Consider the following 144179-nt stretch of genomic DNA (forward strand, 5'->3'; position numbering starts at 1 on the left):
GCCAACGTTTCGATCTTTATTGAGATCATCTTCAGGGCATGTATGCTTGCTGCGTAGTTGTGCCAGTGAGACATTCTCTATATTGAATATCTCACTGGCACTCTCAACACGACACACAAGAATGACTCACCTACGCAGAAGACAAACACTTTTAGCTGAAGATGATGTCAATAATGATCGAAACGTTGGCACGATAAAGAAAATGTTTTTCTAAAACCTACGTCACACCAGACCACATCTCCCGATCAAATAATCAACTAACGGTCACTAAACACCACCCATTAATATTACAATCTAGCTTATTCGAAAAATCATTAAGTAATATCACAAAAGGAGGAATCTCAGGCTTCGCGCCAGAGGCTACCATGTTTTCACAGGCTTGTTTCTGCTGCTCATATGCTTTCGAATCTACAGTGTCCGGTCAGCGGTCCAACTATTATTCTAAATCGTCCGTTGGTTTCTGCGATGGTCCTTTCATGAACTTTTCCGCATGATTGTTCTGGACTACAACTCCAATGGATCGAGAACTTAAGTTTAATTCGTTGCCTGGTGGACATACATTTTTGGAAGTTCGGTATGGCGCAAAAGGGTTTAGGACCGATTGGTGTCCTCGTCGATCTTATCTTTGTCATTTTATCGGCCTCTTTGTTGCCCCTGTACACAGACGAGGATAATTTAATTATTTCCAACGTCTGACCTGATGAAATCCCAGACTGCTCTGGGCTTTACTACCGATGAGGTTCTGGCCCAAGCTGTCCTAGTAGATTCTTGTGTTAATAATACCTACCTTTTTAATATCCGTTTGAAAGACGGTGACATTATGAGCAGATATAGGACCTGATACACTGCCTTGTGGCACTCCAGCTTCGATCCGTAATAGGTGTATTCTCGCTTAACCCTGCAAATTCCTGCCCAACAAGGTAGGACTCAATAAGTTTGGAGTTGTTGGATAGAATGCAATTGCTTATCTTATATATGAGACATTCAAGCGAGACTTTGTTGAATCCTTCGACCATATTTTTTTCAAAGGTTTGCTCAATGACTCTTGTGGTGTCGGAAACCAATATGATGGTTGGTTACCTACTTTAGGGATCATAATGACCTCAGTAAATTTTCTAGTAAAACCGTTGGTTGTCGTGGACTACAAGTCAAACCACTTTACAACACCTTTGTCCAAATTAATCTCACATAAAATTCCAAGGGCTATTCCGGGATTCGAACCAAGGCCACTATCATGGAAATCGATGCTTTTGTTCGGCTAAAACCAAAAGTCGTTTCGGGAGAGAAACAAAACTGTTTATTGTAAAATTTTATAATAAACTTAATCGAAATATTATGGTCTAGTTTATACATTATCCCAATTGACGAAAAAAAACACAGACTTAACCATGGAATATGGTGAAATGCGTCTGACAGGACTGCGAGGATGGGGGGCTGACCTTTATTTTCCCTTCTAGTTGAGGAAGGATCAAATCATAATTGATTTCATACGTCACAACAATTTTATACAAGAGCAGCTCTCGCTATTTAGCATTTGGACTAAAAACAGCAATTTAGAAAAGATTTACTATCTGGCTTATTTCCAATGGCTCGCTTCTCTAATTTGTCATTTTCCCTTTACAGCTCAAAATGTATCCTTTTATTTTAATCATTTGGTTCAAAAAAAGCTTAAAAATATACGGGTAAAAGTTGTTCCAAATGGATTTTGCGTTTACGACGAACCATCAATTTACGACATGTTTTGTAAGTTGTCGAATTCCTGGGCGACGCCGAGGAAAAAAACGGCGCCGCATCGTCCACAAATAGCTAATATCGTAAAAATCACCCTATGACGGACTAAGACGATCAAGCTACTATCCTGACCAAGTATCACTGGCGCCATGACGACACCAACTGCTGTTGTAAAAGTATTACTTAACAGCTACACTCGTTTAACGAGAACTGCTAATCGGCTCTTACACGGACAACCATCCACAAGGGTGGGCCATCTCAATGAACAGCATAAGCTGAGGCATGAATTACAGTCCACAGCTATATACCAAATATGCTAAATAAAGCCAGAAAGACTGGAAAAAGGACTTAAAGGCAATTCTTTCTAGTAAACTCAACTGATTAACCCCCATAGTCCCTGAAAGTCAATCAGCGCTCAATGCTTAACCTCATGAGGTCAAAATATGCCTGGAGTTGAATGTATCTTTGGCGGTAGACAGTGACAATTATGTCCTTTATGTTCCCGGGCACTCAGGACCCAGGGGTAATGATCAGAAAAATTATCGGTTATGTCAGTATAACTCTGAACCATGCTACGGCAACATGCCATAAAAAGGACACATTAAACATCTTAATCCAAATCCTAGCTCCTCAAACCAATGAATGAGATTGATAAAGGGTAAAGCTCAAAGAATCTGAAGGAATGATATCCTGATTGTACACTGCCGTGATGTAAGGACCAACACCAGATAATGACAGAAGAAAGGAAAAAAAGACGAACGACATTGTGATCTATTCTGAAGGTCTATCCATACGTGAATGAAATCCACAAGCAGTCTTCTAAACAAAGGAAACCACTAGCCAGGCTATAGACCCTAATAAACAGTCAGCTCTAATAAAAGTATAAGGGCACAACAGATAGGTCCAGGTTCTTCCATCCCTAGTTCTATCATCGAATAAATTGCTCAGTAACTTCTTGTTAAATCGCTGAATACATTTACCTTTTGGTATCTGTTTCAAAGGAGTAAACAAGAAGTTTCTTTTAACAAAAATCGAAATGTCGCCATGTTCGGGAGTTGGTTTGCATGTTATGTCGCAAGTTGGGCCACTTTTGTACGTTTGGTAAAGATGATCGAAACAATCAGGTTGGAAGAAGAATTCTCGCAATATGTCTGACAACTATATTCAGGATTATAAAATCAATTGGATTCTTTTTTTGTTTTGTCCAGTCAACTACAACACAGACTGCCCGTTCGTAAACATCTTCACGCCTTTGAAATAATTCTTTGCGGATAAATCCGTCCTTGGTGTTAGAGGCTATGTTTTCATAGGGAATAGAGAAGAGTGATATTTTGACTAAAACCGACGTGGGGTGAGACCCAAGAGAGGGTCTAAGGGACCCTCCAGGTCGTGATATTTATACGAAGGCTTTGGAGTTGCTTATTGACCTGTGTGATTCTCGAAGATTTACACCTCCGGCTCTTCTTTTTTGACTCTTCCCCGACGTTTATCCCTGATTGAAATAATTGAAGCGAGTGCTATAGGAAAAGACACGCGAATCCAAACATCAAAATGTTTCACAATGGAGAATAAAATCAGAAGGAATCAACCGTGGAAACTTTCTAAATTCGGTAGGCCATCCACCGTTGAATTGTACTGGGTTTGGTGATTTTAGCAGTTTGGATCTATGCTAAGAAGCTGTTAGTTGAAGTAGGAGTTTGTAAATAAAAGACGAATTCTGATTTTTTTTCAGCCTGGCACTTTTCCAGGCGATAAAAGCATAGTGGGCGATATTTAAAAAAATAAATTTCATCTCAACATTTTAAATTGTACCAAGTTATGAAATGGATTCGAGATGAATATTTCTCTATCCTTTAAATGCCTCTTTAGTCCTTTTTAGGTGGAAAGGCGCTATTCAGCCAGCCCTCTTAAGTGGTTTCGCTTATCTCGCTTATCTCGATGTGTGATCTCGAGTTTTCAAAAGCCGGGATTGAAAATTAGTTCTTAATTGCTTGTTTCTTAGCTCAACTGACGTATTTCCGAGTCGAAAATGTAATGAGCGGCAATCGGCCCTGTGCACCGCGAACGTTTCGAAACGGTCGATAAAATTATCTTTAGAGCAATACGTGTTTTTTTTTAATCTAAATTTACTAACTTATAAATAATATTAACTAATTCAAATACTTTTTTAAATTCCAAAAGTGCCCCTTTCCCGGAGATTCAATTTTAAATTTAAATTGGAATACATTGCCGAGTCCAGCGACGCGAAGAATCCAACACTTTTTGTAAAGGATGGATCTTACAGGTTGCTGTTTATAATTATACGGATTTCAAGCACTGGACGCACATCATCAGGTTGAGGAAGTTACATGAATCCAACGCGACGTTCCAATGAGAAGTTGGGTTTAAAAAAAATCAATCGCTCGCAGTATAAACAGGTCGTAAGCTGAACTATGCAAAGTTTATGATATCGCCTTTCTTTGCAATTTAAGGTTCTAATATCGCGGAACACTGGCAGTGTAGTACTGGTCGCAAAGCAATCCTTGCAAAGCCAATGACAGTTTTTCTTCTTGAGTTTTAAGCTTGTACTCGCACAGGATTTCTCGGAATCGCTCGTAGTGTAAACAAGTTAATTCTCGCAAAGTCAAAACCAGCTTCGATCTTTGCGATTTAAGTGTCTACTCGGGCGAAATCACTCGCAGTGTGAACAGATCGCACACAAAGCCTAAGATATCGCCTTTCTTTACAGTTTAAGCTTCCACACTCACGGAATCGCTGGCAGAGTCTACTAGTCGCAAGTTAATTCTTGCAAAGTCGATGACAGCTTTTCTTCTTGAGATTTAAGTTTTTACTCGAACAGAATTTCTCGCAATCGCTCGCAAGTAAATCTTCGCAAAGTCAAAACCAGCTTCTTTCTTTACAATTTCAGTTTTTACTCTCACAGGATCACTCGCAGAATAAACAGGCCGCAAGCTGATTCATGTAAAGTTACTGACAGCTTCTTTCTTTGAGATTTCAGTTTTTACTCTCACAGGATCACTCGCAGAATAAACAGGCCGCAAGCTGATTCATGTAAAGTTACTGACAGCTTCTTTCTTTGAGATTTCAGCTTTTACTCTCACCTCATGTAAAGTTACTGACAGCTTCTTTCTTTGCGATTTCAGTTTTTACTCTCACAGGATCACTCGCAGAATAAACAGGCCGCAAGCTGATTCATGTAAAGTTACTGACAACTTCTTTCTTTGCGATTTTAACTTCGTCCCACAGGAAATCGCGGACAGTGTAAACAGGTCGCAAGTTGATCCATGCAAAATCAAAAACAGCTTTTATTCTGCAGTTTTAGCTTCTACTCTCGCGGATTGTCACAGTGTAACCAGGCTGCATTCTGGTTCATCCATATTCAATGACAGTAACTTTCTTAGCGATTTAAGAATCTACACTCGATATGAGTTAATAGGTCGCATGCTGGTCTACGCAAAGTCAATCACAGCTAATTTCTATCTTACGTCCTATGCAGAGTTAATGACAACTTCTTTCTTTGAGACTGAAGCTTCTACTAGCTCGGAATCGCACGAAAACGCCCCCAAGGAAAAGTAGCATGTAAGCAAATCCATGCAAAGTAAATGCCAGCTCTTTCCTTGTTGATTTAAGCTTCTTCTCTCGCACGGAATCCTTGCTGCATAAACAGATCGCACACTGGTCTATGCAAACTCAAAAACAGCTTCTGGCTTTGCGATTTCTGCTTCTACAATCAATGAATCACACGAAGTAGTATCTGCAAGCATTTAGTCGATAGGTGGACGATTTTGCACTAAACACACATTCACGCTTATAAATACATTCTCACGTAACTGTTCTAATATACACATTAATATAATTAACTACAATTAACAAATCTATAAACCGTGTTTATTACGAAAAATCGGACCTGGACACAAAGCTGCTGTAAGTACTCGAGTACAGTCATATCGTTTATTTAAAACTAATTTTCATGCAACTTTCTTACGTTCTTTTTAATTCAGAGCTTTTTATTATGACCAGCTTTTCATGGATCATAAGAACTGATATTAATTGAAAAACGTCGGAAAACAGGGCGAAACGAAGAGACTTTAATAGGGGTAAGTAATAGAAGATGCATCGATGTTAAAATTAAAGTCATATCGCAGAATTTATTAAGAAATGCGTGAACATTATTGATAAGGTTTATGTCTGTTTATTTAATTTTGTAACGAACTTTTTACATTGTCGTCGGAAGAATTGGATTTCTGTCGATCTGATAGGCGATCCGATGTAGATTTTCATTTAAAATTCAGATCGCCGTCAGAGATGAAAGGGTTGAAAAGTAGTGGTGCTTCTGCCGTTTGGTGGGGATGATTTTATACCAAGGTGGGGATTGAAGGTGGGGAGTTTTTACTCACCTGGTCCAGTACCAGATAGATAGGGCACCTTACTACCTCAAGTTAGCAGGTGGCTCGTCGTTAACAGTGCCAAGGTGTGATCAAGTGCCACGTTTGTGACCCGTGGACCCCGTCGGCCGTACTTTACATGACTACATGATTTTTTTGACACCTGCATTTCTCGACTCACTCTCCTGATGTGTATGTGCAAGTGTTGTGAAAATACTCAGTGACGACGAAAACGAAATTTTGGCTAAGGAAGGACCTTCCCGTCCAGTCCTGTTACAATCGAACAAGGTAAATTGTACAATATGCGGAAAATTTGCCGGCTTTTTAAGCCGGCGGTCGCAGTCCTGAGAGGCAATCTTGGAACACTCCCCGTCTCTACCGACGTTCAAATCACCTTATCAGAAATCTCCGCGTCTTTGGCGTAGGACTGTGATAAATCAAGTCTGAGGCACATCCTTCTCACCGGCTTTTTCACATTATCATGGAACTGTGATAACAATTTACTTTTAGACACGTTCCAAAAAAAGCCCACCCCTACGCGAAACTCACGCCCAACTGATCAAACAAACCCAGAACTGTTGAGAACCTCAACGGAAATCCTTTGCGTGTCTTGTCCGGAGTGGAAGAAAGGCCGCCGACAGTAGCTGCTAAGTAGCCGCCTTCAGCGCGTGCCGTGAAAAAATTAACATTTATGAATTGTAAATAATTCAAGAGATTCGAGGAGCTCGAGTCGGCCTCTTAAAAAAAACGAAGTCTGTTAACTCGGATTAACCGAATTCTAAATTAACACGCGTCTCGTTCGGCAAATGATGACTTTTTGATTTATTTTACCTCACCCGGTTAAAAGGAAGAAAATCAACCCTTCTCCCAACATTGACAAAACGGCCAAATAAATTCGTCACACGTGGGAGAAATTCGGAAAAAATATTTTCCCAAATAGGCAAACCTAAACCGATTCAAAACAGTCAATTTTACATAAAAACATGTTTAGCACGCTGAAATCGTTATCAGTTCATACATAGTTGATATACATTTTCCCATTTTTTCACAGGCTGTTTCTTTTTCCAAAACAAATTATTACAGAAAAAAAAACCTATTTAAGTTATTTACCGGTCGATAAATATTAATTAATTTAATTCTGCATAAATTTAAATTTTTCGCAATATGGTTTTCCCTCCTAAATAATTTATTTTCTTTGCATAGCAAGCGTTCAATTCTTTTTCGATTAGAAGGGTATAAATTTTAACAATATTTTTTACCATCGATCTGGCAAAATATTATTAATCATTTAATATATTAACCAACATATTTATATTTATAGTTATTTTTATTGTATGCCATAAATAAATGGGTTCAAAAGGTAAATTGTAAATTCAAATGGACTATCGTAATAAATAATTCCTTCGTTATTGAACATAACTAGAGGATTTTTTAATCGAAAATCGGTTTTTAAAGTTAAAATAAAAATATAAATAAATTAAACCTAACCGTAATAAATTAGTTATTTGCTGATTTATGTAACACTAACCCACTGTACAATTTCTGATATTAAAAAAAAATCGTTTGCCCATTAAAACGATTCTTCCGGCCTGAGACCGTCGTTTAATTTAAGTTTTACACCAATGTTTTCATTATTTGGAGTTTTTTCATCTAATTATTTAATACATTAACTAACTAACATATTTATATTATATATAGTAATGTTATTGTATACAATAACTCAGTAAATGGTAAATTCGAGTGGACGATCGTAATAAAATATTCCTTTATTATGGAATATAAATAGGACGGGATTTTTAATCGACAATTGGTTTTTAAAGTTAAAAGAAAAATACAAATAATAATAATAAATTAAGTGAAGTGGTTATGTGCTGATTTATGTAACATTTGCAACTAACCCCATGTTCGAATTTCTGATATTTTTAATCTTTCGCCCTTACAACCTTTTTTCCTGTGTTTATAAGTAGTTTTACAGAACAGTTTTTATTATTTATAGTTTTTTTAATTAAGTATGTAATACAATTTCCCAGCTATAATGTGGTCGAACATGGAATACTGAAACAAGTGCAAACCTTGTTAGAATGAATTTTTCCTTAGGGTTTTTTTTTTATACAATTTAGAATTTGAATGTATCCGTGTAATATTACAGAAAAAAGCAGTCTTTTTTGAGAAAGAAAACAGGAAAAGTCAATAAATCAAACTTGAATATAAACTTTTGAAAAACCTCTTTAAAAAAATTAAAAAAATCGAAACCAAACTTTACTGTAAACCTTTTGAAAAACAAACTTAAAAAAACTATAAATCAAACTGTATTATACACTTTTTGAAAAAACCAGACTTTTTTATGGAAGAAAAAAATAAAAAGTCTAAATCAAATTTTATTATAAATCTTCCTGGTTTTTTTGTCGGGATCATCCTTGTTGTAGAATATCCTTGTGATACTCTTTAGTATAATATTATTTTTGGAAATAAAATGCAATGTTTATTAAGAAAAAATATTGTTTTATATTCGGGTGGGGGGGGGTGAGTTCTGATTTAGAGAATTGCTTTCAGACACAGGAGACGCAAGACGGCCGTTATTTTTGGCGATAAGTCGCACGATTTGTTCATCTCTCAATCCTCAAATAACCGATAGAAATAATGAGATAATCTTATCAAAGAAAACGTTCGGTGGAAAATTCGTGCGGTTGTTTTGCGCGTTATTCCATCTGATCTATTTCTCGAATAAGCTTCGAGATTTCGATTAGACGAGAAAGGAATTCGAAGAGGCTTGTTTGCCAGAAGTCTGATTTCTTACTTTTATTTTTAAGGCCCAGAAGCCACTCCCTCAAATTGATCGGACCTTTGGCTCGACGGCTCCTTTTCATAATGGATTCGAGCCGGGGGAAAAATATCAAAGAAGGTCGCCGTTTCTATCTTATTTATTATACTTGGCCGTGTTTGTTTTGTTTTTGTTTTTAATTAATATTCCACGTTGTTGATCCAAATTATGCTAAACGCTCCGAAATCTCAGGAAAGTTTTCAACGGCGGAATTCTTGTGCGAGATTTGAACCAAAACGGCACTCCTGGCGTTTTAATTATTTCAATATATAAAATCTCACGTATTTTTTTATGTAATGTAAATACATGCTATTTTGGAGGAAAACGTTCGTCCAATTCTTCGCCATTTCGTCTAATCTGTTGAAATACATGGCCAACGGTTTTTTATAGGAGAATCTTTGTCCATTTTCAAACTTGAAAAGACAGGCAGTAAGCACTAGATTTATATTTTAATTATACTTTTTATAAATAAAGTCCCTGCATTTTCAGAAAAACACATGCCTGACAATCCGGATTCATCTTTTTTCAGAAAAATTATCCGTCTTGGGCCAGGGTTAAATCGGTAGCCCTGGTTTGAATGAACCTCGTATATCCTTAAGATTCACGGTTATATTGAAAAAAAAAATTTTTTAATTTGATTTAAACACATGCTCATGTGTAGGTAAAAATATCGCCAAATCCTTCAAGTTTTGTCCAGACGGTTGAAATACATGGCCTGGTATTTTTATAGGAGAATCTTTGTCCATTTTTCAAATTAAAAAGACAGAAGTATTAACTAATAAATTTATATTATAATTCTACTCTTCATAAATAAAGTCCGTGCATTTTCAGAAAAACACACGCCTGACAATCCGGATTCATCTTTTTTCAGAAAAATTATCCGTCTTGGGCCAGGGCTAAATCGGTAGCCCTGGTTTGAATTTCCCTCGTATATCCTTGAGATTCACGGTTATAAGAAAAATATATTTATTTATTTTTTATTTTATTTAAATACATATTCATGTGGGGGTAAATATTTCGCGGAGTCCTTCGAGTTTTGCCCAATCGGTTGAAACACATGGCCAACGGTTTTTATGATTTGCCTTCGTCCATTGTCCAACACAAACACACAACGCGGTTTTTATAATAGTATCTTCGTTAATTTTCCAACATAAAAATGCACAAACATTAACTAACATTTATACTCTATGTTTTGATAAACCAAAATCGCGCAATTTTCAAAAAAATCTCATGACTGACAATACAGATTCTTCTTTTTTCAGAAAAATCATCCGTCTTGTGCCAGGGTTAAATTAGTATATCTAGTTTCAATTTCCCTTGTATATTCTTCAGATTCACGGTTATATAGAAAATATATTTATTTATTTTTTATTTGATTTAAATACATGCTCATTTGGGGGTAAATATTTTGCCAAATCCTTCGAGTTTGGTCCTATCGTTTGAAACACCATGGCCAACGGTTTTTATAATAGTATAATAGTTCATTTTCCAACATAAAAATACAGAAACATTAACTAACATTTATACTATATATTGCATTACACTTTTCATAAATAAAATTCGTGCATTTGTTGAAAAAGCATGCCTGACAATAATGACTATTTTTTTTTCTTCAGAAAAATCGTTTGTCTTGTGCCAGGGTTAAACCCGAAGGCTCGGTTTGAATTTCACTCGGATATTGTTGAGAATCACTGTTATATTGAAAATGTATTGTGTATTTTTTATTTAATTTAAAAATACGTGACGTTGTTGTGGAAAAATTTCGTCCATCCTTTAAGTTTTGTCCAATCGGTTGAAACACTTCGTCAACGGTAATTGTCTAAAAATCTGTCTCTATTTTCCAACTTAAAAGAGCAGAAACATTAATTACAAAATTTATACTAAAATATTATTTTTCGTAAATAAAATCGGTGTATTTACCCAAAAAATGTCAAACTTAACAGATCCGTCTTCTACCGAAAAATTTTTCTTGTCTTGAGCCAGGGTTAAACCTGTAGTTCTGGTCTGAATTTCTCTCGTACATATTTGATTATCGTTGTTATTTGATGTACTGCTTCATTAATACTTTTAACGCTGACAGATATTTTTTTCTCATTTTAATTTATAAAAATGCCAGTACATTCCGTGGCGCGGTTCACTAATCTCTTTGTTTTTATTATTTTTCGACGAATTAACATTGATTTTTATAATAAATACATTTTTTGGAACAATAACGCGACGTTTCCTTATTATTTCTATTTCTGTTGAATTTCTATTTTCGGCGACACTCCCCTGCCTCGCACTATTCAGCTTTCCTGTTTTTATAATTATTGCACACTGAAGCCGAAGTGTTTTACATTAATGACATAATAATAATGAAAACATTGAGACCGAAGAGTCCCTCAAAAATTGATTACCTACTGAAATAAAAAGACAACGAAACTATTCTGCCTAAAAATAGCGTTAAAAAATTTATTATTTTTTTGTGTATTAAAATGAGTTTTGGAAACGAGGAATTTTAACGAAGTATAATTTTTCGCCTTATTTGGAAACGCTGCTGAGTAAAAGATCAATGTTATCTTCCAAACTGGCAATTTCAAAATTAATTAACCCTAAGTCCACATTCTTCCCGGGTGATTTTTCAATTGACTCGGACCGATAACCCTGAACGGCGGGTAATAAAATACATTGGAAATCAGAATTGCTTTATATATAAATAGAAGCTCCTTATAGTCGATAGAAATAAAGGGAAAAAATATAAAAGACCCTACTTCTCCTTGGAAGTCAAAATGTGGTTCTAGGCCCTCGTAACTCGCTCCCTTTTATCGCCCAAGGCGATCGTTGCGAGTCGGAACCTCGCACATTTATATCAAATTACTCCCGGCGAGGTTCTAAACCTGACCGACCATCCTTAGTAAATTGTTTCGTTATAACTTTCTGCAATTACTCGAATCGGGTGTTGTAGTTACGAAGGGTTCTCTTTTAAAGTAAAATCGGAAGCGTGAAATACCCCTGGAATTTGTTCCATTACGATCGTTGTCTGTCGACATCCGGTTCAAGAGTAATCGAGTTTCGATTTGTCCGCCCGTTTTTGCTATTCGAAATAATCGAAAAACTGTTTTTAAAAAAATAAATAAAGAGGGCAATCCGAGGTGGAAAGCTAAGTCCGGACACGCCCTTCCATGTAACAAGTGAATTAAGTATATGCGATTAATTGAAATTGGGACAGTTGGTAGAGTCACGTTTACAAATTTATTGTTGTTGAATTGCCGTCCGTTTGAACCGTTCCCCCTGCCTACATCGGCCCGAGATTAGTCGGCACGATTACGTCCGTGTAATTTTTAATCTTCAAAACATGATACTGTGGGCTATTTGTACGCCGTCCATTGTCCCTGGACCGGGATCGATTCACCCTTGGCAATTATACCTGGTAGATTTGCCGAGATGGCGCGATCGGTTTTGGGTATTTTAAACGAGAAGACGAGGGCCGTAGTCTTTTCCAACACGCGTACACACGATATCGAACAAACAAATCTCGACTTTCGATCAGACTAGAGAAACCTTTACGAGCAATGTCGAGTTTTAACTTGATGGGAATATATTCGGATTCGTCGGAAAGATGGAGAAGCGGCTTGGTCCGCCATCTGGAGAGGGACGTCGACAGTACAGCGAAGTCCTCCGTCGTCCCGGTGCACACTGCGGTTTTTTGCCGTCCGAAGTACAAAGCACAAGTACCTGCGGTGCAGCACTGTCCGGCCGTCTTGCGGGAACTTTTTCCCTTGCCGCCCCATAACAAAGTGGTTCATAGGCGGGAAAAACCTCTTGTTTATGCTCAATTAATATTACCCGACCCCATGATGTCGATGGATAAAATTTCACACAGTTTGTAATACATTATATTTCGTGATCCGATTGTCCAAATAACTTCTTTCAGTTAATTAATATTTATGTAAGGTGTTGGTTGAAATGAAAAAGTTAGTGTCACGAACAGGATTCGAACCCAAGACCTTCGGCTAAATACGCCGCTGCTCTACCACTTGAGCTATCGCGACTTCGATCCACTCGAACACCAACTCCCCATCACAACCTACCTTTCCAATTTTCTCCTTTTTGCCTTTTTTTCTCGTTAACATTGGCAATATTATAAACAATAAAATGAATATAAAGCAGTAAGGGGTTTTTTTTTGTTGCGCGCGCGCATTTAGACCATTGTGCGCCGAACAAACTTGTCTTACAGTACATTGGTTTGTACGTCTTCGAACGTCTTCATCTTTGCCAAATTTGAATTTGAATTTTGGGAAATTCTAGTAGATCTAATTCTAGTATAGCTCTCTTCAATTGCCAAGAAAATGATCGAATATCGGGAAGATGTTGCTGAATCTTGAAAATCCCATTGAAATCCCAAGAGATCACGTTTAAAAAAAAATCTAGTTACGGAAAAATTAAAACAATGCGATAGAAAAATTTACATCTGTTTCCTTTTTATACGCAATTAATAAAAAACCCACCTACACCGCAATAAATATGCGAAAGAATTAATGGATTTATTATTCAGCCTTACTACAATTTCACTCGTTTCAAAAACCATTTTTTTCTATCTTAATATATAATTCTTCTAGTGGATTGGCACTAAATATTAAAGTCCTACTTTCGTTTTATCCTGTTCTCTTCTCATATCACTGCCAACCTTTTTTCTATTTTCAAAAAATGTTAAAATTTAAACTTTTACTATAACAATTAATTAAGGTTTTTAGTTGAGATAAAAAAGTCAATGGCACGAGCGGGATTCGAACCCACGATCTTCGGCTTGATACGCCCAAGATAAGTTCCCATCTCAACCGCACCTTTTGAATTTTCCCTCCTTTTTGCCATTTTTCAAATGTCGTGTAATCGGATTGGATTGGACAAATGAAATGGCCATATTTCTTTACATAAAACCTGAATTTTTTCCATTAACGTAACTTTTCCCAACTTTGGACCCAATTTTTAAATTTACACCGAGTTTCCATTTATATTTGTGAACTTCTGTTCTAAAAATGGCCCGTCTACTTACAAAACAACTGCACAAAAGCATGAAATTAGCAGTATGAGTGAGAAGCGGTGATGCTTTTTAGCATTTAACCTCTGGGACTCCTGTGCTCTCTACCAACTTAGCTTGCATTGACTTGATTATATATCTTACCTGTTCAAATCACCTCAAGGTTGGGAAACGGAACGTTCAATTGAAATTTCCCTTCAAATAATCAAAATAATCGAGGTTTCGTACAGACCGTCGGAAGGCACATAAAATGGTGATGTTTTCAGCATGTTGGACATTTTGAAAAATGTAACGTAACGGTTTATAGAAGTTGATCCAAACTTACCATTTCGCAAATTTCATGATGTTTGTGCAGTTATTTTGTAAGTAGACTGGCAATTTTAGAACAAAAAAGGACTCATCCAAAAGAGATAAAACCATGAGGTTTATGGCATTCTATTCCTCTTTAGATGTACTGTCACCGATTTTTTTTTTAACACGACGGCTGACCACCCTGTACAGACTTCACGAAGTCCTGAAAAACGAAGGGTTTTGACTATTATATATTTATGTCAAATGTGTAAAAGTATGCCATTTTGTAAATGTTTGAAAGTATCAAGGCTCAATTAATTTTAACACCTGGTTATAAGTTCCTTGATTAAAGTATTTAGGCAATACCATCAATTATATATCTCTAAAGTCCAAATAAATGCTTAAAAACTTGAGTACTTAAAGCAAAAGATATTAAAAATATACTGGCTAACCTAGCACAGTTGACTCGTTTATCCAATATTTCCAAAATGATATTTTGATCAAAAGACTTATCAAATCCCAGTCATACGAATAAAATTTTTTAATCGAATATATTCTTATCGAAGTTTACTTATATGAGTAAGTATTTTTATTAAAAAATCGTGAAAATCTTTTATCGAAGAGGCAGCAGCGTTCCACATATCGAACAAACATCTAATCTAGTAACAATAGCCATTTATTTATTTTCGATTTCCCAATTACAAATGTGTGCAATAAAAATGTTAAGGTTATAACTATACTTAAATTTAGAAATATTTATAATAATAATAATAAAAAAAACAATAAAACAAATAAACAAACAATTTGGAATGAATAGAAACAATTTGAAATATGTATTAACAGTATATCAAGATCAATTATTAATTATATTGCATTTTATTAGGTTTCGTGGTCCGCTTGACCAAATAAATTCTTTTCAATTAATTAAGGTTTTGGTTGAGATAAAAAAAACCCACGTGGATTCGAACCCACGACCTTCGGCTAAATACGCCGTTACTCTACCACTTGAGCTATCGTGACTTCACTAAGTAATTAGTAATGAAATATGCTTAAACTGACATTATATATATGTATATTTTCGAACGAGTGTATCAAATTTGTTGTTCTTTCTATAAAACTGAATTTGGCATAATTAGTTCTGTGGCAATCATGGAGAACGTTATTTGACGTCTGGAACGATAAGATGGAACATGGAAGTTAATTCGTTTAAGCAGTAATGGGCAATCAATTAAGGAATGTAATAATTTATGCAATAATATACAACCAAAGAAATTCCTTCTGTACAGAACAGTCGTCAATTTCAGATCCGACAATAACGATGAGTATGGTGTATCTTTGTATTCTCCATGTTTCTGTAATGTATAAGTAGTAAAAATCTTTTTTGAATCGCTTCGATAGCCCAAAGGGTGAATAAGAATCTAATATTGGTCTTACAGTGGAGGTGTATAAAATTTTAAGTGCATCTGGATCATGGAAATGTTTAGTATGGCGTGTAATAATTTCTAAAGTTTTATTTGCTAGAGCAACAGTTTTATTAATTCAATTAATTTTCGTGGTCCGATTGACCAAATAACTTCTTTCAATTAATTAATGTTTATGTAAGGTATTGGTTGAAATGAAAAAGTTAGTGTCATTAGCGGGATTCGAACCCACGATCTTCTGCTCAATAGAAGTCACGTAGCTCAAGTGGTAGAGCAGCGGCTTATTTAGCCGAAGGTCGTGGGTTCGAATCCCGCTCGTGACACTGACATTTTCATTTCAACCAATGACTTACATAAAGATTAATTAATTGAAAGAAGTTTTATTAATGTGTGTGAAAATTTATCTGACGGTCAATAATTATTTTTAACAATTTCACGTGGAATTAGACGTCTAATTGGGCATCACTCAGGTTTGCCACTATTCTTTGATCTGTTTATAAGTACTTTAACTACTTGCAGTTAAAGCAGAAGTAATGGACAATTTACAACACCATTAAATAATTTTAATACTGTTTTAGTTGATCTTTTATGATATTTAACTATAAATAAAACTACCACTTAATCTCATATCTTGACCAATGATGAGTATAGGGACGATAGTCATGGCAAGGGGCAGACTTTGGCCGAAAGACTTTGAAATTAAATTCAGCTTTCCTTCTAATTTCTTAGCCGATCGGGCCGTTTCTGTTTGCACGGAATCGAAGTTAATTGTGGGTTCATTTGGGCAGAGTTGGGAGAACGGTTAGAAACCTGCATTCCGAAATGATTCTAATTACGGAATAATAATTATATTCACGGGTAGGAACAAAAATAAAAGAAGAAGAAGAAGAAAAAGAAAGAAGGAACTATCTTTCGATATCGGAGAGGGAGGGATTCGACTATGGCCGGGAATTAAAATTAAAAAAGGCCTAAATGGATTCCGTTTAATCATCCGTTTTTATCTTGATGTTCGGCCAGTCTGACGGCGTTCAACGTTTGGAGAAACTAATTCTCAATTCTGTCGAAACGACGAGGAGCAATTAGAGAAGAGAGAGATAGAGAGATAAAGAGAGAGAGAGATGTCAGAGACTGCTCCCTTTCTGAACAAATCAAGGTTTGAGGTTTGACCGATCATGACTAAAACGCAAAATGGAAACAATGTAAGTACGATTATTCAGTACTTGATCACCCGATGCGGTACTAAATATTTCATCAAATATTATATTTATTTGAGAAATATGGGACCTAGAAACTTGATACTGTGTCAAACTTTGGCGCCCAAATGTAACCGCGTGTCAACAAAGTGTGGCCTATGGCCGGGTGAGAATGATATTTTTCATATGACCTATTTCATGTCAGATTTATAATGAAGGAAATTATTACGTTAATAAGAAGAATTGTGTAGCTCCTAAGGCCAAATCGTCCGGTTTCCTTCCGATTAGATTCCTTCGTCAGTGTGCTAAAGGACTTTTTAATGGCTGAGATCATTCTCGCTCTCACAGGTCCAATGTCCATTAATCTCTTTAAAACAACTACAGTCAAGTCGTTAGTTACAATATCATCATTATTTTTTAACCGCTTATTTTTTTAATTACACTTATTATTTCATGAAAAATTTGACCATCTTTCTATTCCTTAATACAACTTCCACTAATAAAAAAGTGAAATAAAAATTAATTTCTTGGAGGGTTCTTCATCATGATTAACAAGACTTTGTGTTGATGGTTCTAAAATTCGTATAATTACACGGTCTGACGATGTCTAGCAGAATCTGACAATATGTTTACTTTAATCGTTGGATATGAATTTTTATTTTCTTGTGATTTTTTAATAGTACAACGAAAATTTCAACTTTTACTATAAATAAAAAAATTAAACACAAATTTGTAACCTAATCCTAACCTTAGGCTAACCTTCCTAAACCTAAGAATTCGTACCTTACCTAACCTCAACCTTGCAAACTCCCAACAATATATATATTTAAAAAATAATCTATTTTAAATATAAGTATAAAATTATAGACCGAAAGAAAAAACAATTAAATTGATAACTTTAAAACAATTTGGGGGACCGCGGTAGTCGAGTGGTTAGCATGAGAGACTCTCACGCCGCGGTCGTGGGTTCGATTCCCACCGTCGCCTCTGGCTAACCCCCCCAAATTTGAACACACTATAAGAATTGTCACATGGCTAATATGCATAGTTCATAACGCCAAAAAAAAAAAAAAAACTTTAAAACAAAATATTTCTCTTAACACAATATTAAAGTATGCATATATTTGTCTTCATTTTCGTCATTTTTTAAATTTGTTTATAGTACAGAAGGAAAATTTTAACTTTCGAGAGTAACAGAGCACAGGAGAATTTTATGTTAACACAAATGAAAAAATTGAATTATGTATATATAACATAACTTTCCTCTAACCCTAACCCTACGTAACCTAATCATTCATAACCTAACCTAACCTAACCCATGCGCACTCCCCAAAAATTTATATACAATATTTTATTTTATATATCTTACTAGAGTATCATCAAGTACGGAAAAAAATATCAACTATGCAAAGTTTAAAACAAACTATTTCTTTTAATAAAATAATAAAGTATGCGTATATTTTTCATATAATCGTTCTTCATTTCTGGGATTTTTTAAATAATTTTTGATAGCGCAAAAGGAAATGTTTACTTTTCGAATGTCACAAAGCACCAAATATTTTATGTTACCACAAATGAACTTTTTATTAGACCTTAATCTGAAAAAATGAAGCATGGATGTAACCTAACTTTACTCCTAACCCTAACCCTACGTAACCTAATCATTCATAACCTAACCTAATCTAACCCATGCGTACTCCCCAAAACTTTATATACAATATTTTATTTTATATATTTTACACGAGTATCATCAAGTACGGGAAAAAATATTCACTAAGTTAAAAAGTTTAAAACAAAATATTTCTTTTAATAAAATAATGAAGTATGCGTATTTTTATTTACATTTTATTTAAATTCCCTCGAAGTACTAAAATTTAATGGACACTTACCTGTTATTAAAGTAGCATCGTAATTAACAAACAATATTTATTACTTTAATTTACCGGTTGGAAATTACACGGGGAGGTTTCATCATAAAAAAATCATTTTAATAAAGTTATTAACCCAATAATATTCTCGTGTGAAAATAACTTTATAATCACTATTCCGAACACGTTCAACGGAAAAAAAGCATCTTCAAAATGACCGTACGAACCGGTCCTTTATTTAACAAGAAAGTTTTCCTATGACATTATTTTAAACTGATTAAATATTTGATAATTAATGAGCATATTTTGAACATTATAAGGGAAGAATGAAGGCTTATAGAAAGAAAGAAAAAAATCCCTTTTGTGTTTGTCTCTTTGAGAAATGCCTTTGTAACCGGTGTCTTACGGTCGGCCGGTTCACAAAATAAAAAAAGGTCTTAATCCGCTGATAGATATTGAGGTAAATGAGTTAGAAAAATATCGATCAATCTATCAAAGCCGGCCCTCATTGTCTAAACAATAGAATTTGTCTGCCCCTTCCGTGTCACCCTTTACCCCCGGGTGACTTCTCTCTCCGTCTTCCCGGTCTTCACGGAGGGTAATGAAAAGTAAACATTGATTAATGATTTCCCATTCATGAGATACGAGATCTAATTTTAAAATAAGACATTAACCGAACCCCTTCCCTTTTGACTGACAGGCGATAATCAATTCATCTTCCCTTCTTCTTTTTGCAAACACAGCTGTTACCGATTCCATGATAAATAAAATTTACATAAAGGTTTTATTTAATAATTTGAATAGATTTTTTATCTGCCTTTAAAAAAATAACTTGTGAAGGATTGTGAAGTTCTTTAGCTGCACTGATCACAAAAGAACTGAAATACACATCTTCTTTAGATCCATTATATTTAGTGGTCTGTTGACCAAATTACTTCTTTCAAGTTATTAATCTTTTTATGTAAGATTAATGAAAAAGTTAGCGCCACGAGCGAGATTCGAACCCACGATCTTCGGCTCAATACGCAGCTGCTCTAACCACTTGAGCTATCGTGACTTCGATCCTCTCGGACACCAACTCCCCATCTCAGCCTACAACCGTTCGAATTTTCCCTCTTTTTGCCTTTTTAAGGTTGAGATGGGGACTTAGTGTCTGAGTGGATCGAAGTCGCGATAGATTAAGTGGTAGAGCAGCGGCGTATTTAGCCGAAGGTCGTGGGTTCGAATCCCGCTCGTGACACTGACTTTTTTATCTCAACCAATACCTTACATAAAGATTAATTAATTGAAAGATATTATTTGGTCAATCGGACCACGAAATCTAATGAATTTAATTTTTTGAATTTTCCCTCCTTTTTGCCATTTTTCAAATGTCGTGTATACTTCATTTTAAATCATTAAATTCACTAATTTCGTGGCCCACTTGACCAATTAATATATTACAATTAATTAAGGTTTTTTATCTCAACTAAAAACCTTAATTAATTGTAATATATTAATTGGTCAAGTGGACCACGAAATTAGTGAATTCACTAAAGCTCTCCGTGTCCATTTCATTCGACGCCGAGAATCGAATTGATTACACGACATTTGAAAAATGGCAAAAAGAGGGAAAATTCGAATGGTTGTAGGTTGAGATGGGGGTCGGTGTCCTAGTGGATCGAAGTCACGGTAGCTCAAGTGGCCAGAGCAGGGGCGTATTTAGCCGTCGTGGGTTCGAATCCCGCTCGTGACGCTAACTTTTTCATTTCAACCAAAACCATACATAAAAAGATTAAGTATCTTGTTTAGGTTCAGACACTTTATTAACAACTAAATAACCAATTCCGCCCAAATTAATAAAAACAATAATAACTTTAGTGAATAATTTAAGCCACTTGATAAGTTTTCCACTTGCATAACACATCACATCATTTTTTTTTTTTTTTTAATTCGAATTGAACATAGTTTATCATGCATCTAATCCTTTATTTTCTGTAAAATCATTCAGGAATTCGTACTGAGAACGATTTTTGCTCAAAGTGTAATTAAAAAAAAAAAAAAGAAAAGAAACGCGTTGTAACGAACTCTCGGGAGGGAAATCGTCTTAACGGCTAGACATGCGCAGCCCTGCATACTAATTCAAAAGTTATTAGTTGCCCTACCGCACCCTGAACATACAACACATATAACTTACGACTCTAGGCAGCATCATATTATTTGAGACAACGTTTTCCGAGTGAGACGAGCGGTAAATTATTAAGCAATAACAGGCCATCGTTGAATCGTTTAGAGAGAGAGAGAGAGAGAGAAAAAAAACCACGATTCTCATCACAACTACAAGATTCTTCTTATTTTCCCTTTTTCTCTCATATGCAATTACTGTTGTGATCGAAGTAATTGTAAATCGTTATCGCGTCTTGTAAAATTGGCGACTCTTAATTGGAATCTTCCCTTGTTATTCAAATATTTCAAATTAATAAGTTCCATTGTTCAAAGTAGGTGTGTATGAGGTGAATAAAGATTTAAAGTGTGTCCATTGAAATAGGACCTGGTTAACCTCAGCCTTGATAGTGGCGTGTAAGTTTATTCTAGTTTTCAACGAGGTCTTTTGCCTGCTTTGTACCAGACTCACAAGTTGTTTTCTTTAATGCTATACTATGCCTGGTATTACATCTTTTCTGAAGCTCCTCTCTTTATTGTTTGGTATCATGTGGGTAGCCTTTTTGGTTATTCATAAATGGCCAAAGTCGATTTAGAAATTCTTAGTCTTCAAATATTATTTGGCTGTTTTAATTTTTGTGATGTTCTTATATTTTAGTTGCTACTGATTCGATTAGGGACTTTCTACAAGTTCTGTGTGTCTGTTTTAGCACGCCTCGAGATTATTCGATATCAAAAGATGGCTGTGGAGACCAGTAGACAAGAACAAAGATCAAGAATTTTTTTTCTGCGGATTGGTTTTTTAAAGTTTATAAAGATATATATTTTGACCGTCAAGTATACAAAATATCCTATTATATGTACTGAGATTTTTTCTTTCTTGCAAGGACGTAAAAATACATTTATAGTACCTATTGAATCCTGATTGTTCGGCTTTGTTGCAGAAGGTCTTTAAAAAGTTTAGACGAGTTCTCAACGAATTGCTTGAACTGGGATGATGTTCCATCGAGTTTTTCACATGATCGGTTCGTAATTTTACAGAAGGGTTTTTGTCCTATTGATACCGCTGATGACCTTTTATTCTTCAGTCTACTATCTCATGCGACTTGGAACAAAAGGCATTTTGTCTTCTCCTAGGGCGCTAACGCAGTCCTATACTTCACGTTTTGTCCCTAACTATCAGACAGCCATTCCCAGCCTTTGTACCAGAATCAGAAGACGTGATGCTTTCATACTTTTTTTTTATATTTTATTTGGTACTTATTTGCAATGCTACAGCATGCTCGGTATTACACTTTTGTGAAGCTCCTCTCTTAATTATTAGACGTCACTGAGTTGTCTTTTTGGTTATTCATAAATGGCCAAAGTCGATTTAGAAATTCGTAGTCTTCAAATATTATTTGGCTGTTTTAATTTTTGTGATGTTCTTATATTTTAGTTGCTACTGATTCGATTAGGGACTTTCTACAAGTTCTGTGTGTCTGTTTTAGCACGCCTCGAGATTATTCGATATCAAAAGATGGCTGTGGAGACCAGTAGACAAGAACAAAGATCAAGAATTTTTTTTCTGCGGATTGGTTTTTTAAAGTTTATAAAGATATATATTTTGACCGTCAAGTATACAAAATATCCTATTATATGTACTGAGATTTTTTCTTTCTTGCAAGGACGTAAAAATACATTTATAGTACCTATTGAATCCTGATTGTTCGGCTTTGTTGCAGAAGGTCTTTAAAAAGTTTAGACGAGTTCTCAACGAATTGCTTGAACTGGGATGATGTTCCATCGAGTTTTTCACATGATCGGTTCGTAATTTTACAGAAGGGTTTTTGTCCTATTGATACCGCTGATGACCTTTTATTCTTCAGTCTACTATCTCATGCGACTTGGAACAAAAGGCATTTTGTCTTCTCCTAGGGCGCTAACGCAGTCCTATACTTCACGTTTTGTCCCTAACTATCAGACAGCCATTCCCAGCCTTTGTACCAGAATCAGAAGACGTGATGCTTTCATACTTTTTTTTTATATTTTATTTGGTACTTATTTGCAATGCTACAGCATGCTCGGTATTACACTTTTGTGAAGCTCCTCTCTTAATTATTAGACGTCACTGAGTTGTCTTTTTGGTTATTCATAAATGGCCATAGTCGGTTTAGAAATTCGTAGGATTGAGCAGTCTTAAAACTTTATTTGGCTGTTTTAATTTTTGTGATGTTCTTATATTTTAGTTGGAACTGGTACGACTAGGGACTTTATACAAGTTCTGTGTGTCTGTTTTAACATGCCTTGAGCTTATTTGATATCAAAATATGACCATGGAGACCAGTAGAGTCATGAACCAAGAGTCAGTCTGATATTATTGTTTTTACTAGTTTATTTTCTAATCGATTTGTTTTTATAACGTTCATAAATATATGTTAGATCTCATAGCCTTGTGTACAATTGTATCGGTATTAAAAGTAGTTTTTGAGGAGAGTAAACGTACCTGTCAATTATGTATCTGCTTAACTTAACAAACGTTATTGATTTTCAGACATTTCAGTCTTGAAATGTTTACTGCATTCATTGATTCTTTTAATTTATGGTAGGAAATGAAGGAATGTCATGGTGTGAGCAAAAAAAAATGAATACACTTGTTGCATGAAAGTACGAAGAAGGAGCGCATTGAAATAATTAGTCGTTTAATGCCATGAAAATGAAAATCTTTATCTACATTTCAATCTAATTAATGGGATAGGCAGAGTATTCGTTATTCAAAACGTTCCTCTTTCTAAGTGGGATTAACCCGTACGGTAAATCTAAACTTTTCTCACGATAATTGCCGGATAATGGGTTTTTATAGATCGGGCAGGGTTTTATCTCAGCCGGGGCGCCACTTTTTTTTAAAATTAATTTATTCTTTTTTAAATAATACAAAAAATACAACAGTAGATAAACGTCAAGGAGAGCAAATAAAATCGTTGCAGCCCCGGTTAAAATTGAAGGGTAGGTTAAAAACCTCAGGTGTCTACTAATGAGCAGCAAACAAAACCAATTCCAAAAGGAATAAATTGAAATTATTATTATTCCTCCACAGGAGTGGATAGGTAGGACGAAGCAAAACTATAATTAACCCGACGCTCCAGAACCACCCATCTCTATTTCGAAAGTCCGGCTAACAACATGTATTACGGCAACCTACTCCATATATCAATTGCACATGAAGTTCGGAGGACTGAACACACGCGCGCATACGCGTTCACACAAGCTCCGAAGGGGCTAGCGATCGACTCTGGAGTATACATAAAGATCGATGCAAATCGATGGGGTTTTTTTTTTTTTCGCCGATTGAAAATTCCGTCGGCCTTCTATACATAAATACGCTTCGGTCTCATAAATCAAACGTTTCAAAGTCGGAACTCCGTGAGCCCGAGGATAACTTGATCCCTCACTAAACACTCGTGGGGAAATCACGATTTATTACTGTTTGCCGGTGTTCGAAAAAAAGAAAAAAGAAGAAGAAAAGGAAAAGCAATAAAAACGAAAGCCGACATGATTTCGGGCCGTAAGAAAATTTAAAATATTCACACCTGTACTTTTTTTCTTTTAACGGATTAAGGAGATTCGGTCATAATCGCCGTTTTAGAATAATAAATTCCGGCCAGCCCACGGTGGCCGTTTCACTAGCCGGATCCTGTAAAGGCGAAATTTACAACATTCAAAAACGCAGATTAGGACGTTTGTCAAAAAAAAAAAAATTGAGCAGCCCGGTGATAATTTTGTACTCTCTTTTGACTAACAATAAGTTTGGCAATAATAAAAATAATAATCTATAATTTGGACGTTACCGGTCAAGGATCGTCCTCCATGTTTTTTGACCCGTCACAAAAGTTCACCCCTCGAACCACAATAAAATAATAGTACATACTTAGTTTTTATTTGTTATGCTATTTTTTTACATTTTTTCAGCTTTTTCCCGTCAAATTTACCTATTTTCCCTTAAAAAAAGCCTTTTTAATTTGAAATTAACCTTTATTATCGTCAAAATTAATGATTTTTAACTTTAAATGAACCCTTTTCATTTCAAACTAACCCTTTTAATATTAAATTATTTCTTTCTTTAAAACGTAAAAAAAGGAGATTGTATGTAATGCAAGCACGTGAATTTAAATTCCTAGTTTAGAACAAAAAAACTTAAATATAAAAAACTTGGCACACATGAAAATTAATTACAATCGAAATTAAAAATTGCATAAAATTAAAACAGTAAAAAAATAATTCTTCATTTCATTTGGGATTTTCAATTTAAAAAATTGGACTCTTAAAAACTCAAAAATAAAAAAGGCGTAGGAGTGGGTATGAAACGTAAGTACGTAAAGTTAAATTCCCGCTTTTGAACAAAAAATTAAATATAATACTTAGGCTCTTAGAAAAATCACATGAAAATTAATTACAGTTAAAATGAAAAAGTACATAAAATTAAAAGTATAACAAATAATTATTTTTCGTTTAATTTAAGATTTTTTCTATATAAAAAAATTGTCCTCTTAAAATCCCAAATTTCTCTCATGTCTCAAATGAAAAGAAGAATTCTTGATTTTTATATTAAGCCAAGTATTTGTTAAAAATCTTAAATTAAATTGAAAAAAAATTGTTGCTATGTGTATTAAATTTTATATAATTTCAAATTTCAATTGTAATTGTTTTTCATGTGGACCCCAAGTATTTAGCATTTTAAAAAATCTTAAGATATACAGGAATTTCACCTTATGCGTATATGTCATACTTTCTCCTAAGGCTTTTTAATGGTTTAAAAAGAGGGTTAATTGGAAATTAAAAGAGGTTATATTCTAGTTAAAAAGGGATAATTTACACATTCAGTACATAGGATATCTGATATTTCCTTAATTTTAATAAATTAAACTTTGTCCTAAAATAAACAATAATTAACATTGACTAATAGTTCTAAACAAAATCTATAATAATAAATTAGTAAATAACCTTGTAATAAACTATATATAATCTTAAATTTATTCATTACCTTGAAATAAAAAATAAATTACCTTAATTGCTAAATTTGAAAAATTGCATATAACATAATTCTGATTTTTATTTGTTTCTGCTAGTAGAGAAATCAATTGTTGTTTTTTCAATTTTGTATTAGAAATATCATAAGCAAGATAATAATTAACATAGTATAAAATGATTATTTGGAGGTCGTGAGATGCGGTTTAGTGTGACGTAGGTTTTATAAAAACATTTTCTTTATCGTGCCAACGTTTCGATCTTTATTGAGATCATCTTCAGGGCCTGAGATTTATAAACATTGTTTAAATTTTACAAATACATGTAGAACGTTAAAAAAAATAATTTATACAATGCTAGAAATTTTAGATTAAAAAAATGAATTTATACAATGTTAGAAAATTTTAGATTTAAAAAAATTGAATTTATACAATGCTAGAAAATGTTTGATTCAATCAAAGTATTTGTACTTACTCAAAGTGTTTGTTTTCCGTGTAGATGTGTCATTCTTGTCTCTCGTGCTGAGAGTACCAGTGAGTTACTGATGTTTTATGTTTATATACGATGGATTTTCATTTTCTAAAACCTACGTTACACCAACCGCATCTCACGACCTCCAAATAATCATCAAGTAGGTCACTAAACACCTCACATAGTATAAAATAAACTATGTCGGTTTAGGTTAGGTTGAGTTAGGTTAGGTTAGATAAGGTTATGTTTTACTTGGGATTTGGGTGAGATTAGGTTACACATCCATGATTATGTGCGAGTGTAAAGCGCCAATTTAATTTTTTCTGTTGATCGGTAATCAATTTCCATATATTTATTAAGATAAAATGTATTTCGTTTTGTCATATCTACCGTTGACTTTTTCAAGAAAAAATCACCAGCTACAGCTTTTGAACAGGGGGGGGGAGAAAAAATCAATTTGTTGGTTGAGTCCGATTGTTGTTTGCAGGCCCTCGTGCTCGATGGATATTGAATCGGGCCTGTTGAGACTCCGGTTTGCATTTGAATAATTCGCCTTCGTCACGTTCAACATCCTCCGGGGCTTATGTTCCCATTCACGAACTTCGTATAGTTTTTTTTTCTTTTCCGTATTCGTCTCCTGACAGTTTAATTCATTCACTTTTCTTTTCACTGTCATACACACGCGCCTTGGTGTTGCACTTCCATTTCGGGCAATTTTTATTTTCGTGTTTGACTGACTAGTTTCGGAAAGCTTGTTTTTCCAAAAGCCGAAAGATGTAACTTTGGAAGTGTCTTAGATGTACAAAATTGAAAAGAATAACTACTATTATTTAGGAACAGTTATTGAGATATCAGAAGTCTGCAATGCAAAATAGTAAGTTTTGGCTACAATAAAATAAGTGAGATTACTTCTTGAGGTGTGAGGAACCAGGAGCTTCATCCCCCTGTACATGTTTTGTCTATTTCGCCGGGTGATATCAGGTTTGGTATTACGAATCACTCAAAAAAGGCAATTGATTGCACACCGCACAGGTTAACTGAAGATGACGAAAAGCCGAAACGTACCTGACAGAACTCAATCTGATTTTTCTGAACTGTGTCATGTTGAAACCCGTCTAAAGTTAACCGTAAACCTCTAATAAAAATACAGCAAATTTTCTTTCCTTCATTGAAAAAACATTGAATCAATGGATATATAACTTAAACATTCCCTAATCCGTCCCTAACCCTAACTACTACTAATCATAATCAAACATAACCTAACAATTCATAACCTAGCCTACCCAACCCATGGGTACACTCCTCCAAAATATAAGTACAATTGTTTATTGTGACAAAAATATTAATTAAATTAAAAAGTAAAAAAATACTCGTTTTAAACTCACACTTCGCACTCACACATTTTCTTTCCTTCACTGAATAACATTGAACCATGGATATGTAACCTAACCTGTCCTTAACCTTAACCTAACCATTCATAACCTAACCTTCTCTAACCTAACTCAAGTAGAATTTTTTTTTTACATATTTTTGTTAGACTGTAAATCTAGCCGGAAAAATGTCCATTAAATTTTAATGTTTAAAAAAAATTCTAATAGGGTATTGAATGATGTGTATATTTATTTAAATTAACTTAAATTTTAAATTTAGTTAGTAAAACCGATCTTCATAAACTCGCACTTCGCACTCACACATTTTTTTTCCTTCACTGAAAAACTTTGAATTATGGGTTTGTAACCTAACCACTCTCTAACCAAATTTAACCTGGCCACTCCCTCAGCTTAACCAAGCCCATGTGCACCCTCCAAAAGTATGAGTAAAATTGTTTATTTTCATATTTTCGTTACGCTAGAAATGAAGACCGAAAAAATATCAGTTAACTCGCAATTTTCACTCGCACTCGCACATTTTCTTTGCGTCACTGAAAAACATTGCGTCAGGGGTATCTTACCTAACGACTCCCTAACCCTAACCCGTACCTAACCCTAACGTAAACCAACTCATCCCAAGCGCACTCCCCTGCAATAATCGAAAAAGTGAGACTGGCCATGCAAACAATTGTGTATCCAGCCCAAAAATGTATCCATGTTTAAAAAAAATTGTAAGGTAAACGTTCCGGTTCAAATTGTCCCATTACAACTGTGTCCTGGTCAAATATGCATTTGCCCTTATCTCGTTTCTACAATCGGATTTCACCGTTGAGCTAAAATACGGCTCGTTCATAACGACTTTCTCCTGAGACAAATTTGTTATGGAAAGTTCACCTAATAAAATTAAAAAAAGGTTAAAAGTTATGCTTTTTATTGCCCCTGGTGGACTTTTTTATTGGTTTAATAGAATCGTGTTTTAGCCACGATTTTAAAAGGATACATTCGCTGAGGCTTTCTGTTTAAAAAATTTACTTTCACCATTTGTACAATTCTGACCTCAGGTTGTCAACTTTAGAAAAAAACGAGTTTTTGTTATATTCTCTTGAACAAAAATCAAGATTGTAATGTAGTAATATTTTTAATTGTTGGCTTGATCTAAATGCCGCTTTGGCGTGAACCGTGACCCTGGGAGGTCCGTCTGCGGGATTTGCGGTCAGGCGGTGAAAAGCACACTGGCCGCATGTCTTCTTTCAAATTACCGCACTGGCAAAAACAGATGCGACCGCGGATCGATTCGACAACCCCAAGATCAAAAATCCACATATATCTGATGTCTTGATAAATTAAATAAAGGAAAATACAAAAAAATTACAAAAAAACTCTCGAGATTAATTTGTGGTTTTAAAAAGCATGTTGAAATTTCTGTTCTATCAATTTTGAAGGAGATCAGGTTCTGTTCATTCTTCACACCTTCAAATTATTTATTGTCGTTTTATTTAATGGTGTCACAGACCATTTCGGTCGGTTTATTCCCGCTGTTTTGCCCTTTTGCCCATGGCTGATTAGTAACCGTCAGGTGTCGTATTATGGGATACAAATTCAATCAAAATAATACCTTGAAGGGGGCGTCGGTGGCCGCACAACGGTTTAGGTGTTGACACGGCGCTGCATTAGACATCGCACATGCAGGGCCTCTGGATTCGAACCCGGAACCTTTACCTTACAGCGATGAGCGCCGTGCCAACACCTAAACATACTTACAAATGGGCTTTTTTCAAAAACACTGGCACACTGTGGGTTGATATGACCTCTGCTCTTGCGAACCCTCGTAAAAAAATACCTTAATTAATTAGTACACAGATAGGTCTGACAGACCGGAACAGCGAGTATAGACGGATCAGTGAACTTTCTGCTCTTCTACAATAAGTCATCCAAGAAAAAGAAATCACGTGGTATTACAAAATATTAAAGTGGAAAAAATGTCTCGCGATTTACAGTCAACGCTTTAATGTATGTGTGCGTGCGTAGGTTAAAAGCGGAAAAGACTTTTGCCGGTTGGGTCAAATTCAAATTTACACTTAAATGTTTCGTCGGAGGTGAATGAACGGCTAACTTCGACGATGGCCGTCCTCCGAGGCTGCATTTCTGTCTTCTTATCCGCCCAGACGGATAGTTGAATAATTGTTTAATTTATAAAGATGCATAAATTTAGATTAGCTAAGAGAATAACTTTACAAGGGGGGATTAGAAAAGCTGAAAAAGCTCTATACGGATAAAAGGGAGGCTTGTTTCAAATGGTAGAAAACTGATAGATAATACGCATTTTTTTCTTTCTTTCGTAATTGTGATGTACATTAATTTTATCCTTGTGTAAGATAGATAAAAAAGTTTCGGAGAGAAGATAGGCGGGGTGATCCCAAGGGGACACGGAGATCCCCTCTAAGAGAAGAAAGAAAAGGAGAAAAAAACAAACAAGAATATATGAGATTCATGTTGTGCATTGAGTAGAGAGTACATTACGATGTTAGGGGTCAGTCGTTTATAAGGGTCTATCACAACTGAGTCGGTTTATCGCCGGAGGCTGTCGACCCACTCCAGTGTAAGCTCTCTCCTCCTTAGAAATCCTCAATAATGTGAAACTTTTGAATTTGTTTACCACCTCAAAGGCGTATGTGCATACTAAATGTTTTTATGCAATTAGTCATACCTTGGTCATGGACGTGTTTGGTTAATTCCGTTTTGCAACGGAGCCGAAGAGATTTTCAACAGGCTCTGGTCCTTCGCGGACTCTACTTTCTTTTTGACCTTTCTTCTCGAGAAGTTTCTATAATTAAAGATCTTCGGAAAAACTTCAAAATAAAATGTTGAGACCGCGGTAGAGGGATGGATAGCTCGTCAGATACTCGGCTCTTAGATACCGTGAGTTCGACTTAACAAAAAAATCTTTTTATTCCTCAACGTACTCTAGCTAATATAGAAACCAGCAAATAAAACATAAATAAAAAAGTATATTTCATGCTGTTGGGCATCAGACTCTCGGCTCTAGCACAGCGGTCTCGATGCCTGGGATCGACTCCCACCGTCGCCCTTAGAATTTCTGACTTCCCTCCTTCAAAAAATTATGTTCATTCATCAATTTTAGCTAATATGTAAAACATGAGGCCATTAAAATAAAATAAAAGTCGACGTGTCAGACTCACGACTCGTAGGCTGTGAGTTCGATGTCCTAACGTAAAAACAAAAAATATTTTTATCCATATTCCTAATTGACCATATTAATTATTTCAGTTAATTATTCTTTTTATCTAAGATTTTTCATCTCAACAAAAACCTTAGATGAAAAGAATAATTAATTGGTATACATATTTTGTTCATTCATCGCCGAACTCTGGCTAATATGGAATTGAAGTGTTGATTTTAAAAATTGGTGTTATTTTATTACTCTAATACCGTTTTACTTCTTCTTTTAATAGATTTTTTCAATAATTTAAAAAATACATACAGATATATAAATAAAAATCTAGTTAGCTTTGTTGATTTAGTCACCTATGCTGCCAGCTGTGTACGAGTTGGAAGGTTACGGGATTGATAACTCTTGATTTTACTCAGTTTTATTATTATTTACATGGAATTTTTGTATACTTCTCAAACTTCATTTTTCACATGTGACAATTTCATTTATGATTCTTTCTAATGTAATAAAATAATACTCAAATAAAAAATAAATAAATAAAGGGTACAATTCCGTAACCTTCCAACTCAACAGCTGACAGAATAGGCCACAAGTAACTAAATTAACAAAGCTATACTTTGTATTTATACATCTGTATGTATTTTTTAAATTATTGATAAAATCTATTAAAACAAGAAGTGAAGGGGTAAATACATTATAATAAACTTTCACAATTAATAGCTTTTAATTAGTTTTTTAGATATAGAATAATTTAGCTTATTTCAATTAGTTAAAATAGTATCGGACAACGCAAAATAATGTGGCTTACATAAAAAATATATTAATACTGAAGATGAAACATTTAAAGAGTGAATACTTTATTTTTTGTTTTTCAAGCATAACATTTTCTTTTTTTTAACCCCTGATTGTTTCGTTTGATAAAATCTAAGTCAACAAGTCCTTTTTGGTCAACAATTTTAATAAGTAATAAATTATCCACTGTTCGGAGTTGTTTCACTTTGGCGGCGATCAATCAAGCGGCCAGATGAAATAATCTATTCATATTATAAATAATTGATTGTTGGTAGAGATTTTTTTTAAAATAATTTTTATAAAATCCTTCACTTTACTGCAAAAGATAAGAATCTTGAAGGAAAGAAAACATCAGGTGTGTATTCGCGGATATTTATTTATAGGCTCGTATGTTAAATGGGCTACTTTTTTTTTTAATGAAAGATAAAGGTGAAATAATAAAAGGATACCTTGGCGTCTTTCCCTTGGAGCCATGCCAGTAAATGTACGATTTTAAAAATGTATCTCAAGATAAAGCGGTTTTCTTGAGAATCCTTAAAATCGGAATTTTACTTTGAGAAAGTTTCCCTGTTAAGGAACATGTTTTCTTAATTTGACATACAATAAAACTGTCAGGTTTGTTTTTAAAAATCTAAACAGCTCTTGTATCCGTCTAAATATTTGAATAAATTCCCCTCTCCGGCTCAAAAGAGATTTTAATTTAATATTCAGTGGGAAAAGATTCGAAGGATTTATTCATGAGGTGGGGGGGGTCAGTTTGGTCATCTATGTCCGTTAGGCATCCCTGGACCAATTGCCGTCCAATCATAATTAAAAGATGCCATCTAATAATTTAAGTAATTAAACGCCACATAAAACTTAAAAAAAACAGAATTCATTCAAACGGCTTTTCTGAATTTCTGAAACGTTTCCCTCCATCAGTTCTCAGCTGAAAATAATAATAGAAAAAAATATGCCGGATTCTGTTAACATTTATTCTAATGATACGTGAGAACATACAACGAGTGGCTCTTGTTCAAATAATACGAAAAAAAGTTAAAGAACATGAGTACCAATGGCCATATTTGATTGAGTATAAAATTTGAAAGCAGCACTGTAGTGTCTTTTTAAGGCTTGGTTGACTTCGTTTCAACACAGGGCGTCAACCGCAACTTTAATTACGCCCATTAATTCCTTTCGATTCATTAAGGAACACGCGATAAAAAAAGGAGTAACCTGTCATCTACACACTCGGAATTATCTGATCCTCTTGGATTATTTGTGCTTTCCGTGAGCTAATCCAATGTCGGTCGACATGCGAAGAACGACTTCGCCATTAAGAAATAAATTAGAAATTATCTTCTTTTTTTTTAAATAAAAAAAGTATTTCTATGGCTTGAAAAAACTAGTTTCTGCTTATCGCGCTCCTTTCCACCAAACCGTATGTAAATTCGAGCCCAAGAATGAATGCTCTTGTGAATGGAAGGAAGAGTTTCTGAACCGAAACCAGTCTTTGATTGGTTTTTTAAAAAAAAGTCACACTGCAGGAATAAAAAATGATTTAGTAAACAGAGCATAATGTACAGAACTGCCCTGCAATGATTTATTTAAAAAAAGACCAGATTTTTAAATTGTATCCTTATTTATCTGCATTAAACTAAATCGTTTTTTGTACATAATGAAACTAACTCTGTGAGGTCCCGGTCTTTGGAATCGGTTTATTTATTTTTTTAATTTTTTTTTGTTTAATTTTCCGAATCATGTGCTTTGATAACCTTGCAACTAGACTAGACCTGACGCTGTTTGATTCTTTTAATTTTCTGTCGAAACCTTTACAGAGCTGTTAATGCTTTTCCTCAAGAAAGAATCGGTCTGTAAAGTTTTATTCAGCGGAATAGGAAAAATCCGATTGAAAAATCCCCTGAAAAGGTATATTTTCACCTTTCAATACATTTTCTCCCAAACCCTGTATATTTTCTTAGGTAATAACAATGATGGTGCCCAATATTTAAAAACACCTAGGAGCGGAGAAATTCACTCTTTTCTAATCAAGTTTTTTCTCAAATTTAGGTTGTTTTTTGATTATTATTTTTTTTTTTTTTACGAGAGTGCAACAACAGAGGTTATATGAACCCTCGGTGTGCCGGTGTTTTTGAAAAACAAAAAAACATTTGCAAGTATGTCCGGTTCGAATGTAGGGCCGCTGGATTCGAACCCCGGACCTTTATCTTACAGTGATGAGCGCCGTGTCATCGCCTGAACCGTTGCGGCCACCAACGCCCCTCAAATCAAATTTAGGTTGCGGTCAAAAATTACCTATTCACTTTTTCCAAACCTAAGCAGATTGGTAGTAAACTGAAAAAATAGGAAATAAAAGAATGGTTGTATTAGACCAAATAGATTGTGAGCAAAAAGGTACCGAAAAATAGTAAGTTTTGTGGCTCTTATTGAAAAACGAAAAAAAAACTAAAAACTCTTCTCCTGAAAAGCGGTATTTTTACTTTTCAATAAAATTTTCTTCAAAAACTATCGTCATATTGAAACGATTTATTCATTTCAGTTTGTTAAGCAATAAAAGGCAAACAATCTTAGCGAAAAATATTTTTTTTAAACACTCAAGAGGGGAGAAATTAATTTTCTTGTACAAAACAAAATGTAAAATTTTGTGCCAAATTTAGGTTGACGTCAAAAATTCCCAATTCACTGTTTTTTTAAACGCTAAGTGAGGATTCGTAGTAAATTGAACAAGTAGGAAAAAAGAATCATTGTTTGACCAAATAGATTTTGAAAAAAGGTACCGAAAACAGCAATTTTGGGCCTCTTTGATAGAGTAAACAAAAGAAAATCGCTTCTCCTGAAATGTTGTATTTTCATATTTCAATAAAATTTTCTTCAAAATCTGTCCCGATATTGAAATGATTATTATTTCCTTTTTTTAAGCAATAAATAATTTAGGCGAACTTTCTTGTACAAAACAATCAAGACGGGAGAAAGTCATTTTCTTGTATTAAAAAAAGAGTAAAATTTTGTCCCAAATTTAAGTTTTCGTTAAAAATTAACTATCTTTCTAAAAACCCTAAGTGAGGATTTGTAGTAAACAGAAAAAGTAGAAAATAAAAGTGTAGTTGTATTAGACCAAATAGATTTTGAGAAAAAATATACCGAAAAATGACAATTTTTGGGCCTTCCTTTTAAAAACTAAAAAAGAGGAAAATCGTTTCTCCTAAAAAGTTGTATACCTTGTGTACCTTTCGGTACAATTTTCTCCCGAATTCATGATATTGAACCAATTCTCATTTTATTTTGTTGAGCAATAAAAGACAAAAAATCTTAGTGGACAATAATAAAAAAAAAGAAAAAGAAAAACACTCAAGAGGGGAGAAATTAATTTTCTTGTATAAAAACAGGCGTACAATTTTATCACAAAATCAGGTTGCTGTCAAAATTCTAAAAACTAAGTAAGGGCTCATATTAAACTGAGAAAAATAGAACAAATAGATTTAAATAAAAAAAGGTACCGAACAATTACTACTCTTGTGTCTCGTTTTGGACAACTGAAAAGCCTTGTAAAATTGTTTTAACTACGTAAAATGTTAAAGTAATATGCTTAAACAGAACCTTCTCTTGAAATAAGGAATGCGTATGAAAATTAATGTCCATTGAGTAAAAATGGACTTAAACAAAAAAGGGAAAAAATGGTCGTTCTCTAAAGTCGATTTGACTTAACTTTTCATCACAACCTCAGAAAAAGCGCAATGACTCATATGACAAGAAAGTCCTTTCGTACAGAACAAAAAAATAACAGATAAAAGGCAAACTAGAGAATTGAAGGTCCGTTCCGATCACAATCGCTTGTACTTTGAGGTGGAATTACGGTGAGACGATAACCGCCAGTTGAACTGACGAGATACAATCGGAGCCGGTTGGGACGATGCAGGGAATCATACCAAATTGGAGGCAATCCGGATAAAACTGTTTCGATGGTAACAACCCCTAAATTGTAACATAGCATGGTAATACATTAAAAGATGTATAAAATGCGCAACATATAACACTTCTGATCTGTAAAATAGCTTAACTCATTGCACGTTACAAGCTTAATTTATTTGAGCAACTTTTAAAACTTAAATCAATAATGTGAAGCATATGAACTAGCACAAAAGCATATTTAAAAAGCTACATAATCATTAATGAAACATCAAGGCTGTATTTAAATTAATATTAAGTGACTTCAACGGGTGGTCAAGCACGAAGAATAGCTGCAGTTTATGAAATTATTAATAATATGGCTGAATAGATCAAACTTTTTTTTTTTAACCGCAAACTTGACACAAAAGAAAACGTTTTGTATTTTGACATCTCAAGGCCTGAAAGATAAATTAAATATAAAAAAACCTTCGGGTTGTAAATAATTTTTAATAATATATTTGATTTCTTCCTTGATAATATTGTTATAATTTACAATTCCAAATAAATTGGATTGATGAGGTGAATGTTGGACTATTCCCATCGTGTTGGGGTGATTTTAACGGCCGGTTAAGTATGCAGGACTAGCTTAAATTTTCTCCAAGACAATCTCCATTTTCTTCTTAAATAGGTCTACAGATTTATGATTTATTGAAAATGACCGCTTACATTGAAGCCTGTCTGTGAGGCCTAAATCGTTCTAAACATACCCGTATCCGTACGGCAATAAATAAGGATACTATCAAACTGGCTCGAAATCAATCTGTGCTGAGCTCTATAATACCGTAACCGTCTGGAAGAGTGATTGCTTACGTAACGAGCGCATAGTTCAAAATCTCTTTTCCACTGTACCTAGTTCAAAACCGAAAATGAATAATACACTTACAAATATGTTATGTTATGTAAAAGCTTTCCGGGCGAAAAGTTGCCTTTTGTCGAAAGGCCCGTTGTGCTTTTTTACGTTATATATATCCCTCGAGGGCCGTAAAAGAATTTTTATGGATCGTCGATTTAAATTCGAAAGACAAACAACCCACACGCCCGACGTGAAACGCCGTCGAAATTTCCTTAAAAACACAATAAACATATTCTTCGGCCCTCCGAAACCGGATTCATCCGTATTACAGCTCCATCGGATTTATTAACGCATATGAAATCCCGAGAGTGTTTTCCAAGTTGCCTCCGCGGGCTCGACGATTGTTGGGCTTGATTTTTGACTGGGGATGATTTTCAGGATTGTGAAGGAGGGGGGCTCGGGGATGGCTGAAGGTGGTGATGAGGGTGCATCACCGGAAGAAACTAGTTGGAGATCTTACTACGAGCACCCACTCACGGCCGCTACGTCGGCTATGCTCAACATAAGTGGACATCCACCCGAAGACCAGCAGCCCCCCACTTCAATGGGATTCATCTATGAATACTACAAATTGCCTCACCTCACTGACAAAGACAAACTAAGCGATATATGGCAGTAAGTTGTTCATTTCATACTTAATAGTAGTTTTTCCTTTTTTTTGACGTCACCGTCTCGACGATCCCATCATTTTTCATTATATTGACAAACAATCAAATTTTTTAACTTCATCGTCTACCTAATAAAAGTAAACATATCCACAAATTGGTTAAATTAAACAGATCACAAGCGATAATCTTTCAATAAACGACCATCTTTGAATAATCCAATCGAAACAATATTGTATAAATAGCCGTAGCAGTACCGACATCGAATCGTTACGTACATGCATATATTTACATATACAAAATGACTCCGACTCACGAGGCGTTTCATAAATTCAGAAGTGATTGCCTTTCTCACCAGCTCTAATAAAATAAACACAATAGATTCAATCTCTTCCCTTAATACAATTGAAAAAAAAAATACCACTACTATAAAATTATATAAAAAATAAAAAATTAAGTATAGACTAAAGAAATCCAGCTGAAATTTAAATATACCAAATACTAAAATGATTGAACAATTATCGTACCGATAGATCTTAAATAAGCTCAACTGAAATCCTATAAATCGAAAGTAATTCTGGTCACCTCGGGACTTGCGCAAGAATCTCATTAAACATCAACTCTTTTTTATGTATTTTTATTAATTATACCAAACTCTCTCTAATAAAGTTTCGTTCTTCGCAGATGTCCTAAAGAAATCAAATCGATCCAAATTCTCTCTCTCTCTTTCTATAAATATCTTTATCTTACTCTTTCTATTTCTCTTTCTTTCTCTTCATCTCTTTCTCTCTCTCTCTCTCTCTCTCTCTCTATGTTTATAGCTCTCTCTCTTTTTCTAGCTCTCTCTCTCTCTCTCTTTCTCACTATCTCTCTCTCTTTCTCTCTCTCTCTCTCTCTCTCTCTCTCTCTCTCTCTCTCTCTCTCTCTCTCTNCTCTCTCTCTCTCTCTCTCTCTCTCTCTCTCTCTCTCTCTCTCTCTCTCTCTCTCTCTCTCTCTCTCTCTCTCTCTCTCTCTCTATGTTTATAGCTCTCTCTCTGCTAAATTAAATGAACCACCGGTATTTTCTATGGGGCATTTGGCATTCAAAATAACGGCGGATTAGGCTTGAAAGAAAACTGTATTAATTATTTGGCCTAACTTGTGTGATAATCACAAACGTGAAAACAAAATTGACAAATCAATTTTCCCAACTGAAGTTTTGCTTTCTGGATTATTAATCGTAAAGTCAATAATTGTTTACACGAGAAGAAAATACAACAAACGAAGGATTAATAAGGAAATATCATTCTTCATTTGAAAGGGGATTTTTTTTACATAATGTATATTTATAACAGGCCATTGAGTGTTCTCAGATAAAATCCGGAATGTATGCACGGTATCGGCGAGATCTTCGATTACTTTATCCTTTATCTATTGGTGTTAGGTGGCTGCGGTGCTACCGATCGGGCGTCGAATCGCCGTCACGGTTGGCTTTTCTAAATTTCTCAACGGTCCCGCAGCCCTCCGTGAGACCCCCGGCTCGTAAAACGGCGATAAACCGTGCCCGGAGGATTTTAAATTATTCAGAAATTTTTTTGCTGATTAATTTCCGAGATGGGGCCCTTTTTTCGGCATCCGGGGCACAACTGTAAAAATGAGAATTTATCAGACAATAATAGCGCGTATTTGCATCCAAATGCTAATATTAGAAAGGGGGGAAATCAAGCCTCTAACGTCTAACTTTTTCGAAACGACGTTTTATTTTAAAATCCTTGTCCAAAATTCATTTTATTATCTTAAATCTTTTAACCTCCTTTTGAAAAATATGATTTATGCCGAATTAACACTCCGTCCCTTCGCAATAATTTAAAACGTGTACCTGACAATGCCGTGACCATTCTGATCCACGACTAGGAGACGTATCCAATGGATTTTCAAGGATTCTGAAAAAAACGTGATTTACGATAGGTTGTCTCTTTTAAAAAAATCTTTTTTTTTCCTCTGAAAATTTACCAGAGCAAATATCAACATGCCTTGACAAAAATAAACTTCAAAAACCCAGTTCCAACCTTAAATCACATACGCTTTTGTCTTAAATATTTATTTTATTCAAGCAGTGTCCTTTTACCATCGGTTAATATCATTGTACTAATGGCAAAATAGCACAAAAACCAACAGCTGAAGATGCCAAAGCGCGAGGGCCTTGGTGATAATGAAGTTAATGACTTAGTAAGTAGCTTTAGTTTCTGAGAACTTTATACTGAATTCCTTGTATATTTTGTGATTTGTCGGGCCCCCCAGAGACCTAAGCATGTACAAAACTATCAAATTAGTCTGAAAATCAACACAGATTTCTATCTAAAAAGTCCTCTTGTCTCTTCAGCCTTGTCTCGGGAATCAACGTCAGTCTGCTGTCTAGGTGAAGTCCTAAGTATCTGATCGTGCGAAAGTATTTCTCAGACAGAAATCACACTGAAGATGGCAAAACGCCGAAACCATTTTATCAAGTACCTGACTGGATTGGATTTCGGTCCTTTTATTGTCTTGCCAATGTACAGTTAAATTGTTTTTCTTGGATAAGACTCGGTTCGAAGACAAAATCCACGTAGGTGAAGAGATACATAGGAAATTCACCGACAAATGGTAAACATGATGGGACCAAACATTCTCCCTTGTAGGACGCTGGGTTGTACTGATGAAAAAAATGTACATCAATTCATATCGATGTGTAACATAATATTGCAATAATAGTATTGACACCTTTTTTCTGAGATTTCTTAAGGCCCATGGTTAAAAACTTCTCTCTTCTTTAACGGCCTATTTTGATCAAAATCACCAACCCGTCAGAAGTTATAATTTTTACTAATCTGATTCAAAAAATAAAATAATCCGTCGTCGTTAAACCGCTAACGGATGTTGAAAACAGAAGGTATAAAACAGTCGACGTGTAAAATACCGTTACTTAGGAGGGACCCTGTTGCGTAAGAGGATTTTTGATGCACATCCCTTATGAAATGTCCCTTCCCTGTGCCACTACGTGATGCAATTCTTTCGAAATTATATACACTGCAATTCATTATTAAGTTTTCGGTTGTTTTAGAAAGATTCGGTTTGTTTATGCACGTGTATATCCTAAAAATGAGACCATTTTGAGTTCATCGTTCCGATATGTTAGCATAGTCGCAGTGATTTTTTTAAAAGCATAAGTATTTATACAAGTCAATTAAGGGACAAAGAAATGTGTTTAACACAAATACAAAAATAACGGTTTGTAAATGTTTATTTTATCGTAAGACACGGTTCGTTAAAGTCTCCAGCTCAAGAATACTTTTTTTGACTACTTTCGAATATTGATTTTCTAAATTTAGAAATATTTAGAAAAGTTAATTGAAAGGCCAAAATTTTTTTTAATTTATAGAAATATTAAAATTTCTGTTTGAGAAATCTTCATTTTATCAGAAGACATGGCTCGTTTCATTAATTCATTCAACTACTCGTTAAAGTCTCCAGATCAAGAATCCTTTTTTTTAATACTTTCGATTATTGATTTCATAAGTTTTTAAATATTTAGAAAAGTTAATTGAGAGGGAGATATTTTTTTAATTTGTAGAATTATTAAAATTTCTGTTTGAGAAATTTTCATTTTATCATAACGTTTCGTATCTTCTCGCTAAAGCCTCCACCTCAAGAATTTTTTTTAAAGTACTTCCGATTATTAATTTTATAAATTTTTACATTTTTTGCGAATAATTTAATTGATAGGCAAATATTTTTTTATTTATTTATATAAATATGAAAATTATTGTATGTTATCCTTCATTTTACCAAAAAAACATGGCTCGTTTCGTATCACGAACACTCTGGATCGAGGTATGGTCTTGAGGATGAAAGCAGATTTGGTGCTACTGCCAAGCTTTCGATCTATTGTAAGGTCATCATGAGGGCAAAACAACTTTAAATATGCCTACAGATTTACATATTTAAGTTTTTGAAAGCGATCTCAAATTGCCTTGAAGACCGACTCAGTCCCAACATTGCCAAGGACTGTAACAGTATTGACAATGACCGCAGTCTTGGTATGCATCAGAAATAAGCAGTCCTTCGTCCTTTTGTGCGCTTTCAGTTCAGCGTTTATATAAATTGCTAAATACTTTGAAAAGCATTTGCGGTGCAAAGAATTTGTTTAAATTTATATAAATATGAAAATTACTTAAATATTAATGTTATCATAAGACATGACCTAATTACAGCCAATGTACTGCTAAATTTAATTAAAGACAAGGTCTGCTCTTTCTGATATATAACTACAACGCTGTACTAAGACCAACATACTTTTTAATACATGGATCCCAAAACCCTGCAAACCTACCCAACATCTAGCCTCCTACCGCCCTGTTGGTCTCCTTCGTGTCCTATAAAATTCTTGAAAAGCTTCTCCTCCAAAAGATTTATATCAATACATGAAACTGCTCCACCATACAACAAGTGCCTCACTTTTTAGACACTATATCATCCTTTCACGAGCAAAAACAGTATTGCTCGGGTGTCTTTCTCGATGTGGCTCAATCGTCTGGGTATGGCACTCTGGTTTGCCGTTGAAACTCTCCTTTCACGTACTTTTTAATATTAAAATCCCATCTGACAGACCGTTACCCTTCGCTCAGGGGCTGAAAAAACAGGAAACGAACCGACGCTACAAACTCCTCCTTACATTATTTGACCATAGATATATCTTATACCTTGCTAACAAACTCACCATTTACGAGCCCCGCCCCCCTGAGAACGATCTGGAAATACGGAATTGAAGTTTGTGATTCATCGAAAAAACTGTCTCTTATACGTTCCAAACCTAACAATACGTATTGATCTCCAAAACCCCTTTGTAATTGACATGGTTAAATTCCGATGTGAAAACTTCCACCAAAAATTTAAATCTTCAGCCTAATCCACTTGACCGACAGCTTTCTTGTCCCAACATTCCTGGAAATCCGACAAGTCGTTTGAAGCGGTTGTAGCCGAGAGATCTCTTGAGAGATTGATTGAGGGAGTGTCACTGCTGGGTGACTTCTCATTTCAAATATAACATGCTAGATTGTGACTATTTCTGTTATCTCGTTTGCTTGTTGTGTCTAAAAATCCCGGTTGTAAAAGTCATAATAAATAAATACAAAAAATCAAAAGACATGGCTTGTTTCTTATCTGCTCATTAAAGTCTCCAGCTCTTTTTTTAAAATTTTTTACACTACTTTGTACATACACTGAAATAATATAAATGATTTTGGGTTATTTTTGGCTGATTCAAATAGACATTAATATGCATCAGATCCTTAGGAACAGATAAGTCCTTCAGTACATCATTTTCATACTTGAACATTTTCAGTTCAGCGGTTTTTATCAATTCATGAATATTTAAAAAGTTAATAGCAAAAGAAAGATTTTTTTATTTATATAAATATGATAATCACTGTTTGTAAATCTTAAATTTTATGAGAAGGCATGGCTCGTTTCATATCTGCTCGTTAAAGTCTCCAGGTCAAGAATCCTTTTTTTTATTTACATTTTCAAACTAATTTTGAATATTTATTTTATAAATTTATAAACATTTAGACAAATAAATTGAATTTTCTGTTATTTGTTCAAATACTGAAATGACTTTTATCATTATTTTCGGTCGTTTTTGGCCGACTGGAATAAATTTGTATATGTATCCTCAAGAACAGATAAGTCTTTCAGTTCATCTTTTTGATACTAGAGCATTTTCAGTTCAGGGGGTTATATAAATTGATAAACCTTTAAAAAAGTTAATTGTGAGACAAAGAATTTTTGTAACTTTTATATAAATAAGAAAATTACTGTTTGTAAATCTTCACGTTATCGGAAAACATGTCTCATCTCATAGTCGGTAGTCAAGAAATTCATAAGAAGAAATTTTAAAAATTATAATTTTTTACGCTACTTTTGTTATTTTTGCGTACACTGAAATGCATTTTATAAACACTTTGGGGTTATTTTTGGCTGATTCAAATAGATATTTATATGCATCAGATTCTTCAGTACATCATTTTCATACTTGAGCTTTTTCAATTCAGCGGTTTTTTGACATTCATGAATATTTACAAAGTTAATTGAGAGGCCAAGATTTTTTTTTAATTTATAGAAATATTAAAATTTATGTTTGAGATATCTCCATTTTATCAGAAGACATTGCTCGTTTCATAAATGCTTGTTAAAGTCCCTAGCTCAAGAATCTTTTTTTAATACTTTCCATTATTTATTTTCTAAATTTATAAATATTTAGAAAACTGAATTGTACTTGCCGTTATTAGTACAAATACTGAAATGCACTTTATAAACTATTTTCGGTTAATTTTTGACCGATTCAAGTAGATTTGGGTATGCATCAGATCCTTAAGGAAATACAGTCCTTCAGTTTATCATTTTAATACTTGAGCACTTTCAGTTCAACGGGGTTTTTTCATGAAATTTAATTGAGAAGCAAATTTTTTTTGTATTCATAGAAATATTAAAATGTCTGTTTTTAAATATTTATTTTGTCAGAAGACATGGCCCATTTCATATCTGATCGTTAAAGTCTCCAGCTCAAGGTTTTTGTTATTTAAATTTTTTTAAACTACTTGCGATTATTTATTTTTTAAATTTATAAATATTTAGAAAAGTTAATTGAATTTTCCCTTATTAGCACAAATACCAAAATGCACTTCATAAACTATTTTCGGTTATTTTTGGCCAATTCGTGTAGATTTGTGTATGCGTCAGATCCTTAATTTTAAAAAACCGTCCTTCATTGTTTTGACACTTTTTTCAGAAAATTGAAATGAGAGGCTAATATTTTTTTTTATTTGTAGGAATATTTTCTGTTTATCAGAAGTCATGTCTTGGTTCATATCCGCTCGTTAAAGTCTCCACGTTAAATTAAATTCTGCTCCAATTGTTAAAGGTAAAAACGTGTTAATCTGTTTCCTTTTTTGCCGTCCTTCAAATCTCAGTCTCATATATCCAGATTCGAAGTTCCTGGTATGTCGTTAGAGATACAATGACAAATCTTCTGGTCCCTCAAGGTGTTCGGTAAAGAGGAGGATCGGGTTACACATTTAGTATTGCGGATTGTTCGCCGGGGATCGCAATTAGCATAGAGTGCATCCTAGTAAAGAAAGGGTCTTCTCCCCCTCCTAGGTAATACCAACAGCTATAAATTACATGTCACCAGCTATTCACTATTGTGTCTCTCTCATGGGAAACCGCTGGTAGGGGCCTCTCTTTTTATGACGGCCTCTTCTCTTCTCTCTCTCACTCTCTCTCTCTCTCTTTATCTATCTGCCTATCTCACTCGCTCTATCTCACTCCCCTCCGACGATCCGATTAATGACGGCCAGCCTGGATCTAAATAAATCTGGAAGCCCGCACCCTTCTCATTATAAACTTTTCACACCGGTGAAACGCACAAGGACCACCATAACGACGCGGGGAGCCGAAACCGCGTTAATATTGAATTAATCGCAAAACACTTCTGACATATTAATAGGATTTCACCCGAAATAAAAATAAAAATTAACGACTAAAGCATTGTTGAGACGGTAATTACATTCGAGAATCCTTTCCTGTTTTATTTTATCGCGTTTATGGCTCGTTAATTAACCAGGACCGTTTTGATCTTCATCGTATCAATTCTAAACTACTCTTGGCTTCTACATTTTCGAAATATTTCAACAAAAAAAAATTATCTCTCTGTCGCAATAGTCTATAAAATTAGCGATAAAAGACAGGTTTGAACCGCTCCTGGTATCAAGAGTGATCATGGATTTTTTTTTTACACCGGAAGCGAATGAAATTATCTTACCAACTCTTTGAGATAATTGACAAAAAGTTATTGTAATTTTTAAAAAAATCGGGATTGGCGTCATTTTAATTAAACGCCGAGAGCCAGTTTTATAAACAAGAGGCCCATCCAGGCTCCCGGCCTTGATTTATCCACCAAATTGGATTATTATCTCGAACGAAATGGGGAAAGAGTGAGCTAATTGAACTTCCGGCCTATCACAACCGGCCGATATAATTCTCCGTGTTTATTCAAATTTACATTTTCCCTCCGCTCCCGGGCCTCCACCATCTCTCGGCTTTTAATAAATGAATATTCAATCCGACCGGACAATCGCTAATTATACGACACGAACGTGTTCGGCTCATTTTCAGCTTTTAAATAAAGATCAATAAATTCTGCCTTTAGACGTGGATTTTTAAGAAAGCCTTCGTAATACAACTATAGCATTTTTCCCTCCCCGAAGAACAATTTGCATAAAATCGCGGTAATTATCGAATTATCATTCCACTTCCAAGAATTTTTCTTTCCCGATCATAACAAGAACTGATTCATCCAGCTTTGCCTTCAAAACGTAATTCATTCCGCGTCGGACAAGACGGGTATCAGACTTACAAGAACCGGTGTTTTTTTTATTAAAACAAAGCGTTACAAAACAATAATAATAGACCTTTGGATAAATAGTAGTCAGACGACAAAATCGATTTTCCAGACTTGACACAGCTTTGTGATAATCCTCAGTATATAAAAAAAACCACCTCCACATATGTTCACTTTTCTCAAAAACTATTCATTCCTATTTTAATCAAATTTTGGATAAATATTGGCGAATCTATGCCCAACAGTTACAGTTAACAAAAGCCTCTCAAAGTATAAAGATTTTTTTTAATATGTCAATAAATTTAAGTTTGGAAGAATAAAAATGTCAATTTTTTTTCCAACTTAAAAGTTTTTTTTTATAAACTATATATTATTTTTACAATTCCTAAGCCATAACTATTCTATAACATCGATTAAAAATTTATTACCAAAATGTATTGGTAAGTTTTAGAAAAAAAAGACAACTTTTAATGCGTGAAAACATGGTGTTTTTTAGGAAAGACTAAAAAACTGAAAAAAAAATTTTAAATCGCGCAATAAAGAATGAAGTTTCAAAATAATCTAAAGCCTTTTTCGATGCTTTAATTATTTAGAGGTTTTTAGAACATAAATTTTGCCAATTTAAAGACGTTAATACGAGTTCAATGTCGGACGCTCTAAGCTAAATTTGTGTCTTCATAAAGCGCTGAAGGGCTATAAAAAACTCAGCATAGATAATCAACAAAACTAATTGGGTTTATTTTTTTATCTCTGAGAAATTCAAAAAGAGTTAAATGAAATGTTGACAAGAAAAGAAGTAAAAATAATGTGAAAATGACCAAACCTTCTTTTTTTTTTTTTTTTTTTTTTTTCAAAAATACCTTTAAATATAGAAAAGTCTGAACTTTTTAATCAAATAAAATTTTAGTTTGAATTTTTTGGTCTTGTCGACCCTTCGCTGTAATGAAATTCTGTTCCCAAAGGATAACTCAGTACTTCCCGTCGCATTAAGTGAGTCGACCCCGGTAAATTGCGTTCTGAAAAAAAAAACCTCGAAAATGAGCAAAATAGCGAAAAAATAAGTCACGGTAGCTCAAGTGGTAGAGTAGCGGCGTATCTAGCCGAAGGTCGTGGGTTCGAATCCCGCTCGTGACACTCACTTTTTTATCTCAACTAAAAACCTTCATTAATTGAAAGATACTAATTGGTCAAGTGGACCATGAAAACTAGTGGACTAAAAAATAAGTTGGAGGATATGTACGAAAAAGTCAAATAGCGCTGGACGGTTCTAAAAAAATGAATAAATAAAAATATAATAGTTATATTTTTTACGTATCCGTAAGAAATGCGGAAAATCATTCAAATAAATAATATTCCGGAGAGAAAATAACTAAAAATAACATGAAAATCGGCAAAGTGTTGATATTCCTTGCACTAGATTCTTCCGAAGTAAGATAGAATATTAACAAATATTGCAGAATGGTTTTAAAAAATTCTTCCAGTGGTCGGATTTTTTTTTCAAAAACATAATTAGATGCAGAAAAGCAGGAAGAATGTTGTAAACGAAAAATCTTTTTAAAAAATTGTTTAGTTTTCTGCCCTTAAACATAAAACATTTCCATTCCAGGTTCAATGGCAAAATGGTGAACTAAGTGAAATATCTTCAAGGGTTGTAACGTCAATCACACCCCAATATTGTGCTCACTCGGTATAAAAGAAAAAATTCAATAATTTTGAAGAAAAAAATAAAGTCCTGTCATAAAGGAGGGCTTAATGTCAATTTTTTAACACTTTTATATGCAGAAAAGCAGGAAGAATAATGTCCTTATCGAGCAAAATAAAAATTGTTTAGTTTTGTTTTTGTCTGCCCTTACCTGCAAAGAATTTCCGTATGTGGTCAAGGGCGAAGTGGACTGCAAAGTGAAATATCTTCATAAAACTTTATCTATGTTGAGTAATTTTTGAGAAAACCAGGTGGCGGACAGTAGTAGGTTGTGTGTAGTACATAACACTAAATTCCTACCGTCGGAAAGGAAGTTGTGAAAGAAATAAATCAGATGCTGAACTTTTGGGCCTCGGCTCTCTATATCATTAGATAAAATTGATGTAAACACACGATGAGGATGAAATTAACTCAATTAAAAGAAGTCGGATCAGAAAACATCGGTCCCATGCGAATTTCACCCTAAAATCCGAGGCAATTTATAAAACGAGATTATATCAATGATGTCGAAAATTCAGTTAGGGGGTCACGCCTTTGGGGTACCAGATTTAAAGTGGGAAATGGAGCGTAAGGCCCTCGAGCAACAACAGACTCCTGTATGCAAACATTCTGCTCCTAGGTATATTTTTTTCATTCCCTCCTCGATAACTTCTCATCCGGTAATTTATATTTAAATTTCCCGTCCGACTTTTCCCTCGAAGCCTTCGGCCCTTCTTCCCCTAAAGCCCGTTTAAATAAATTATTCAAAGTACAACAAAGTCAAGATTATCTCGGAACTAAAGGTTTCTCGTTTTGACAAAAAAATAGGGGGAAGCAAAAAGATTTAAATATGGGATTCACACGCAATTGCCCTCCCCGTATTTGAACGAAATGGAAAACAATGATTACTTTTTTTTACTCCCTGCAACACGCCAGACGCGGCTTGAAGGAACTTAAACGCTCAATTTTTCTCGTGTACGTTACATTTTCCCCCGTGGAGAATAGATTATTATATTCGAGTTAATGCAGCCGGAGAGTAATTTGGTTAAGTATTAAGTAGAACGGGCTGCCGTGCCGGGCCAACAACTACTACCAGTCCGAGCTGGAGGCGTGGTCTTGACGTCAGAAAGGAGTCTCGAAACTACGATTCCAGGCTCGCCATCTCCACCTAAGGTACATTTATTTTCGGCCTACTTAAATAAAATCCGACACACAATCCTTTTTATTCGGTACGGGGACTCATTGTACTAAACCCGTGAGATTCAGCAAAAAACGTTCGCTTCAGCGGTTGTGAGTTGTAATCATGTGTTTTGTGACTTAGGTTGATCATCCCTTCCAATATCGTCACATCTATTTCATTAATTGTACAATTGTGATAGAAAGCAAAAACTCACACTGTAAAGTACAATGGCGACACACTCATTTCAAAGATATTACCTGTTCATGTTAATGATGTTTCCTCCTTTTCTTATTGTTTATTTGAATTGGTTTTTGTGCTTCATTGAACTTCACAGCGCTTCTTTTCTCCTTTAAGTTGGTAAAGACAGTTTGAACTACTCTGAGTTCCTCCTAATTGACAGTTTGTTATCCTTTCTCTCTTAAGTTGAGAAGGACGTTACGAGCAACTGTGAGTTCCTCCTAATTCGGCAGATCTTCTATTTCTTCTCCTTCAAGTTGGTAACGACAATCCGAGCTCCTGTGAGCTCCTCCCAAATTGGCAGTTTTTGTTATGCCATCTCCTTCAAATTGGTAAGGACATTCCGAGCTACTTTGCGTTCCTCCCAATTTGGCAGTTTTTGTTATGCCATCTCCTTCAAATTGGTAAGGACATTCCGAGCTCCTGTGAGTTCCTCCCTATTTGGCAGTTTTTGTTATACCATCTCCTTCAAATTGGTAAGGACATTCTGAGCTACTTTGCGTTCCTCCCAATTTGGCAGTTTTTGTTATGCCATCTCCTTCAAATTGGTAAGGATATTCCGAGCTACTTTGCGTTCCTCCCAATTTGGCAGTTTTTGTTATGCCATCTCCTTCAAATTGGTAAGGATATTCCGAGCTACTGTGCGTTCCACCCAATTTGGCAGTTTTTGTTATTCTATCTCCTTCAAGTTGGTAAGGACATTCCGAGCTACTGTGCGTTCCTCCCAATTTGGCAGTTTTTGTTATTCTATCTCCTTCAAGTTGGTAAGGACATTCCGAGGTATTGTGGTTCCTCCCAATTTGGCAGTTTTTGTTATGCCATCTCCTTCAAATTGGTAAGGACAATCCGAGCTACTGTGAGTTCCTCCCAATTTGGCAGTTTTTGTTATTCTATCTCCTTCAAATTGGTAAGGACATTCCGAGCTGCTGTGACTTCCCCTTAATTTGTCGTTTCTTCTCTTCTTTCTCCTTCATTCTGAGAAGGACTTTACGAGCTACTGAGATTTCTTCCTAATTAGGCAATTTTTCTTACCTATCTCATTCTAGTTTGGAAGGACTTTTGGAGCTGTGCAGAGTTCCTCTTAATTTGACAGTTCTTGTCTTCTCTCTCCTTTAGACTTTTAGATTTAATCTGAGCAAATCCTAATTTGGCAGTTCTTTTATTATTTCTCTTTCAAGTTGGGAAGGACTTTTTAAGCTCATCTGTGATCCTACTAATTAAGCAATTATTTCATTATTTCTAGTTCAAGTGGGAAAGTACTTTTCCAACTCCTCCTAATTTGGCAGTTATTTTATTATTCTCCTTCAAGTTTCAGTTTTCGAGCTATTCTGAGCGGCTTCTAAGTTCTAAGTTTTTTATAATTTCTAAAGAATAAAACAAACTTGTAAGTTCAATAAAGCACCAATCCCAAATAAAACAACGATTCTTTTATGCCAAGGTGTCGACCTTATTTTAAGGTCATCGTCCTGATGAAACAATCTTAAAAATGACCATCAAGTGATAGTACTTCTTTCTTTTTATTTACTCAATTAAGTGGAAAGACAAATAAAATGAAAGAGCGACTATTTGACTGCATTCCACATCATCCTTTACTTTATAGTCATTTTTAGGATTGTTTTACCTAGACTCTGATTATATTCTTAAGTAAGATAAGACGGTCGTTTCATCAATCTATATAATAATATTTAAACATGAGAAAAACGCCATTTAAAAGTACCTGGTAGAATATATCGAGATCACTTAGCACTCCGGTTCGGACCGTAAAATTTTATTTTCATAGGATAGACATTGGAATACGTGTAAAGATAAGCACTTGACAGATTTACATGTTTTTTTGTTTTATCGCGTTTTCTTGTGGGTCGAGGATCAGTTCGTTATACGATTTTACGATGTTTCCAACCAATGAGGACGACGAGAGTTACTATAGGCAAAACGCTATTATTTATTAAAGATAATTTACCGATGAATAACTTGTTATTTGAATACTCTAGAGGTTAAAAATTCATAAGATCTTCATAATTTCCTCAATGAGGAAGTGTGAAACGTAAAACCAGCGTGAATAGGCCCAGAAAATGATGTGTGGGACAGGTTCAACGTTTTTATCACAACTACCAACTTTAAACTTCAAGTAATAGACCTTCTTCCAACCCTGAGCATCTCCCCATTTTAAGGAATGTCAGTTAATTAAATTCTATGGGAAAGCAATAAAAATTAATTTGCCACCCCTGTATTATCAGTGAGATCTAAAGTGGAGCCAAGGGCAGAGGGAGAGGAGATAAAGGGAAGATAAGTGAACGTTACTCAGCAAATATAACAACGTGAGAGTGTGCGTCCGTAGGACGGAGGGTAGTTCATAACTGACATTAACATGATTCTCGATGGGGGGAAGGAAAGAAAGAAAAAGGGTTTGCTTAAGCGTCATCACCTCGTTTCAGGGTGGTCCCGGTACCGATCCTTGATATTATTCATGAAGGGCTTTGTCCCGGAAATAATGAAGCAGAAGAAGCAATGACAACAAATTTTGCGTTTTTTTTTCTTCATGTTATCAATGAAACAGGGTGAACAGCACCATATTCGGACGACTGTTCCAAAGGAAATCTGCATAACTGTTACTGTTTCTTAGTCATGACTTTCCACGTTATCTATTTATTTTTTGGTAGATAAGGTTTGGAGTATATGAAGATAATAGATCATGCTCCAGAGACACAGAGCAATCCAAGTTTTCAATGCACGGATCCGTTCTAAAATATTGATACTTAGGGATCCCAGATGTCGCAGGTGTATAAAAAGTACTGGTAATACAGGCTGATTAAAATTGTAGTCAGAAACGATAGTGCTGATGCCTGAGAGCAAAGGATGACAAGACAGACGGAGTTAAATACCGGTTTGTTTTTTATCAGGACGGTTTGTAATATGTGATGTGGAAGATAGATGTCCAGGCGGACAAAATAATTTTATTGTTTTAGCTAACTTCCTCCTAATTTGGAAATTATTTTATCCTTTTTACAACAATTTCAGAACGCCTTTTTGAGTTTCTCTTAATTTGGAAGTTTCTGTTATCCTTTTTCATGCTCGTTCGGGCTTTTTGAAGCTACTCTGAGCTCCTGCTAATTTGACGGTTTTTGTTATTCTATCTATATCAAGTTTGGAAGGATTTCTCGAGCTACTCTGAGCTAACCTAATTTGGCAGTTTCTTAATTCTCTCTTCTTGAAGTTAGGAAGAACTTTTTGAGCTACGCTGAGATCCTCCTAAGCTAGAAGTTCTTTTTTCCTTTTCCTTAAAGTTGGGAGGGACTTTTTGAGCTATTCTGAACTCCTTCTAATTGTAACGTTTTTTTGTCATCTTTTTTACTGCACGTTGGGAAGGATTTTTAGAGCTGCTCTGAACTCCTTCCAATCTGGCAGTTTTTGTTATTCTATCGCCTTCAAGTGGGCAAGACCTTTATGAGCTACTGTGAGTTCATTCCAATTTGGCAGTTTCTTAATCCTCTCTCCTAGAAGTTAGGAAGGACTTTTTGAATTACTCTGAGCTCCTCCTAATCTACCAGTTTTTTTCCTTTTCCTTAATGTTGGCAGAAACTTTTTAGCTACTCTGAGCTCCTTCCAATTTTGACGTTTTTTCCCGCTCGTAGGATGGATTTTTAGAGCTACTCAGAACTCCTTCCAATTTGACTGTTTTTGTTATTGGTTCTCGCTCAAGTTTGTAAAAGGTTTTTGAGCTACTCTGAGCTCCTTCTAATTTGGCGGTTTTTGTTATTATATCTATTTCAAGTTTGGAAGGATTTCTCGAGTTACTATGAGTTCACCCCAATTTGGCAGTTTCTTGATTCTTTCTCTTTGAACTTAGGAAGAACTTTTTGAGCTACGCTGAGATCCTCCTAAGCTAGCAGTTCTTTCTTCCTTTTCCTTAAAGTTGGAAGGGTCTTTTTAGCTACTCTGAGCTCCTTCTTATTTTGCCGTTTTTTTCTTTTTTCTGCATGTTGACAAGGATTTTTAGAGCTACTCAGAAGTCCTTCCAATTTGACTGTTTTTGTTATTCGGTCTCGCTCAAGTTTATAAACGGTTTTTGAGCTACTCTGAGCTAATCCTCCAGCTTTGGCAATTTTTGCTATTCCCTCTTCTTCAAGTTAAGAAGGACTTTTAAGCTACGCAAAGCTCCTCATTTTTGGCAGTTGTTTTCGCTCTTTTCCTGCCAGTTCGGAAAGATTTTTCGTTCTAGATCCTCCTTATTTTGCTATCCTTTTTGGAAAGGACTTTTAGAGTTATTCCTAATTTGGAAGTTCTTTTTTTCACTTTCCCTTCCAGTTCGCAAAGATTTTTTGACCTAGGTCCCACTTAATTTGCAGTTTTTGCTATCCTTTTCCTGCATGTTGGGAAGAACTTTTAAAGCTATTCCTAATTTGACAGTTCTGCTATCCTTTCTCCTTCAAGTTGAGAAGGACTTTTCTTATTACCTCATTTTTTTTCATATTTATTCTTTTTACTTCCCTCTGGAACACAGGTGATTTATTCTCTGACCGACTTCATTCATTCAAGGTGCAATATTCAAAAAATGCTGAAAGATATTTGTCTGCACCTACATCATCACGAATGATTTGGATGCGTTTTTCCTTGTTCAAAATTTGTCGAAATTACATCACCAGATAAATGTCCTGTTTTTATTTTCTATTTGTTGTCTAATTTGTAATACCTTGGAATTAAAAGCTTAAAGTCTACTTTAACGAAATTCGCATTTAAAAAATACGTCAAACCTTCTGGCAGGATTTACAAAATACGGCGAGTGGGAAGCTCATATCCATCCAGTTTGAAAACATTTTAATTGTTTTTTATTTTACGATTTTTTTTCCTTCTAACGAGAATGTATTTTATTATAAAAGGACACACGTGTTTGTCCCACAGGCGTAAAAGCAAACCTCAATTTATCTCTAAAGCCCTTAACGCATAATTCATGTTTAAAAAAGGCCCGAAAAGACAGAAACTGCTGCCGCACACGGCGAAAGGGTTTTTTAAACAAAAAACTTAAATCCGGCCATCGTCCTTTTTTAGAAATCAGCCCACTTCCGAAAACATTTTCAACGGCCGAGATTATATATTAACTATATCGTCAAACGGGAGCAAATTTGTACCTCCCTTTCGCTCTTCCACGAGAGGCGTTTAGCCGAACGGATGTTGGAAAATTGTTAGTCTTAAGTTTGATCGCCGAAATTACAGCCTTTCTATAAGGTATGTTAATAGTTACACTTCTTTTTCAAATCTTCCATGCTATCTAATTACGATCTATTAATTTTAAAGGCGAATATTCACTTGAAGACGAAAGGGTTCGTTAAACCGTTTTCCAGGCGAAGGGTCGAAATTTTACAGAATACATTTCTCAAGTAGTAAGTTTCATTGCTTTACTAATCTAATTTTTTTTTGTCACTGAAAACATATAAAATAATTAGTCTACAACGTTGAATATTGCCAGTATATTCGAAAAGACGCCGTGGATAGAATGAAAACACGAACCTAACAGCTTTGAAGCAACGAGTAGCGTTACAAATAGACCAAAACAAAAATCGAACAGGTCGTTGAGACAGCCTGCACGCCTTGGGGGATCTATCATTAGGATAATTGCGTTCTCCTTAAGGGTGTCATGGAGATTTCTTCTCTCCTATGCACAATTCGGTGGATTTTTTTCTTCTCTATACAATATATATTTGTATCCGGAAAGATTTATTGAAGAGCGAACCTTGAGCCGAAAAGTTTTAACGCTATCGATTTTCTTATTTATTTACTTTAAGATTTAAACTAAGCACAGTCGTCATCCTTCAAAATCAAAAATTAGACTTACCGTCATTTTAAACTATTATTAATTATCCAATCTTACTATTTGTTAACAATTTAAGAGTATTTATAAAATAAATTCAAAATATGGGCTAAAGTCAAATGAAGAATCCAAACTTTTCATTCTGTATGATCTGCACCTCATTCACGATTAACTTTAGCCTTATTGTCATTTTAAAACTTTTATTAATTATTATAATTTATAATTAATTATTAAGTGAGAGATAATTACGAGAGAAAAATTCAAAATGAGGGCAGGCCAAGTCAGATGAAGAATCTTCACTCTTCATCGTGAATGAATTGCGATTCAAGGTTAAATTTACTTTTATTGCTATTTAAAACTATTATTAATTATACATTCTTATTACTTACTAACAGTTAAGGGATAATTATGAGAAAAATTCAAAGTGTTTACAGGCCAAGGATTTTTCCAAGCCAAATGAAGAATCCACACTTTTCATCCTGAATGTTCTGAGACTAATTCAAAATTAAATTTGGCCTTATTGCTATTGTAAAACTATTATTAATTATCAAATCTTATTATAAGCTAATAGTTTAAGAGGTACATATTTAAAAGCATTCGAAGGTTAGACAGGCCCAGGTTTTTTTTTCAAGTCAAATGAAGAATTGAATGACCTGAACCAAATTCGAGATAAAATTTAGTCTAATTGCCAACTAAAAAATATTATTAATTTGCCAATCTGATCATCTGCTTTCGGCTTAACGGATAATTATCAACGAAATTAAAAGTGTGTACAGGCCAAAGATTTTTCAAGCCAAATGATGAATCCACACTCTTCATTCGTAGATCGATCTGTACCTAATTCAAGATTAACTTTAGTCCTATTGTCATTTTAAAACTATTACGAATTATCCAATATTACCATCTTCTAACAGTCTAAGAGATAATTATTTTTAAAATTTCGAAGTGTGGACGAGCCAGGAATTTTTTCAACTCAAATGAAGAATCTACATCCTGAATGACCTGAACCAAATTCGAGATTAAATTTAGTCTAATTGCCAACTAAAAGATATTATTAATTAGCCAATCTTATCATTTCCTATCGGCTTAACGGATAATTATCCACGAAATTAAAAGTGTGTACAGGCCAAAGATGAAGAATTGAATGATCTGAACCAAATTCGAGATAAAATTTAGTCTAATTGCCAACTAAAAAATATTATTAATTTGCCAATCTGATCATCTGCTTTCGGCTTTTCAGACAATTATCAGAAAAATTATCATTGGTGATATTGGTGCGTACAGGCCAAAGATTTTTTCAAGCCAAATGATGAATCCACACTCTTCATTCTGAGATTGATCTGTACCTAATTCAAGATTAACTTTAGCCCTATTGTCATTTTAAAACTATTACGAATTATTCAATGTTGCCATTTTCTAACAGTCTTATCTGATGCTTATTTGAATTATTTGAAAAATTCAAAGTGTGGACGAGCCAAGATTTTTTTCAACTGAAATTCTACATCCTGAATGATCTGAACCAAATTCGAGATTAAATTTAGCCCCATTGCCATCTATATCTAATTAGCCATGATAACATCTGCCATAGGTAAACATATAATTATGAGAAAAGTCAATTTTTCTAGTCGAATGAAGAATCTACTAATCATGAATAGCCTGAGCTTAGTTTAATATTAAGTCCTATTGACATTTTAAAACTATTAATAATTATCCATTCTTATTATCTATCAACAGTTTAAGATATAATTACGAGAAAAATTCAACTCAAACAGGCCAAGGATTTTGTCTTTTTTTCCGGGGATTGCTCTTTCTTGGGGGGGGAGGTCCTTCGAATTATATTTATTTAATGGTCTCTCTCCGTGGCCTAATTTATTAAGATAAGATTGAATGTAATGTGCCATGTACAGAAGCGGCCTCGCCTTTTAATTCGGATAAAATTAAACTAAAAACCGCATTCACGCTGGAAAAACTGCCTCCAAAAGATTGAGACGTTTTTGTTTAAACAACGGGAAAAATTGCAAAAAAAAAACATAAAATTCTTATAAATCCTTCGTCTTGCGGTAGATTTTTAATCCTTAGACTATAATTGGATTCAATTTCCGACATTTCAGAGCTTAGTTAATGGATAAAGTTTCGAATTTTAATTGGTAAAAGTCAAATGAAGAAATTTCCAATATAAAAAAAATGAAACCGGCTCTCGGCCTGGTTCAATCCTGTTTTGCATTATAGAAATCGGATCTGGCAGATCTTTTCTGCCCGACACATGTTCCCTAGGCTGAGAAAACGGATCTTACGCGGTGGAAAGCGGTCTCTTTTTCTCCACTTTTGAACAAACCCAACTGGCAAGAAAAACAAGCCTTTAACCGTGAAAACAGTCTTATTTTATTAACTTCAGTTACATCAACTATTAAAACTTTATCGCAAAATACGACGTCGTAAAAAGATCGGTTGAAAGGATTTTAATCCGTCGTGGTTATAAAATGTATTTTTAAATAAATCTCACCTTGATTCGTTTCCAATTTATAAAAAAAAAACTTTTCCAATCGACGTAGACTTCAAAATTGATATTAGGTCAAATAGAGCGCGAAGATTTTCAGGGTGCTCACTCGAACGAACAAGACATCCCTGAAATTGTTCACCTGTCGTAAAACGGGTCGCATTGCGCCACCCGGGGTTGTTTTTTCCATCGACATCCCCATGTTCTTACTCCCCTTTTGATCAAACATTGTTATTAAAATGACATGAGAGATTATCGAATCTGACAGACCTGTCATGAAGAAGGGTAAGTACAAACTAAACAGAGAAATCTTGTTGTTTTTTTTATGTCAGCAGTGAATAATTTCATTTTCGGTTGGTACGACTTGTGTACGGAAAATATTAATTTTTTTCTTACAATTAAATAGAACTATTAACCGAGTTAAATCTAACCTAGGTTATGAATATTCGGTCCACTTATTCTCGCTTTTACGTTTCACGCCACACTCAGTGAGAAATTGTTGTTAAGAGCAACTAAAGTGATCTTGCAGACCTCTTTACCAGCTTAAAATATAATTAAGAAAAAATGTTTAACTGTGGACAAGCAATTTTTTTTATTTAATGTCATATGAAGAACATTCATTCTTCATCCTAAACAACCTGAACAAAATTTCAAAATTAAATTTGTACTTAAATTAAATTGCCATTTTAAAACTGTTACTATTACTCAATCTTACTGTCGGCTAACAGTTTAATTGAAAAAAACTCAAAGTATAGACCAAATTGGCCAAGATTCCAAGTCAAATGAAGAATCCACACTCTTTATCCTGAATGAATTTAACTCGATTCAAGAATAAATTTAGTATTATTACTATTATGAAACTGTTGTTAATTATAAATCTTATTACTTACCAACGGTTTAAGAAATAATTACGGTAGAAATTCAGAGCATGGACGAAACAGGTTAAGGATTTTTTTTTAAATCAGAGCAAGAATTCATACTTTTCATTCTGATAAATTGAACTTGATTTGAGGCTAAATTTAGTCTTATAGCTTTTATAAAACTATTTTTATTCATGCAAGCCTATTACTCGCTAACAGTTTAAGAGATAATTGTGGGAAAAATTCAAAGCGTAGACAAACAGGCCAAGGATATTTTTTTAAATCAGAGGAAGAATCTACACTCTTCATCCTGAATGACCTGAAACTAATCCAAGATAAAATATAGTCTTATTACTATTTTAAAACGTTCATTATTTATTGAATCTTATCACCTGCTAACAGTTTAAGAAATAATCATTTTAAAAATTCATGATATGGTCTGATCAAGAAAAAATTCAACTGGGGACAGACCAAGGATTTTCCAGTCAAATGAAGAATCCACATTCTTAATTCTGAATGATCTGACCCTTCAAGATGAATTTTTTTATTGTCATTTAAAAACTTTATTAATTATTCACTCGTATTAGCTCCCAACAGTTTAGGATATAATTATGAGAAAAATTCAAAGTATAGACCAAGGTTTTTTTTTTTCAAGCCAGATAGACAATCTAAACTCTTCATCCTGAATGACTTGAACCTAATTGAAGATTTAATTTAGTTTTATTGTTATTGTAAAACTCAAATTAATTATCCATCTTACTAACAATATGGATAATTTCAAATAATGTGACCAAATGATCCAAGAATTGTTTCAATCATATGAAGAATTCACACTTTTCATCCTGAATGTTCTGAGAATAATTCAAAATTAAATGTAGTCTTGTTGCTATTTTAAAACTATTATTAATTATGTATTATCCAACTTTATTATCAGCTAACAATTTTAGACATATATATTTAAAAAATTAAAAGGTTGAACAGGCTCATGATTTTTTCAAGTCATATGAAGAATCCACCGTCTTCATTGTGAATGAACAGAGCCTAACTCAAGGTTAAATTTAGTCTTATTTCTATCTTAAAACTCTTATTAAATATCCATCTTACTAATAATATGGATAATTAAAAATAAAGTGACCAAAATGGCCGAGGATTTTTTTTTTTTAATTAAATGAAGAATCCACACTTTTCATCCTGAATGTTCTGAGACTAATTCAAAATTAAATTTGGCCTTATTGCTATTGTAAAACTATTATTAATTATCCAATTTTATTATCAGCTAACAGTTTAAGAGATACATATTTAAAAAAATTAAAAGGTTGGACAGGCCCAGGATTTTTTCAATCAAATGAAGAATCCACACTCTTCATTGTAAATGACCTGAGCCTAACTCAGGGGTTTATTTAGTCTTATTTATATTTTAAATTTTTTATTGATTATCCAATCTTATTATCAGCTAACAGTTTAAGAGATAATTTTTTTAAAAATTCACAATGTCAAGAATTTTTTGACAGTCGAACAATTCACACTCTTTAACGTGAAAGACTTGTACCTAATTCTCGATCGTCCGCCTATTGTCGCTGGTTTACGTTTCACGCCAAACTCAGTGAGAAACTGTAGTTAACAGCTATTAAAGTGAACCACTCGCTGACCAACCAGCTTTACGAATTTCTATGTTTAGAAATATCGACTTCTGTTCGGCATACAGTTGATATTATTTATCAACTTTTTTTTTTAACTTTGATCCCGCGGTGTTTCTGATCTTCTTAGATTATAGAATGCAAGGGAGTGAGAGAAGAAAAGAAAAAGTCTACAAGCTGTTCGGCCTTGATATTTTCTTCGTCCATACGAACATCGTTCAAATAGGGGAATAATTAAATAAATGACAAAGCACTTTTTATTAAAAAATAGCCTTTGGCGTATTTGCGAGGCGTTTATAATTTGTCCAGCGGACGAACCGAATGCGCCCAAGCCTCCCCCAACTTCGGACTACCGCTGCCTCCAAGCTTTAGCCAAACATCTGTAATTATTGTAATTTGAAAGCTTCACTGTATCGACATGTCATAATATACCGGTGGTAATTTACTATAAGTGGACACGTCCTTACGGGATAAATTATTTTAAAAAGATTTTTCAGCCGGAGGAGACCGTTGGATTGACCTTGACCTTAAGGATAAAAACTGGCCGCTGCTCCTTGGGCCGGCCGGCCGTCGAAAGACGGTGAATGAATAAAGAAAAACATTCGCCTCCTTGATGTATGTACGCTCTTCATACGAGTCGATTGTAAATTACACAGCAGGTATTAAAAAAAAAATAAAAAGATTAAAGGTAAACAGCCCATTTAATAGGCCCGGTTTTCTCTTCAATTAATAAAAATCGGTTCAAAAAAATAAATTTTCCCATCCTTCCTTCGGATTTGCATCTGTTTGTTAATCCTTGATTAATAGAGAAATTTATCAATTTTTTTCTCTCTAAATTCTGTAGGATGGGAGTGTAAAAACCGGATAAAATAAAGCTCACTTCTAAACTGTTTTGGAAGTCCGGTATTAGCCGTTGCGTAACAGTCATTTCGTGAAGTTTATAAATTCTCTGCCATTAAAGTAATTAATGCCTCGGCCTACGCATTCCAAACCTGAAGGCATTAACTTTGAAAGTTAAATCTCGATTTATCCCTAATTCAACTTTTCAATAAGACACTTGTTTTATTTATTTTCTTTTTTAATATGTTTACTTTTTGAAATCCCAAATCATCAGAAAGGACGTTTCTTCTAATCTCATACGTCTCAACTAATAATTCGACTGTGTTACACGAAAAGCCTGATTTTGTCACGGGCCGACTGGATAAATCGAAAAGTGATGCCGATCCAGTGGAGCTTTTGAAACCAAGAAAGACTTTTCTCAAGTTGTCTTTATTATTTCAACCATTAAAAGTTTCGTAATATTCAGAAACACCTTATATTCAATAAAGGTTGTCCAAAAATGTTCTTTTTATGAGGAATGGTATAGATTTTAGCTTGCACGGTTGAAGAAATTGTCTGCAGTTGTTCGTTGACAGTTAAAAACTTGTTGTTTGGTCTTGGTCTAGTTTGGCAAAGACATCGTCAGTGGTAAGTTTTTGCTAAATATGTCAAAATGCCAAAACTCTTCTGACGGTCAGGCAGTACATGTGCAATGAAGGACTTATAGTTTTGTCCTTTTTTTTGATGATCTTTGTCTGTCAATCTTTGATTTTTTGGTACTGACATGTTTAGTAGTTAGTTTTATGTAAAGATTTCAAAATGCCAAAACTCGTTTTATGCGTCAAAGCAGCGTGGACAGACAGATCAGGACGATCAGAAAGGACGAAACTATAAATGCTATGAAGGGCTTGTAGTTTCGTCGTTTTTAAATATCTTGGTCTGCCACCAATCTTAGCTGTTTTGGTGTATTAGATATCGTCATCGTCGGTAGGTTTTACCAGGTCGATCAAAACGGACAAGCCGATGCAACCTGGCGGACCTCAAGAAGAAATCACAATTCAATAAAAACTTGTCTTGATCTTGGCCTGTCCTTGCTGTTGTGACAGTGAGATCATCATTAGTAAGTTTTGGGTAAAGATATCGAAATATCAAAACTCATCTAACGGGCCAAAGCCGCAAGGACAGGAGTACCAGGATGGCCTACAGGTACAATGAATGCTTTTAGTTTTCGAGACTCTTGGTCTGCCAACCTTTGCTAATTGGCCACTGTCATCTTTAGTGGTCAGTTTTAGGGAAACATTTCAAAATGTCAAAACTACTTTGATACGTACAAGCAACGTGGACAGACCAAGACAATCAAAAACGATAAAACTACAACTCTTCCGTAGCAACTGTAGTTTCGTTCTTTCCGGTATTCGTGGTCCGCCTGTCCTCGCTGATTCGACACGTTTTGTCATATCTTTACCCAAAACTAACCTGTGAAGATGTAAATGCCAAAATAGATGTGAACAAACTAATTCTTTATTTGTCAGTAAGCCATGGCCAGTTATTATGTTGTTTTTTTTTTTTTTATCAAAGAAATTAAATTTCCCATTCCCCATACAAAGAAAATGTTTGTGCAACATTCATTAAATATAAGGTGTTTCTAAATATTACAAAACTTTTAAAGCTATAAGGACTAAACACAACAAAAATATTTAATAAAAAAAAAGTCTATGTGGTTTTCAAAAGATCCGTTGGATGGACTACGCTTGTTGATTTATCCATTCGGCCCATGGAAGTGAAAAAAATCAGGCATTTTCGTATCAAATAGTTAAATAATTAATTTCAAAATAATCTCAGTCGACTAGGAGTTATTAAAAACGATCAGGGTTAGAACAAAAAAAAAGGCTAAAATTTGTATTCTCATACAACGGCGTTTGATTCATCACGACATCATCGCAGTTCAGATAAAGACTTCCTACCATAGAATTATAAAACAATAAATTTTGAGGTTCACTTCTCCTTGATGTATGCAGGGTGATTAACCTCTGTTTATGATCATCACATTTTGGACCTTCATTGTAATTTATAAAGGCAATCATTGTTCAACTATTTACAAAAATGAAAAATTTGACTATGGTTCGGAGGCGAAAACTGTATTTATTTTCGCTAAGAATGAACCAGCAACTACTACGAACTAGTTAAATTCTGAAGGTTTTGCAGGAGGCTTTATTTATATTTTTAAAATAATAAAAGGATGGACACACTATAATTGTATGTTAACGTCGAAATCATATGAAGAATAAGCATAGCAATGTTTTTTGTAAGATCTGTTTTGCCTTTTGCACTGGACCTGTTAAAATTGTTCCGATTAATTAACAATTTATTATGTACAAGTTTATTAAGATTTTTTTATAAGGAGTTTTTTTTTAATTGGGCCGAACAAACGTTTAACTTAATTAAACCGCTAATCTAATAAATAATTGAGCCTCTGAGGGGAGTGGCGTATCATTGAAATGTCCAACGGACACACCCAGGTGGATTCTTTTCGCATTAACATTTTATTCGGACGATTAATCCGATATAAGACGGCCTGAAGAGTAAAGTTTAAATAAATAATTTACGATAAAGACGGAATTTGTATTTAAATCCATTTAAGGCGGAAGAGATGGAGAAAAAGCGACGTTTTAAGCCCATTAGCTTAACGGCATTTTTCCCTTTTGCGATTCGGGAGTTCAAATTAAATTGAGTTTATTATCAGAGTAAAACTACAAGCATGCTCTTTTTTTTTTAATAAAAGTTCTCACGAACTTGAGAGAGAAATCAGAGACCAGTTTCAAACAAGTGAGCTGATTTCTAGAAATCAACAGGAAACCCTTTTAGAGATAGGGCTTTCCTTCCCCTGCTGTGGCTTTTTCTCCATATAAATCAACCCCGTTGTACTTCTCACCGTTCCCCTTAAAAAATAAAATAAAAAAATTTATTGACGATTTTTTATTCCACCACAAAGACAAAAGTGTTAATTATAGAAAAACTTGCATTATAAAAAGTAGGAAATCAAATGTTTAAACCTGGATAGGGCAACTTATTGAATCATTTTCAGGCAATCATTTTTTTCACATCGTAGTTCCTCACTGAAGATGCCGAAACGCGTTTGAGTTATTCAACAAACCCGCGAGTGAAGACGGACCCAAAAGTGACTCCATGCCGGTTCGGCAGACCAACACCCATCATCAAATTTTCATGATTCTTTCTTGCAATCGTGCAACAAAAAAATCTATAATTTATCCAATAAATCATTATAAAAAAAATCTGAACTGGTCAAACGGTGAATTTTTATACCAGGCCGTGTCAGGTGGTAAGAAACTTCCTTTCTGTCGTAGCAGATCCAGGACGAATTAATGATTTAAACTGAATTAAATCCGTTCCGGGGGACGAGATCGCTTACGACCAAAGGCACCTCGGAAAGATATAAAAGGCTAAAAAAATTCAATACCTGGGAACCCCATTAAGTTACCGATCGCCAGCTGTATAAATACAAACGAATAACTCCCTAAGTTCATTTGCCTTGATCGTATTGTCACATGTGAACAAAAATTAATTACATCCGACTTGCAAAGGGGGATTTTTTTCTAATGGTACGGCCGCACAAGAAGAATATCAGCGGTCTGCAATGGAAACTTTAAATTTCAGAAGGTATTTTAAGTCTTCGTTGAATTGTGAAGAGGTCCACAAGTTTCGTTCTTTCCGGTCATCCCGGTTTAACTGTCTTGCTGCTTCGGACAGTGAGACAAGCTTTGAAATTTCGTCGTCTTTAGACAAAACTAACCATTTAAAATGTCAATGCCAAAACAGCAAGGATAGGCCAATCTCTATTGAATCGTGATCTGTTCTTGAGGCCTTCCGGGTTGTATGGTCACTTGTGCTAACATCTATTCTGTTCGTCCTGGTCGACCATCCTTCCGTTGACGACGCCGAAATCTGATACATTAAAACAGCTAAGGTTGGCAGGCCGAGATCATCAAAACAACCGTCACATTTTGTCCTTTCTGATCATGCTGGTCTGTCTACGCTGCTTTAGAGTTTCAGAAAAGTCCTGGCATAATCCTAAGACATATCCTATAAAAGTCCTCATAATATTCACACCTGGAAATGATGCTGTGAAAAAAGATTCGACCAAAACTGAGAGGATAAGCTGACCAGGACGATACAAAAACCCCGCAGGCCTCATAAGGAAATGTCACAATTAAATAAAGGCACATTTCTACACGAGAAAAACGAAGAACGTGGGATTCTATGAACAGGTTTCAACTACATATGGACACAGAGTAAAGAGTATTCTGAAGGAAATCACCAGCAATGAGAAGAAATTTGCATCGGCTATCAACCAGAGAACTTTGTTGAAATGCAGACAACACAAGGCCCTGAAGATGATCCCAATAAAGATCGAAACGTTGGCACGATAAAGAAAATGTTTTTCTAAAACCTACGTCACCCCAGACCGCATCTCACGATCTCCAAATAATCATTAGGTAAAGACTTGTAGTTTTGCCTTTTTCGATTATCTCGGTCTCCTATTCCTAGCTGTTTCTGTGTACCAGATTTCGGGGTGAGTTTGTCGAAAACGATCAAACTACAAGTTCATCACCCTGCATAACTCAAGTAGAAGTTTCACTATTCATCGTTTTTTAATTCCATGGAAGGACTGGAAATGTCATTTGTTTGTTTGAACACGCCGAGATGAGTCAAGCTTAATGTACGAAATAGAAATTTTTGACCATTTCTTTATTTTCTCAATCCTGTTGTCGATCGAAACTCGGACTTATTTATACTCTGAGATTCAACACCCAAAGAATAAGAAATCTTCAATCCAATATCCTTCGGAAAATAATCAATGAACCTTTTCCAAACAAACCTTGTCCACGCCTACCTGAAGATTCCATTTGTTCAAGACCCAGCCTGATATCTTAAAAATCTACTTTCAATAATGCAGGCTTCCTCCAGTCGTCTCCCTTTCTTAATTTTTACCTAGCAAATGGTGTAGAAAGCCACCAACAGCGGTCGGCCACCAACATTGAAAAAGTCTTTAACACGTTATTGAAAATGTTTAACCTGTCGAAGGTTGTTGACGTCGTGGCGGGTCGGCGGCGGCCCGGTGGTGCTCGGGACCCGCCTCGAAACGTGACGAGCATGCCTCGATTGTGTCTGCACCCCATATAAAACTATTCGAATAAGCTTGTGCACATAATTTGCCACTCACGTGAGTCACATAATAAGCACAGGTTAACGCGGTCCGACACTCGCCTCTCGCACCGGAATCGCCTTTCACGCACATACAAAAAATGGACTATCACCGTGGGTTACCGGCCGAGGGGAGCATTAACAAATACCTTCCAGGATCCGAACGTACGCGATGCAAAAAGCAGTTAGGGTCTACTAGAGAAAAAAAAGAAGTCCCCCTTTTGCAATTAACTCAAGTTCCACGGGACTTTTTAAGTTACTTTGCTCGTTAAATCCTTAATCCCATGTCCCACGTCGTAAAAGGAAAGTTTCATGAGGTTTCCTGGAGGTCAACTTTGTAAACATCACATTGGTTTTGCATGTTATCATTTTGAATTCAGATGATTTGAATATTTGCCTACATCATCAAATGCATATCACACAAATTTATAACCCTTGCGTACAGCAACTAGAAAAGGACTCGGTCGTATCCTTAAGGGTTTTCTTTAGCTCCATTTCTAGACTTCGACGCTCTCTTCTATGTCCTATACACCCAACTCTAAATCCCAATCCTTCGCGGATGACAGGGCAAGCCCTGAACCCTATCTAAAATTCATGGTGGGGCACTCAATCTAGCTAATCCTACTTTAGTGACAGGTCGTGTGGTGGCCCTAAGAAGAAGACGTGTCGGGAAGCCAGCGTTGGACTATAGGGTGGGTAATGCCTCGGGTAGCTGTGAGTCAAGTCGAGTGCTATGAGTATGAACTGTTGAGAAAACCCTGTTGCTTATGCAGTTATTCCTGTGCTGAAAGAGGGGCTTCTATTAACTGCTTGCTTCATTAGAACTCGTCGACAATTGTGACTTAATCCTGTTGAGCCCCTGTTCATCAGAGTAGCTGCATGATTGTGAAAGCAATATCCAAGTTGCGCTGACAGCCAGCAGTTCAAATCTTACTACCTTGGTTTTACTTAGAACGATGAGTGTGAGTTGTTGGACTTTTAGTTTATGTACTTGTTTTAGTAAAGATAGCGGCTTCTGTTCACTGCTTGCTCCATTAGAACAAGTCAACAAGTTGAGCTCTTGTTTATTAGCGGGGTTGATGCTGTTTGGAAGCACTATTGTAGAGGTGATTGCCGACAGTTCAAATCCACATCCTTGGGCTTTACTTGGAGCGATGAATGTGAACTCTCGAGAGGACCTGGTAGGAACAGGGAATAAAAGAGGCCACAACACCTTTTGCACCTCGACCTGGGTAGATCTAATGTGCATCTATTTTGATTACTTACTGGCCAGCTTCAGGTTGTTAACCAACCTCCATAGCCTTGCCAACGGCTCTTAGCGTAAGATCTTTCTTGTGGCTTTTCCTAACCTAGTAGCAAGAATCTGCATCTGCATATACCCTCACTATATAAAACGTCTCCTCTTCCTGGCAGTGTCTGTACTCCTACCCTACCTAGGGTGTCATGTCAGGAGTCGAACCAGAGTCCGGGTTCTGATGCGGTTTACTTCAAGTAATTCCTTTGTAAGTCTTGCGGATGGCCTTTCTACGAATCTCTTCGCCTGCCTCATGCCCGGGGGTGTTGCTCCACCAGGTTTTGGACTCATTAAAGATCCATTTTTGATTTGTCCTTTTTAACTTGTCAACGAGTCCGTCTTAAGCCAGTTGAGGCCCATTCTTATCAGAGGTTCTCCATACTCATTGGGTGCAGGCATGCCATGTCTTAAGCCTGTTGAGCCTCCTACATATCAGAGGTTCCCCGTGCTCATTGGATGCAGTCATGCCAGCAATCATCTATGGTTAGTGGAAAAAATCGTGGAATCCACGCACTAGTCTAAAAAGAACCGGTTTCAAACAATTCACACGCCTACTTGAGTCTAAATCCAACAAACTAAAATACAAACGCTTTGATTTGGACTGGAATTGAGCTGTGGAGCTCAGCCAATCCTCGTAATCCTTCCATCATTGACCAACTATCCATAAAGACCTAGACAATACTCGTGATAATGTGTGTCCATTGCTCACAAAGCAATCCACTAGCGCAATTTTTTTTTTCCCACCGTTGACAAACCCTCCACCCTACTTAACAAGTGGCCTCCTGACCCTATAGCCAACCCTCCTTAACACTGTGTTCCAGTAATGGCCGGGTCCTCTCTCCATCTTCCAAGGTTTGATAATTCTAGATGAATGATAGATCTTTATTTCTATTATATTATAACTGCACACTATTGCTAGAAGCAGTTGAGCACCGCAAGTTTTTTCGTGTTTTTTTTTCAAAATAAATTGGTAATTTTAAAAAATCAAGTCGTCGTAAATTCAAATTTAATCCCGTCAATTGAAAACTAAAACTGGAACAAAATGACCAAAGTAGAATAAGTTATGAAAGGAAGAGATGGGGTAAAAGACCAGGTTCCGATGGAGGACAGAAACCGGTTTTTCGGATTTTGGAAAAAAAAATACGGTACGACTTAAAGACGTTACAGATATTAACGGTACGATAGAAAAAGGAAATTTCGAAGTTCACCTATTTCGTTAGGCGAGTACAAAAAAATTAGACGAATGGTCACATGCAAAAACAGAAGAACAACAAACTTTGTGTGAATATCCACCAGCCTTTTCACCTACCGTTTCGAACTAATGCACTTTCAATTAAATCACGTTTTAATTACAGAAAGTGGTCCGCAGATCTATTTGACCGAGAATGGTTGAAAGCGAGCGGAAGTTATCGTTCAACTCCCGGACTGGATTTCGGCCGTGCCCGGCTTCCTGTAAAGCGGTTTTCGCCTATTAATCCAGGGCCGTGAGCTGTAAGACAAAAGCCGGCCACAGGGCAAAACATCTGAATAAAATTAGCGGAGAAAAATTACAGAAATTATATGTAATTTCCTATTTTTAAAAGTGCACCGTCTGGGTACGGCTATTACCAGCTGAGCATGATTAGTGACGGCTGCGTACCCACCTCGAACCAATTAATAACATAAATTGGTCAATTTTGTAATATCGAGAGAGTCCGGCTCCTCGGGTGAATTCGATTATTATTAAAGGGCATTGTTTTCATTTTTTTTATTTTTTTTTTTTAAATGTTTTCAATCCTCCTTTGTTTTATCACCCAATGAGAAAATTCGTGTACGGCCTAATTTATAATAAAAAAATAAATCCCCCTTCCTTTTAGACTTAAATGGAAAATAAAAGACGGAAAGGAATAAGAAATTTTTATTATTGAGTATTTGAACAAAAAATTTACACCAAATATTCGCGCCTCTTTTCATCAGGGTATTTAACCCTTTACTGCCCAATGTTGTCTTAGAGGGAAATCCCATGAATTTGGTAACAGAGTTATATTGGCGCCAAATAAATCAGTGTTGCCAATACACGAGAAGAAGCAGAACAGGGACATCAAAGCACCCGCCCTAAACTCATGGGATTTCCTGTTAACCTTACCAAAACTCCTCAAGTTGGCAAGCAACTTTGGGCAAGAAAGGGTTAAACATTCCATTTGAACATAAAAGTCTACACCGTTTAAAAATTTGGATTTATATAAGCAATCTGCACACACGTGTACACACAGAGTTGAGCCAATCACTTCTCCCAGTCCACTGTCAATTCCAGTTTTTGTAATATAAATAACCTGCAGGCCTCGAGAATCACCCACCATCGGGTTTTAGCAGTCCCGGGTCAAATCTGGGTGCTGTCAACAGCTAGGTCAATTCAGCGCCCAACGCAGTTCCTAGATCCAGATCCATTCATTCTTAAATACATTCTTTCCTATTTACACACCGTTCATTCAATTGGGGTGATGGAGTGCTGGATATTCCTACATCACCTTACACCTGTTATATACTAACCTAATTGAAGGTCGGTGGGGGTACTCCATATTCCGCCATGGATTCACTCGCACTAAACATTCACGCAAATGAATACATTCACTTTCAACACACGCACTATATACAATAAAGCAACCCTCTTTCATCCAAAAATCGGAAGAGAGAACCCAGATCCTCGCTAGATACCATTAAAGACAAATTTCTAAACAATATCATTTGTGAAAAGTTATATGAAATATATAGCTTTTCCCGTCAAATTAAACCTTTTTAATTTTAAAATAATCTTATTTCATACCAAATCATCCCTTTTTAATTTCAAATTAACCCTTTTTGATTTCGAATTAACCCTTTCTTTAGAGTATTAAAAATATTAAAAACTTGAATTTTTTTAAACATGAAATAATTGGGCTCTTAGAAGACCATATTAAAATTAATTATAATTAAATTTAAACTTTATATAAAATTAAATATAAAAATTAAAAAATATTTTTTTAATTTGAATTTTTTTTTAATATGAAATTGGTTTTTACAAACTATATGAAAAGTAATTACAATTACAATTAAAAATTATATAATATTAAATATAAAAATAAAGGATTCCTCTTTTAATTTGAGACTTTTTTTAATATAAAATGGGTCCTTATAAAAAAATACTGCATTAAAATGAGTAACAATTGAAAATTAAACTGTATGTAATTAAATATAAAAAGAAATAATAATTCGGATTATAATTGATTTTCATGTAGTATTTTGTATGAGATCCCATTTTATATTTTTTAAATTCCCAAATGCATAGTAATTTTACTTTACATCTGTTTTTTAATGCTTTAAAAAAGGGTTAATTGGAAATAAAAAGTGGCTAATTTGAAATCAATAAAAGTTTAATTTTGAGTTAAAAAAAGGTGAATTTGACGGGAAAGAGCTACAAAATAGTCAAAGATTTCAAGTCAAATTTTTGATTAATAATTCCTAATTGTTTGGTTGAAATTTTTGTTTACAGGCTATTTTGTAACAGAAAACAAAAACTGCGGTTTATTGACTTTAATATTGAAAATTTTCAACATCTTTTTCTTCAGGATTCGTCTTGTAATGTTGAGGAAGGTGTTTCTCGAGTTCCTACTGGAAAAGGGTGACTGGAAATACCGAGTACGGTTGTTCCCTCATTCCCATCCTGTAATATACAGTTGTGACATTTATGATTCGGATTTTTTTTTCTCTCTCAAATGTCTAAATCAACCGGCTCCAAAAGGAGTTACGCCGGTACTTCACCATCCTTGTGAATAAATTATCGGCTGGATTTTTTATTTATTTATTTTTTTTAATTCAGAGAAGGGGCGGATGAAGTTTTCATCTCTCGTCCGCCGTAGTTTTTAGTTTTATCGGCCTTTCTTCTTCTCGAAATGGAGGCGCGTTTTACAAGTAAAATGGAAGTGGCTATTAATTAAAGCCGGGATTGTGTCTCCTGGCATGTTTCGGAATGGAAAGATCGGAATTTGAGATGGTAGCCCGAGAGGATGCATTACGGATAGAAAGTTTTCATCCGACATAAAATTCCCCAAAGAGAAGTAGATATCTTCTCTTATTATTTAAAAAAAAAATCCTGTTGAATTATCTTTTTTTGACATTGCTTAAAGATGAAAATTTTCTGTTAAACAATGATTGATGTCGAAGCATACAATTTTGGAGAATTTCAAAAAAGGTTTTCTCTTTTGTTTTTCTTCTAGCGCAAAAATAGTTTGGCCAGTTTATAACCCCTAATCTCGTTTAATTTGAAAAATCTTGTGACAATAAAACGTTATCTAGGGAGAAACACGTCCGTCCATATCCTCACTCGCCCTGTTCATAATTAGAAAAAACATATCAGTAATACGATCTTAATGAATGAATTCCTATCGAGAAACCGGTCCCAGGGTTTCTATAGATGCGTAAAAACCCAGCTCGGTCTGTTCCGAAGGAGAAATAAATTTAAAATCTCTTTCAATTACGATTCAAATAATGTAAGATGTATTGTTTTTAATTGGATTTTTTTTCTTTTGTTTCAGAACGGGCGGAGGTGGGAGTGGAGGTAGTGCCATACTTTCTTCGCAGCTCAAAACTTCCAACGGCGGAGTCGGCGGATCCGGAAGTCTGGAGATCGGAGGACAGCCTCTCGGCGACATACCGGGACTCTTCCTGCACCACCCTTCGAGTCAAACCGTGGTCAAAAGGGAACCGGAAGACCTAAGTCATCATAGGAAGAGTAGTCACGATAAAGGAAGGCACAAAGTAGTTTTAGTGACGTCCGGTAGTCACCAAGATCTCGTCGTAGATGTCGTAAACAATAACAATACTCCGTCTATAAAGGACGAGTTTATCCATTCACCCCAGCAGGGGAACAGATCGATGAACGGGACGCCTTCTTCGACCTCCTCCCTCATGGCGCAGGATGTCGGGCCCAATTCTCAGATAGAGATCATTTCCGGTGAGAGTCTCAAGTCAGGAATCAATTACGGCACTCATATTTTCACAGCCATGTCCAACGCTCAAGCCCACGGGGGCAGCGGCTCGCCCTCCCCGATACCATATTCGGAGCACGCTCAATATGCCGGCTCCCAGAGCACCTCCGGCTACATAACCGCGTCCGCAGGGAGATCCTCGGCTGCCGCCTTCTCCGATCCCTACTACAGGGAATATTTCGCGGAACAATCGCCCTACGCGGCACAAGTGAGGCAGGTGCCGTCGTTCGCGGACGGGAGCGACGGTAGCGGGCCCAACGCAGCGACAGCTTCTTTTGTAGAGAGGTACGTCCGACAAAGCAGTTCGTACCACAACAAAGGGGTGATCGCTGCAGCAGGACTCACCGTCGATCTGCCGTCACCCGACAGCGGTATCGGAGCCGATGCCATTACGCCCAGAGATCAGACAGCTATACAGCAGGTAAGAACAGTTTAGTTTTGACTTCATACATCTTCTTAACACAGTTGACAAGGATGATTGCTATTTGTTTGTATTTCTGTGGTTGCACTGAAAATTGGGTTCAAAGTCAACGTTTTCCCTCCAAAATCGAGTCTCGGATAACATCTCCCAAGAATATGCTTTTCTAATTCCCTCAAAATAAACTTCCTGAAGTTATTTTCTCATCTACCTAACTCGATTTTCACAATTTTTGACTTAACCCACTTTTCCACTGGAACCACAGATTTTATTAACCCCTCAAAATCGTGAACGCGCCAATTTAAACTGGCTGAGTAAAATCTATAGAGAAAATCGTTTAACAAAGGACAGGAAAAGTTAAATTGTCAGATTTCTCCGTGGTGAATTCAAAAACTGACTCACGCCCCCAACGAGATTGGAAACACTAAAATACACTACAATCATGATAAAAAACAGTACAGAAAACAAACTACACGAAACACCCAATACAGGATACACACAATCGGCAAAATAATAAAGAAGACAAGGGGGCGTCGATGGCCGCAGGCGTTGCTCGGCGCTCATCACTGTAAGGTAAAGGTCCCGGGTTCGAATGCAGGGCTGCTGCATTCGAACCCGACATACTTACAAATGGGCTTTTTTTTCCAAAAACACCGGCAACCCGAGGGTTGATATAACCTCTGATATTGCGAACCCTCGTTAAAAAAAATAAACAAAACAAGACCAAAAACTATATTTACACGCACAGCAAAGAAAGGAAGCGTCACAAACCAGGAAACCTCAAAAATCACAAAAAAATCATGAAGCTACTCCACGAGGAATAAGGAAAGGACGAAAAATAAAAGATAGCTACAAGATTATTTAGGGAAAATCAAACTACGCAACTCTCCTCTTAAAAAAGCACCACGAAACCTCAAAATTAACAAAAAATGTAACTACTCCATGAGGAGGAAGGAAAGGAGGGAAAATAAAAGACAGTTACAAAGATTATTTAGGGAACCACCACGAAACCTTAAAATTGACAAAAATGTAACTACTCCATGAGGAGGAAGGAAAGGAGGGAAAATAAAAGACAGTTACAAAGATTATTTAGGGAAAATCAAATGACGCAACTCTCCTCTTAAAAAACAACCATGAAACCTCAAAACCAAAAAAAATAGTGGAACTACTCTACGAGGAAGAAGAAATGAAAGAAAAATAACAGACAGTTACAAGATTGTTTAAGCGAAATCAAACTACACGGCTCACCTCTTAAAAATCCACCGAGAAAACTAAAAAATAACAACAAAAAATGTAACTATTCTTCCATGAGGAGGAAGGAAAAGATGGAAAATAAAAGACTGTTATAAAGATTATTTAGAGGAATCAAACTACATGGCTCACCTCCTAAAAAACCACTACGAAACCTTAAAAATAAAAAAGTAACTATTCCAAGAGGAGAAAAGAAAGGATGGAAAATAAAAGACAGCTTCAAAGATTATTTAGGGGAAATTAAACTACATTGATCACCTCATAGAAAAACCCCATGAAACCTCAAAAATAATACAAAATCGTGAAACTACTCCAGTAGGAAGAAGGAAAATAAACGACCGTTACAAATATCATTTGGAGGAATCAAACTACATGTCTCACCTCATAGAAAACCACCACGAAACCTCAAAAATAATACAAAAACGTGAAACTACTCCAAGAAGACGGAGGAGGAAGGAAAGGAGGGAGAATAAAAGTCAGTTGCAAAGATTATTTAGGGAACCAGGATAAAACCACAAAAATAACAAAAAAGTATGAAACTACACCACGAGGAAGAAGGAAAGGAGAAAATAAAAGACAAAGATTATATAGGGGAATCAAACTACTCGGCTCACCTCACAGACAACCACAACGAAACCTCAAAAGTGACAAAAAAAAGCATGAAACTTCTCCACGATGAAGGAGGAAAAGATGAAAAATGGACAAACAAAAAATATACTTAATGAACCGAAGACACCGAAAAGTTCAACAGGCAATGCCTAATTTAAAAAAAAACTTGGATCATTTATTCGCTGGTGTAAGATAGATGTCGATAAAAGAAAACTAGGTGATTTAAATGTTTCATTGATATGTTGAACACGACCTCGTTGTGTCTTGTTTGTCCCAAACGAGGATCGGGGCCAACCTGGTTTGTGGATCGGAGAACACGGAAGCAGGAGGAGGCACAAGACAAGCTCCACTTTTTGTTTATAATGGCAAGACCTATATGTCAGCCACTGGCCTTTTCCAAGACACTTCTCGATAATTTCTGGTTAGGAGATCTTTATCCCGGGTCTTCGCTAATAACTCAGCCAGGTTTTATCGTTTCGAGCGAGGTGAAAATCTTCGTCTACCTTTTGCATCCTGTTTTACGTTCTTCTGCTTCTTGAAGAAGTCGTGGTTTCTTATAAATTGAAATATAAGCAATACCTGCTTAAGAAGCTCCTGTTCCGATAAAAAAGATAAAACTGCCCCTTCCTATTCATTGATATTAAACAAATAACAGATAATTATATAATACAGAAGATGTTAATTAATGATGATCAATCAGTGCCGACCCCTTTACCATTGAATTTCATCCCTAAGACAAGTTTGACCCCTTTCCGGAAGGGTTGAACAGCTGCATAGCAGTTTCGCAACCACGTCTCATTCTTCGGACGATTTTTTTTCTACATGATTTCTACAGATTCTACCATCCTCCATTTCGAATTCATTATGTCACATCAGTAAAGATGAATGGAGGCAAGAACCTGATACGTTATATTTTTTAACTTTTTTCCAACCAAGTTTGACTTTTTGTTTTGAGATTGTAAAACGTTTTCAATTTAGCAATTAGCATTCAGCCTTTTGTTAACAATTTAAAGATTATTATTACCTGTGTTCCGCCTGTTCTCGCTGTTTGCCCTCAGATATTCATCTCTTCAAAAAAAACCTTCATTTTCTGGTGATATTCCGAGAACAAACTGCGATGAGGAGGAACACAATTCCAAACCAAATTTTACAAGCTCATTCGCAAATAAGAATTGTTGTTTTGACCGGCGACCGACTGGATGAGATTGTCATTTCTCTTCCTTTCCCGCCGCCTATGTCTTTAATTATTATATGTAAAAGTGCATGTTATTAATTTCTTTTCAGTCATTCGACTACTCTGATATGTGTCAGGCACCCTTGTTGGGCGAAGCACGAGCCGGTTCCACCCATTCCTCCCCCGGCACGACCGGATCCAGGTCCAGGCCGTGGCATGACTTCGGAAGGCAGAACGACGCTGACAAGATTCAGATTCCCAAAGTGTAAGTAGTTATTTTCACATGGATGTAATGTTTGGGTCAGAACCAGATTTTTTGCGTTATCAGGGAATGCGCATGGGTTTAGTTAGGGTTAGGGACGAGTTAAGCAAGTTTCAATTTCTTTCTGAGATTCTGAACGACGTATACAAACTAACAATGGTACAAAAAGTAGAAAATTTCTCAGACAGTTTATCTTAATTGCCCTATATTATATTTAATTGCAATAATTACCCAAGCCTTTAAACTTGGAAAATAGTAATTCCTGTCTTAAGTACAAAAGAAGAGCGAATTATGTCTGATAGTGCGCACCTGACGGAAGATTTCCTCAAATTTATTAGATAAGATTGTATGTTTAATTAAATAATTTTTTAATCAGTTCGAGAAACGAACCCAAGAATCCCACAGGAATTATTAATATTCATTAGACTTGTATATTCCATTAATTTCAGTTGTAAAAACGATTGTTTCTCAATATTCGACAGTTGTGAGATTTCCTGGGGCCTGCGAGATGATAAACCTGTAGCTTGGTCGTTTCCTCTCATTTAACATAGATATGTTTTTGGGCTGGATACTTTTTTGTCCTGTAATTGCGCATGGTTTGGGCAGGTAAGTAATGTTTAGGGCATGTTAGGTTAGGTAGGGTTAGGTTTGGGTAAGAGTTAGGGACGGGTTAGTTGAGATGTGTTCGGATTAGGGTTACTGTTAAAGACAGGTTAGGTTACATGTCCAGTACCTGCATTAATTGTTTTTCGACGAAGGAAAGAAAATGTGCAAGTGTCCAGAACCTTCAACATCCTATTAAAAGATTTTCTTTTTCTTTTTAATTTAATTGATATTTTTGACGGTCTGTATATAAACCTTAGCAAAAACGTGTAAAATAAACACGTGCACTTATATTTTTAGGGAATGCGTGTTAGGTTAGATGAGGAAAGGTTATGGTATGTTAGGTTAGGTAGGGTTAGGTTTGAGTTATAGTTAGGGACGGTTTAGGTTAGGTTTCTATCGAAGGAAAGAAAGTAAGCGAGTGAAAAATGTTAGTATAAAATACGATCAGTGGTTAGTAAATTTAAATAAAACTTAAGAAAATATAAGCATTCTTCAATGTCCTATTAAAAGAAGTATTTTTCCTTTGTAATTAATAGTTTCTTTTCGATCTATATAATTATATATAGCATATAGTATGCTGCTTTATACTCTAGGAAAAATATGTAAAATAAACAATTATACTTACATTTGTGGAGATTGCAGGTTACGTAAGGAATGGTTAGGTTATGTTAAGATAAGTAGGGTTAGAGTTAGGGACGGTTTAGTTAAGTAGGGTTAGGATCAGTGTTATTGTTAGGAACGGTTAGATTACATTCCTTTTTTCTGTGAGGTAGAGAAAATATGCGATTCGTCCGCCTACCCTCGCTGTTTTTGTCTTCCAGAATGTCAGAAATTGTTTCAGCATTTTTATCCATCTTAAGTGTTTGGTTAGTCTGTTATTTCTCTTCTTCTTCTCAAAAGAAAAATTTGTAACAAAAGGTACTCAGAGTCAAAATGAAACAAGGCAGACGAAATCTATACGGAAACGGCCAAACTACAGACTACAGTCAAAGAAAATCATTAGACCTTAATAAGAAATTTGACCAGAAAACGTCAAATATAGTGCGGAAAAGGGCGATGAAAGCGTCAATATGCAAATCCCATCGGTTAGTCTTTACGTTCGAAACCACGAGTCAGCAGAAATACCAAGCAATCACATCGTTTCGCTCTCTTTTACATAATTTTCCATACGAATCGTTCGCTTGTCGGTTTATTCGAGACCAAAGGAAAGCAGGAGAAACAATTTGATAAATGCGTCCGATGTAATGCGAAACTAGTAGTGTGAGACACTAAACGTTTCGAAACACGTGTTCCAACCTCCTAACATTGGTAACATATTACATCTTCGGACAGAAGACCTTCAAAGGATATTTTATTCCCATCGCATTATTGATATAAATGGACAGATGCATAAATTTTTCCATGATTTATACATACATTTTGCACGCAAAAAATGCATAATTCATACGTTTAAAAGGTAAACATTGTTCGTAGGCAGGCGTTACGTTTCCATGAGTCGCCTATGATTTCAATACAAAGTACAAATAAATTACATTATTATCCAAAGAATAATGCGGATGTGTACAAAGTTTTCTTTACAAAATTATTACAATAAAAAATTTATCGTTTTTTTCAAAAAGCACATCAAGCAAAAAGTAAAGTATATACCACTTTATAATAATTTTTTGTTTTATTCTCCATTAATAAGCCATGGGCTATGCTGGGATTCGAACACAGAACCGCCACCGTGGCAAATGTTTAAATGTAAACATTTAGTACCAATTTGTCACTTTAGATTTTCTTTTTGCGCATCTTAAAAAAAGGCTAAATTTCCTTCTTTTTTACCTTTCCAGCTACTGTCAATACGGTTTTAAGTATCATCTTGAGACGCCGATTTCAACCAACCAGAGGAGGGAGGACGACCGCGTCACTTACATAAATAAAGGCCAGTTTTACGGGATCACGATGGAATACATACCGGATCCGGACAGGCCGTTGAAAGCTCAAACTGTCAAGGTAAGACAAGATTAATTAGAAAACACCTATTGCAAAAAAATAAAATCACAGCAATTCAAAATCCATTGGGAACGGTTGTCACATTGACAATGAGTCTACAAAAAGAACACCGGAAAGATGGAAATGCGGAAATCCCTTTAAAAAATTTGTTTTACATACAAACTGACAAGACACAACACTATCAAAAATACATAAATAAACATGCCCATAAGAACAGACAAACTACAAGCCAGTCAGCAAACTGCAAAACACAGCACATTACTTAAACCCAGCGAGGATAGTCAGACGTTCAGTTACGACTAACATTCAAGGGTTTTTTTTGTTTTTTTTATTGCCAACTTATATCCCGTTTACACGGCCAAAAATAAATAACATGTTGTAAATTTGATCAAAGAATCATCTAGGAAACAATAAACATCCATCAAAGTTAAGTTAGCCAGTATTGATCCTTTGGTTTAAGTACTTGTTTGAGGTTTTCGATATTATTGTTACCTAAGTACCATATTAAGATGATTTAAGATCAAGTTTTAAAATTATAAAAGGTTATAAATGTAAAAATACGATACAAAACACCCCCCTCTGTAAGACGCGAACTGCGGGCGATGCTCTTACTCTTCTCTTTATTTATTTATTTAAACGGGCAGATGCCCAAAATACAATACATTTTACAATTAAAAATTACTCCCTCAATGCGTTGACGTTATCAAAAGAATTCAAAATGATGACACAGGTCCTTTAGCACATATTGCAACATATTCAAAACTCCTAGATCCATATTTTGGCTCAAACTGAACATAAATAAACCATCTCCAGCTATCCATTCCGCAGCTAACATCAATGACTTTTTCCGGTCCTTTTTATAAAATGGGGATGATGATGGAATGCAAGGAAAAGGAGGTTTTGTATTTCCCAAGCACTGCAGCTTTCTGGCTTATTATACTTTTCCTAGTACCTTTTTCCCGGGTCATCTTGGTACTCTAGGTTATGCCTACATTGCTTCGCATCCGATCATCATCACTTCTTCCTCATTTCATAACCTACAAATAAGGTTATCAATTAATATATCCATATTGTTTCGGTGTTTTCTGAGATACCAGTAACTTTCCTATCACCCCTCTAGTTTGTCCATGTCTAAATATAGCAGTGTGTCTGGCTTCTAAAGGTCATCCACTTCTCCCTTTGTTTTGTATGGACCCATTCTGAGATGGAGGAGTCTATTTTTGATCTTGTTATCCCAAGTACAGTTTCTTAGCTTAAAAGACTTGAAGTTCCTCTAGCTAGTTTTTTGTTTTTTCATTATCTAGAACTAATATTAGTTACAAACTTGTGTCCTAGCCCAAATTTATTGTCAGATTGTTGTGCTTTCCAAGGTTTTGGAATCTGAATGAACTAATCCTTTTTCCTAAATGGTTCCACTGGATGTAGGTTTGATGTTTATACGGCTTTTGATGAATTTTTTTTAATTCCCGATTCTGATACATAGATTTGCCAATCTTTGTACGCTGCCTAATTTTTGGGTAGTTTGAAAAATATGGAAGAGGGAAAAATTGGAAATAGAAATGACCAACTAGAAACCAAATCAACTCATATTCTCTTGAATCTGAGACGTGTTACTTTCCTGACTTACCTGCCGAAAAATATTTGAAGAAGACTGATCTAAAAAACGCTACTATATAAAATCACGGTTTCTATGGATCATGGATATACATAACCTAAACTTATCTCTAACCTGTCTCTGCACTAACAAACTGGAAAGAAAAACAACTGGTATACCCTTGTCTCTGTCGAGTTTCAAAACTTACAGGTAACTTTCCCGGTGCACCTATCGAAAATATGTTCGAACAAGACTTCGAACGATAAATGTTGCCGTGTAAAATAGGGACATGGTTTCTGTGGATCATAGATATATAACCAAACCCTAATCCTACCAAGCCTAACCTAACCTAACCCAACCCAACCCGACTCTAACCCTAAAAAACTAGAAAGTAGAACAACTGGTATTCTCTTGTCTCTGTCGTGTTTCAAAACTTACACGTAACTTTGTCGGTGCACCTATCGAAAAATATGTTCGAACAAGACTTCGATCATGACTACCTTACCTAACCATACCTAACCTAACCTAATCTGTCTCTAACCCCAACAAACTACAAAACAACCGGTATTTCCTTGTCTATGTTTCATGTTTCAAAATTTACAAGTAACTTTCCTCGCCCACCTACTGAAAAATGTCGGTTTGAACAAGACTTCGATCTAAGAAATTGTTACCGTGTAAAATAGGGAGTGATTTCTGTATAATCTTCTGGTGGTTGATAATTAAAACTTTCTTGATCAAAAAACTTAACCGTTTAAAAGGAGAGACGAGTCGTGGAAACAGGGAATGCAAGTCCTTTCTCGAATGAGAAAAGCTTGTAGAGCTTTTTCGTATCCTTACAGCTCCTAAGCCGTTTTCCCCTTTGCTACACTTTTGGGATTTATAAGAATGCCTTTTTTTTAATTCCTCGCTGTAGAAAACATTCCATTTCCACTCTGTCAAGGTTATTTATACTCTCATTCCGTTTCGACGTCTACTTAACATAATCGTAGCGGATGGTAAAATATTATATCTGATTGGATTCCCCGGAGGTGCCATTAAAAAGAGATCCCCTGTCCTTTCGTGAATCGTGCGTTTTTGTTTTTTCCTCCTTTTTTCCTTTCCGGGCTCTATTTTTCTCCCTCTATTACGAAATACATGTATAATATGAAACTTGAGTTATAGTGTGTAATCTGTAGTAGATACCTGGGTGCTTGTACGACCCTTAATTACTACTTTACCTCGAGTGAATTATCTTAATTGTAGCCCAAGGAGCTGTCCCTCTATGAATAAGTAATTAACTGAGATTAGAAACTAATAGTTCAAGAAATACAGACTCTCGGACATGGAGAGTTTGCGCTGTGTCCTGGCACTTCTCTTTTGGCTCCTGCTCGGTTTCTTGCCCTTCGCTGCCTCTGATTATATTCAACAAGCCGTTTCTACCGGCTGCTGCTCCTCCCCGTTAGACCGAGATCAATCATCCAATTATTTTCTGACTCGAAAGAAAATAAAAGAGTCAACTCGCGCCGTTGATTAAAATGATTTGTAGCCAGAGCACGTATCGGTCGTAATAACATCGTCGCTTTGCCGGCTTGGAATAACAATCAGAGTCTACCGTCTCCCTTAATTAATTCAAAGAACCATTCCTTTTTTCCAAGAGGATTAGCGGATCTGGGTTTTTTCTCTATATCTTATTTCCTTCCACTAGTTTTTCCCCATCGCCTTCGCAAAGAATTAGAAGGAAAAAAGACGATTAATATTTTTTATCATTTTCATTCAAGGACGTTCCATCAAGAATATCAAGTCCCCGATAGACAAAAACAATCAATAAATCTCGTTTTGTTAATCAATAATTTGTTTGTAAGTTTTAACCATGTGTATCGAGAGAGAGAGAGAGAGAGAGAGAGAGAGAGAGAGAGAGAGAGCATAGATGCCACCAGACTCGGACACTTCTAAGTCCTCTGTTTTGATTTTTTGAAGAAAAGAGCATTGGTTTCTAGTTAATGTCTCGTTCAAATTGAATGTACTTATTACCATGATTTTATAAGTGTAAGGTCCGAAAGGGCAATATTGAACACCGTATGGACCCACACTAAGCTTAGATATATAGCTTGTAGAGTGAAGTAACATACATTAATGACCTTACTTGATTGCAGTTACGAATGAGTAAAATTTTTTCCTTTTTAAGTTTTAGACCTGCATAGGGAAGGAGTGTATATGCCACCAGACTCGGACACTTCTAAGTCCTCTGTTTTGATTTTTTGAAGAAAAGAGCCTTCTCTCGAAGAAAAGAGCCTTCTCTCGAAGAAAAGAGCATTGGTTTCTAGTTAATGTCTCGTTCAAATTGAATGTACTTATTACCATGATTTTATAAGTATGAGGTCCGAAAGGGCAATATTGAACACCGTATGGAGCCACTCCAAGCTAAGACATATAGTTTATAGGGTGATGTAATATACGTTAATGGGTCTACTTGATTGCATTTACGAATAAGTTTTTTTTTCCTTTCAAGTTTTATGCCTGTGTAAGGACAGCAGAGTAGATGCCACCAGATTAGAACACATCAAAGTCCTCTGTTCTGTTTGTTTGTTATGTTCAAATTGAATGTATTTATTAGCGTGATTGTATAAGTGTGTGAGGGCAGATGGGGTGATATTGAATACTGTATGGGCCCAAACTATGCTTAGATATATAGCTTGTAGAGTGAAGTAACATACATTAATGACCTTACTTGATTGCAGTTACGAATGAGTAAATTATTTTCCCTTTTGAGTTTTAGGCCTGCATAGGGAAGGAGTGTATATGCCACCAGATTCGACCATTTCTAAGTCCTGTTCTGATTTTCTTGAAGAAAAGAGCCCTTTCTGTTGTGTATTGGTTTCTAGTTAATGTCTCATGCAATTCGAATGTACTTATTAGCGTGATTTTATAAGTGTGAGGGCCGAAAGTGTAATATTGAACACTGTATGGGCCCAAACTAAGCTTGGATATGTAGCTTGTAGAGTGATGTAACATGCATTAATGACCCTACTTGATTGCAGTTACGAATGAGTAAATTTTTTTCCTTTTTAAGTTTTAGACCTGCATAGGGAAGGAGTGTACCAGATTCGGACACTTCTAAGTCCTCTGTTCTGATTTTTTGAAGAAACGAACACTCTCTGTTGTGTATCGGTTTCTAGTGAATGTCTCGTTCAATTCGATTGTACTTAGCATGATTTTATAAATGTGTGAGGGCTGATGTTGCAATATTGAACATCATATTACTAAGCATAGACATATAGCCTAGAGGGTTATGTAATATAAGTTAATGACTACTGATTGTATTTAAGAATGAGTAATTTTTTTTCCTTTTGTATTTTATGCCTGTATAAGGGCAGGAGAGTAGATCCCACCAGACTCGGACACTTCTATGTCCTCTGTTTTGATTTTTTTGAAAAAAAGAGCCCTCTCTGTTGTGTGTTGGTTTCTAGTTGATGTCTCGTTCCACTCGAATGTACTTATTAGCATGATTTTATAAATGTGTGAGGGCCGAAAGTGAAATAACGAACACAGTATGGACCCAAACTAAGCTTAGATATATAGCTTGTAGGGTGATGTCATATAAGTTAATGGCTCTACTTGATTGCATTTACAATTGAGTAAGATTTGTTTTTCCTTTTATGTTTTATGCCTGTATAAGTACAGGAGAGTAGATGCCACTCGATTAGAACACTTCTAAGTCCTCTGTTGTGTATTAGTTTCTATTTAATGTCTCCTTCAATTCAAATGTACTTATCAGGTTGATTTTATAAGTGTGAGGGCCAAGAGTGAAATATTGAACACCGTATGTACCAGGAGAGTAAATGCCACCAGATTCAGACACTTCTACATCCTCTGTTCTGATTTTTTTTTAAAGAAAAGAGCCCTCTCTGTCATGTGTTGGTTTCTAGTTGATGTCTCGTTCCATTTGAATGTACTTATTAGCCTGATTTTATAAATGTGTGGGGGCTCATGGTGCAATATTGAACATCATATCGGCCATTACTAACCATATTGCTTGTAGGGTGATGTAATATATGTTAATGGCTCTACTTGATTGCATTTACGATTGGGTAAGATTTTTTTTTCCTTTTATGTTTTATGCCTGTATAAGGACTGGAGAGTAGATCCCACCTGATTAGAACACTTCTAAGTCCTCTGTTCTCACTTTTGAAAAAATAGAGCCCTCTATTGTGGACCAATGGTGTATTATTGAACAATCTATGCACCTTTTGATTTTTTTTTCTGGATAAAATTGCTTGCTTCAAAGCTGGTTATTGTTTTGTTATTTCAAACTTTATGCGAGATAAATTGACTATATGAAGCCTGGATCACTAGATTTAGCTTAAAATAAATGAAAGACCTGTAATTTTGTCAGAAAGTGTATATCTCATTTTTTGCCTTCTATAATTTATCTCAACAAAATAACGATTTCTGAATAATCAACAAAATAATTTTTTGCATTTGTGAACAATTCCATATCAATTAATCATATATTAATGAATCTTTGTGTTTTGACAGAGTATTGTAATGCTGATGTTCAGGGAAGAGAAAAGCCCGGAAGACGAAATAAAAGCTTGGCAATTTTGGCACGGAAGGCAGCACAGCGTGAAACAAAGGATACTCGATGCAGGTAAAGAGATCCGCAATGATTCTTATAAAGAAATCGAAAATTTTCTTTAAAAAAACAAAAATTGTCGTTCATTTTTTTAACCATCTAATTCTGTCTTCTAGACTGTAATGGCTAAGTATGTGTGTGTTTAAACGTGGTTAGATGGAAGGAGAACCTCAGGGGAAATGTGTTCAAGTGAAATAAAACAACGGATTTACTTATTTACTTATTATTTTTCAAGCAGTTTTATTTTAAAAAGCCATTTTGTACAGCGAGTAATAATTGGATAAAATACCAAAAATCTTTGCAATTTCATGAACTTCTCACCTTCTAGACTGTATTTTTTCTATTATTAAAAAAAAAATTAAAGTTGTATATGTCTTTTTTTTTAATAACCAAATTGTGTTTCTCACTACGAGATTTAATAAGTCAACTAAAACAGAACATATAGTAAGAGTTAGTCTTGAAACGGCATAAAAAATTATATAAGCTAACAAATTATATACCTATAGGTTCCATCTCATCAACACGTTATACAGAAGGTAAATATAAAGAAGTGTGCCTACCTGATTCTTTGACCTCACACAGCTAAGACTGGAAGGGAAAACATCAAGATAAGTACGGAATATTACATTAATGCAAGACAATTACCACATTGTAGCAAACTGCACATGGTAGCGGTTTATGTACCAACTACAGCAAGCATTGGACGCACCAACTGCAAAGGAAAAGCACTTACTTGTTTCTCTCACCTCAAGGTCCTCCTTCCTTCTTATTCTGTTTGTAGGATTTCTTTTCAAAAGATTCATTTATGTATATATATCTATATATTTTTCATATTGTCCATTTTTCCTGTTTTTTTTTTTGTTTTTTTTTTCAAAGCAATTACAATAAAAGATTTGTTTGGTGACGGTGTTGACAATAATGGTGTTGGAGGATTTCTTTTCTTAAATTAAAACATAACTTTGTCATTCAATTATTTACATGTTAATTTTTTTTTAGATACCAAAAACAGTGTTGGATTTATAGGCTGCATTGAAGAAGTGGCCCATAATGCGATTGCAGTGTATTGGAATCCACTGGAAAGCTCAGCAAAAGTACGTTTGTTTTTTATTATTAAAATAGTGAATTATGGTTACATTTTGAACCATGTTACTGCAGAATCATTTCTTAATGTTTTTACAATTATAATTGAATATTTTTTCTGTTAATATTACAGTTGAACATTGCTGTCCAGTGCTTAAGCACAGATTTCAGTAGTCAAAAAGGTGTCAAGGTACGTTTTATATTTTATTATAAACACATTACTTAAATTCAAAAAACAGATTTTTTTATATTTCCGATTTTCCAGGGACTGCCACTTCACATACAAATCGACACCTATGAAGATCCTAGAGAAGGACCTGTCATCCATCGTGGATATTGTCAAATTAAAGTATTCTGTGATAAGGTATGTACGGATTAATTGGATTTTATTCAATAACGAAACAACAATTTTTTTATCTTTTCTGATTCAGGGTGCTGAAAGAAAAACAAGAGATGAAGAACGGAGAGCAGCTAAGAGAAAAATGGCTGCAACGGGAAGAAAAAAAATTGAAGAACTGTACCATCCAGCTTGTGAAAAGTCGGAATTCTACAGTATGGCGGACCTCACCAAGCCTCCAGTTCTTTTCACGCCTGCCGAAGATATTGATAAAGTACTTCAAATTATAAATAATCGAAATATTATATATTGGCCAGTGTGAATTTATGTATAAATATTTTACAGTTGACGTCAATGGAACTTCAAGGATTTTATGGCCATGAAACTGATACTTCAAGGTATATTTAATTATCATATTATTAAAAAACTGGGTATGTGCATGTTTTTGATTTCAAATCATAACATACTTGGTTCACTATCCATTGTTATCAACTATTAAAAAAAAAAATGCAACACTTCAAAAATCTCCTACATAAATGTAAAGAGTGTTTACTTTAATTTTACAGTTTATCAAATGGAGAAGCTGGACCAATGAAACACAGTACACCATTTCTTCTACACTCAGTATCTGGGAAACCTGGAACTGTCCCAACACAAACTCTCAAGTTCCACAATCACTTTCCTCCAGATCCACTTAGGTGAGTTTATCAGACATGCACATGACCCAGGAAATTATCTATTAATAAAAATACATTTATTTTTTTACGTTGTTTTTGCAGCGATAAAAAAGAAGAGCCGTTAACAACTGATGGGACAGTTTTCTCTACACCACCATTAAAGAGGCCAAAAATTGTTCCACCGCTGAACGAACGAGTTATGCTGTATGTGAGACAGGAATCTGAGGATGTATACACGCCTCTTCATGTCGTTCCACCAACAACTACCGGCCTATTAAATGCAGTAAGTGTTAGATATTTTCACATCTTATGATCTTTTGAGGTAATGTTTCAACGAGGAACCTAAAAAAATTAATAAGAGTAAAGGATGATATCAGTAAAAACTGATATTTTCCTTAGTTATAGCTAGCCTTTTTGTCTTTTAAATTGTAAGATTTCTTGTTCAGGCTTGCTGGTTTGTACAGTACCAATCATCCTAGTCTATGTTTGCTATTTTCCTACATATATTTCCAAAATACAAAACTGCAAGGATAGGCAGACCATATTGGTTGAAATTCCAAAACTATTTTTTTTTCTTAAGCATCTTTAGCATAAGTAATACTTAAAATAGTATTACAACTTAGTAAGCAATATGATTTTTTTATCACTTATCTGTGTGAATTAAAAACTATATTTAGCTATATCATGGTTGGTTAATTTATTTTTGGAGAAGTATTGCATGTAAATGATTGCACATGAAATATCCTCTAAATATCTGGAGTAAATATTTAAAATGAATTAAATTTTATCTAAATTGAGGCAGACTTTAGCCAACAGAAATTTTACTCCGTCTGAATTTTTGATTTTTATACTGCTTTAATTTACAAATGTTTTGAACAAGACAAACGAAAGATAATAAGAAAATAATTAGAAAATAAGCTTTTCATCAGAAGTACTTAGCTTTTAATATTAACGTCATTATCTCTTCTATAAAATTATTATATTATCAAAAATTTGAAACAAAAGTTTAATAAAAGCAAAAACCTGACAAATAACACTTTCTTCTATGACAGTAACTGCGCACAATCTATCAACTGAATCACTTACTAATTACACTTCTTTAACTGTATGGTGCTATTTAAAAGAAAAATTTAACATTGCTGATTCACTTGATTTCTTTGGAAGTTTTTATGAAACATTCAAATTTTTTATTTATTTTAAGGTAAAATTTATTACACAGTTCGATTAATTATGTAATATTGTTTCTTACTCTTTGCATGAACATTTTTTTTATCTCGAAATTTCTTTTGCACACCATAAACGTTTCAATCTGTAAATACAATCTTTCTTTAACAACTAAAATAAAAGCACAGATATTCTATATTTCACACATAAATTATAAGAAAGAGTTGTTAATTGTTTTCTTATTTTTGCCTCAAATCTACAATAAAATGAAACAATGAATTTGTTTAAAATTAAGTGGCCAAATTAAATTGTTTTGTGCACACAAAAAATTGTATTCACAAATAATTTATTCGTGAGATTTTCTCCTGTGGTCTATGGAGTGATGTGCAGTTTGATCCTTACCAATCCTGAGCTGCCTTTCCTCGCCGGATACGGCGAAATGCCAAAACACGTCTAACCTTGAGAATAGGCAGACCAAGATCGTAAGGATCAAACTGCAGAATATCTATTTCGTCAAGCAAAAAACTGTCAGAATACAATGATCATTAAGTAGTTTCCAAACAACAACAAAATTGATGCCCTATTTAACTGAAAACTAATATCAAATGTAAAAAAAAAATATTTTTCTATTAAATTGAATGAGAATATTAAAAATCTAAAAAATTAGAAATTCTATCACTAAAATTTAAAAAGAAAAAATATAATAAATGTGTGTGTGTGTTTGTTTTTGCACATGCTTGTCTGTTGGCTTTTTTCTTTGTAACGAAGCAATAAATCTGATATGTTTGTTTAAATGTACATGAATTATACATAATTATAAACATTTTATGTATTGATTTTAATAATATTTGGATATTAAGAGACCTGGGATATGAAAAGTAGACGGGTGAATTTACTAACTGGTGCAGGGTCCTAAACTAAACTTACTTCTATTTTAGAATGTTTCCATTTTCCTTCAGTTACGGTAAGTTGAGGTGTGATGCTTTACGCTTTTACTGTGCATGGCATTTTGAACTAACATTTATTAGGGAATTAGAAACGTTTAGACGAATTCTAGGGCTTCATGAAATTAATGAAAGTTCGAGTCTTAATATTTTTTTTTAATGCCCAAATTGAATTTGAGTTTAACTTAAATACAAGATTTAAAAAAAAAAAAAACGTGATGCACTTTAGTGATTTGTTTTTTCGTCCCCCTTTGTTCAGTCATTTCTTCATTAACTGGATAATTCTCGATTGTCAAAAAGGAAATATTAATTTTGTTTTCCTCTTTTTGCAGATTGAGAATAAGTACAAAATTTCTGCTTCGAGCATTAGTAACTTATATAGAAAAAACAGAAAAGGGTAAGTTCGTTTTATATTTTACTCCTTTTAAATGACGCAAATCTATATCTTTTTAAAGACAGTACACTTTTGATATAAAAAAAAATTATCTTTTAGAATGTAATTAGCACTAACAATTTGATTATTAATGCTTCTTTGGTTAAATGTTTTTTTTAATTAACATTTATTGTACTTATAAATGTAATTACTAATTAAATAGCTAATAATATTTGTTTAGAAGTATACTCATCATGTTTCAACTTATTATTGAAAGGCAATAACCATAATTAATTTTATTTCAATGATTTTTTTTTTTAAGTATAATGCATAGAGATGGAAATATTGCATGAGTAATTGGTTTTAATCTCAGGGTCATTGTAATTTGTCCCGTAGTTCATTTTAACAAAACAAAATTGACCAACAAGCTTAAGTCAAGTATGTATGTGTATTGTACTGGTACAAAAATTTTAACTTTTTCTCAATAATATATTGAATTTTTTTATCCAATTGTGCAAGTAATAGCATAAACTTAAAAAGAGATGAGGAGTTGGTATCTCGACGGATTGAATATCACGATACGTCGGTGTATTTATTCAAAAGTGCGTTCGACTTCTTTCTGTGACTAACTTTAAATCTCAACTTTCTATGTATAAAATTAGTTTAATTCTAAAAAAAAAATGAGTCGGCCTCTTTACAAAATTAAGCACCACGACCAATATATGCCTATTGTTAAATCTCCATTATTATCTAGAGCTCTTTATTAAAATTAAGGCTATCATACTCAAAAGATTTCTTAAGGGCTGTCTTATTCCTTCAGGTCTTGCATTGTCTTTTATTCTCCTGGAGAAATCTCAACCTTTATAGGCTATCGCACCAACAGAGGATATGTTCCATTGTTTCTTCTTCTTTCTCGCTATATCTGCTGCTCTGATTATATTCATATGCCTCCATAGTCAGCAGTACTATCATTCTAGGCTTAACGAGTCCTAGGTTTAGTAGTTCTGCTGTTAGTTTCTACAATGGTCCTTAGATGAATTTTTTTGCATACCTCTGTCCTGGAGTACTCTATGGAACCGAAGCCTTATTCTTAACCCATAAGATTATTAAATAATATCGATAACATCCCCTGTTAATTACACTGATCATATGAGCAGCCGTATGATGCCGGTAATACTTCTGTAAGAATTAATATTTCTTTGGGAGGGGTAGTCTTTTTTTATGAAAGGACTATTATAGTAATAGAAGAAAATATATTTTTTGTGTGTACATTATTAGTATTTAATAATTGCGTATTAAATCTGCACCCTCAGGGCAAAACTGGATATAAGTCAAAAGCACAACTTTTCATGATTGTGATTTTAAAGTGTAAACTTTTGGTACAAAAACAATTTTTTGAGTTACTTTTTTTGTATTGTGCTCACATTTTGTCAAATTCAGTATACATGATTTATAAGTTATTCAAGTTTAAAAATAGGCAAGTAGAAATATGTCGATTTGTTGTTTTATACAACAAATACAACCATTTTATTTTTTTTTTTTTTAATTTAACATATAAATACGTTATAATAGATAAAAAAAAGAAATCAAGGATCTTTCAAAATATATACAATTTTTAAAAAACAACTGTTGCATCTGTTCTTTCAAGTAGTTTCAGTATTCAAAAATATAAAGATTTTTGTATGCTAAAGAGGCTATTTAGAAACATGTACAATAAAAAAAAACTTGTCATATCTGTACTTCCAAATCAACTTCAGCATACAAAAATTTAAAGATTTTTTTTTTGCAGAAGAGGAAGCCAGGCTGCCTAAAATATATACAATTTTTAAAAAGATAACTAGTTATATCTGTTCTTTAAAATCAGCTTCGGCATACAAAAGTTATTATATTAAAATATAAAATTAAACCTACAAGAACATTCCAAAATAAGCTACATTTTTAGTTAAGAAAAAAAAAGAAATAAACAATTAACAAAGTTAACGAGTAGAATTATTGAAATGTTGACTGTACATTTTCAAGATGTCTAAAAAGGAAGATTGCAATTAAGAGGAAATGATTTCCTTCTCGAATTTTAACGATTATACAGTTTCTCAGGCCTTAATATTTACTGTAACATGAGCTTCTCTCGTTTTGCCAAAATTCGACTTTAAAGTTTTGCCCCAAGGGTGCAATAATATATTTTTTTTAGTTGTGTACTTTTTGTTTATTGTTATCAATACTCCAAGTAGAATTGTTAAGCCAGTAATAATATTAAAATTCTTAACCCTTGACAATTTTGCTTAAGTTGCATTTACTGTGTTTTTATTTTGGAGCTGTATAAGCTGATATAATTTCCAAAATCACGGTACTTTATAATATAATCAAAGCTTTAACACAATTTTCGCTTCTTTTCTTTTTTTTTTTCAATGTATCCTCTTAATTAAACAATTTTTTTTCTTTTGTTGTAACAGGATTATGGCCAAAATTGATGAAGAGATGCTCACTTATTATTGCAACGAAGATGTGTTTTTGCTTGAAGTACGGCATTCTGAAGAAAGTGAAGATCTCTTAGATGTTGTGCTCGTGGAACTCTCAGACATATAATAGCATTTAATTATATATTGTTATGGCCATTCATTATTGTTTTCATGAAAAGTGTGAATGTTTCACAATTAAAAAAAAAATAATAAATAAAAAATCTATTGTTTTCTATAAGTATAAAATCACTTATTTTTCTTTCAATTATTATTTTTTATTTCTTAAAAAGAAATTTTATTTTTATTATATAGATTTGGTAGATATGTTAATATTGTTGATTCATTTTTTTAAGTTTGATATGGAAAAAAATTTATACAATATTGGTTTTATCTTTCTGGAATATAAAAAAAAAATTAATTAATGTTAATGAGTTGGACTTTCAAGTTCAAAATGCAGACATTGAGCGCTAAATATTTTTTATACACCTATGAGAAAAGTTTAGACATATAAACCAGGTATATTTTAATATTATTGGCTTTAAAATGATCATTTCTATATAATAAGAGCTTTATATATTATATACTTAAGAAAATGAATATTATATAATGCATGTGTTTCAAGATTCAGTTGCATATTATAAACGATCCTTTAGCTCATCAACATTTTATTTTAGGTTAAAGTGTGATCTCAAGATTGGTGATTTTATTTAACAACTTGCCATATAAGTGTCTATCCATTGTAACATGGTACCATATGTAATCAAAATATTAGTTTTAGGTCATATTTACAATAATATGATAATCGCTCAAATATTTAGATATAAACAAGTACTTACTACTTCTTGCCATATTTTATTGAGGCTCATTGGGCAAATATTATATAATGCACTCACACACTCATTAATAGAGTACCTGAAAAATGTGTTAAATTGTTATTACAAATTTGTCTGGAGTTTTGTTTTGTTTGTTTGTTTTTCTTTTTTTTTTTTTTAATGAAAAAAAAATGAAATGATATAAATAAGGGATTGCCAAGATTTTGTATAATACAATTGTTCTAATTTTTATCGGTTATATTTTTATAAAGGTAGAAAATGAAAATATTGAAAATCACTGCAGAACTCAATGTTTGCGCAATTGTGAAGCAAATTAGCTGTAATAAAAAAAAAAAAGATTAGAATTTGAAACTAAGTCTTGCCTAATTTATTTCAGTTATATATATAACATACATATAAACATATGTATTACTTTCACATAATTATTTTCACCCTCTTTAGTATTTAGTTACATGTAAGGTGTTATGTGTCATGTTCTAAAGCTTAGTTATTGTTACGAGCTTTTTGTCAATACATTTTTTATGTAATTAAATTATAACTCGTGTATTGTTTATAAGTGCCAAATTATTTAAGTATTAAAAAAATATGTTTAAAAAAAATCTGAATACTGGTAAAATCATAAGTGATTTAAAATAGAGTACTTTTAAATGGAAATATATTATTCGTCGTGTCTGATCTCACTACGCTACACAATTTTGATCACGTTTCACCCAGAAAGATTAGATTTTTTTTTTAATTTATACGGTTCTAATTTCCATTATTTAATTCTGTTCCTTTACTGACAGAGTAAATTGGACAAGTCGCTCTGTAATAATTTTTATTTGAAATTTGATTTTAAGTCTTACAAAACAAGTACTAGTCTTTATTCGAAGTAAACAAATTAAGAATGATTATGACTTTTTTTTTTAACAAATAATTTTTTTATGTCTAGTTGCCATATTTGCATTTCCCAGCAGTTTCAAAATTCTTAAAAAGAAAACATGAATGTTTCAACTTGATTTTTCCTGCTAGAAAGTGCTAGAACCGTCATTCAAAAGCGGACAAATTTGAGATATTGTGCAATGTGATTAATAGGTTTTTCTATTTTACTGAAATTAAAAAATATTTACAAAAAAACATGACTATGTATAAAAGAAAACATAGACAAACTACAAAAGTACTCTATTTTGAAAACAAACACTAAAAAAAAACAATAGTAATAATATTTGGCCAGAATTGAAAAAATGAAATAATAAAGACTTTTTAAATAATCACACCATTTATTTACGAAAAATGTAAATTTGTGTATAACAATGTTGAAAATTGGTTGACTCTCCATGACGTGAGCTTAACGCTTATAAAAAAATATATATATCCATTCATGAAAATTATCAATAATAAAATAGGATTAAATCTTTCTAATACTCTTGATAAATGTACAATATGCTTATTTAGATTTTCTACTCAATATATAAAGTTGGATTATAAATAATTATTAGTTCTTTTTTGGTTTTTTTGTGAATATATCTGTTGTTATAGTAATATTTTGTTGCAATATGGTTATAGTAATGTTTTGCCATATCTGATGTACTGACAAATAGAGTAAGCTTGCATGTTTAATATTAGTTATATGCATTTTTTAAATATAAAAAAAAGATAAGTAAAGTAAGACAAATAAATAGAAGAATACAATTTTGAATGTTTAATAATATGCAGTAAAATGTGCCATTATTATTGTATTATTCTATAATTAGAGGACTTTTTTTGTTAATTTTGGTTGTGCTTTTTTTCTTGCCAATAGTTAATTTATGTTTTTTTTTCATTACAATGTTTGAAGCAAAACAAAAATGCCACTAGTTATTTGTACTTTAATATACTGCCAAGCAGTCTTTAAGGTCTATAAGTACATTTTTATATTTCCATGTCAAGCAAATAGCTCTCTAAAATTTGTGATTAAAGACACATATCAAAATGAATGAGTAATTGAATTTGTTTTTGTTTTTTTTAGATCCTTTACAGAAATTGGTGTGTAGTAATGAGAATAGAGAGAGTGAATGAGGGTGAGGGCGAGAAAGAGATCCTGAAAGAGACGAAACGAGAGGGTGTGAGATAAAATGTACAGTTATTATAAAATCAATGTCTAGGTTTAAGAGTTATCCCACAGTCCAAATGTTTGTTTAATATATATGTTTAGATAATTAAAAGATATTCTGTTGTACAAAATATTTCTAGATAAATACATATATTTCCTAAAGTATGATCAACTGCTTTCCCAATTTCTAATATCGTCATGGATTTTGAGCCATCATGAAAAAATTTACAGGTTTGTTACATCAAACAAACATGCATCATACGTACACCTCCATAATACGATAAATAATTTTTTTTTTAAACTGAAACGATTCTGTTAGAATAGAATAATTTTATATAGATACATTGTTGTTTGAATTATTCATTCAGAGGTCAAAAATCAATTCTTCAATAAAATGTACAAAAGTGAAGGAGAAAGTTGTATATACAATACAATTTTTGTAAATAACTCAACATTAATAAAGAATAGAAATGAATCACTATACTATACACAAAAAAGATATAAATGAAAGAGACAATAAAATCCTTATTAATAAAAGAAAAATAAAGATTTAAATTAAACACCCTGTATACATATAACAACTAGTATTTATTTTTCATTTTTTTTAATATCATACACAGGGTCGATTACTGACTCATTAAATTACTGAATTTCATCAGGTGCTTCTACACCTCAAACGGAACAAAAAAGTTTGTAGGGACCACGGTCCAATTCTCAACCTTTCGCAGATATTCAGCATTTTATGTTTGTTTTTTTCTCGACTATCTACAGTTTTCATCATGAGTCGTAGTACTTGAAGTATTGAACTATTAATTTTTGGGAATATAAAAAAAAACTATTGAAAAGAGTGTTCAATTTCTTTAAGGAGACACCCTTCTAGAACTTTTAATTTAAATTTGGGTATAAAAACAAACAAAAAAGTTTTCACAAACTGCTAAATTTGAAAAACAAATAAATTTGCAACCTCACTGGAAAAATTCATGGTAGAGTTTGGAAAATTTCATAACAACTTTTTCGTTTAATAAGCTTTCTAGCAGTATACTTTTTTCTTTAATTACATCGAACCAAAATGCAGAAATTTTATAATGGGAAAAAAGAATGTGACGGTGTGAAAAAGGGGGAATGAAGTTAATATAGTAATTCAACTTTTTGTCCAGGACCAAACTTTATTTCCTTACTTTGACTTAATAAAAAGCACAAAAAGAAAGAAAAATTAAATAAAACAAGACAATGAACATAGTGACCAACCAAACCAGAAAAATTGGAAAAATATCTACACAAAACATATACAAAAGAAAAATAACATCAATACAGAAGTTGTAAAAAGCAAAAAAGAAAAATTCAACATAAAAATCAAAATAAAAACACAAAAAGGAGACAATAAACATTGTGAACAACCAAATTACATTAATTTTTCTTTTTTTTATTAGGTTAAAGTTGGTTTTTACAACTTTTGTATTGTTTGTTGCATTTGAGATGTACAAACACTTGACGAAATTTGTCGTACATACACAGTACATTTTTAGACTTTGTGTACAAAATAAAATTGTTGTTTTAAGTAACTGATGTTTTAAAGAGGAAACAGAAGTATTAAATAAATCAAGTGTTGTATTACATTATATGTGGCAAGGAGGTACATAAAATTGTTATTTACCAAGGATTTCTGGGGAAATCTATAAACTAATTAATTTGAGCATAAAAATAATCTAAAAACGCTTTCTTCTGCCTTGCTAAGATCAAGAATATTGAACCAAAATTTAATGGAAGCCTGAAAGGATTTATCATTGTGATAATCTACTTGAAATATAATGTACGAAGGCATTTATTTTGAATGATTTGTAGTTTTCTATCAGTATAGTAGTGAGGATTCCAGATGATTGAGACATATTCCTCAATAGGCCGTATAAATAAATTATTTAGATGGACAAAGAATTATTTTGATCTGATAGGTACTTCAGGTGATAAACCCAAACGTTTTAGAAGAGTGATTTTTGATTTCTTGAAAATGTGCTAAAAGGTAAGATTACTATCAAAGATGACGCGTAGATCTCTAATAGAAGTTGCTCTCATTAACCAACTGTGATTAATGACATAAGAGTGGAAAAGGGGAAATTTGAGGGGGTGTCAGTGTTATGGCGTCCCGGGTTTAAATGCAGGGCCACTGGATTTGAACAACACATATTTACAAACAGGCTGTTTTTGAAAAACACTGACCCCACGAGGGTTGATACGGCCTATGCTCTGGATTGATGCTTGATGTCTCTGTATTGTAGAAAGTTGAGTGGCTGAAGCTGATGATATAAGTTGCTGGTTGGAATGCCGTGGACCACTCTAATAGAGAGGAATCGCTTCCCACTCTTGTTCTATCCTCTTTCTTCTTTAGCTGCCGAAAGCATTGCTGTGAAGACATGGTGGCTAATATCACCAGTGGCACACTGTTCAATCATGGTCAACACATACTTTTCACTGTATAAGAGTGAAGAAATAATCCATTAATTACAATCCTATCAAAGCACTATTCCGTTCTTCACTAGAGAGGTAATCGTGAGCCATTGACGATTTAAGCTTTTAAGAGGATTGTAAGGATGGTTCAGAATGAAAGGTGTTGGACTAGGATCTAGGGTTTTATGCAGGCATCTGTATTGTACTTCTTGCAGTTGGATACAAAGTAGGGAGCTTAGGCAATAATTTGAAGGATTTTGGACTCTACAGGTTGGAATGCTGCAGATTGGCTTTAGTAATGAAGTGTAAATGAGTTTATTTTGTAGCAAAGATTTAAATCTGTTGTCAATAGTCTTTTGAGTCAAGTGCAGTGGTTCAAAGTAAACCTTAACAATGTAAAGTCCCAAATAAAGGATGACATTGGTTGCTGGTAGAGGATCAGAGTAGCAGTAGATTGACAACAATAAGGGAAAGAGTAAAGGTTTGGTTTTGTTGAGTATGATCCTCCATTTTTTAACCATTCATCAAAACAGAAAATAGTCCTGGATGTTCCTGAAGCCTACAGGATCTAGGTTTACTGTAAGAATGGCGGTATAGTATGCAAATGTGATTACTGTATTGTGATCGTTAGAAATATCTAGAGTGTGGGACCAAGGATGCTGCCTTGTGGAACACCCCCTTTGGCATAGTCTATGAGAAGGATGTTCCAATTTGTACTTGAAAGTACTTATTGGACAGATGAGGATGAACTTGAGTTTCCGAAGCAAGCCCGGATGCCATATTCGATCAAAGACTTGCCTAACATCTAGGAAAGCACTCAAGCAGAATTTCTTTTGACTGATGTTGCCTGAAATGACATTTTGCTTTTCAGGATTTCTCAAAGGATTTTGTGGCAAAATGACATAGAGAGATGTCACTAAGGTTTTGGGATAGGTTTTTTTTTATTGAAATTTAATCAAATATAAGTTACAAAATAGCATTCGACATTTGAATAAAAATAGACACAAAAATTAAATAAATCCATAAAAACACAAGAAATATAACAAAAATAAATATTTATTCATCAATAATTTAAAAATGTACACATGAAACAATAAAAAGAGGCAAATTTTTATTCATTAACATCATTTACCCCTTTGTCAGTAATTGCGAACATAGCTTCAGCCTCAGGTAAACAAGGTGAATCATAAATTTTGCAAATTCTTATGTCCCCACGTCCTTTCCTCAAGTTCAACCTAAAACCCAAAATAAAATACATAAAATAATAGTTAAGGACTAACAATAAAAAGGGTGGAGTAGAGAAACGTTAAACTAAGTTGACAAGACTTTACCTGGTAGTCGAAGCATGTGCCATTATATGACCGCCGGCAGGTTTCTTAGGATCTGCACAAAACACCGCCCCTCCGTCTACTTGTGCTATCACATGATTTGTCATGACAACTGCAACCCCAAACTATAAAATTGGAAAGAAATATTACAAAACATATTTTAAAGTAAATCGTTAATGTTGTTTCCTATATTTTTGCACTAGCATACATAACTAAAGAGCAATTATTTCAGCACAATTTCCATCACTGGACTTTGTCCTGATTTTTTCTTTGTGATGAATGAAATGGAACAGGAATCACCAGATTGGTGGATAATCGCTCAAAAGATATAGCAAGATATATATATAGACAGTTATACTTTTTCATGTACGACACTAACCCACATGTATGCAGACTTTGGTAAGTCAATGCTCACACCTATGTAAGTACAGGAAGAGAAACCGAAAAAAGTGCTTAGTTTTGTGGGAAAAAGTACTTATGGTCTTAATAATAGTGATGCCAAAATAAACTTATATAGGTTGTAGTACAGTAAAGGTTGGAGTCCTTATTTGGAAAAAAGTCAAAGAGTTGAAAACTGCATATACTTACAAAAGTATAATAACTTAGCATCAGGGTTTCTACAGTTACTCAAGTTTCTTAAGCACTCTTGGTTAAATTGGTTTAAATAAAAAGATGAGCAAGGAAACTGCCAGTTTACAAAATCTCTATATATTTTTTCTTTCCAAAAGGTAGATTGGAGATGAGGCCAGGAAGACAGAAACAAAATTTATTTTCTTGTCGAGCTTTCAGCAGAATATATCGCCTTCATCAGGACTTCGGAAAAAAATCGTTATACTATATGAACAGGTACATGTATGGATAACGGATATGGGGGTTCTACCAGCTATCCGTTATCCACACATGTACCTGTTCATATAGTATAACGATTTTTTTTTGAAGTCCTGATGAAGGCGATATATTCTGCCGAAAGCTCGACAAGAAAATAAATGTTGTTTCTTTCTTCCTGGCCTCATCCCCAATCTACCTTTTGGAAAGAAAAAAATATATTTAAACTGAGAAGGCTGATCAATCACCAAAGAAAAAAATCTCTATAGTACAGAGTTCTTTTAAAAAATGGGATTTGTAAGAGAAAAGCATGTATGAGATTAATAATAAGCTATGGTGTAGATAGAAAGCAAAGTAAAGTTTTACAAAATTATGCAAAATAGAATTTTTACTACATCATGATTATCAATTTTGGATTTTGCTACTTCTGATTACCATCACCTTTTCCTATAACTAGCCGCCAAAGGTAAAAACATTTGAAAACTCAACAAAAACTGATTAAAAGAATTATTTTTAAAAATTAACAAAATTATTCAATTTATGTGAACAGATTTTTTCTTTAATTAACAAAAATGAAGAAGTGAACGAATATCTAATGCTTATTGCTTACTTCATCTGCCAAACGCTGAAGCATTCGTAGAAATAAGTTAAGGTGATGTTGCCTTGCAGAGAGTTCACCTCTTCCTACGTAATCTGTTCTATATAACGATATTATGCTATCTACAATCAACAAGGCATATCTGAAAAATTAAAAAAAAAAATTCAACTCTGTACTTTAAATTGAGTTGATGTTTAAAATACCTGGATTCTGTCATCATGGCTGCAGCCAGGACTAAAAGGTTTTTTTGGTGATCTGTATTGAATGCCCTCGCTACAATGATATTGTCAAGCGTGAGAGTTTTATCCATGTTGAATCTTTCAGCGATTGCCATAACTCTTTCTGGGCGGAATGTGTTTTCGGTGTCGATATAAAGGCATTTACCCTCACCACCGCCGTTATCTATAGGCAGCTAAAATTTTCAATTAAAAAATTAAACTAGGTTTTTCGTTTCTCAAAAATCTTACTTGGCATGTAACAGCTAAAGTGAAGCAAAGCTGGGTTTTTCCAGTTCTGAATTCGCCGAACAGCTCTGTGAGAGAACCAGTTTCTATTCCTCCGCCCAAAAGTTTGTCGAGTTCAGAAGAACCCGTAGTTAGCATAACTAGCTCAGCTCTTTTCATATACACTGCAGATGCTGTTGTGAAACCCATTGAAACGTGTTTCATTGCTTCAGTCTAAAAATGTTTCATCGATAAAAACATCTTCATTATTGGTTAGACATTAAACAAAAATCTTACCAAAATTTTGTCAGCTTTTGCTTCACTGATTCCTTTAATTGCTAACAAGTTTTTTCTTGGTGTGTATGCAACGGATTCTATTGTACAATATCCAGATTCGACCAATTTTTTTATATCACTGGCACCGATTCCTCCAACCTAAATAAAGTTCAGGAATCATTTTTTTCAACAATAACAATTATAAAATTAAATATTTGCCAAAAGATTTAGGCAAAACTGTAAAAAGGCGACACATTAACATGTTGACTGATTAACAACTTCTTTAAAATTTCAAATTAACCCTTTTTAACTTCAAATTGACTTTAACTAAACATTAGATCAGGCAATCAGCCATTTGAACTCCACCTTGGAACTTAATTATACCAGAAGTGAAACGGGACTTAAAAGGTTTTCAAAAACTTCTACTCTCCCAATAGTATAAAACAAAGAGCTGAAGAAGATTCTGAGTAAAATACAGGGTCCTTATTGTGTTTTCACTGACAAATCAAACTGCACAAATGGCTTGTTCAAATTAACCTTTTTTAAATTCAAATTAACCCGTTCTATAAAATGATAAAAAACTTAGGAGATGGTATGAAATATAAGCATGTCAAGTAAAATTCCTAAATTTTGCAATTTTTGTTTAATATGAAATAAATGGTTTATAAAACTGAATTAATTAAGGTTTTAAGTTGAGATAAAAAAAGTCAGTGTCACGAGCGGGATTCAAACCCATGACCTTCAGCTTGATACGCCGCTACTCTACCACTTGAGCTATCGTGACTTCACGTGACGAAGTCATGATAGCTCAAGTGGTAGAGTAGCGGCGTATCAAGCCGAAGGTCGTGGGTTCGAATCCCGCTTGTGACACTGACTTTTTTTATCTCAACTTAAAACCTTAATTCAATGATATTAATTGGTCAAGCGGACCACGAAAACTAGTGGGTTTATAAAACATTTTATTTATTTTTTTAATCTTTAAATAATAGAAAAACCATTTGTCTTTATATTTAATTTTATTTAACTTTTAATTTTAACTGAAAATAACTATCATGCGGTATTTTATACAAGAACTAATTTTATATATTTTTTTAAATTCTCAAGTTAAAAGAAGAATCCTTAAAATCATCTGCAAATTTTATAAGATGGGCCAGATTGGCAAATAAACTATTACAAGCTGAGACAAGATGTGTCCCCCAGAGTATCTGACTCATAGAAAAAGGGTCATCCTCATATGATTAAAGAAAGGCCAGGCAAGGTTGACACACGGACACTTCTTTTGGGCCAAAGCCCGCATATGTGTCCAGTATGCAGAGAAGGTTGCACAATGTGTCCCTCCTAATTAAAGGGTGCAACTCCTTGGCCTCATATAGAAAGCATGTAGGAATGCCACCCGATATGAAAATTGTACTTGTGCACAGCAGAGAGTATCTGGGTACCCTGTTCTGAATTTTAGAGTAAACAGGGTTGTTTTATTGTATATAGTAATGATAGTTTTGAATACCTAGTGTGCATTGAAAGTGAAGGTATTTATTAGCGTGAATGTGTAGTGTGAGATAGTCTATGGCAGAATATTGATTACCCCATTGACCACAATTAGGTGAGTTTTATAATATGTGTAGAGGGCAAATATTAAGTACTCTACAACCAATTGAGTGAACAGTATGTAAATAGGAAGGAATGTATTTAATGATGAATGGGTTTGGATTTAGGAACTGCGTTGGGTGCTGAATTGACCGGGGAAGCGTTCTCAAGCCCGAGTCGGATAGTGTGAGACGGTATACCAGACGGCCTTAGCCGACATCCACCGCCCCATACCCCGACTCGTCTAACAACCTTCGTTCTTTAAACACGCGTTACCGAGCCCCTTGAGACCGGGCGCGTGCATATCGTATATTTAGTTCACAAAATCCTTTTGCCTGTAGGCTAGTAACGTGCCCCTCGTGAGGGTAGCACAGAGTGTGTTTACACATTTGTCGTAAGCTAGCTTTCAGTCACTTAGTTGTTGACAGCACCCAGAACCCAACCTCGGTAACGAGGCAGATAAGACTGATGACTGACCCCTGGGTGGGTGATCCTCAAAGCCCGTCGGTAATATATTGCAAATTACAAAAGTTCGAATTACTGTTGGACTGCGAGGGTGTTAGGCTCCTTTTCACAATACTTAGTTTATAAGTAGAAAGTATTCCTTAACCATTGTTGTACCTTATTCTTTTGTTAATATAAAAAAAAGGGGATAAAGTTGAAACAGTACAGCCAAGGTAGGCATTGCTCACCTCTATGCCCTGACCTTACTATCTTGAAAGCAACTAAGTTTTACCTTGTCCAAATTCATCCAAAGATGTCTCATAATATTCCTATGACTTAGAAAAGCTCTTTTGTAAGACGGATTGTCGTTAGTATACAGGTCTACTTTAATTTCTATGATTATTCGGAAATCGTGAGATGCGGTCTGGTGAGATGTAGGTTTCAGAAAAACATTTTCTTTATTGTGCCAACGTTTCGATCTTTATTGAGATCATCTTCAGGGCCTGGGATTTACAAACATTGTTTAAATTTAACAAATACATGTAGGATGTGGAAAAAAGTGAATTTATACAATGCAAAAAAATATTGTTTATATTCAATCAAAGTATTTCTACTCACTCAAGTGTTTGTTTTCTGCGTAACTGTGCCATTCTTGCATGTCGTGTTGAGAGTGCCAGTGAGATATTGCTGTTTTACGTTTATAAACAAATACACAGAAAACAACACTTTGAGTGAGTAGAAATACTTTGATTGAATATAAAAATATTTTTTTGCATTGTATAAATTCACTTTTTTCCACATCCTACATGTATTTGTTAAATTTAAACAATGTTTGTAAATCCCAGGCCCTGAAGATGATCTCAATAAAGATCGAAACGTTGGCACAATAAAGAAAATGTTTTTCTGAAACCTACGTCACACCAGACCGCATCTCACGGTTTCCGAATAATCATCGACTAACGGTCACTAATCACCACACATTTAATTAATTTCCATGATGTTTAATTAATATGATTCAAAAACAAAACAGATAATAGTAGATTCAGTACGTAGCCTTGCCTAGTAATTTAAGCACATCTTTATAACTTGCGATATCACAATTTAGCAAAGTCTGAACCAAAACAGTTTTACAATGACAGTTATACTTCATTATGCAAAATTGTTTGTCAATCATGTTGCAGCTGTCATATTGCACTTAGCCTTTTTCCCAATTATTTCAAACAATAATCAACCTTCTGAAAGTTGTTGTAATTTAAAATAACAAACTAAATGCTAAAACTGTGGAGGTACATTTTAAACGAAGAATAAAGCAATGTAAACATGAATTTGGCTGGATATTTTATGTTTTAGTAAACAACCTAATTGAAATAGATAAATTTACGAATATAAAATTGGCAGAATATGATTTTCAATGAAAAAAAACCTTAAATAATGTCAAATAAAAGGCAGAAAAACCTAATCACCTGAAGTTTAGCGATGAGATTGAAACTTTTCTCGTAGACATCCTCGGCGATTTCCGTGTCTGCGGTGCTCGTGTTTAAATTAGTCGTCATCTCGGCAAAAAGAGAAAAAAATTATTCACTTTAAATTAAACTGTCACATTCAAAAACAAATTTAAACAAAGTGAGACGAGTCAACGATGTGAGTTAGACCTGTGCAGGAAGGCGTATTTAACCTTCTCCCGCCAAACGGGCCCCGCGTCAGGAGTACCAGTATCAGGTTTGTGTTATCACAGACCAGCAAAGTACCTGGTACTGGCTTCCATTTTGCTTACTTGGCAAAGAAAGTGCCACTTCTTTGAAAACTATGCACAAAATTCTATTCGAAAGAAATACAAACGGATTTGGTTGGATTTCAAATTGGAACGATAATTCCCTTGTTTTATTAAATTGTGTAAATTCAGATAGTTCAGAAAGACAAGTACTTTAAATAAATACAAGAAAAAAGTTCCTGTACTATTTATGCCCCAAAACTAAAGTTTTTTTTATCATCATCATCATTTGAAACTCATCTGTACGAATAGGTTCCACAAGGAAGAGTTCTTGGCCCAATACTTTTTCTTATATAGTTATATCACACTTGTTATATTTATTATTGTTATATTTATTATTTCATATGTAGATGATAATAAAGTAAAAAAGTTCCTGTACTATTATACAATAAAAATAGAAAAACAAAATCTAAAATAATTTGAAATTTGGTAAAGAATAAATGATGCTTTTGTCCATTCGATATTTTAAAATGAGGTTATAATAAATTCAACATATTCCCCCCTATAAATGACCTTCAAATTCGTTATATATCTTGCCAGAAAAAAAAAACAAGTTTATAAAGAAAAGTTAATTATTTTTTTTTTAATATAACTATGTTAGTTAAAGCTAGGGGTTTCTCAAGTACACATTTATTTCAATACCACTTCTCTGAAAAATTTGTACAAAATTTGATTTGAAAGAAATACCAATGGACGATTTAAAACTAGAATGGAAATTATAGTTATATAGTAATAGAAAATAGTTATATCACACCGTGTATATTTATTATTTCATATGTAGATGATAATAAAGTAAGAAAGTTCCTGTACTGTTATACAATAAAAATAGAGAAAAAAAATCTAAAATAATTTGAAATTTGGTAAAGAGTATATGATGCTTGTCTCAATTATTTATTTTAAAATAAGGGTATAATAAATTCAACATATTCTCCCCATAGAAATGATCTTCAAATTTGTCATATATCATGCCAGAAAAAACCATGGTTATAAAAAAAAAATAAATAAATAAAAAGCAGAGCATAAACTATGTTACTTAAAGCTAGGGTTTTCTCTTCATTTATTTCAATACAACTTCCTTGAAAAATTTGTACAAAATTTGATTTGAAATAAATACCAACAGACAATTTCAAATTAGAAGGTAAATTCTCTTATTTTATTAAATTCTATAAATTCAGATAGTTCAGAAAGCTAAGTATTTCCTAAAACTAAAAGATAAATGTTCCTCAGTTTATTATAAAAAGAAAAAAAAACAGCATTGTAAGAGTGTCTGAAAACTATACTCCTACATTAGTTAAAATAACAAGCCTGGACAAAAATAAATAAAACACAGGGAGAATCTCTCCCACCTGTACAATGTACAAATGGTGTTCCACAAGGAAGCGTTCGTGGCCTAATATTTTTTCTTATATTAATATCACACTTGTTACATTTATTATTTCATATGTAGATGATAATAAATTAAGAAAGTTCCTGTACTATTATACAATAAAAATGGAAAAAACTAAAATAACTTGAAATTTGGTAAGGAATACATGATTCTTGTCTCAATTATATATTTTAAAATAAGGGTATGATAAATTCAACATATTGCCCCCTAGAAATGATCTTCTTTCTTAAAGCCATGGTTAGGGGGTGTCAGTGGCGGCAATGGTTTAGGCATTGACATCGTATTCATTGCTGTAATGGAAAGATCCCGGGGTCAAATTCAGTGGCCCTGCATTCAAACTTACCAATGGGCTTTTTTTATTAAAAAACACCAGCACCCTGAGGGTTCATATAACCTCGTAGTTGAAATACTCTCATTTAAAAAATGAAAAGCTAGGGTTATCTCAATTCTGCATTTTATAATATGTGTAGGTATAAACAAATCGTACAAATAAAATAAACCCTTTGCTCACCTTGGTATATTGAGAGACAATTACATCATATTAAACATAGTAGTGGCAGACTTTGATAAGGCTTCCTATCATAAAAAATCACTTGAAAAATGGCTCAAGTGTTCAAGAAAAATCAGGAATGACCATATCATTAGAACCTACAATTTAGGATTTTTTAGAATAAGCATGGAAGTGTGATTTTTGGCTTATAATGGCCATGTACGATGCCAAAATAAATAAGGCGGATTGACAAAGATACCCCGATTTTAATTCTTTCTCCTAAGTAAAGCAAGCATAGCTGTAAACGGCACATCTACACTTTCAGGACAGTAGACTTTAACTTGCAAAAATTATTTTCTTATCATGTTTCTAACCCAACCCATGCATATTCTCCAGTAATGCAAAAATGGTCAATTCCTGTTGAAGAAGCATAGCATCTCAACAATAAAAAATATTTATTTAGAAATCGTGAGATGTGGTCTGGTTTGATGTAGGTTTCAGAAAAACATTTTCTTTATCGTGCCAACGTTTCGATCTTTATTGAGATCATCTTCAGGGCCTAGGATTTACAAACATTGTTTACATATTACAATTACATTGTGGATGTGGAAAAGTGAATTTATACAATGCATGTTTATATATGCAAAATATATTTTATATATTCAATCAAAGTATTTCTACTCACTCAAAGTGTTTGTCTTCTGTGTAATTGTGTCATTCTTGCGTGTCGTGTCGAGAGTGCCAGTGAGATTTTGCTATTTTGTGTTTATATATGTTGGATTTTGAAGGGGTGGGGAAGGATGTCGATATAGAAAAGACATTTTTGTATAACGTGTCGGCTTCTTTGACCACATACATTTCCATACCATTTATCCAAGGCCTATCATACAAAGTAAACACATTTCTCTTGTCCGAAAACTTCAAAATAGCTTTCAAAAATTATAAAACAATTCAAACACTTTTTTCCAAAATTAAAGATCCCACACCAATACCAAATAAATCTGACGTAATCTACAAGATCAACTGTTTAAACTGTCCGGCAACTTACATCGATCTTAAATCCCAATATCTGGACAAGAGAGTAAAGCAGCATATCTATGATTGCAAAAAACCCAAGCAAAATCCTACAGCACTCGCTACCCACCATTTTGAACACAAACACAATTTCGACTTCAAAAATCCAAAAATATTACATACAGAACAAAACAAACATAAACGTAATTTCTTAGAAATGGTTTATATCAACCGAGATAAACACAGCATCAATTACAGAACAGATACATGTAAACTCAGTCGCAGCTACGCCAATATCATTAATCACATTCAATACAGATAACATACCTATATCATCACATTATATTCCACACATCAAATATTTTTCACATAGTCTTAATTTCCCAACAATTCAGCTTTCCTTTTCCTATTTATCCCTTTCTATATAATCCTGAAAGGATAATCTGGTCGAACCATCACATTTTTTCCCTTCGTTTCCTTTCACCTCAAAGAAGCCGACACCTTATACAAAAATGTCTTTTCTATACCGACTTCCTTCCCCACCCCTTCAAAATCCAACGTATATAAACATAAAATAGCAAAATCTCACTGGCACTCTCGACACGACATGCACGAATGACACAATTACACAGAAGACAAACACTTTGAGTGAGTAGAAATACTTTGATTGAATATATAAAATATATTTTGCATTGTATAAATTCACTTTTCCACATTCAAAATGTAATTGTAATATGTAAACAATGTTTGTAAATCCCAGGCCCTGAAGATGATCTCAACAAAGAGCGAAACGTTGTCACGAAAAAGAAAATGTTTTTCTGAAACCTACATCACACCAGACCGCATCTCACGATTTCTAAATAAATATCGATTAACGATCACCAATCACCACAAATAAAAAATATATGTATTATTTTCTAACATCTTACTGTTATACAGGAGGGATTAATGTACTGCACCCTTTGGGTGTCGCAGATGAGGGGTCAAACCATTTTACAACACTTCTTTCATACTATTCTCAATTAAAAAACCATAGGCTGTGATGGGATTCAAACCGAGGACTGCTAGTGTGGCAATTACAAGTCAGATACCCTAACCACTTCTCAGTCCTTCATACAATAATTCTAAAACAAGGATTACTCACATCATAAATATATTTGATGTACAAGCAAGGAAGAATACAATGCATTTAATCAAGATTATATATATTTATAATACCGAAAAACAGAAGGTAACAACAGACAAATTAACATATTGTGTTATTTTGGTATTTTACGTTCTCTATTGCGGTTTTTAACATTTGCAACTTGATAAAAGTTGCTTCCTGTTTTCTTTCTCCTCATTTGCCTCATTATTCTTCTTCGTTCTTTGCTTGTCAAATTAGGCCCAGTATAAGTTTCATCTGGTTCGTTTGTTTCTTCTTCTTCTGATTCCTCGCTACTTGAAGATTCTTCGCTTTGTTCGATGACTTTCTTACTCTCGTCCTTAGTAAGACTCTTAATAGGCTCCAAGACATTAGTCTCGCCTGGAAATTCAAGGCCAACTCTGATTTTGCTGAAGTCCTGAACTAATTCAAACGGATGCGAAGTTGACGCGTTGTTGTTACTTGTGCCTTCTGAAGCTTCTTGGGATTTAGGCACCTCAAATCCAACAGGAGGTGTGTAGTAAGGCAGTTTTCCTCGCTGTAAGTCGTTTAACACCATCCTCGAGACAATATGGACATCAGGCTCTCCACCTTTAAGAAGCTTCCCAGTTTTCTCGGCCATCTTTTGCAAAAAATCCGTGTCGTCTTCCCAATTGTCAATTCCGTAAGTCCGACATATATATTCTTTTTTTATCTTATTGAGTAAAGCCGGGATGTATTGCTCTGGTTCCTGGACATTTTCTATCCTAACAATTCCTTTTAAAACTTTCTCCGTGTCATGTTCAGACTCTCCGGTTGCATATATGACACCCGGGCAATCAATCAGATAAATTCTTCTCATCAATGTCACATACTGCCAAACTTTCGTTTCTCCGGCAATTGGCGCTACTTTACAAACTTTCTTTGATCTCAATGAATTGATTATGGAGCTTTTTCCTACATTTGGATACCCAACAAGGCCGACACTAATTTGTTTTTTATCAGCGTGCAATTTAGAAAATTGTCTAAGTAAATTTATAAGTGTACCTTTGCCAAATGGATGATTCATCGAAGCGTGAAATGCTATTGTAGGATATTCCCTGCTCAGTATCGCTACCCATCTTTGGGTGACCCATGTTGGAACCAAATCCACTTTATTTAAAATGAATACAAGATGTTTATGAGGTTTGTTATCTCTCAAGAATTGTTCGACATAATGAGATCTGGTGCCAAGTGGATCTCTTGCATCCAGAACCATCAGCAAAATATCAGAAGAGTCAACAACTTTAAAAAGCTCGTTCCAGATTCTTTTGCTCTGGCCTGCACCCATAACCCAATCTTTGACAAGTACTTTTTCCCCTGTGTCTTCCTTTACTTTATCATAATCATTATCGTCTTTATACAGTTCGTTTTCAGTTTTCACTATTTCGGAAAAATGTGTTTCATCTTTACATTTCAAATTTGGTTTCTTCCTCGTCTTTTTGGCACCGAAAGTCGATTCGTAGCTTTCGGTATCGAGCAAATGCACTCTTGCGTGCTTACTCTTCTCATTTAACAACGTTATAGGAAGCTGAGTCGGTTTCATAACAACATCATACGGATTTTTCACAGCTCGACCAATTTCTTCTTGAAAGTTTTGTAAAGCGGTTTGGCTGATCACTCTTGAATTATCAAACCATTTTCTGTTGGGTTCGACTCGAGCGACAGTGCCAGATGACACCCACGATTGAAAAGGTGCGGGGCAAATGATCTTGCCGGATCTGTCACGTTTGGCTTTGAACTTGCGGTACATCTGTAAACGTTTGATGGTGCCTTTTGTCCTGACGTGTGCCACACCTTTTAACCCTTCTGATGATCTTTCTGGATTCATGCTGTGTTGTGAATGGTTAATCGATTGCGTCCGAGGGGCTTTAACCCCACAATGTGTCTTCACCATGATTGTAATCTAAAACAAAAACAATTAACTTATTAATCTGGTAAGCTGTAAAAATATATAAAATCAAATTTCAAGAGTTTGTTCATGACCAAAGTCCGATGGACACTTAAAGAAGACAAATTTAGGGCTAAGTTTGACAGAGTTAAAATCTTGACGTTCAATGCAGCTAACATATTTAACTACATTGAAGGGAAAAAAAAAGAGAGAGAGAGAGAGAGAGAGAGAGAGAGAGAGAGAGAGAGAGAGAGAGAGAGAGAGAGAGAGAGAGAGAGAGAGAGAGAGAGAAAGAAGCACAACAATCAACAAATCCCATGTTATGGCATAGGTACCAAATACAATTTTGACATAGTGATCAAACGCTTAGCAAAGCAGGCTAAAATGATTTTTTTTTAGCAAGAAACAAAGTTGATATTCATTTTTGTACACCAAAAACAGAATAAATTTTTTTGGAAAAATTAAAAAATTAAACTCAAAAGTTTTGCAAATCTGGATGGCAAAATTGATTAGAAAAACAAAATAAATAAATAAAATGTGGTGATACTGCTATACAGCCAAGCAAGAGCTGTGAAAAACCAAACTGATAGTCGGGGATAATTTTTTGGGGATTAAGGATTGAGATGATTAATTTTAAAATAAGCCGTTCTAGTACATTCCCTAGAATCGGTAGCACATTGACGGACCTTTAGGAAGTAGAGTAATGTATGTGTTGTTTAAGTTTGGCATAATACAGCTAGGATTTCTAGGAATGTGGAAAATAGGTTGCACATTGAATTAAATTAATAGCTAATTAACATTATGGATTTCCTAGAAAAATATCAGGGATTGCAGAACGAATCCAGGAGCTCTTTTAGATATGAGACGGCATGTAGCATATTGAATATCTGATGAGGAGAACGATTTAGGAAGAGAAGATAAAATGGGAAGACCACTTGTTCTGTCGCATGTTAAATGCAAGATTGATAAAAAGGGAGAAAAAAGAATACTTTTTCGAGGATTTAAAAAATATCACCTATAATAGAATAAACTTTAATGTGAGATTGACTTTAATGGTATACTACACACAAACTCTATAAAAAACTAAACTAACAGTAAACCTCACACTGACATTCACTTTGTTTTCTCGCCTGTTAACAGGGCAAAATGATAAAAAGAGAGAAAAAAGTACTTTCTCGAGGATATGAAACATGTCACATATAATCGAATAAACTTTAATGTGAGATTGACATTAATGCTATACTACAAATAAACATTAGTTAAAAACAAACAAGTAAACCGCTCACTGACAAGATCTTTGTTTTGTCGCCTGTTAACATGCCAGATTGATGAAAAGAAAGAAAGAAAAAAAAGAGTACTTTTTCAAGGATTTAAAAAATGTCACCTATAATAGAATAAACTTTAATGTGAGATTGACTTTAATGGTATACTATACAAAAACTCTATAAAAAAAAATAAACTAACATGTAAACCTCACACTGACATGACCTTTGCTTTGTCACTTGTTAACATGTCAGATTGATAAAAAGATGAAAAAAAAGAGTACTTTTTCGAGGATTTAAAAAATATCACCTATAATAGAATAAACTTTAATATGAGATTGGCTTTAATGGTATACTATACATAAATTCTATAAAAAAAAAATAAACAAAAAGTAAACCTCTCACTGACATGACTTGGCTTTGTCGCCTGTTAACATGTCAGATTGATAGAAATGAAAAGAAACAAAAGAGTACTTTTTTGAGGATATGAAATATGTCATATAATTGAATAAATTTAATGCACAATTGAATTTAACGCTATGCTACAAACAAATAATGTTAAACACAAACCAGTAAACCTCTCACTGACATGATCTTTGCTTTGTCGCCTACTAACATGTCAGATTGATAAAAATGAAAAGAAAAAAAAAGAAAACTTTTTTGAAGATATGAAATATATTACATATAATTGAATAATTTTAATGCGTGACTGACTTTAATGTTATAATATAAATAAACATTAGTTAAAAACAAACAAGTAAACCTCTCACTGACATTCCCTTTGTTTTGTCGCCTGTAAGCATTTCAGATTGACAAAAAGAGAGAGAGAAAAAAAAAAAGAGTACTTTTTCGAGGATATGAAACAAGTAACATAAAATAGAATAAACTTTAATGCGAGGCTGGCTTTAATGCTATACTACAAATAAGAATTAGTTAAACAAGAACAAGTAAACCTCTCACTGATATTCTCTTTGTTTTGTCGCCTATTAACATGCCTGATTGTCAAAAATAAATAATAAAACTTCAATATAAATAAATGACAAACCTTTATTAAAGTGTTTTTCCAACGAACGAATATAAATATGCCGATCAAAAGAAACAAGACGCACAATTGCCCACGTGCGCTCTAATCAAGAGAATTATCTTGAGCGGAAGTTTCTGTGAGAAGGTAACTCACAGTTTTCACCTCTGGAATTCCTCCGGCAAAAAGTATTTACCCATCACTGGAGCATTTGTTTTAATGATGGCTTTGCAAAAGCACACACTAGATCACCCTAATTTTATATAAACGCTTAAACATGACTATTTTTATTATATTTTCTTATTTTAAAATGTTTTCAACTTCACAGTCCGTCTCGTTTTTATCTTGTTTCCCTCTAAAAGGCAAAAAACGATATTTTTGAAATTTATATTTCCAAAACGGCTTTATTAATTTGAGAAAATTTAAACCGTGACGTCAATTAACTTCACTTTTTTACCCTTGTCTGATACTTGGTATCGTTCTTCATCCTTATAAATCCGATTGGACTTTTGGCGTTTGGATATGAGCACTTCCACGTAAATATGACTTTTATTTAATGAATTAACGAATAAAAAAAAAACGCTTCTATTATTAGACAAACAAAAACTTCTCGACCACAGATTTGAGTAGTTTTAACGTTGTAGTTTTGCTTGTACTTGATGACCATGAAATGAAACATAAAACAAGACCTATTTCAACTCATATATATTTTTTTTTTTTAAATCTAAATATTCAAGTATTTTTAACCAAAATTGATTTTGAATTGTCCTTGCAAAAAAACCCTAAATATTCACTGTTTAATAAACTAGTCACTGTATTAATACATAGCTCTTATTTTTCACACCATAGTAAATTAAATGAACAAAATAAATTGTTTATTGGTAGACACGCTGAAGATGGCGAAAGGCCAACTGTGAGGATAGGTAGACAGGGACAAGTGGTAACAACCAAATACAGGTTTATCACACTGCAGACCACACAGGGAATTCTTACAAACTATAGCTTTTTTACTTTCATTTCTGCCTTTTGCAAATTTATTTAAACTTTTTTCCATTTATAATTCAACTTGGACAAGTATGTTTAAACCTTTTCCTCATATATTTGATCCATTTTAATTTTTTTTCATATTTATTTTAAACTTCATAAAAATTGAACAGCAAATTTTAAATATCACTATATTAATTGAATTTTTTTTAGGCAGGAAAAAATTAATTACATTTGGAAACAGATCAAATAATTTTGGAAAAGTTTTAATGGTTAAAAACCATCAAGTACAAGCGCTTAAATTATTTAAAGTTTTAATAAATTACTTAGTTTTTAATTTAGGTATTTATAGTATAATTTATTATACTTTTTCACGTTTTAATATGCAGCATTTTTATTCATCTTTCTTATTCTGCTTTTACTTACTAAAAACATTGCTGTTCTCATTTTTACAAGGCTTAGAATAGAAAGCATAAATGGAAAAGTCCAAATTAAAATAGAAAAATTTGAATAATAAATTGAAAAATTAAAATTAAACTGGAAAGTTGAAAAATTGGAAAAATTTAAATTAAAAACGGAAACAGTTTTGAATATAAAAGGTAAAAATTAAAATTAAATCGAAACGTTGAATAATAAATGAAATTTTTAAAATTAAAATGAAAAAGGTTTAAACATAAATGGAAAAGTTGAAATTAAAATGAAAAAAGTTGAATATCAAATGGGGCAAATTTAAATTTAAATGGAAAAATTTTCAACATAAATGGAAAAGTTGAACATTAAATTAATAAATTTAAACTAAAATGGAAAAAGTTAAATATTAAATGTAAAAATTAAATCTATTAGGTTTCATGGTCTGATTGACCAAATAAATTCTTTTCAATTAATTAATCTTTAATTAAGGTTTTGGTTGGGTTAAAATTAATCAAAAAATTAAATTAAAATTGAATAATAAATGGAAAATTTTAAATTAAAATGGAAAAAAGTAGAATATTAAATGGGTAAATTTAAATTGAAATGGAAAAAGTTGAATAATATATTAATAAATTTAAATTAAAGTAGAAAAAGTTGAGTAATTAATGGAAACTCTAAATCAAAATGGAAAACGTTCAATAATAAATTGAAAATTTTAAATTAAAATGAAAAATGAAGAAATATTAAATGGAAATGAAAAGTTTAATACTAAATGGATGAATATGTTTAAATGTATTTGGAATAGGTTTTAAATGGTTGTGACAAAATATAAAAAAGCTATATTTAACAAATTTTATTTATCTAAGGTATGTTAGATGTATCAACTTTTTACTCACAAATACTCCGGATCTCTAGAATTCTTTAAGATTGTTTTGTAAGATATGTTCATTTATTTTTTGTCTTATTTTTTTAATGGGGGTTTGCAACACCCCTGGAGTGCCAGTGATTTTGAAAAAAGTCCATTCGTAAGTATGTCGAGTTCGAATGCAGGGCCTCTTCTTTTGAACCTGGGACCTTTACCTCACAGTGATGAGCGCCATGTCAAAGCCTAAACCATTGAGATGCTCCCAAGATATATATAGTTATATTGATTTTTGAATTAACTATACCAATGTATTCATAATTTGTAATTAATATAGGCCTTGATGATCACTTTAAAATACGTCAAAAGCTTGGCAGATAACAAATTTGTTTTTTCATCTAGACCGTACTGAGATCTAGATTATTTGTGAAATTTTATTGATGCCATTGAGAAAGAATCACATTCTTCCATTGTAAAGGTCACAATTTTCTCTTATTCCCTGGGAACCAGCTTATTACATAAGTTTGTCAGTCTTGAATCAGTTCTCATAGAAATACAAAAGGAAATACAAAAATATTGTATCATACAAAACATGATAAGAACCTAATCCATAGCCGTGAGACTTCCTGAAGTCAATTTTTTATTTTATTTTATAAATTTTACAACTGCAATTTTTAATAGTACTAAATAACAGGTTCATTATCCCACAGGCCACACAGTTAAATATCACAATATAATGTAATCTGTCAAATTTTATCTATGCCATTTAACAATAAATAAGACTCACATTCCTCCATCATAAAGGTTGTCTTTCCCTTGTTCCTATTTTGTGGACAACTTGTGGAAGAAAGTCAAGCAAACCAAAATACATTTTAAATCCCTGTTTAACTTGATCTTTTTAAACTTATTTATTTTTTTCAGGAATACATTTTTAAAGGGTGGTAGTTCCACCCTTTTATGTCTTAAGCAGGATGTTAAAATAAACCAACTGTCCTTCAATTTCCAGGTATGTCGATGCCAACATATTTATGCAGACAGAATTTTTTTTTCTTGTTTATATTGGGTTGTCCAGAAAATAATGCACGTTTATGGTTATAAAATAAAAACAGTAAAATAAATGATTTTAAACAATTTTTATTAATTAAAATACCCTTCATCACTCTACACACTTCTCCCAAAATGATGGCAATGATCTTCTTCCTGAATAGAATTTTGAGTCTATTAACAAATTCTGTAAATGCATTTTCTAACGACTTTTGATCAATAAATTTTTTAGTTGTAAAACGTCCAATTATCTGAAAAAATGGTAGTGGGTAGGTGAGAGGTCTCAATTATAGGGAGGGTGAGGTGAACCTCTTAACCAAGATCCAACATTTTTCGTGTTGTCACGTGTCAGACATGGTGGCCGAGCCCTGTTGTGTAACACAGAATCGGCCTTTTTCCGATTGACCAAAGATAATAATGCCAATTTCAGGTGCATTGCTTCAATTTGAGAGCACTACATTTCGGCATTGATTGTTTCACCAGGATTCAAGAAGCTGTAGTATATCAACTCAAATGAAGCCCACCAAAGAGACATCATTACCTTTATTTGATGAGTTGGGGGCTTTGAAAAATGTGGTACTGTTTCTCCTTTGTCGAGCCTCTGTCCAGAACGTCTGCTGATATCGTAGAGATTTATACTTTATTCCACAAATAACAATTCTATCCAGAAAAGGTTCGTTTTTGTTCCAACAGAAGTATTGTGCAAACTTCATAACAAGGATTTTTTTGCAGGTCGTTTAACATATGAGGAACCCAACTTTCGATCTTTCTAACCTTTCCACTTGTCTTGAGGTGGTCAACAATGGTCGATTTGCTAACTGAAAGATTCTTTGCACATTCTCAAACAGTCATTCTGGGATTTTCTTTGACCAAAGCTCGCAGACATTATGATCTAAGGGAAGAAATTCTTCCTGACATCCTTTTTCGTCAAGTGTAAAGTCTCCCTCTCGAAATTTTTTAAACCATCTCTGCATGGTGCTGTTCTCACTTACACTGCTAGTTTAAAACAACAACTAGTCTAAAACAAAACTGTGCAAAAATCACGCATTGAGATCTTAGTAAAGACTCAATTATTCCCAAGTGAAGCAATAAATGTTACTGAGGTAAACAAACATTTTTGTTTGGAAGAGGATTAAAAAGTGTTGCCATTTGTACAAAAGAATAATTCATAAATGTAAATATTTTACTATATAGAGGGTTAATTGAAAGAAAGCATGAAAACCTGCATTATTTTCCAGATAACTCTATATATTTTGAGTTTGGGTCGATTTGTAAAAAATTTATATTATGCACCCCACAGAAGAAATCTTATTATCAATCATCATTACTTAGCTAATATGGATNTGTGTAGAGATTGATGACCGTTAATCGATAATTATTCAGATATTGTGAGATGCGGTCTGGTGTGATGTAGGTTTCAGAAAAACATTTTCTTTATCTCGCCATAAAATAATGTTTTTCTGAAACCTACATTACACCAGACCGCATCTCACGATATCTGAATAATTAAATTTAATCATAAAAGGATATGGTGAGGGTCTGAGAGAAACTCTTAAGAAATTTGGTCGTTACTGAGTCTTTTCGTCTGCCTGTCCTCGCTGGGATGGTCTGTCAGACACATGTTATTTCATTCACCTAACTGGAGTGCGAAGATACATTCCCGAAACATGTCTGACAGACCCACTCATTGAGAATAGGCAGACCAAAATGATCAGTAAAGACCAAATTTCAAGTTCATCACCCACAGGCGAAAAATCTCACAATCTAGGGACTGTAATAATTTGTGACATTGCGATTATATCAGGACGACCTTTTCTCAATTAATTAACAAATATAAATCACTCTATGTTCAAAATCAGTCACATCTATTAGAATCATGTCCATTTGCTTAGAAGAAAATATGGGTTGTTGTTTGAATGGTACAAGTTTTTGGCATTGAATTAATATTAATCTTAGTCCATTAGATGTATTTAGTATCATAGTTGACCTGTTAATTATTTTAATTAATTATACTTTTAATCTAAGGTCTTGGTTGAGATGAAAAAGCAAGTGTTACGAGCAGGATGCGAAAATATGGCAAAAAGAGGGGAAATTTGAAAGGTTGTAGGTTGCTATGAAGAGTGTGTCCGAGTGGATCAAAAAGATGATAGTTCAAGTGGTTAGAGCAGTGGCATATTAAGCCAAAGGTCTTGGGTTCAAATCCCCCTCATGACATGACGCTTTTTCATCTCAATCAAGACATTAAGTTAAACGTATAATTAATTTAATTAATCTTACTAGTAATTAAACTAATTACATATAGTAAATTTTATATGATTTTGTGTAATAAATATATTATTTTCAGTTCGCTTATCAGTGCTCAAATTATGGCTTTGTCTCTTTTATCATTACTAAAAAAGTTGACCATCTCCCTGACTTACACAGGAGGCCATTCAGTGAGTGCCCTGAGCGTCTTAACCGCATTTTCTTTAAGTAATATTTCCTCCATACTAATAGCAGTTAAATAATAAAATGATTTTTCTATTCATTTACTCTAATTTTAGACACTGTTCTACAAAGGAAGAAATAATCAATTGGTGCAATTATATTCAAGAGGAGGGTGTCAAACCTAGCGTCATTCTTATTAATGAATTTGACGACTTTTCAGGTTCAAATAAATTTGAACCTGTCGAGGTGTCCGCTGCACTCATTGACGCCAGCAATTTTTTAAGCGAGATAAACAGGCTTAATACATGTCACCTCATTATTAGTGTGAAAGAAGAGAGTCGTTTCAATAGCCCTCCGCTTTGGTCACTTTTCAATAATATTTTTCTTATTGAAAAATCATCCGAGGATATAATTGCCAATCTCGTTTTTCCAGTGAAAGAAAATAGTACTCAATTCAAACTATATAAAGGCAAAGACAACTCATTAGAAAAAGCTGCAGCATATAATTTTTTGAAAATAAATTATACACAGTGATACCTTCATTTATACTTAATTCTAATATATAACAGATTATTGTAATACATATGCAGTTTAATGATGATAACTATCAATATTCAGAACTGTAATTGAATACTACAACCTATAATATTGGCATTTAAAAAAAAAAGTTTAATTAATGTTGCTGTACTATTGTATTAGAAATTCATCTTGTTATAGTTTGATAAATAAACTTAAATACATAACACAAAAATTGTCTTTTCTTAAAACAGATCAATCAGTACACGAAAAGTCGACAGTACAAATAGAATTAAGATGCTTTTTGTTTGTGTTTTTTTTCATTTCAAAGTTCACCCTTTATCAAGAAGATCAGATATTAATTTGATTCCCAGAAAAAATGTAAAGAAAATCTGATCTGCTAGAGAAGTGCGATCAACAACGAGCTCTCTCTGAAATGATTACATCATGTTAAAATTCCATCATCCATAGTACCTTTGCTAATCATTCTGGTGCCCTGATTAAACTTTTCACTACAAGCCTTGAAAAATTATTTCATTCATTTTTTTATATACAAAGGTCTTATCTTTTGATGTATTTTGACACAGGATTGAGCTGCTTTTGAATTGTTTGCTCGGCTATCCTATCCAAAATGCAACATGGAAATTTTGTATACTCAGACTGTTGGCCGAGTAGAAGCCCTATGATCTTAAAATCCCCTCACATTCTCCAGTTGTCAAGTTTGTATTTGACACAAGCCAGATATTTTCATCTGTTAAAATGGAAGCATAATTTTAACCGTTATGAAGAAAAGCACCTTCAGGCTTCCTTTGGACGAATCAAAAAACAGTCTCTGCTCAAAAGAGATACTCTTTATCCCAAAGAACCTCATCAATTCCAGTATGTTTGAACAAAACACTAATTCAGTGCCCTGGTGTAACAAGTGTTAATAAAACGTCTGGAGCCAGATTTTTAGATTTTAGTCTGAACCCAGAAATTTCACTTTTTTGGGCAGATTCAAGTTTTTCACTTAATAAGTCCAAGATCTTACACTCGGTCTTAAAAAATCAATTTAAAAGATTTCTATGCAAAATTCTAATAAAATAAACATATGTACTAAATGTAAAATGGCATGATATAGCAAAGTGTAAATAGATTTGATGAACCAATTACAAATTAATTAATGACTAATTTTGGAGGACTTTTGGAAGAAATCAGCAAAAGATTCCAACTTCAGTCACCCACTAAATTCTGGGCTCTTAGTTGGTCCTGCAGATCCTCCTCTGTCATTGCTGCCTTATCTCATGAGGATTTTTTTGATAAGACTAAACAAATTGTCTTTATACAGACCATATATAATTAATCCACATTAAAAATGGGAAAAACTGACAGAGAACTCTGCCTTGAAACTACAAAAACATTGGAACATGTTTTATGTGACTGTAAAAGTAACAAAGTATTAGTCTGGAAACCGACCAATTTGGAAAGGAGACACAAATGCTTAAGAAAATAAGGAAGAAGCACCTTGGAAAGTGCTAAACTACCTGGGTAATGCGAGATCTGGGATATGGGTATAAAGGTTAAACACAGTGGTACGGTTGGACAGGGTAAAACTCTGGGGTGTGATGAACATCTGAAAAAACATCTACACATGGGTATATTCAATAATAACCCCAATTGTAGGATATGCAATGAAGAGAAAGAGCCACCCATATTATCTTCGAATACAAGAGACATAACCTAAGTTACCAAGAAGACTCGGGGTAATAAACTGCAGCCATGACAGTCAATGACCTACTTCTTCAAATAAGGATCGAGTCAATTGAATTAAACTAAGAAATGAAGAAATTTTCAATAAGCCATTTTTTCCATTTGGGGAATATCAAACCCCAGCGTTCCAGCATGCTAATCATCAAACATGCACATGCTCAACTGATGGAATTTTTGTAAATCCAATCAATTTTCTGTATGAGTAGAGTGAGAACATGAACTAGATGTAGCATTTATGAATCGATGGCAAATACATTGCTACATATATAGTGGTAAAACTCAGGGCAGTGTTAGTTCTACCTGGCATCTGTGAAAACATCTACACATTGGTATATTCTATAATGACCCAATTTGTAAGTTATGCCATATCTTTGAATGTGAAGCAACTGCTCAATGGAGCCTTAACCTAAGTGTAGCAATAAGACCCAGGAAAAAGAAATGAGAAAAAGACAAATCAAGTCAATGGAACTGAACTAAGGATATAGGAAAAGAACAGTAAGCCTAAAAGCTGCAGTGATTTGGGAATACCAAACCCCAGTTTCCCAGCATGCTCATAATCATCAAATGATGGACTTTTTACAAATCCAAGTCAATTTTCTCTATGAGTCGAGTGAGAACATCAACCAAGATGTAGCAAACACATATTACTTGTAAAACAATAACAAATACATTGTTTACCTATAAACTGGTTAGGGATCAGTGTATACTGATTTTTCTACTTTTCTGATAAAGTAAATCACACAATACTGTTAAGGAAACTAATGGATTATGGTTTCACCGCAACTATCTTGAATTGGTTATCCAGCTTTCTCTCCGACAGAAAACAAATAGTCAAAATAAAATCATTTAAATCATGTCCCTTTGCGGCTTCCTCGGGAGTCCCGCAAGGGTCTCATATTGGACCAGTTTTGTTTCTCTTATTTATTAATGATATCCATCTTGCTCTCCCTTCTGCTCAATTTTTATTATTTGCTGATGATCTGAAAATCTATTCCATAATCACTTCTCCTTCCGATTGCTTACAATTACAAAATTCTATCAATAATGTGCTAACCTGGTGCTCTAATAACAAACTTGCTCTTAATGTTTCCAAATGCTACACAATTACATTCTCTCATAAGAAACAACCTTTTATTTATCTCTATACTCTCCATGATGCTCTTTTAACGCGAGTTGAGGTCGTAAAGGATCTTGGTGTACTTTTTGATCAAAAGCTCAAGTTTAAAGAACATATTTCTTCAATAAAAAATAGATCTATGAAGATGCTAGGTTTCATCATCCGGAACACCTATGAATTTAAAAATCCTCTATGTTTTGTCCATCTTTATAAAGCTTTTGTACAACCCATACTAGAATATGCTACACCTGTTTGGAACCCATTCTATCTAAATTATCAAAAAATTCTTCAATCTGTACAAAACAAATTTTTAAAAAAACTTTCCTACAAACTCAATCTTCCTCCGAATTCTGCCTACCCTGGAATCCGCTCTGAATTTAAACTTTTCGAACTGGCACTAAGAAGGGATTACTTTGATATTGTTTTTGTATTTAAATTATTAAACAATCTCATTGATAGTCCTTATCTCCTCTCTCAACTACAGCTACATGTCCCTTCGTACTCTCTTAAAACCTATAAATTATTTTATATTGAATTCCAAAGCTCTAACTACATGCTCTCTTCTCCTCTACACAGAATGATGATCAAGAGTAACAACATCTGCAATAGCATTGACTTCTTCAATAGTTCTGTGCAATCTGTGAAAAACCTTATCCTACAACCTTAGTTGAATGCTTTTATATTTCATACTGTACAAAATTATTACAATTTATTTCATTTACTGGTTCAACTAATTCTCGCACTCTAGTCTTATTATATATTTACAAAGAGCATTATTTTCATTAAATATGTACCTAATTATTGTAGTTTCAATTGTCTTTCAGCTTTATTTTGTTTCCTCTGCCTTATTTGGTTAGTAATTATGTCTTTCATTTTTGTTGTTCAGTTTTTACTCTTTAATTGTATTTTTATATTTATCATTTATATTATTACCATGCATATACGTCCTTATTCTTTTTATATATATTATTTGTATTTTTACATATATTATTTATATTTTTTGTTATTGTAAAATGTCTTTTTTTATAGTGGATTTCGATGCGTAAATAAATAAATAAAACTGGGTAAATCCCATGGTAGTGATAATGCTACCTGTCGCTGGCATCCGAGAAAACACCTGCACATGGGTATATTCTATAATGACCCCATTTGTAGGTTATGCCATATCTTCGAATGCAAGGCAACAGCTCAATGGAGTCTTAACATAGGGGTAGCAATAAGACCCAGGAAAAAGAAGAATAGAGTCAATTGAACTGAACTAAGGCACTAGGAAAAGAACGAGAAGCCAATAAAGCTGAAATGCTTGGGTAACACAAAGCCCCAGTTTTCCCAGCATGCTCATCATCATAAACTGAATTTTTGTAAATCCACGTCAATTTTCTCTATGAATCGTGTATGGCACATGGGTACATTCAATTTTATACCCATTTGTAGGTTATGCAATAAGTAGAAATGAGCTACCCTTGTTATTGAATTCGAAGCACTGCTCATGAAGATATAACCTAGGATTTCAAGATGACCCAGGGAAAAGAATTGCTAAGGAACTAAGAAAAGTACAATAAGCCAAAAAGTTGTAGTGCTTGGGAAATTACCAAACCCACACTTTCCAGTATCATCATCGTTAAAGTAAAAGACAGAAGATTAAATAGTATTTTATGGTCAACCCCTCCACAAGTAGCCCGCCATCGTTATTGCGAGAATCCATGCATTAATTTTTTTTAATTTCAATTTAAATATTATTAATAAAAAAAGATGTCACGAAAGAAAATAAGACATTTTATTGTCTAATTTGTAAGGTGACTGAGCACCCTTCGAGCCCGTTAATCTGTAAGTGCTTAATTATGTTAAGTAAGTTTCATAAATTGACCGGTTTGTTCAAATTTTACTTTACAAGATTTACGACGGGGTAAATTGGTCGCCTCCGATTTACCGCAGCGGATCAAACAACTTATTGATTTTTGTATTATACTAAACGTCCGTCGGCGGTAGAGCTACTTGCTAGTGTGGTCGATCGACCTTAGCCCAGAAAAAGTGCTAGGAAAGCATGAATTTAAGTAGCACGTTTTATTATGACAGCGTCTGATTACGAATACGAATGTATGCGAGCAGAGCTGCTGGGTCTCAAAAAACCAGATAAAACAATATTCGCCGAGAACGATGTCGATGTTTCATCTGTGGAGGTGGGATTTTAAAAAGTAGAGTAATTTAAAAAAAATTAAATTCACGATGAACATCATAAAAAATTATTTAATAGAGCACATAACTATAGAATAAATAATATACCAAAAAATCACCTATACTAACTATAGAAGATTTTCAGTAATGGCTACCCTATTTTTTATATATAGAATATGGAATTTCAAAACATAAAAATACGCTTTTTTTTTCTTCTGGGATTGCTTGTAATAATAATCGCTTCTTGCTCTGAGACCTATAAGTTCTAATGTGGAATTGACGCTTTTTTATATCCATACCTCAGAAAATCCATCATTCTTAAGGTAGTTGAGCACTTTCTCCATTAGCAGTTATAAACAGTTGGTTTTTAATTGGAATTTGAACTGTTTGGATCTTTATGCATAGACANAAAAATAATAACTTAATATATACAATAACATTTTTTTATATAAAATAAATTACCTCACTAATAATTCACACATTTACAAGTCCAACTGTTTTTGTTCTTACTAGCTATTGTTGTCATTAAAACCAATAAATACATTATAATATCACAGGGTATTACATTAATGACTAGAATTTAAAGCTTGTTTAAAATTATGTATACAAAAGGATTACAATTAAAACGAAACCCGACACACAATGACATTATCTGCAGGTCGATCTACAAACATCATTTCTACTTGATGTATTTTATTGACCAGCGAACGGGTAGAGACTATTACCTTGTTGCATAGGTCCTTACCGCCCTTGCTTCAAAAAATCCACTATTCATAAAGGAATTGAGAACTTACCTGGGTTCTTTTTTATATATAGACCTCGGTGTTCTGAAGAGGCTGTACCGTTTCTAACCTTAATGCTTTGCATTCACAGGACTTTTGTTGTTTCTGTGATTCCATGGCAGAATTGGCATATTCTGTTTCAGTTTACATGGTGGTTATTAAATTTCCTTCATGCCTGCTGATACAGAGGTAAATTTTTGTTTTCCTGATCGGGAGTTGGGAAACTTTTTTTATTGTTTTCCACCTGGTGAATTCAACCCTTAAGGTAGTTGAATAGTCTATCTCTATTCATAGATGTCTATCTTCATTTGATAATGATGAAGATTAGAGGAAGCTTGGACTTGGTATTCCAAGAGCCCTGTAGCTTTCTAGCTTATTTTCTTTTCCTAGCTCCTTAGTTCAGTTTAATTGGCTCAATTATTTTTCCTGGGTACTCCATTGAGCGGTTGCTTTATATCCGAAGATATGGTATAACTTACAAATGGGGTCATTACAGAATATACCCATGTGTAGTTGTTTTCTCAGATGCCAGAAACAGGTAGCATTGTCACTACCTTGGGTTTTACCCAGTTTACATGTAACAATGTTTTGTTTGTTTTACAAGTAATATGTGGTTGCTACATCTTGATTGATGTTCTCACTTGACTTGGATTTACAAAAAGTCCATCATTTAATGATGATGAGCATGCTGGGAAGTTGGGGGGTTTGGTATTCCCAAAGCACTGCAGTTTTGTGGTTTATTGAATTTTTCCTAGTTTCTTAATTTTTCCTAGTTCTATGCTGCTATTTTTAAACAAGCTATTTTCTTTAGCCATAATTTCTCTGTCTAACACCTCTAGGTTTCATCTTTTCTGTGCAGGCCTAGTCTGAAATGAAGGATTCTGTATTGCCCTTCTTTCCCCAAGTATAGGTTCTGAACTTATAGTCTTGCACATCTTCTCTGGCCAGTCTGCTTATCCATTACTCAAAATTGCTTTTGTGCTCTGGCATTCAGGTTTGGCTGTTGTGAGGATGTTTCAATTTGTGAATTTTTACATGCTTATGCTTTTAGGGCCACTTGGCCGTCTTATTTACCAAGGATTTGTTTTTGCTTTAAATTTTTAAACTGTACAGAATTATTTAAAAAAATCAACCGTATTGCTAATTTTATTTGAAAATCTAGGAAGCCTATTGATGGGTTGAAGTTCAGACACATTCTTTCTTTAAACTTAAGTTGTTTTTATTGAAATTATTATCACATCAAGCATTGTTAGTAATAAATTTCAGTTATAGTGACATGTCTGATGTTTTTTAGACTTTGGCAATTGAAGGAGAGCAACTTGGACACATTAATGGTGGGCTGGATGAACTGAATTCTGTCATTGGATCAACTAAAAAGAAATTAACTAGGTTTCAGGTGAGTAAGTTTTGTTTTTTGGGCTTTTTGATTCATTTTTTGCATTAACATATTACAATTTTAAATGCTAATGTTTTTTATTGCTTCAGTAATAAAATAAATAATTTTTGTTAGTATTAGCCCATACATTTTCAAATAACAAAGCACAATATCCATTAATTATATGGGCTGGCATTGCTGAACAACTTGCTTTTATTTTTAAGTTATTGTTTATTTGATTTAGTTATAAATAAATGTTTTCAAGTTATTTTGAATATTTAATTGAGCTCTTTCAATTTTTTACAGCTATTAAAATTGACAATTAGTTTTGAAACATCTGTTTGTTAATACTCTTTATCACTTTACTCTTAGAGCTTAACTGGCAGACTTGGACGTTTGATTAAAAAATCATCTGACAATAAATCAAGCCCTACGCCTAAAAATGCAGAACATAACTCACCATCAAAATCAGGTATGTATTACAATTGTTGCTCACAAGGTTAGTAAAACTCCGTTGTACTAATTTTAGCAATACTAGTAATGACAATATATTTTTTATTATTGTAAAGGATCACCCAATCAACGATCAGCAGAATCAGGAAATTCTTGTTCAAGTTTTAAGGCCGAAGAGGTCGAACGACAGGTTGATAGGTTGGATCAACTACTCATGAAAGCAGAACACGCTGAATTGTCTTTAGGTTACAACAACAAACTAATTAAAAAAATAACAAATAAATAAAACCGCCTAAAACCAATGGCTGAGCTCAAAAAATTATATAATTATGTGCCCAATTTAATATATGTAGTTATTTATATTTAATTTTGCATATTTAATAAAAACATAACAAATTAGAACTTTTAATAGTTCATATTTTAGACATTTCCTTTAAATTTGTTTATTCATCATCTATGTATTTTAAGTTTGCATGTTATGTATATATTTTGTTTTTACTTCAAAATAAAATGACTTGAACTCATGTTTTTTAATTTTTACTGCACCAAAATTAAACATTATAAAAGTTATTGCAGGAAGGGGTATATTAACTAAAATTGTCAAACTACAAAGGATATCCAGCAGTATTTACTGATTCAACATTCACAAAACTTCACATTCTATAGCTGCTAATCTATTACAATAATATTTAATCTTACATGTTTGTTACAATAATAATAGTAAATTAAAAATCAGTTGTAGCAACAGAAATAAATTATAATTTTTTATTAAATAATAATAAAGCCTGAAGCAATTTTCAATAAATAGAAATATATGTTTATAAATGCAATACATTTGTGTATGTTTTTATTTTATCGTTTAAATGTGTAAATTTTTAAAAATATAAAACATTTAAGCGTATGATTTAATAACGTTTAGGATTTAGAAACTTATGTCTACTTATATGGTATGAAAGACAAACATAAAGTAACCACAACCGCTACACTTGAACACTTGGTTTAGACAATTAATAATCAGTAAAAATTATCGAAAGATTACAAAATTTTTCATCACATAGAGAATAATACTTTGAAAAAATACCCTTTTTCTCATTTGGAGGAATTGGGACATAAAGCTACAAACTAATTGGGCAAGACGTTATTTGATTTATTTCTTTAATCTAGTGCAGTTTTCTTGGAGAATGTTGTTAAAGAAGAAATTTCACTCGGCTCAGGTTCTAGACATGAAAATTCAATGTCATTGGTAGAAACAGTTGGTTCTGAAAGTAATAAAAACACCGATTAAAAAAATTTAAATTATTATATATATATATATTTTTTAGATATGGATATGTTTTGGGCTAGGTGCACAATTTTTTTGCAATACCGGGGAGTGTGTATGGATTGGATTAGGTTAGGTTAGAAATGGCCAAGTTAGGTTAAGTAGGGCTAGGGACAAGTTAGGCAAAGCTAGTGATAGAGAAGGGTTAGGTTAGATTAGGCAGAGTCAGAGTTAAGTTATTTATACGTTATTTGTTTTTCCATATAGTGGGAAAAATGTTAGTTTTTCTTTTTTATTTATCGTGTAATATGTAGATTCTATCATGTGTTGACTGTCTACAATATACAATACTTACTTGACACTGATTAAATGTCTTGAGGAAAGTCAACATTTTTTCCTATCCTGACTTTGAAGATTATGTACAAAAAACTACATAAATTTATGATTATTTTTCATCAATAGCAATAAGCGATATGGGGGGGNGTGAGTATATATATTTCACTTCAAAAAGTGCTTTTCATCAATGTTACCCCATGTTAATATGGATGTGTTCTTAGGCTGGATACACATATTTGTTTGTATGACATTTTCACATTACTGGGGAATGTGCATGGATGTTAGGTTAGGTTAAGGAACAGCTTAGGTTAGGTCAGGTGGGGAAAGGGTTAGAATTAGGGTCAGGTTATGTAAGGTTAGAAATTAGGGTCAAATAGACAGGGTTAAAGTACCATTATTTGATGGCCACTGTTTATGTGATGGAGCGTAGAGTGCGAGGAGAGCAAAAATATAAATATTCCACATGCCATAAACTCCTGTGAAGAAAGCCGAGCTATATTCTAGACCAGGGTTCTCATCCCATTTCAATTGGCCTTCTGAAATCTTTATTAACGTTTATATTAAACAATAATTTTTATAAATATATAAATGTAAACTATGTGTATTTTATTACCTGTCCAAGGCAAAATGTTACAACTGTCAATGCAGCACAAATAATCGTGGTCAGCATAAGGAAATTGAATCGGTATATTATTCCGCTGTAGTGCAGTCTCCTAGCTTGCGACATTGATGGCAAGCTCGCTTTTTTAGATCCAATGTTACGGAACACATTCCATATCAGATATGTCAATACCAGAAAATATATAGTTCCACAGATTCCACCGACAAAAAGCAAAGCCAACTACGTATATAATTATATAGGAAAATAATTTAGGAACATTTGTTTCTTACGCATTCTTTAGTTGTAAAGCTAATTTATCAAAATTTAACCAAAATATCTTCTATTCAAAACATCCCCCCCCTCAAGAGAGTCCTGTGTAGAAACAAGTATATCTGTGATTTATATAAGTTTAACATTTCTACCGGATATTAGCAATAAAGTGAGATACTCCTCAAAAACAATGTATGTACGTGATGTAAATATTTGTTTTAAGTATTTGAATAGGCTGATTCTTCACAAAGTTAAAACATAAAGATGATTTGTGTAACACGTCTAAAACATGATTGTCCATCCAAATTGTTAACTGGGTTGTCAACTCCCAGCACAATTCTGATTTTAAAAATATTGACTGTTGCATAAAGAATCCTCAGAAGAAAAGACTTAGTACATGTATGTCACAGGTGTGATTACTTGATCATGTGACCTTCTCAATCTTATAGCTGAGGTGATTCTTTGGTTAGAGATTACATTGTGTATAAGTTTTTAAGGGTTACCATTCCTGTTTTTTTCTTCAAAAACTGAAGAAATTCAGCTTCTAAATTAGTAAATTAAAATAATTAATGTCACTTTACTACAAATTTAAAAAAAATCAATGTGGTATGTTACCTATGCTGAAAATTGGTATTTGTTTTTATTTATAAAATAACTGTTAATTGTTGTTAATTTGTTTAAAATAGAGGCCCTGGCCAGATGATGACCTTCAAGCTAGGGTCGAAAACTTGGTACAGTTGGAATTTTGTTTTTGTTCTACCCCTTGACCATAATACTGATCAAACATCGAATTAAACTTCAAGTGGTCGATACCTTCTCTTCAATAATTTCTATAATATTTAAATGTTTAAAAAATAAAGCTAATATAAAATTATATTTAATTTGAACTCACTGAAACGATTTTTTTTTCTTTCACATTCTTGTATGTTTAATTATTGTTCTAGCTTTTATGAGTTTTCATAATTTTATTGTGTCTGATTATCCTGGTCTGGTATAAATATACATACACCTCACAGATGATAAAATATAATTGTACTTTCTTATTAATTTATTTTATTAAAAATATCAGAAAATTAACCAATTAAAAAAGGATACAGCAATTTTTGATCCAACATCTGTAACCCAAATAGAGTAAAAGGGGTTCTTTAATTGAACTCCTCTTTCACACAGGTCAAATACAAACATAGCTATACAGCCGGTGACAACACAACTAAGCTGTGGCCAATACGAAATAAGGTGATTTTTCTTACTCTCCTGTAAAACATAAAAAGGTTAAATTAGTTCTGAAATCTCTGAACTTAGATTCATTATACTTACTTGAATCTAGATGATTCCACGAAGGGGAAAACAAACATAAAAACACATTACATTAGGTTTTATCATAATTAAAATTTGAATATAAGTACAAGTTTTTACCATCAAATGTTCAGCAGCGAAAATAAGCCAAAACGATAAAAGCGCAGCATAAAAAATACCTTGCCTTATATCTCCCAATAATAGCATAAATGGTAATTCATAGTATAGAGTAAGCAATTCAATAGGCACTGGAAAAGGACAAACAAACAGAAAATTTAAAAAAAATTAATGTACAGTATTCATAGAAAATTAATAGTGTAGTTTGAAACAAACAACAAACAGAAATTGTATATTAAAATATATCTAACTTATGAATACAGTTGACCAAAACCTTATGGGAAAATCATGCAGGCAATCAAATTTTGTGGTTTAATTGCCTAGCATATCTCGAAAGCCTGGGAAAAAGTGTACCCCGGTATAAGAGGATGAAATATCTTGCCGACAAACATAAAAAAATAAGAGAATTGCTAAGAATCATAATTAATCATACGTCAAAGTATGCTAAAAGTGGAACCAGACAAATTGGTAAAGAAAAAGTCTATTGGTCTAAAATGTCAATTTATTAACTGTTTGAAAGGATGAAAAAAATCTATTTTAAATAATGTAGTATTTTAAACAACATTTCATTTAAGTTACTTTAAGAACACTTACTGTTAAGGAATGTGAGTGCACATGCTACAAATACCAGCATGTATTCAAGTAACAACGGCTTTCTGTCCAAAATGGTAACTCTTTTCCAAAACCAAATGAGAATGGCAATAATCGATGGGAAAAATATACATTTCATTGTGACCCAAACCTTTGTGAATCCCCCAGTCTGATTGATAGCCTGTAAAAAAATAAAAAAATAGTCCCCTATACAACTGACATATTACCAAATTAATTAATTAAAATAAATAAATAAATAAAATAAAAACATACAAAAAGCCAAATGTCTGTCAAGTGGCCTAATTCTACATTCATGTATTTTTGATGATCAACCGGCAGCCGGATGTTAAGAAGGTAAAAATCATGATGCAGTGAACCGAGTTCGAACAGTGGAACAATCGAGCAATTGTAAGGATAGCCCTCTTTTTTCTGGAAAAAATGATATAAATTATTACTTTTGTGTAGAACTTATAAAACATTTAGTATACTCACTTCATCTATGACACAATCTAGGTTTCTTTTTTCAACAGAAGAAGCGTAATATTTCCATTCCACGTCGTGTTTGTTTCTATAGGCAAGTTTTGCATCTATTGTTAACACTGTTCTTGATGCTAAAAATAAACCAGACGAGAGGTTCAAGTGAAAGCTAAACCAAAATTTATGACTCCTTAAAAATAGTTATGACAAAGTTCCAAGTAAAACTCAACAAATAATACAATAATTAAAAATGTTTCATAATCATGTTTATGAACGTACGCATTTCATTTCTTGGGTGAAACAATATATCAAAATGTAGAATTCCAATCAAATTTTGTTGCCATCTTGAATAGTCCAATAAAACCCTTTCTCTCGGTGAAGGGATCTGTAAAAGAAAAAGTGTATCTCAGATCTTCAACCCAAATAAATTAATAGAGTAAATGATATGAGCACTTTTGTTATTAACTGTAAAATAAATGAACAAAAGCTTGACATTAAACAAATTATAGAAGAACATGAATTTAAAAACATGGTTAATCATTTTAAACGTAATATTGATAATAATTTAACCATACCTGAAACACAAACACTATTCTGTTAGCAAGCTCAATAGGTTCATACATTGAGAAAACATCTAGATCGTCAGTTCTGCACGGTTCTTTTCCCCTGATGTAAAACCATTCATCAGAATTATTTTTGAAGTCAATGCATTTGCTTGCTAGAATTGAATCAGTGAACGATGGCTTTGGAGCTGGAAAAAAATTATATTATAAAAACTCTTAATTAAATTGGAAACAATTTGTAGCAAATATTAAAGTAAAACTCCTAAAGAGTGACTAGATTTTCCCTTAACCATTGTGGACACTGACGTCCCCTTATTACTTTCTTATTTTTAATTTATATATTTTTGTACAAGGATTGTATCTGTATACAAGTAAATTTAAAGCAAAAAAAGTAGTTGAAAATTTTGTTAAATAGTGAAAAATAACATGCCATGTTGTTTTTTAACTCAAAATTAATTTTTTTATTCCAGTATTTGACATCAATAAAACACTTTTAAAAATAATTATTTCTCGCCTACTTAATTGAGATGATATTGTTTTATTTTATTTTTTTATTGTTATTTTTTTTTAAGTTTACTCTGATCAAGTGATCAGATTAGTAAACATATTGTGTTTTTTTGTTGTTTCTCATTGCGATTTAATGAATATCGTTGTAATACAGAAAATAACAAAAATCCTAAGCCTTACCCAATCTAACCTAACCAGTTCCCAGCTGAAACTCTACACAAACTAACCATTCCAAACCTAACCTAACCCAACCAATGAACACTCCCAGGTAATTTAAAGAACAAAAAGAGCAATGAAAAGAAAAACACTAATAAATACAAACATAAAAATCATTTGGTTTAATTATTCAGCTTTCAAAATCCAAAATCTTATCAAAAATAAAGACAAAATGTTAATGCTAGTTTGATTTGACAATTCCTAGGGATCAAGCAAGATAATACAAGATATCGGTACATATTTACATAAGCATATATTAAATTGTGTATATCATATGATACATAATAAAATTCAATCTTTATTGCCTTTGGCTTTCATTATTAAAGCCTTAAAAATGCATACGCTTAAGAAAAGTATAAGTGGAATGATAAAGTGAATATTTTCTATCCATACCTAATCGAACTGACATTGTACCTTCAGTTTACCATCACAGTAAAAAATAACAATAACAATAATAAGCTTCAGACTGTTTAGTTGCATTTATTCGACATTAAAATTACAAATCCTTATGAAAATTAGAAGTGGAACGTGAAAGCTAGTGATTTTCATTATTTACAGGAATTCAGCAAGACAATGTAAGAAATTGGCACTGATTTCACATCAAATTTACCTGACCTTACCTCTTCAGTTTACTGTACTTACAAAAAAAAAAAAAAAAAAAAAAAACAGAAATAATAAGTTCAAGAGTGTTTAGTTGTAATAATTTAACCTTAAAAATACAAATCATTACCAAAACTAAATTTTGTTAACTATTTCTAGGAATTAAATGCAAAACTGTAAGATATTGGCACTGATTTTACATCAAATTCACCTGACCTTGAACCTTCAGTTTAACATACTTATAAAAAAAAGCATAGAAATATAAAGTTTAAGAATGTTTAGTTAGAATTATTTAACCTTAAAAGTACAAAACTTTATCAAAAGTAAATTTTGTTGACTATTTCTAGGAATCAAGCGAGACAGTGTAATAAATTGGCACTGATTTCACACACCAAAATCACCTGACCTTGCACCTTCAGTTAACCATGCTTATAAAAAAACATACAAATAATAAGTTTAAGAGTGCTTAGTTGTAATTACTTAAACTTAAAAATACAAAACTTTATCGCAAGTAAAATTTGTTGACTATTTCTAGGAATTAAGCGAGACAATGTAAGAAATTGGCACCCATTTCACACAGCAAAATCACCTGGCCTTGCACCTTCAGTTTACCATTCTTATGAAAAATATATCACTATAAAGTTTAAAAGTAATAATTAATTCTTTCAATTAATTAATCTTTTTATGTAAGGTCCTGGTTGAAATGAAAAAAGATTAATTAATTGAAAGAAGTAATTCGGTCAATCAGACCACTAAATATAAAGGAGGTAATAATTAATAATAATATAATTTTGATTGTTAACCTTAAAAATTAAAGTCCTTGACAATAGTATTAGTGGAATGATAAAGTGACTTTTTTCTATCACACTTTCATACCTATCTACCTGACCTTGCTCCTTCAGTTTACCAAATTTACATATACAAACACTTACCTGTGTCATGCGATAATGTTAAATTTTATTAAGTGCAATTGGGAAACAACTATTGAACCATTATGGAAATAATTTGTTTATTTTAAACCAGGGAAATTAAAGAAATATATTTTCCCCAGGGGCTAATATTTGGGGCAATTTGTGATTCCATTACACAAGAAGTCATGCCAAATTCAAATTTCAATTTTGGTATATAAAAATGGATTGAAAATATCTATAATAATAAATAAGAATATACATATTTTACAGTTTTGTTTTTTGTTTGTTTTTAATTTTATTTTTTACAATTTTTTTTGTTTGGATACAAAAGAGTTGAGTAAGATATTGATTTTTTTTTAGTATGTTAGTTGCTGTTTGCGATTAAATAAAAGACGAAAAGTTAATAAGAACCAAATAGAATTTTAATTCCAGCTCTAAGCTCTAAAAGTAAATTTATAAGTAAATAAAAAGTTCTTATACCAATTTGTGATTCCATTTCCCAAGAAGTCATGCCAAATTTTAATTTTGGTACATAAAAATGGATTGAAAATATGTACAATAATAAATAAGAATATACATATTTTACAGTTTTGATTCTTAGTTATTCATTTATTTTATTTTTTACAATTTTTTTTGTTTGGATACAAGAGAGTTGAGTAAGATATTGATTTTTTGAGTATGTTAATTGCTGTTTGCGATTAAACATAAGACGAAAAGTTAATAAAAACTAAATGTAATTTTAATTCAAGCTCTAAGCTCTAAAAGTAAATTTATAAGTAAATAAAAAGTTCTCTTACCGATAAGTCCGCCTGTGAGGAAGCAAATCACTTGGCACACGAGAAAACATGAAACCAAAACGGCGAGTTTTTTTCCACTGAGATTTTCCAGAACTGTCCCAGCCATTTTAAGATCTGCCGGTTCCTGGAGTCGATGGAGCTTTTATTTCAAACCAGACAAACTGGGAAAATGATTCATACTTTAGCCCGGTTTGTTTATTGTTTACATTTGTCAATGAGGCCCGACAAGGGGCAGACGAAGTGCCGAGTCTCGAACTCTCGACTCTCGATTCTCTCTTGAATCGATCTCCTTCAAAAGAGGGCGATCTTCCGTCTGAGGGTTCAGAAGAAAGTAGAGCAGAAAATCTGAGCTGGCCATGAGATGGGGAAATACTGTGAATCGACATCAACTATGATTCGGTACAAAATTCTTTGGTCGAACGATTCAATGATCTTTCAAATTTGACACTTCGATCATGTCTGTTGATAATCGTCGCCTTCTCCGACTCATTGGTTCTTGTCGAATCCAGGACTCGAGTCCTTAGACGTTCGAATCTATGTCCTTTTTCTATTGAATCATGGACTGGAGACAAATTTATCAATGGAAACCTTGGTCTCGAATCTTTCGACATTAGGATCTTTGTCCTTTGTCTATTGAATCGTGGATTGAAAGACAAGATTGGTCTATTGAATCTTGGACATTCGAATCTATGTTCTTGGTCTATTGAATCATGGACTGGAGCAAGATTGGTCTATTGAATCTTGGATTCGAATCCTTGGATGTTTGAATCTAAGTCCTTTGTATATTGAATCATAGATTGGAGACAAGATTTTCTATGGAAGCTTGATCTCAAATCTTTCGAAATTTGGCCTTGCCTTGGTCTATTGAATGATCGACTGGAGGCATGATTTGTCTATGGAAACCTTGGCCACTAATTTTTCGGCATTTGGATCTAAGTCATTTGTCTATTGAATCGTGGACTTACATACAAGATTCGTCTATTGAATCGTGGACCCAAATCCTTGGAAATTTTAATCTTTGTCCTTTGCCTATTGAATCATGGACTGGAGACAAAATTGGTTTATTGAATCGAGAACTCGTATCTTACGACATTTGTCGAATCTATGTCATTTGTTTACAAAATCTATAAATTGCATCTAGAAATATTCAACAATTTAAGTACTTGTCCTTTGTTTATTGAAGTTTGGACACGAATCCTTTACATTTGACTCTATGCCTTTTGTATGTGAAATTTATGAATTTCATCTATTAAATATTCAACACTTTAAAAAAAATTGTCCTTTGTCTATTGAATTTTGTACACGAAACTTTCATGTTTGAATCTGTGCCATTTGTCTATGAAATCTATTAATTACACCTATTACAGTTAAACACTTTAAATCATTGTCGTTTGTCCATTAAATCTATGAGTTGTATCTATTAAATATTCAACCTTTTAAATCAGTGTCCTTTGCCTATGAATTCTATGAATTGCATCTATTAAATATTCACCACTTTAAATAATTGTCTAATAATGACATAAAATTTAAACATAGTTGACATAGACTGAAAGAACATGGAGTCACCTTTTTTAATTTTAAAAATGTTACATTAATTTTCATCTTAAAATTTTCGCCCTCAAATGTCTCGATTTTTTTTTAATTTACAAAAATTGAGGAATTTTTTGTTGATTTCTTGTTTTATGATTTATAATGACTTAAAATCTCAAATTTTTCGCCCTCAAATGCCTCGAATTTTTTTGAAATTCACAGAAATGGCCATAAGTTTGAAAAACTCCAGTAATTCACAAGAACTTTACAGGATTTTAATGCCCTATAAATAATATGTAATGGCATCTGTCTCTGTAAATAAATCAGAACCGTAGATTTAAAAAAAAGCTTGAGGAATTTTTTGTCCATTCCTTATTTTATGATTTATAATGTTATAAAATCTAAACGTTATTGACTTGGACGTGGAGAAATTCAGCCTTCTAACGGTTGTACTAACGTGCATTTGGATAAAATCAGAGGAGTTAGGTTAATCGCGTAAGTTGAGTTAGGTTAGGTTGGGTTAGGTTAGATTAGGAATGGTTAGGGTTAGTTTACAAATCCACGATTCAATGATTTTTCGTGAACCGGAGAAAATATGCGAATGCGTGGTTTTTTTTATTTCAGTACATGAGTGAAAAAATAACCTGCGAAAACCGGCCGATTGAAGATCAGATCCATACACTGAGGACCACCATCAGATTTATGATCTAACCATAGTAGTTAGGGTGGGTTTGGCTATATATCTAAAGTGTTATTAAACATTATTTAGGTTCTTTCTTTTTTCGTCGTGGTATAGTGAGTAAAATTCATCCGGAAATCCGGAATATTTCACAGTGGATTTCCGCTTTTGGTCCAGGTCAATCAAGGAAATATTTCCTTGACCTTTACAAGGTCCTTTCATCATTATCACTCGAGTATTTTACTGCTAACCCCTCATCAAGATGGACGACAGGTGGTGTCTTCCGCGTTTAATCAACTTTTTATTGCGGATAAACGTTTTCCCCAACGAAAGTTTTGCTTCAAACTTGGCGAATACTTTCTGACAGTCGATCTGCTAAAATATTGTACAGCTTAATTACCCCAGTTTTGGGTGAATTTTTGGCCAGCGGATTCAACACGATTTACGATTCGAATTTGTAATTAAAGTTCAGATATACGTTTCTGTGTGAATACGTCTGAAAATGATCAGTTGAAGGGTTCAGGAAAAACTAACCTTGACATTTCATAATTGCTTTTATGTTTAAAAAAATCCATTTCTAAATATGTTTTGTATTTCTATTTTCATTGTTTTTAATCGAAGATTTAATGGTTGACCACAAGTTTTGATCCTCAATAAATGATAAACTTGAAAAAAAAAAACGCTAGATTTAGCTCTCTGATTTATTCGGGAGGGGTGGGCATTTTAAATGGAATTTATTATCGAATATAAAATGGACAATAAACATTGAAATGAAGCATATGTTATTACAATAAACAAAAAGCAATTTTTGTGAAACTAAAATTTGAGCCAAAAAACAGAAAAGCTAACCTAACAATATAATAATAAACCCAAATATTATATATACAGTAAAGTTTTACCCTACCATGAATGTATCTATTAATATATATTTTCCAATCAAAAACGTTTTTATTTTATTCTAATATTTACATAGTAGATAACACAAGTTGTGTATTATCACAACACGTCCATTCGTTACAGGCGTCTTAGCAAATTATAAATTTTAAAAAACAAAGAAAATAACATTTTTTTATTCTTTTACAACAACATATACACAAATAAATTACATGGTCTTTTAAATAAGTTAAATTCGAATGTACAGTTAAAATAAAAATACATAAATCCTAACCACACTAGCTACAATTGATAACAACGAATTACTAATGTCATTCAGTCTGATTTTCGTTTATTAAAGAAAGAAAAAACATAAATCACGGCTTGATTTTCATCGTATTGAAATAAACAACTGATGAAATACCGATTATTCACAAATAAATGTAAGGTTTTTGTAGCTGAGCAATGTTGATTGTTTTTCAGCTATAACAACCTATCAAAAATGCCTTTAAAATTTCAATTTCATTATGAAGAGAAAATTAATAATAATAAACCAAACGCTATCAGGTCCATGTCATATTCGAAAACCTAGCGTTTGCCAGTATATTCAACCTAATGTAATCACAACTCAACGAACTTCTGGCAACAAAATGTCACAAATATTTGATGTGGAGAAAAACGATTGCCATTGGGTCCTATGTTTGTATGTACTGAACGATGGCAAATTTATAATATAAATTTATACAATTTAGGAATGACACAAAAAAGGGATCGATTCGAATATCTTTGTTGAGCGGTTATTCGATAAGAGTATGGCAGGCTTGTTGAGCGGGTACGAATCCTCTGCCTCCGTCGGGTCCCCTGGGCATACGGACGACGTTGTCCGTTCCGCGGACTTTGAACCTTTCCAAATCTTGCTCTCGAGGACCGGAAGGGCGGCGTCCGGATTCGACGCTGTTGCTCCAGTAGCCGTCTTGAAGTTTCCTCTCCCTCATTTTGCCTGCGCAATAGAACTCCATTGAATTTCTCCTGAGGTCGGAAGCGTTGCTGTTGCACCTGGACCTGGAGGAGCCGTATCCTTCGGAGCCGGAATCGTTGGCGAGAGAGCTTCTTCTTGAACAGTCCATGTGACAACAACAACAATCCGAATCTTTGCTGATGATAGACAGCCTCCTGATGTCAGACAGGGATATACCGCTGTTGGACCTGGACCTCGAGCTGTAACTGTCGCTGCACGAGTCGCTAGACATCCTTCTGACGTCGGGCATGAAGAAGACGCCGCTGTTCGATCTGGATCTGTAATAAGAGCTCGAACTGTCGGTGCCGGAGTCCCTCGACCATCTCCTCTGGTGCCAGTGGTTGTCCACGAGGTGCGGCGAAGAGCAACGCCTTTGCAGCCTGAGCCTCCTGTCTTCGGTTTCGGAACTGCTCGCACAAGAGGAGGAATAGTCCAAATCGAAAGATCTGTTGTTACCTCCTTTTTTCAACTTGGACTTGCGGTCGACGGAAGGTGGAGCGTTGAGCTCTATGACTTTGATGTCGCTTTGCCTCCAGCTCCATTCTTTTTGTATGGCGTTATGTGCGGACTCGGTCCTGACGAACTCGACCAGAGCGCTCACCTTCCCGATCATCTCGGGGTGTTTGTTGACGAAGTGCCTCACGTCCGACGGTATGGGGTTTCCAGGCCGCAGTATGCGGATGAGCGCGATTTCCCCGCACGACTTGAACATCTCGGCCACGGATTCGATGGTCGGCTTTTCGAAGGGCAAGTCGATGGCGACTACGGTCCTCGACGGTGTCGTCTGGTCGTAAGCCGGCAGAGGATCGACCCGACGCAGTTTCGTGCCGGCTTCGTTTATTTCCAACTTTTTCGACTTTGCGAGCGCGAAAGCGATGACCCTCCAGTCTTTGGCCAAGTGCTTCACTCGTTTAAAGCTCGAAATCAGTTTCAGAGAGACGTAGCCCTCTTTGTTGCGTTTAACGTGTTTCAACAGAAAAGCGTCTTTCGTGATGTTCACGTCGGAAAAATAAAACTCAACTTGGTCGATTATCTTCTGGACCAGTTCTTCGTCTGGCGGGACGAAATCGTTCTCTTCCTCCGAGGTTTTCTCTCCTTTCGGCTTTGTGGGCTGATCGTCAGACGCATTATCCGATATGTCACCGTGATCCGATTTGTTGTCGCCTTCTCTCGGACCGCTCTCAACCGACGACAAACTGTCTTTAGTGTCCGAGTGTATTATCGTCTGATGCTGGACGGGTTTGCTCTTGTCCACATCCACATCCACGTCCACTTCCACGTGACTGTCCGATTCCGACGGCATTCTGCCTTTACACTTGACACATAAACTAACAACTGCACAACTCGAAACGCTGACTGATACTGGCCTCTCATTCTCCCACTACTTTCAATTTATACTCTCTCCAGCCAATGTCACGGACCTCGCGACTTCCCCGTCCCACCCACCTTGGCACTCGAATTTTACTCTTTCGGTCTGACCTACTTTTTTAACACACACCAATTAAATGCCCTGTTTAGATTAACATTTGTCATGTTTTAAAGTTTTTATTTGTTTATCAAAAATCATATGAAATTGAGATTTTATTCATCGTCACTCAAATGCACAACTGTATACTTAATTTTACTAGACAAAAATAATGATTTTCTTTAGACCAAACACATCTCTTCATTATATATATAGGGTGTCCTTTTTAGATCGCCCAGCTGAATTATTTTTGAACCAATGGCGCTATAAAAAATAAATAGGTGTTTAATATTTTTTAGTCTAGTTTCAAATTTTTACCTTTTTTGGAGAAAAATTATACAGGGTACCTCAGGCTCAGTTCAACTTCAAAATTTCAAATACGACCCGTATATATCCTGACACATCATTTTAAAGGATTTTTTTACGATGAAAATGGTGCAATCGGATTTTAAATTGGTCAAAAAATGACAAAGTTGTGGCAAAAAGTTTGAAAAAACGCATTTCGGTTGTTTCCTTGTTAATTCCGATAATTTGATTCTTTACTAAAGTTACCTACTAACATTAATTGCCTTTGTTTACATTCTGTAATTGTTTGTCAAACTTGCATTATGAGAGCAAATTTTAATTCCTGGAAATAAATAACTTTTACAATAGTACATAATGGTTACATTCAATATTCCATTCAAAATGAACCGAAGAGCATATTTTCCCGATCTGAGTTGATATCTTTTTAGAAAGATAGTTCCTACTCACAGTTAGTTGTTTTCAATGATCCGGATTTCAAGCTTATAGCTCATCATTAGGTTGAAGGAATTTACACTGATGATGAGCTAAATGCTTGAAATCCCGATTGTCGAAAACCACTAACTGTGAGTAGGAACTATCTTTCTAAAAAGATTTAACAACAAACTCACTCCATCATTTATCATTTCTATTAATTTGCGATTTGATATGCACGACTGCTTTATTGATAGCGGTGGTACTGCGCGCCCCAGAGTAAACCACAAAACGTTTATTCGTGTTGCTAGAAACACGATGAGATACGGATCCTTTGCTGATCCATCACTAAGAAACCGGCAGAGTAATTTCGACTAGGAGCTGAATATTTTACTATTGGTTCGCGAAAATCCGAATTCCTCTCTCCGAAATGTTGGAAGGGTTTTAGGTTTTTCAAAAAAGTAAAATTAGAGATGTACGCCGGACTTAGAATTTTAAGTTCGGGACTCTGATGACAAAAGGCGTCTAACGTTCCTTGCACAAATGTCGATTTCGGAGGCTGAAGAAAACGTTCTTCCCTACATCCTATATATTCTTGGTTTTACCAACACTAGATGATGTTCCTCTACAACAACGACTAAGAATCCAGCTTGATGGATGCCCCGAACACGATTCTTTGCAGGTGAGACATTATTTGAATCGTCGCTTCTGGGATAGGTGGATAGAACCTCATGGCCCGATCAGCTGCCCTCCTCGGTCACCCGATTTAACTCCACTTGATTTTCAGTAGGGCCATTTAAAAAACAGTGTCTACTCCAATCATAACCCTACACCCTGCGGCAAAGGATAGAAAATGCTTGTCAATCCGTCTCTCGTGACTCTGTCGCTCTGAGCACCGGTGAAGAGAGGTTAAAAAAGAGCAAATCAGCAATCTTTGCATTTTTACGCAAGGCAGGCAGATCGAACATGAAATGTGATTAATAAATAGCAAACCAAATGACCGGTTTTTTTCAAACTTTTTGTCATAACTTTGTCATTTATTGACCAATTTAAAATCCGATTGCACCATTGTTTTCAGCATAATTTATCCTTTACAATGAACAGGATGTATAGGGCCTATTTGAAATTTTGAAGTTGAACTGGGCCTGAGGTCACCTGTATAATTTTTTCAAGAGAAATTCAACCGGGTCATCTAAAAAGGACACCCTCCAGGTGGGAAGGAAAACTGAGAAAGCCCAGTATATAGCGGACTATCAGTCTTCATCTCAATTGATTGGTACTAGCTTAATTTGAAGCCAAAGATCACCTATTACATTCACCTTAGGGGTTTCTTCTCTTTTAGGAACAAGGATGCCAATACCAGCGATCAAATTACTAGAGCTATTCGCGTCTTCTTAAAGTTTATGGTACATTTTTCAATAAAACTTTGATCGTATCCAACCTGTACTTCTCACTGAAAAGCCGTAATATTTCATAGTAATTTTCTACCAAGTACTCCATGTGATTTCTCTATTTGTAAACATTGGACGTTTACAAAATGTGGAATATTTATATACTGAAATTCACCCTTATTTTAACTTAGAAAGTAAAAATTTTCGCAGGGACGTTATACCATCCGCTTGAAGAAGGTCCTTGTCGTTTATTCCTTCTGAAGTCCTCTGGCTTCGGCTCCTACTAGCTTGTAATGATTAAAACAAAAGACAAAAATCAGGTCAAAGCCATAACAGATTTAAAACGGCTACCAACTTTACGCCCACAAAATGTCACTGTGCAAACATTTAATCATTAGGGTTAAGCCAGGCACAAGGATTTATGATTCAATAATTCCAATTCAATATCAGCTCAAAATCTCTTCCGATTTTTACATACATACATATCTACATGTCTTAAAAATAAACTGTAAATTACGGTTGAGAATAGCATTGTCTTATGTTTGACATATTTTATCTTGGAATCTTGGAAACATTAGAAATAGGAGCCAATAACTCTAGAACTTATAATCTACGAAACTTAATTGGTCTTAAGACGGTTTATTATTTAATTAAAAACAACAATAAACTTCAAAAATACATAGATGCTCAATAATAACAAGTATTCGTTAAAGTTTAATAATAGTGAAAAAAAATGCTTTGAAAGTGATTTACGTCCGAAGATTTGAGTTGAATTGTGTATTTCACTGTTTTTGTACTACTCGGACCAACGTGGACGTGTCCGCCTTCATCAAATCATCGCGTAATTGGCGAAGATAAGCGGACATGGAGATGATCTTTAAAACGATTGTGAACAGTTCATGAACTCTCTCAGCCAACTGTGCCCGACTTGACACACAGATTATTGTCCTACGCGAATTCTTACATCAGACAGCTATTCTATTTGTCTTTTATACAAAACGACAAATTAATAAGGGAAATGCTGAAGCTTTGAAGACAAAGATGTAAAAGGATACGAATTTGAATAATCTTAAGCTGTCCAGGAGGTAAACAAAACAACTCGTTCCAAGTCACTCCGACAGTTTTTAAGATAGATTTAATTGGTTCTGTTCAAAATATAATTTCATGGATGTGATAAGAATGAACTTTTTTTAAGCCAAAACAACACATTTTGCCTTATCAGTGACGAAAAAGGAATCTCATACTGAGATGGACGTAAACAGATCCAGATCACTTTAGCAGTTTTCATGATAGGTACATTTAATTCGTACTATCTAAAAGATATTTCATGGATGTGATAAAAATGAACCTTTTTATGCCAAAGCATCAAATTTTGCCTTGTCAGTTACGAAAAAGTGGTCTTAAGCTGAATTGGACGTAAACAGATCCAAATCACTTTAGCAGTTTTCATGATACGTACAGTTAATTGGTACTGTCCAAAAGATAATTTCATGGATGTGGATGTTCATTTTTTTCAAGCAAATCTTCAAATTTTGCTGTCTCAGTAACAAAAAAGTTAAGTTTTCATGATATTTAGTGCATTTAATTTGTCTTGTTCAAAAGAGAATTTCACTGTCTGAAATGATGTGACAACTGCAGATTTGTCAAGCCAGGGCAACAAAAAAAAAAAAACCAACCGGAGCATATTTGATGGAATGTTCATTTTCAGGAAGTTCTTGGTCGTAAAGGATTCCCCTCCAAGCTCACCAAATGACCGTGACATTTTCGGGAAGAAGTCACCCCTCCGGTTAATGTAGGTTTATTTGGCGTCCCTTCTCCCTCAGTACTACATGTCACATCGTGATACTTGAGAAGTATTAGCTTTGATTAAAATTTATCCAATTATCAAAGCAATTAAAAATCACTTTCAGGTTGGT

General features: G+C 33.9%; 7 protein-coding genes across 10 annotated transcripts; 3 read left to right on the forward strand and 4 right to left on the reverse strand.

Moving 5' to 3' along the window:
- The first annotated feature begins 5986 nt into the window (after nucleotides 1-5986).
- LOC106663311 (protein grainyhead) lies at nucleotides 5987-92301 on the forward strand. 4 transcript variants are annotated; one of them, XM_014388049.2, is made up of 15 exons: nucleotides 5991-6404; nucleotides 36879-37115; nucleotides 71306-72179; nucleotides 75321-75475; nucleotides 77911-78073; nucleotides 84183-84294; nucleotides 85276-85370; nucleotides 85493-85549; nucleotides 85625-85723; nucleotides 85791-85970; nucleotides 86042-86094; nucleotides 86263-86394; nucleotides 86476-86656; nucleotides 88814-88878; nucleotides 91305-92301. In XM_014388049.2, the coding sequence occupies exons 2-15, from the start codon at nucleotides 36904-36906 to the stop codon at nucleotides 91435-91437; spliced, it is 2511 nt and encodes an 836-aa protein (XP_014243535.1). In that variant the 5' UTR covers nucleotides 5991-6404; nucleotides 36879-36903; the 3' UTR covers nucleotides 91438-92301. The 4 variants fall into 4 exon arrangements, with proteins under 4 accessions (XP_024085309.1, XP_014243535.1, XP_024085310.1 ...); XM_024229541.1 differs by lacking the exon at nucleotides 86263-86394 and having other exon boundaries at nucleotides 5987-6404; XM_024229542.1 differs by lacking the exon at nucleotides 88814-88878 and having other exon boundaries at nucleotides 91305-91411.
- Nucleotides 92302-97721: 5420 nt separating this feature from the next.
- LOC106663279 (DNA repair protein RAD51 homolog 1) lies at nucleotides 97722-103823 on the reverse strand. The gene is made up of 7 exons (XM_014387983.2): nucleotides 103618-103823; nucleotides 100148-100285; nucleotides 99875-100084; nucleotides 99611-99819; nucleotides 99420-99549; nucleotides 97988-98109; nucleotides 97722-97891 (listed from the first exon to the last, which is right to left on the reverse strand). The coding sequence occupies exons 1-7, from the start codon at nucleotides 103705-103707 to the stop codon at nucleotides 97768-97770; spliced, it is 1023 nt and encodes a 340-aa protein (XP_014243469.1). The 5' UTR covers nucleotides 103708-103823; the 3' UTR covers nucleotides 97722-97767.
- A 4181-nt stretch (nucleotides 103824-108004) lies between these two features.
- On the reverse strand, nucleotides 108005-112296 carry LOC106663345 (nucleolar GTP-binding protein 2). Its single transcript, XM_014388135.2, has 2 exons — nucleotides 112177-112296; nucleotides 108005-109884 (listed from the first exon to the last, which is right to left on the reverse strand). The coding sequence occupies exon 2, from the start codon at nucleotides 109873-109875 to the stop codon at nucleotides 108076-108078; it is 1800 nt and encodes a 599-aa protein (XP_014243621.1). The 5' UTR covers nucleotides 109876-109884; nucleotides 112177-112296; the 3' UTR covers nucleotides 108005-108075.
- A 66-nt stretch (nucleotides 112297-112362) lies between these two features.
- LOC106663346 lies at nucleotides 112363-118631 on the forward strand. The gene is made up of 4 exons (XM_014388137.2): nucleotides 112363-112688; nucleotides 115331-115415; nucleotides 117798-117925; nucleotides 117997-118631. The coding sequence occupies exons 1-4, from the start codon at nucleotides 112675-112677 to the stop codon at nucleotides 118412-118414; spliced, it is 645 nt and encodes a 214-aa protein (XP_014243623.1). The 5' UTR covers nucleotides 112363-112674; the 3' UTR covers nucleotides 118415-118631.
- Nucleotides 118632-123251: 4620 nt separating this feature from the next.
- On the forward strand, nucleotides 123252-126507 carry LOC106663290. Its single transcript, XM_014387998.2, has 4 exons — nucleotides 123252-123442; nucleotides 125514-125615; nucleotides 125967-126066; nucleotides 126164-126507. Exons 1-4 carry the CDS (start codon nucleotides 123332-123334, stop codon nucleotides 126331-126333), a joined length of 483 nt encoding a protein of 160 aa, XP_014243484.1. The 5' UTR covers nucleotides 123252-123331; the 3' UTR covers nucleotides 126334-126507.
- Nucleotides 126508-126869: 362 nt separating this feature from the next.
- LOC106663272 (protein wntless) lies at nucleotides 126870-134844 on the reverse strand. Its single transcript, XM_024229540.1, has 12 exons — nucleotides 134591-134844; nucleotides 131572-131747; nucleotides 131276-131381; nucleotides 131012-131130; nucleotides 130793-130948; nucleotides 130523-130700; nucleotides 129932-130059; nucleotides 129833-129838; nucleotides 129611-129769; nucleotides 128258-128485; nucleotides 128037-128187; nucleotides 126870-127306 (listed from the first exon to the last, which is right to left on the reverse strand). Exons 1-12 carry the CDS (start codon nucleotides 134694-134696, stop codon nucleotides 127203-127205), a joined length of 1617 nt encoding a protein of 538 aa, XP_024085308.1. The 5' UTR covers nucleotides 134697-134844; the 3' UTR covers nucleotides 126870-127202.
- A 2896-nt stretch (nucleotides 134845-137740) lies between these two features.
- Nucleotides 137741-140233, reverse strand: LOC106663283 (la-related protein 6). Its single transcript, XM_014387988.2, has one exon. The coding sequence runs from the start codon at nucleotides 139991-139993 to the stop codon at nucleotides 138470-138472; it is 1524 nt and encodes a 507-aa protein (XP_014243474.1). The 5' UTR covers nucleotides 139994-140233; the 3' UTR covers nucleotides 137741-138469.
- Nucleotides 140234-144179: the final 3946 nt, after the last annotated feature.

This window comes from Cimex lectularius, unplaced genomic scaffold (genome assembly GCF_000648675.2).
Source record: "Cimex lectularius strain Harlan isolate CLEC.00 unplaced genomic scaffold, Clec_2.1 scaffold411, whole genome shotgun sequence".
In the NCBI taxonomy this organism is placed as follows: domain Eukaryota; kingdom Metazoa; phylum Arthropoda; class Insecta; order Hemiptera; family Cimicidae; genus Cimex; species Cimex lectularius.

Coding starts and splice junctions, on each gene's coding strand:
- LOC106663311 (XM_014388049.2), top strand. CDS start 36,904: ATGGCTGAAGGTGGTGATGAGGGTGCATCACCGGAAGAAACTAGTTGG. Junction 37,116..71,305: donor AAACTAAGCGATATATGGCA/GTAAGTTGTTCA, acceptor CTTTTGTTTCAG/AACGGGCGGAGGTGGGAGTG. Junction 72,180..75,320: donor ATCAGACAGCTATACAGCAG/GTAAGAACAGTT, acceptor ATTTCTTTTCAG/TCATTCGACTACTCTGATAT.
- LOC106663279 (XM_014387983.2), bottom strand. CDS start 103,707: ATGACGACTAATTTAAACACGAGCACCGCAGACACGGAAATCGCCGAG. Junction 99,820..99,874: donor CTTTAGCTGTTACATGCCAA/GTAAGATTTTTG, acceptor TGAAAATTTTAG/CTGCCTATAGATAACGGCGG. Junction 98,110..99,419: donor TTCAGCGTTTGGCAGATGAA/GTAAGCAATAAG, acceptor CCAATTTTATAG/TTTGGGGTTGCAGTTGTCAT.
- LOC106663345 (XM_014388135.2), bottom strand. CDS start 109,875: ATGGTGAAGACACATTGTGGGGTTAAAGCCCCTCGGACGCAATCGATT.
- LOC106663346 (XM_014388137.2), top strand. Junction 115,416..117,797: donor AACTGTCCTTCAATTTCCAG/GTATGTCGATGC, acceptor TATTATTTTCAG/TTCGCTTATCAGTGCTCAAA. Junction 117,926..117,996: donor CTTAACCGCATTTTCTTTAA/GTAATATTTCCT, acceptor CTCTAATTTTAG/ACACTGTTCTACAAAGGAAG.
- LOC106663290 (XM_014387998.2), top strand. CDS start 123,332: ATGACAGCGTCTGATTACGAATACGAATGTATGCGAGCAGAGCTGCTG. Junction 125,616..125,966: donor AGAAATTAACTAGGTTTCAG/GTGAGTAAGTTT, acceptor CTTTACTCTTAG/AGCTTAACTGGCAGACTTGG. Junction 126,067..126,163: donor TAACTCACCATCAAAATCAG/GTATGTATTACA, acceptor ATTATTGTAAAG/GATCACCCAATCAACGATCA.
- LOC106663272 (XM_024229540.1), bottom strand. CDS start 134,696: ATGGCTGGGACAGTTCTGGAAAATCTCAGTGGAAAAAAACTCGCCGTT. Junction 131,748..134,590: donor CCTCACAGGCGGACTTATCG/GTAAGAGAACTT, acceptor ATTTTTTTCCAG/CTCCAAAGCCATCGTTCACT. Junction 128,486..129,610: donor ATGTTGGATCAAAAATTGCT/GTATCCTTTTTT, acceptor TTATATACGTAG/TTGGCTTTGCTTTTTGTCGG.
- LOC106663283 (XM_014387988.2), bottom strand. CDS start 139,993: ATGCCGTCGGAATCGGACAGTCACGTGGAAGTGGACGTGGATGTGGAT.